At 44.3% G+C, this 144179-nt stretch overlaps 2 protein-coding genes, 2 non-coding genes and 1 pseudogene across 5 annotated transcripts; 2 read left to right on the top strand and 3 right to left on the bottom strand.

Annotated features, from left to right (window-relative positions):
- Positions 1-73026: 73026 nt before the first annotated feature.
- On the bottom strand, positions 73027-77810 carry RPS12 (ribosomal protein S12). Its single transcript, XM_069973712.1, has 6 exons — positions 77757-77810; positions 77567-77614; positions 76616-76732; positions 75878-75980; positions 73363-73464; positions 73027-73116 (listed from the first exon to the last, which is right to left on the bottom strand). The coding sequence occupies exons 2-6, from the start codon at positions 77578-77580 to the stop codon at positions 73054-73056; spliced, it is 399 nt and encodes a 132-aa protein (XP_069829813.1). The 5' UTR covers positions 77581-77614; positions 77757-77810; the 3' UTR covers positions 73027-73053.
- On the bottom strand, positions 73529-73615 carry LOC138796136 (small nucleolar RNA SNORD100). Its single transcript, XR_011363744.1, has one exon. It is a non-coding gene; the product is annotated as a small nucleolar RNA SNORD100 (small nucleolar RNA).
- On the bottom strand, positions 76050-76121 carry LOC138796130 (small nucleolar RNA SNORD101). The gene has a single exon (XR_011363738.1). It is a non-coding gene; the product is annotated as a small nucleolar RNA SNORD101 (small nucleolar RNA).
- A 3983-nt stretch (positions 77811-81793) lies between the features above and the next one.
- SLC18B1 (solute carrier family 18 member B1) lies at positions 81794-122039 on the top strand. 2 transcript variants are annotated; one of them, XM_069973711.1, is made up of 14 exons: positions 81794-81866; positions 90258-90418; positions 95469-95564; positions 100318-100391; positions 102012-102159; positions 104740-104896; positions 111542-111678; positions 112454-112555; positions 112634-112725; positions 114735-114830; positions 115182-115256; positions 118109-118202; positions 118286-118332; positions 120979-122039. In XM_069973711.1, the coding sequence occupies exons 2-14, from the start codon at positions 90266-90268 to the stop codon at positions 121040-121042; spliced, it is 1335 nt and encodes a 444-aa protein (XP_069829812.1). In that variant the 5' UTR covers positions 81794-81866; positions 90258-90265; the 3' UTR covers positions 121043-122039. The 2 variants fall into 2 exon arrangements, with proteins under 2 accessions (XP_069829812.1, XP_069829811.1); XM_069973710.1 differs by lacking the exon at positions 81794-81866 and adding an exon at positions 87863-88005.
- Positions 122040-126593: 4554 nt separating this feature from the next.
- Positions 126594-144179, top strand: part of LOC138794820 (pantetheinase-like) — a 24154-nt pseudogene continuing 6568 nt past the window's right edge.

Raw genomic sequence — 144179 nt, 5'->3', positions numbered from 1 at the left:
CTCATTATAAAATTTTTATTACGTGTTTTCATTGTCTTTATAAAGTTTTTTTTTACTTTTTAAATCTATACTTTTAGTCCTCCAGTGGACTACAAGAAATGTCTGCCTGTACGATATAATGCAATTCTAATGAATAGTAGTATGTTAACCATTTTAAGATTCCTATTAGATGAAGCGATTTTTAACAATTAATGATAAACTATTGCAAACAAAATTGTTTATCGCTTATTGGCTGTCATTACTATTAGAGGGCCGGGGCAGAATTGGAGAATGGTGGGGGCTACAGAGGTTGGACCCTCCACAATCTCTTAATTGCCCCTATCCTTTGGATAGGAGACAAGTTAGTTTAACCCTTTGAGGACCTTGCCCAAAATGACCCAGTGAACCGTGCAAATTTTGATTTTTGTGTTTTCATTTTTTCCTCCTCCCCTTCTAAGAGCTCTAGCACTTTCAGTTTTCTATCTACAGGGCCATTTAAGGAGTTGTTTTTTACAGGAGTAGCTGTACTTTGTAATGGCATCTTTCATTCTACCATAACATGTATGATAGAACCCCAAAATTATTATTTATGAAGATATAGGTTAGTGAAATCGTAAAAAAGAATGCAATATAGTAACTTTTGGGGGGGTTCCTGTGTCTACGTAATACACTATATGGTAGAAGCGACATGATACCATTATTCTATAGGTCAACCCGAACACAACCACATGCAGCTTTACACATACTTTCTAATGTTATATATTTTTTTTTTATGAAACCCTTTTTTTTGCAATTAATTATTAATAAAATGGGCCTATTGTGACGCTTAGAACGGTTTATTTTTTCACCTACTGGGCTGTATGGGGTGTCATTTTTACCGACATGATCTCTAGTTTTTATTAAAGGGGTAGTGCGGCGCTAAAAAATTATTCACAGAATAACACACATTAATAAGTTATACAACTTTGTAATGTATGTTATGTCTGTGAATCGCCCCCTTCCCCGTGTCCCACCACCTCCGCCCGTGTACCCGGAAGTGTGTGGTGCATTATACATTACCTGATCCGTGTCGAGCCCGTCCGCCATCTTGTGCCAAACGTCATCGTCGGACAGATGGCCGAATCCCTGCCGCCGTCCCCCCTCCGCCGCGTCATAACTGTGGTGGGACACGGGTAAGGGGGCGATTCACAGACATAACATACATTACAAAGTTGTATAACTTTGTAATGTGTGTTATTCTGTGAATAATTTTTTAGAGCTGCACTACCACTTTAATACCATATTTGTGAGGATCGGGAGTTTTGCTTACTTTTTATTTTTTTTATTTTTACTTTTTTTTTTTAATATAATGTAACAAAAAAATCGGTAATCCTGGCACTTTTTCCCCTCTTTTTTTTCTTTTACACATTTTAAGTCCCCTTGGGGGACTTTTACATATATTTACATTACATACATTTTTAGATTATACACACTGATCATTGCTATGCCATAGGCATAGCATTGATCAGTGTGATAGGCGCTCTGCTGATTAAGCCTGCTTGTGGCAAACTTAATAATCAGAGCGCCGATCGGACCGCATGCAGGAAGGTGAGAGACCTCTGGCGGTCCATTAAAATGATCGGGGGCCCGATCGGTAAGTCACAGGGGACTGCGCCTGTCACTTACACTTAAACGCAGCGGTCGCAGCATTTAAGGTGTTAATGACATGCTGCAGCGTGATCGCTGCAGCCTTTCATTAACGGTGAGGGCCGGGCTGCTCACTGCAGCCAGCCCCCACCTCCTACGAATCGCACTCCGCTCCGGAGCACCCTTCATAGCCCAGGACGTACCGGTATGCCCAGGGTCGTCTGGGGACAGTGACTAATGGCGAATCACTACGTTCTGGGTAATCTAGGGGTTAATGGGGTTATCCAGCGCTACAAAAACATGGCCACTTTTCCCGCTCTCTTGTCTCCAGTTCAGGTGTGGTTTGCAATTAAGCTCCATTTACTTCAATGGAACTGAATTTCAAACCCCACCCGATCTGGAGACAAGAGAGGGGGAAAAGTGGCCATGTAGCGTTGGATAACCCCTTTAAGACAGGCAACCTCTTAAAGGCCAAAATAGACTGCAGAGGCATAGGGTTAATCAGTTGTTACCAGCCTTACAGTAGGTGTCAGCTGAAGCTAGCACACATCATGCATGTCAAATGTCAGGAATGGGTTAAACAGTTAAACATCATTGTACTAATAAAATACACCAAGGTAGGAAATGCTGCTAGATCTTCTGAATGAAAGAACTTCAGAAACATGTCTAGTGAAGACATGAAAAGAGTTTAGTTGGCATGCCATATCTAACAGAGAACGAAGTTGAATGACAGGCCCACTACTAAAGTAAAAAGATGGTGAAGATCTAATCTGACCTAGTACTAATAAACTTGCTATATTTTGCTGGAAGGGTCAGCACAGGTGCAGGCTGTGTCCAGTGGGGCATGGATATGTGCCTCAGAGGTATTTCACTAAATCCACCTTTAATGAAAGAGGCAGGGGGTCATGTTTTGGTGCACATTTTTGTGCAACTTTTCGGAGAAAACTAGAATAACAACTTTGGGATTTACGGAGTCATCATGACATGTAACACAGACTCTCATACAAATCACCCCACTTACATCCACACGTACTTTCCGCTTGACTTTGGTTTTTTAATAAAAAAAAATATTACAGTTTATTAACCGTGTCCCAGTAAAATCAAGAATAAAAGCCAATGAAACCTTAATGAAGTTTAACATAGTACATGATAACACAAATGGCAATGCCGATTTTAGGCAACTATTTTAAAACTCATTAGAAACAGTATAGATAGCAATAATATTAGCGAGAGAGGATTACTGTAAATGTGGTACCTGTCTGTCATCACATCATTTAATTAACATACTGTAAGCTGGAAACAAAGAATGCCAGTAACATTCGACAAATTGACTTCCAGCACCAGCGTGAAGACATTTAGTTCGATGCAGCTGTTACAGATTTGCCTATTTCTCACTCTTTTTATTGGTTCAACTCCATTTATTTCTAGCAGTTTGCTCAACTTGTAAACCTATAGAATCATTTTAAATTGGTCAGCCAGAAGTGTCTGGGAAAAATAATGCCTCTTCTCCTGATGGTTTCGACAAAGCTAAATGTATTAACCCTTTGAAGAATATGATGATACGTGCCCGAAGAGAATAGAAGAGTTGCCACTTCATTGTGTGGCACTGAATATAACAGGGCACTACATATAACAGGCATTTTCTAACTTCTAACTGACCAGGAGGCAACAAACGATATTGCTGAGCTATTCCTATTATGAAAAATAGAGAGGAACAAACTTATTAAAAGTTCGGTTTGGCAGGTTTACTTTATTATACTTACCTGTCCGCACTCCCCCTGTGTCCTTCTTCTCCTGTGTCCGGTGTCCACTGCAGCCACCAAAATCCAGTTCAGCCAATCACTAACTCAGACGGTATAGCGATGTAACCAGTGATTGGGTGAGCGGGCTGACAAGAGTAACAGCCCGCTCAGCCAATTACTGGCCGCAGCACTGTCCCATCTCAGTCAGTGATTGGTTGAACATGCTGGAGGCAGCGGGAGACACCGGAGCAGCATAGACAAATGAGAACATTTTTTTTTTTAGATGTGTAGCCACCATCTCTCTGAACTTGTTTCCAACTGAAAAAAGTTGGAGAACGGGCATTAAAATAACAATGTGTGATTTCAGCGAGCGAGAATTGCAATGACTTCAATGCAATGCTGCACCTGCAGTAAAGTACGGGCACTGATTCCACTGCAATGGAACGTAGTGTGAACCAGGGCCGTTTCTGCCATGAGGCGGAATGAGTATTCCGCCTCAGGCGGCAGATTCTGCGCCCCTGCAGGGGGCGGCAGACAGCAGCCCTGCAGCCGCTCACCTGTCCTGCCGCAGCCGTCCCGTCCCGCGGCTTACCGCTGTCCCGCGCCGTCAGTCAGCAGCTGTCATCGCCCTCCAGCGAGTTGTGAGTGCCCGGGGTCAGCGGGGGCCGCGATGCCCCTGCTGACCCCAGGCACTCACGACTCTCTGGAGGGCGATGACAGCTGCTGACTGACGGCACTGGAGCGCGGAAAGGAACAGCGGTGAGCGTTGGCGGTGGGACGGGACGGCTGCGGCAGGACAGGTGAGCGGCTGCAGGGTCGGGAGACAGCGGTGAGCATTGGCGGCGATGACAGCTGCTGACTGTCGGCGAGGGACAGCGGTAAGCGGGACGGGACGGCTGCTGCAGGACAGGTGAGTGGCTGCAGGGCCGGCCCAGGGGGGGGTGGTGGTGCGGGGGGTGCAGGCGCGGGTGATTCGGTTATGGCGGCGGGGGGGGGGGTGCGGGGGGTGCAGGCGCGGGTGATTCGGTTACGGCGGCGGGGGGCTTGTGAGGGGGCGGCAGAAACCCCAGAATCGGCCCTGGTGTGAACATAGCCTAAGAGATGCCAGAGCAAAAGGGAGTGTTGGAGAGGTTGCACACAACAGATCAACGTGTAAAAGGAAGAAGGAAGGCAAGGACCAAAGTCTTCAGGGGAACAGACCATACGGGCTGTTCTGTGTCAGAAAATCAGAAATATACTGGTTAGAGAGTACAGAGGAAGCAAAGCGTGAAAATTACAATTATTTACCAATATATGACATGTAAGTACATCACATGTTGGTGGGGGTAGGCTTGGGCCCTGAGCCGCATGGGGCCCCCAAATGCCAAAATCACAATAAAAGTTTGCTTTTGCTTTGACTTTTAAAATGCACTAATGTACCTGCAGCTCTCTAGCTCCTTCTGCTGCACTGAGCCGGTACTACTAGAGCAATCTGCAGCAGGGACCTGAAGTCCTTGTAAAGAACTCTACTGCAGGACTGAGAAGAAGGTGATAGGGGAAGCATGGGGGTGGGAGCGAGACCAGACTGTGTGAGAGAAGAGGCAGTACATGTGGCGGGGGGGAGTTTGGGGAGCAGTACTATATATCTATAAGGGGCACCCTGGGCAGCAGTATATGTGAAGGGGGGGACCCTGGGCAGCAGTATATCTGTAGGGGGCACCCAGGACAGCAGTATTTTTGATGGGGGCTGTGATGGGGGGTGGCTGAGTTGTAGTACTCTAGTACTTGCGAGGGAGGCTGAGCAGCAGTGTGTGTGAGAAGGCTCGGTAACCAGGCAGTGCACGGTGGGGGGTCTAAACAGAAGTATATGTGAGGTGTCAGTCTATTCTAGTCTATGAGAGACATTCTACATTATAAAGGAGGGGGGGGGGTTCTTATTTGTAGTCTGAATTAGTTGTGCAGTCACCACACCACCCCTGATTTCTGTCATCATCCGCAGGCTCTATTATATTGGGGTATTTAGGTGTATTCGGCAGTGATGTTAGCATAGTATTACGTGAGACAGCAACAGGCACAGTTTTGGCATAAGGAACAGAATGGCAGTGTAGATGGTGGTGGTTGTGTCTGCGGGGAATTGGTCATCTTTCTAAGCCGGATGGAGACGAAAAGGAAAAATAAAATGTACAGTCAGAAAAGATGTCACCCAGTAGTCACAATTAGTTGCGTATTCTGTCACTTCATCTGATCGTGTCAGAACTTAAACAGCTCTAATATAATACACATGGGGGGAGATTTATTAAACATGGTGTAAAGTGAAACTGGCTCAGTTGCCCCTAGCAACCAATCAGATTCCACCTCTCATTTTTCAAAGAGTCTGTGAGGAATGAAAAGTGGAATCTGATTGGTTGCTAGGGGCGACTGAGACAGTTTCACTTTACACCATGTTTGATAAATCTCCTCCATGGGATCTAAATATGCAGGGTCTATATTATTTCACACAGTTAGGCTATGTTCACACTACGTATATGTCCGGCCGCATATTTTTCGCGGCCGGACATATACGTGTAAAACTCCGGCCGGGATTTTTGCAAGTTGCGGCCGGCTACGTACGGTCCGCGAACTTACGCCCGTAATCTACGTACGCTTCCCGAGTGGCGTACGTAGCGATCTGACAGCGGTCTTTTACTTGGATATCTTCGGCTAGCCCCACACACCCCACAGAACATTTTGGATCAGCAAATCAAAGTGTAAAAAGGAAGAAATCACCACTCTGTACGGGACCGCATGTTACGCTACGGGCGTAAGTTACAGCATTTCCGTCCCGAAACAATGGTCTGGTTCATTTTCTTAAGTAGTGTGAACTGTGCAGCCGTAGATCCTATACTTTCCATTGTACGCAAACTATGTAAATTTCCGTCCGCTTATTCACGGAGCGCGCTACGGACGGAAACCTACGTAGTGTGAACATAGCCTTAACGAGAGAAAATATTTACTATAGAACTTACATTTAGACCATTTGATACATATGTGTCATTGCCTTCTTTGATGGATTTAGTTCAGTTTTTTCATTAAAATATACTATTCATTTATTATTTACAATTCAGGATCTATTTACATATATCCTGAACTGATATTTATTAGTAAGATTACGGTAGACCTGAAGTCAATTCTACTGGTGAGCCTAAGAACCACAGTCAAACATCGCAGAAGCATCAGAGATCACTTCAGTGCCAGTCATTTAACTCCTTAGATATCTCGGTCCCTAGGTATCTGACGTGTTGGTCCTATCGGGGCTCCTATCTGAACCCCAACAACACAACTGTGGGGTGCCAATCAATTATCATAAAGACAATCCTCCACTCCAAAGCCAATCACAGGTTGTGTAGGGCACAGAGCAAATAGAGGAGAGATGGTAACCCCATAAAAAAAATGTATATTTCATAAAACAATAAAAATTTAATATAATTTAAAAAATGTGTTTGAAACCACTCCAGTTTCTTACTTAACTGTACACTTGAGAACAAAATCGGAGCAGTTTCGAAATGCGTTGTGTTTTTTATAATTATATTTATTTTTTTATAGTTTTATTAAATATTCCTTTTTTATCCTTTATGGAGTTTTCATCTCGGCTCTATTTGATCAGTGATTGGCTTTGGAGTGTAGGATTGTCTTTATCACTGCGATCTTTAGCTTTTGGTTGTCTGCACTATGGAGGGCCGTCTCTTTTTTTAAAAAATTTTAATCAGTTATTATGGCCGTCAGGGGCCTTCTGAAGCTATAGGCAGCCTGTATTAAGAGATCGCAGAATGACAGTGCACTACAGGAGGATTGTACAAGTTATCAAATGAGTGAAAATGCATTGTATAACCAGGTCAGCTACTCATGATAAAGATAAATTATAGTACAGTGTTGCCTTGGATTACGAGCATAATTCGTTCCGAGACTCTGCTTGTAATCCAAATCCACTCTTATACCAAAGCAAATTTTCCCATAAGAAATCATTGAAATGTAGACAATTGGTTCCACACCCCAAAAATCATTTTATAATCATTATAGCAGCAGTGTGTATAGCTGAGTGTGAGTTCAAGCACATTATAGCAGCAGTGTGTATAGCTGAGTGTGAGTGCAAGCACATTATAGCAGCAGTGTGTATAGCTGAGTGTAAGTGCAGGAACATTATAGCAGGAATGGAGAGGATGGGAAACACAAGGGCTGACAGAGACTGCAGGGAGTATGAAGGAATGAGCAGGGCAGATGTGGACACAGTATAGCAGCACTCTCTGTCCGGGGAGAGAGGGGTTACAGCTATAAAGAGATTACCCCCACAGTCCTGTCCCCTGATGCAAGCCCCAGCCTGGAGTGGATCTGCTATAAATTGGAAGGTAAGAGAGACTTCCTGGGTCAGAGTACAGGGCTGTAGACCCCGCTATGCAGGCCATGCCCCTCCCCCACTCACGCTCCCACCCAATACCAGGAGCTCTTAAACCAAAGCAATGCTCTTAAACCAAGTCACAAGTTTGAAAAACTGTGAGCTCTTCTTGCAAAACGCTCTTAAACCAAGTTACCACTGTATTATAGTCTGGTGCCCCCCTGTGGACAATCTCTAAAAGCTTCCTAGCAAAAAACTTTTCAAGATGTTTCCAATGGACAACCAATATGATACAGCTAAGCACTATATATCCATTTCTGAGAGGAGCTGTCTCAGCAGTGACAGCTCACTCAGCCAGTCAGTGATTCAGCCATGGCCAGTGATTAGCTGAGCGGGAAATCACTGCTGAGATGAGTTTGTCAAAAGTGGTGGCAGAAGTGTACAGCGAAAGACCCAAAGACACCACAGGAAAACACTGGGGGAGCATATATAAAGGGGTATAAATAGCATATTTAAAGGGGTTGGCCACAATATAGTAAAATAGTTCAGTATACAGTATTAGTAGGTGTACTCACTGTATATCCTAACAGCAGCTCCCTGTGTACCTCATAGAGGTAACATTAGACTCCCCTCCTCCAGGCTGGGCTGCCCTGCTCTATTTTGTTTCTGTCCATAAAATGGCAGACATGGAAGAGCATGTGACCATGCCCCGCCCCTATGTCCTCCATAGACTTTTACAGACTTAGTGGTGGACACTGGGGGGCATGGTCACATGCTCCTCCATGTCGGCCATTTTATGGACAGGAACACCACAGAGCAGGACAGCACAGCCTGGAGGAGGGGAGTCTGATTTCAGCTCTATGAGGTACACAGGGAGCTGCTGTCAGTATATACAGTGATTACAGTTACTAATACTGTATACGGAACTATTTTACTATAAAGTGGCCAACCCCTTTAAAGGACAACTCTGGGCCCATCTTCATTTAATGTTTCCCATCATTCCCAGGTCCCTGTAAAGATGGTCAGCATCTTCTTTTCTTCTGTTCTTCCTGGTTCTTTGGCTGGGAGCATCAGATGACTGACAGGTTTCTCAGCCAATTGAAGCTAAGCAAGCTGTGAGTCATCTGACAACGTAGTAAAGTAGGGCCGGCCTAACTAAGGCTAACTACCAACCGGCAAGAGTACTAGACCATGATGCTTCCTCCCCCATGTGTGAAAAAGCTGGTGTTATACAAACCAACCTTCACCCCACCCGCCTCCACCAAGCCAGCCCCCCAGTGGGTGCCTTTCCTAGATGACACTGTCCACTGATGAACCTAAGTGATTTTGGATCATAAAGAAGACAAAGACATGTTTTATAGAATTATATATAGATTGTGCAGCATGTAAGGTTTTGCATAGTGCAGAGAACTACACAAAGAGTAAGGGGGGTGACAGTATCATTTTAACTAAATAAGTTTATCATCTGGGTGAGGAGGCATGCCTACCAATATAGTCACAGATCAGGATGTTTGTGCTTCCCCTTAGGGTCCTATTAGACAAAGAAATTTTTACGATAAACAATTGCAAATTAGATCGTTTATTAACCTGAAATTGTTCACCATATTGCAAAGAACAATAGTTGTTAGTTACAATCTTTATCGTGATTGTTACTACAATCATTTAGTACATTGTACTAAACGATTGTAGAAAACATTGTACAGGAATGATGTGGAATTACAATGAACTATTAGTGAATGATTAACAATGATTTTTGTGTCAGCACCAAATGAACGATAAATGATCTCTCCTTGGTCGTTTGATGGTTGCCTGCAGTTACACAAAATTATTAAAGCACAACTATAAAATATTTTGGCCATTCAGTTTTAGTTAGCTTAGGTCATGATAAGACTTTTTGCAATATACATTAATAACCTAAAATGAACAGTTTTTTAAATACATAAGGCTGACTATGCCCTTACAGCTCTCTCTGGCTCTGACTTATTTCTGCATTCCTGCTGGACACGCCCCCTCCCTGCAGATCCGTCCTGAGTGTACGGACTCTGACAGGAGGATCAGATAACAGCCCTGACACAGAGAGAGACATAAACAAACCCTCCTCCCCCTCCTAGCAGCACGTTCTCCCCCCTCCCCTCACAGAGATCATATAGCAGAGCTGAGGGTGTTGTGTGTGAGGAGAAGCGCAGGGGAAGAGCTGGATGGAGGGACAAGTACTCAGAGCTTCAACAAGGAGGGACATGCCAGCCATGACTCCAATGTGCTGCATGAGGGAGAGTGGGTGAGTCACTGAGGGGAGGACTACAAGTCCCAGCACAACACAGCTGTAGTCCTTCCATAGTACATATGTCTGCAGCAGGTGCCCCCACCTCCATGGCTGACATTATCCTACAGTGTAATGAGAGCAGATGACTGTATCTAATCCCACTGTGTGTGATACCATCTGCTGGTGCTCTGTATCTAATCTTACATTGTGATACTGTATGCTGGGGCTGTATCTAATCCTTCTATGTGTGATACATCTGCTAAGGTGCTGGTCAGTGGATAGAGGGACGCAGCCAGGGAGATGAGGGATAGGCCACGCCCACTTTCTCTCAGCCAGGAGAAAAATTCATTTATTCTTCTGAGCCAAACAACTGGGGATATCTCAGCGAGCGTACACACTATCAACACAGTTTAGGGCTCTTTTTAAAAGGTAAGACGAGGGCTTTTTATTTGAGAAATTTCATTTTTTGGCTACTGAAATTATAGTTGCGCTTTAAACTTTAAAGTGACTCTGTATCCACAATTTGCCTCCCCAACCACTTGTACTTTTGGATAGCTGCTTTTAATATAAGATCTCTCCTGGGGTCCGTTCAGCAGATGATGCAGTTATTGCCCTAAAAAACAACTTTTAAACCTACACCGTTGTGTCTAATTAGTGTGGCCTAGAGTGTCTGTGCCCTAGGCTTGCACCTTCTCTCCGGCCCTCCTCCCCACCCTCTTCATCATTAGGAATGCCCCTGGCAGGATCTCTCCTAATCATCACTTGTCTGAACATTGCAGATGTGCTGGATAATTAAGGGACCTGTGCAGTGTTCAAACAAGTGATGAATAGAAGAAATTGTTCTAGGGCCATTACTAGTGATAAGGAGGGTGGGGAGGAAGAACAGAAAGGAGGTGCAAGCCTAGGGCATAGACACTCTAGGCCACGCCAATTTGAGGACAATAGTTTTTAGGACAATAACTGCATCACCTGCTGGACGTAACCCAGGACTGATCTTGGATTAAAAGCAGCTGACGGTACCAGCGGTTTGGGAGGGCAGATTGTGGGTACAGAGTTGCTTTAATGTTTAAATTCAAACCATACAGCGATAATTCGCACGATAATCGCCCTGTGTAATAGTACCTACTTAGCCAAAACTAAAGGCCCTATGTGTTATTCAAGGATTTTACTGAGAGTAGAGGATATATATGTATGCAAGGAAGATTGGCACATGTGGAAAACATATAGCAATCTAGACAATATAATTTTTTTGTATTTACCCTCCTAAACAAGGACAGAGATTTGGAAATTCCCTTTAATCATACACTTCTCCATAAACAGCAGGTGATTGATAGCACGCATAGATTTCCAATAACTCAACTACAAAATGTATTTTTATCAGATAAAATAAATTACATTTCAGTCTCAGTCTACAGCAGTACTTTTCTTACTCTACCCAAATCCATCTTTTTTTTAAGTTTGTTTGCTTTTGAATGTATAGATATTTTCTCAGTGCCAAGAAAAAGTAGGCTAGAGGGTGAAATAATTTTCTCAAATATTCCATATCCTGCTGGGATGAAGAAATGAAAAGTTCTGGGTCTGGTTTCCCAAAAAAATTCTGTTTACTGTGTGTTACTACATACACAAGCGAGAGTGCTCTGCACAATCGCACAAGTAGAAACACATACACTTGCTGGCTTCCCCTTTAATATAGAACAGTTTATGTAGTTGAAATTGCTAGACAAATATAATTTTAGAAGAGCTTGTGCTGAATCTGCATCTGTGTTCATCCTCTAAGATGTGTCGGGATACAGATGTTAGTCTAATTGGGCCATATGTTTTCAATTAGTCAAGTGTGTTTGTAATGTAAAGAATTAGTCGGAATTGAGAGAAACTATTTGTGGTTACAAATTTTTGCAAATAAGGTAAAAATAACACGGTCACGGCAATGAGGGAATATATAGTAATGAATAAATGTCTTTAGCAATTTGATTTAAAACAACATCATCAGTAAAGAGAAGTCATTCAGGAGTTTTCATCTATGAATTAGTATAAAGGTTATATTTATCTCTGGAAAAGGCAGGTGCCATTTAACATGTCCCACACAGATTATTGTCATGAATAGTAAATTAGCTTGGATATGCAGAAAAATGTTCCGTACATAGTTACACATGTCCATCAAGTTCAGCGCAAAGGGAGGTAATGGATGAAGGGAAGGGATATAGATGAAGAATACATTCTATATTTCTACATATGCATTTAAAGTTTAAAGGGGTACTCCGTGCAAGGGCCTTTCTTTTTTTTTTTTTTTTTCAAAATTTTTTATTAACCTTACCACTTATAACAAAACACGTTAAAATTTACATCGGGGTATTTTCTCATATATATTACTACATTACTTTCCCCACCTGCACATCTCTTACGGTAGAAGATAGGGTTCGTACCAGAAAAAATAGAAGGAAAAAAAAAAAACCATACCCCATTCCCTTCCCCAAAATTTTCCCCAGTTTTACAACTATCCCTCGAAGAAGGGCAGACCTAGATCAGCATGGCTTTTTACTCTCTAACGTCTTATTTACTATGCCTTATTTTCCCCCCTCTCCTTCCCCAAACCACTATCCTCTCTCAACATCTCGGGACACCGACCCACTCCGCCTACTACCACTACTACCTTCCATACTATCCCATAACTCCCCCACCCTCCAAATTTTACACTCTCCAACTACCCCTGCAAGGGCCTTTCTTAACCCCTTCATGACTGAGGGCATTGGTGCCAAATCGGGCCAAATTAATGCAATGTTTCTCCCCACCTTCTAAGAGCCATAGCACTTTTATTTTTCCACCTACAGGGCTGGTAAAGTTGTCATTTTTTGCGCCATGATCTCTAGGTTTTTTTTGTATCATATTAGTGAAAGGGAAAAATTTGGATCGCTTTTTATAAAAAAAAAAAAATAGTTTATACCGTTCACCGTGCAGGAACAATAATATTATACTTTAACCCTTTGAGGACCAAGCCCAAAATGACCCAGTGGACCGCGTAAATTTTCATTTTTGAGTTTTTGTTTTCTCCTCCTCCCCTTCTAAGAGCTCTAGCACTTTCAGTTTTCTATCTACAGGGCCAGGTAAGGGGTTGTTTTTTACAGGAGTAGTTGTACTTTGTAATGGCGTCTTTCATTTTACCATAACATGTATGAGGGAACCCCAATATTATTATTTATATTTTTATTTATGAAGATATAAATTGGTGAAATCGTAAAAAAAAAGAATGCAACATGGTAACTTTTGGCAATCGAGTGCCGAACTCATTGATCTATGCTGTTTAACTATATACAGCATAGATCAATGAGAGATCAGTGTGCATATACTAGAAGTCCCCCAGGGGGGCTTCTAGTATATGAAATAAATAAATAAAGTGTTATTATTGGGGGGAAAAAAACTCCCTCCCCTAATAAAAGTTTAATTCACCCCCCTTTTCCCATGTTATAAATAAAAATAAATAAACATGTTTGGTATTGCCGCGTGCGTAATCGCCCAAATTATTAATTTATTTCATTCCTGATCTTGCACGGTAAACGGCGTAAGTGTAAAAAAATCCCAAAGTGGAAAATTGTGCATTTTTGGTCGCATCAAATCCAGAAAAAATGTAATAAAAAGTGATCAAAAAGTTGCAAAAGCGCAATCAAGGTACTGATAGGAAGAACACATCATGGCGCAAAAAATGACATCTCACACAGCCACATAGACTAAAGGATAAAAGCGTTATAAGCCCGGAATGGAGCGATTTTAAGGAACATATTTATGTTAACAATGGTTTGAATTTTTTACAAGCCATCACATAATATAAAAGTTTCACATGTTACATATCGTTGTAATCGTAACGACTTGAGGAACATATATAACAAGTCAGCCAGGAAGACCGATGTAAAAACAAATACCCCCCAAATAAACAAAATTTGTGTTATCGGCGATCTGTGCATAGAGCCTGCCAGAGAGCAGACATGATGAAGGTAAGTAGCTTACCCTCGTCCGTCGGTAAAAGCAATCAGGGTCTCGATCAGTCAGTGACAGGTGTTTGTCCTGTCACTGACTACCTTAAACGCCATGATTGCTATAGATCGCAGTGTTTAAGGGGGTCAATGACAGACAGCTGGCGGATCGCAGCTGCCTGTTATTATCCTCTGCCCCAAACACACTGATGTGTGCGGGACCGCTGCAGTGAGTGCAGCCCCTGAAGTCAGGAACAAATGATGTGCACCAGGAGCGTATATATACATATTTTAGCTGTTAAATAGTTAATATATGCCTGGGGATAGGTTGTTTGAAAATTAAAAATTGTACTTACCTATCTTGCTCCTACAGTAATTTTGACAGGTGTTCTGGTTCTTTACAGTACGCTTCATCTGAATAGATGCTTACTGTGTGGCCCCCATGGGGGCATTGACCAGTGTAGGCAATCTAATGATTGCTTGTAATAGTCCCCTAGGGGTAGAAGTGTAAAAATAAAATATTTTAAAAATATCACAAAACCCCATCCCGATAAAAATTACACCCCCTTTCCTATTATACAAATAAAACTTGTAAAGTAAACATACATATTTGATATCGTAGTGTGCTGAATTGTCCAATCTATTAAGATATAACAATGTTGTTCCCGCACAGCATATATACGAAAGAGGGGGGAAAAATGCCAGGCTTGCAGATTTTTTTTGTCACTCACGAATTTGCCTTTGCACTCCTCAGTTAGGGGCATGCAGCGCGGAAGGCACTGAACCTTGTGTGAACAGGGCTCTGTTTTTATTGGTTCAGCCTTACCCGCTTTGCCTCTCAGGCAATGATAGAGTTACTCTGCTAGCTTGATTCCTGCAGCTGAGCAGTGTGTTGTTTTTTCTTTGACAGGCAGGTATCTTTACCAATTAGGGTCTTTGTGGATCTGAGCACCGGTCCAATAGGGATCTGGACCGGGCTCCTGGTCCTCATAAGTAGTAAGCATGGTGAGCAGCTAGTTGCTTGCTATTAGAGAAATCTAGGCTAAGCGTACTCTCTGTGGTATCTGCTGTGTGTTTCTCTGACCCTTGCCTGTTCCCTCTCTATTTTGTCTCTGCCTGCCCTGACTTATAGCCTGTTCTCATTTACCCGACTTGTCTGCCGATTTTGTACTTAGTAGGCAGGGACAGTGGGTGGGGTCAGCTTACGGCTCACTGTGTCTTGTCAGGCTGACTTTTACCATACCCGACACTGACAGTCACATTATCATAAAAAAAAATTATAAAAAGTGATCAATAAGTCAAATGTACACTTACGTGATACTAATAAGAAATGTACATCATGATTCAAAAAAATTGCCCCCAACCAGCCCCATCAGTGAAAACGCTAAATTCTATGGCTCTTATAAGATAAGGAGGAAAAAAATAAAAATAAAGGGAGTGTGTCATCAGAAAATGATTTATAGTATTTTTTTATGTTAAACATATTTTTTAGCATTTTTGGTGATATTCTTTCTAATTTTCAATTTTTTGATCTACATTATAAAATAATCCTGATATATTGCAGTTTTATTCTCACCTCTGGAGCTAAAGCTAAACTGAGACTGTCTGTTCAGTCTGTGGTGATAAGAATAGGCTGCAGTAAAGTGATCTGTACAGCATTACAGCGACATGTGACACCAATAGATAAGAGAAAACAATAGCAGCTCCCTGTGGAATGACCTCTTCAAAGATTCCAGAGTACGCGCAGTAATGTTTCACATTCATCTCAAGGGGACAGAGTCTGTCTGTTGTCATCTTTGTCCATGAGTCTCGCTGTAAAGCATATCACAGATGCTGTTAAAAGAAAAGCCCAGGTAAGATGGCTGACCCCAAAATAATGTTCAAAAAGTAAAATAAAAAAATGACAGTAAAAAAAAAAAAATAGAAACAGGACTGTGTCCTTAAGATGTTCACAGACAGTAACCTTTCACACAACTTTTGCTATCTGATCAATAGTGCTCACAAGAAAATCTCTAAGTAAGGGTATATTCACACGGGCGGGCTCGCAGCGAGATTCTCGCTGCGAGCCCGGCAGGTCCTGGCAGTTCCCATACACTACATACTTGCTGCGGTCTAAACGACCGCAGCGAGTATGTAATTATACCGCCCTTAACCCCTTCTGCTCCCGCCCGGCTCCCCCGCTGTAATCATACATTACCTGTCCTCGCTGCACGGGTCCGGTGTCCTGCTCTCCCATCCGGCCAATCAGTGGCTGCAGCTGGACAACACATTAATTGGCCGGATGGGAGAGCAGGACGCCGGACCCGTGCAGCGAGGACAGGTAAAGTATGCTTACAGCGGGGGAGCCGGGCGGGAGCAGAAGGGGTTAAGGGCGGTATAATTACATACTCGCTGCGGTCGTTTAGACCGCAGCAAGTATGTAGTGTATGGGAACTGCCAGGACCTGCCGGGCTCGCAGTGAGAATCTTGCTGCGAGCCCGCCCGTGTGAATATGCCCTAACTGTGTATAAAAATGTTGCATTACCCTTACCCTTGAAAAAAAACAATTGCTAGACTAAAACAGTGCACCACACAACGTTTATGGGTGACTAAATCCATGTATTATTATTATTATTATTTTATTTTTCTATGATGTACCAACCTTCCCTCCTGTAATGCCCTCCCTTTAGCTTGTCATGAGCAGCAGTTAACTGATGAGTGGGTGCTGTCCTGTGATTAGCCAGAGAAGTAAGGGCCCTTTTACATGGAAAGATTATCTGACAGATTATCTGCCAAAGATTTGAAGCCAAAACCAGGAATGGATTTGAAAAGAGGAGAAATCTCAGGCTTTCCTTTATTACCTGATCTCTGTTTATAGTCCATTCCTGGCTTTGGCTTCAAATCTTTGGCAGATAATCTGTCAGATAATCTTTCCGTGTAAAAGGGCCCTAAGGGAAAGGAACTCCAGGTGTGAGCACTGGTGGCAGTTAGCCAAGTTTTGGTCTCAATCCCTGAAATGAAGAGAATGAGAAATAGCTGCGCATCAGGCGACTCTCAGGAGTTTAGACAACAGTGAGAGCACTAAAATCAACTTGTCAGCACTCAAGGGTTACAGGGGTACTCATATCAACTGGTGTGAGAATGTTCTACAGATTTGTAAATGATTTCTGTTAAAAAATCTTAAGCCTTCCAATACTTATCAGCTGCTGTGTGTCCTGCAGGAAGTGCTGTATTCTTTCTACATCTGATACAGTGCTCTCTGCTGCCACCTCTGTCCATGACAGGAACTGTTCACAACAGTAGAAAATCCCCACAAAAAACTCTCCTGCTTTAAACAGTTCCTGTCATGGTCAGAGGTGGCAGCAGAAAGCACAGTGCCAGACTGGAAAGAATACACCACTTCCTGCAGCTGATAAGTACTAAAAGACTTGAGATTTTATATGGAGGTAAATTACAAATCTATATAACTTTCTGCTAATAGTTGAAAAAAATTTTTTAAGTATAGATACACTTTAAGTTCCTTTAACTATAACCTAAAACCTTCAAGAATTGTTGGCTATCAGGTGCTTTGCTTGGGGACAAACTTGAATGTCATCTGAGTAGCATTAAAACTATTACAATAATAGTTGTAGTGTAGGTAGAATAGTTGAGTATGCATTAAAACAATTAAAACCTTCTATACTCGGCCAAAACAAGCATTTAAAGTTACAGTACTTGGCCAAGAAAAAAACCTACTCAGTTGGCCATAAAATGAAGATAGATTAAAGGAGAGCTCCCATTGGAAATGTGTTTAATAAAACTATGAACAGTCAGCATTCATGGAAGCACAGTCGTCTGCTCAGAACTCAGCTTGAAATAATTATGTGAAGGGTGTGAAGGTTTATAAAAATAATCAAGTCTAGTAGGAAGTTTATGTTTGTAAAGGAGACACTTAGTCTAAGATAACGGATGAAAATAAATAGCTGGAGCAGCTGAGTACTGTGCCTGTTTCTAGATATAGCTGAGCTCTGCTCGTAAAGTATCGCCAAGCAGGAGCCGAGAGACCAAGGGGCTTACATGGAAGAGGGAGAAAGAGGGAGAGCAACTTATGACCATTTTCTTCTCATCTATCTTCGCCAGTGTTTACATTAATCCGTTATTATTTTATGTAAATATGTAGTGTAGAAATCCAATGTCATGCTTCGCTGGTGACATCATCCCAAAGGCGACAGGACATCAATTAGGGGCTTTAAGAGGCTTTCCGGCAAGGGCTTGCTGCAACATATTTTTACAGCTAACTGATTTTTAATATAATGTACCCTCTTGGGGTGAAATTACCTGGAAACATAAACTTCAAATTCTCAAATGACTCTCAGTCCTGTAATAAAAGCCTGATATAAAGTTTCTCAGCAGTGCGCTGCCCTCATAAGCTCTACTATCTGACCCATGCTATGTGTTTTTATATTATGTTTATCACCTTTGAATATAACAAGGCAAAAGGAAATTGTGGCGATGGAATTCCATTTTAGCTTTGTAATACTGTATCAATCTTTCCTCTATGGCAGGTAAACAAGTAAAATGCTTATGTAGGGAGCTGGATTATAGTAAAGTAATGGTAAATCTTAAGGTTTAGTGAGTAATGCAAGCCTCGGGGAAGAGATATATCTATGATTGTTGGAGAAACGATTTGGTCTTCCGTTTCATCATGGTAATTGGCGTAATATACAAGATATACAATATACAGTGATACCTCAAACTGCTTGGGACTCAAACTGTATTTTCAAGGAAAGTTTGCTTCGGTTCTAAAACCCTTGCTCGGTTCTCAAACACTTTTTGGGCACTCAGTCTTAAAGTACTCGGTATCTGAACGTTTTTGTGAGCATAGATGGTGGGTTGTACCTGGTGAGTTTAGCACTGGTGAGGCTTCACATACAGCACAGTACTGTATAAGACTGCTGGAGTGTATATACAGTACAGTAGTACAATCATTGCACCATCATCTCCCATCCTGTACAGTGCTTTATAATACTGCGGGAGTGCATATACAGTACAGTAGTAGTACAGGCAGTGCACCACCATCTCCCATCTGTTACAGTGCTGGGATGGGGGGGGACGCTATACAGTAAAGGATGAGTGAGGAGTTGGTGACTACTGTACTATAATTGCTGGTTTTGTTGAATGTTTCTAATGTATATAATGTACTGTACAGTATATAATGCTGCTCTGTACTGTACTGTAGAGATTAAACTGGGCACATATCAATGTAATAAATGAGTATTGTAGGTAATTATTGGTGGGTGCTGAAACCAATTAAACACATTTACATTATTTTCTATGGGAAGACACTGCTCGGTTCTCAAACTGCCTTCCTGGAACCAATTAAGTTTGAGAACTGAGGTACCACTGTACAAGATACTAGGGTATTAGGCAACATTTCTGTTATTTCTGAAGTTACCAGATTCACATACTGTATAAATCTAACAGTTAAATCTATAGCATGCTCATGGCGCATGAACACCGCTCAGTTTGAGCTAGTTATAAGGTCACATGGGTCATGGGTACATCAAGGGTATGGAAACGATTGAGGTATTTTATTAATTCATACTTAGCCTTTTTACCTTCAAATATTTGTATTTTCAAAGTATTTGTTTCCTTCTGTTCCATGTGAAGATTAACACCCCCCGTACTGGTATGGCATCACCACCTGGGACTTGACAACCCATGCTGTACCCATACACCATTATTTGAGCGAGTTCAGGAGCAGTGCTCACATCATAGAGGAGACAAATAGCGGAAAAAAGCGTCAAACTCCTAAATGCTTTTGACGCTTTTTCCCGCTATTTGTCTGCACTTCCACGGGCCCCTTTGGGAGCATCCCGATTTATGTCTCCCAGCTAGCTGCAGCCCTGAACACAGACGCCAAGTTGACACAAGACACAGTACCCCACTAAAGGGGTGATATGCAACAAGCCCAAGGGGCTTTAAGGTGAACCTCCAATCTACCTCCTCCCCGCCGCCTCCCGCCTTTTGCTTTTTTTCCCTTTATCCTATCCCGCATCATAGAGGGTCCTCAATGTCAATAAAAAAAAGCCATCATCGATCACACTGCCGACCATCATTAACCCCTTAAACTTGGAGATTACATATGTCACCATAGGGGCTCCTGGCACTGTCCGATCAGGAACCTTGCAGTGTGACTGTGGGGATCCCGATCGTATTCCTGGACTGCTGGAGATATAATACTTACCTCTGTGTAGTCTGATCAGCGATCTCCTCTTAGAGTCTGCCTAAGGACGACTCTATGAGAAGATCTCAGAAAACACTGATCAATGCTATGCAATGCCATAGCATTGATCAGTATATACATTCTTAAGATGTGATTGTCCCCTAGAGGGGCTTAAAAAGTATAACTCCTGCCACCTCTGTGCATGTCAGGAACTGTCCAGAACAGGAGAGGTTTTCTATGAGGATTTGTTACTGGTCTGGACAATTTCTGTCACACACAGAGGTGGCTGCCGAGAGCACTGTGTCAGACTGGATACAATACACCACTTCCTGCGGGACATACAGCAGCTGATAAGTACTAGAAAATTTTGAATAGAAGTAAATTACACATTTATATAAAGCTTTAACACCAGTTGATTTGAAAGAAAAATATTTTACTGTAGTACTTCTTCAGGTGAATTCAATAGATCTTATGCATTATGTCAGGCTCTGTCTGTAATGTAGTCATAATGGTGCAGACATATGGAAAATTGGCCCCTCTGGTTGGGATGCCTGATTTTTTTTTATGCTTCTTCTGAAGGTTGTGTCTGATGGCTGTGCCTGTAGACATTACAACAGGGGAAGCAGTCTTTGTCAGTAGCGCTGCAGCCGCAGCACAGTGGAACTGAGTGAGTGGGGATAGCTGTCAATCACCACTCTACTCCGCTGTATAATGTAATGTATTAACATTATTAGAAGACAGAAAGATTTACATAGGCAGCAGAAATTGTAGATGAAATGGAGCGTGAATATCAGATGCTATCTCACCACAAAGACAGGGCCTGTTCACCACTGACTGCAGAAATGAATTGCTACTGAGCGGCTGTAATTTAATCAGAGGACAACTGAAAAATCTCTGTCTGTATTGGCAGATACGGAAACCAAGTTTTATATGAAGACAGATCAGCCAATTCATTGTGCATTTAATTACTTGTGATTCAAGTGGTACAATGCCCATGTGACAAGCCGTTTCTGGAAATGAATGACAGCACATCACTTTGCATTTATACGTTTTTATTAGTTACTTTAAAATATGTTTATTTTGGTTCCACACATTCATTCTGGTAGCTGCTACACTTAGGCCCTATTACACGGAGTGATAATCTGCAGAATCAGACTGATTCAGAGATTATCGTTCCGCGTCATAGAGACATCGATCAGCTGGTCTGTGAGGTGAAAGACTGCTCAGCCAATCACTGGTCAGGACAGGACCGCTACGGCCAGTAATTGGCTTAGAAGCCTGTCATTTCAGAGACCAGCTCTAAACCAGTGGCTGTGGGGAGCGTGGAGAAGCCAGGAAGACACCGGGGAGTGTGGATAGGTAACTTATACAGTTTTATTTTATACAGCAAGGGCTGTACAGACATCTCTAATGATATATATATATACACACACTACCGTTCAAAAGTTTGGGGTCACCAAAACAATTTAGTTTTTTCCATGAAAAGTTACACCATACATTGTGAAATGAATAGAAAATAGAGTCAAGACATTGACAAGGTTAGAAATAATGATTTGTATTTGAAATAACATTGTTTTTACATCAAACTTTGCTTTCGTCAAATAATCCACCTTTTGCAGCAATTCCAGCATTGCACACCTTTGGCATTCTAGCTATTAATCTGTTGAGGTAAGCTGGAGAAATTGCACCCCACGCTTCTAGAAGCAGCTCCCACAAGTTGGATTGGTTGGATGGGCACTTCTGGCGTACCATACGGTCAAGCTGCTCCCACAACAGCTCAATGGGGTACAGATCTGGGGACTGCGCTGGCCACTCCATTGCCGGTGGAATACCAGCTGCCTGCTTCTGCTGTAAATAATTCTTGCACAATTTGGAGGTGTGTTTAGGGTCATTGTCCTGTTGTAGGATGAAATTGGCTCCAATCAAGCGCTGTCCACTGGGTACGGCATGGCGATGCAAAATTGAGTGATAGCCTTCCTTATTTAGAATCCCTTTTACTCTGTACAAATCTCCCTTCTTACCAGCACCAAAGCAACCCCAGACCATCACATTACCTCCACCGTGCTTAACAGATGGCGTCAGGCATTCTTCCAGCATCTTTTCATTTGCTCTGCGTCTCACAAACGTTCTTCTTTGTGATCCAAACACCTCAAACTTGGATTCATCCGTCCACAACACTTTTTTCCAGTCTTCCTCTGTCCAATGTCTGTGTTCTTTTGCCCATCTTAATCTTTTTCTTTTATTGGCCAGTCTCAGATATGGCTTTTTCTTTGCCACTCTGCCCTGAAGCCCAAAATCCCATGGCCGCCTCTTCACTGTAGATGTTGACACTGGTGTTTTGCGGGTACTATTTAATGAAGATCCCAGTTGGGGACCTGTGAGGCGTCTGTTTCTCAAACTAGAGACTCTTATGTGCTTCTTATCTTCTTGCTTAGTTGTGCAACGTGGCCTCCCACTTCTTTTTCTACTCTGGTTAGAGCCTGCTTGTGCTGCCCTCTGAAGGGAGTAGTACACACCGTTGTAGGAAATCTTCAATTTCTTAGCAATTTCTCGCATGGAATAGCCTTAATTTCTAAGAACAAGAATAGACTGTCGAGTTTCAGATGAAAGTTCTCTTTTTCTGGCCATTTTGAGCGTTTAATTGACCCCACAAATGTGATGCTCCAGAAACACAATCTGCTCAAAGGAAGGTCAGTTTTGTAGCTTCTGTAACGAGCTAGACTGTTTTCAGATGTGTGAACATGATTGCACAAGGGTTTTCTAATCATCAATTAGCCTTCTGAGCCAATAAGCAAACACATTGTACCGTTAGAACACTGGAGTGGTAGTTGCTGGAAATGGGCCTCTATACACCTATGTAAAAATTGCACCAAAAACCAGACATTTGCAGCTAGAATAGTCATTTACCACATTAGCAATGTATAGAGTGTATTTCTTTAAAGATAGGACTAGTTTAAAGTTATCTTCATTGAAAAGTACAGTGCTTTTCCTTCAAAAATAAGGACATTTCAATGTGACCCCAAACTTTTGAACGGTAGTGTATATATATATATATACATAGCACTTGCTGCATGATAATCCAGCCATATAATAGGCACAGTAAATGAGCCCCGATCTAGCAGATCAGCACATGTTTACTAAAGTGATAGGCTGTCTAATACGGCCCTTACGTATCTGTAGTTTGCCAGTCTAATTTATACTATGAGAATCTTATTTGTAGCGGTGTGTCTATAAAAGCAAACATTAGCATTACCCAGACAGTATATTTTCTGTGTTTTTTTTTTTAGAAATGTGAAATGGTAATTTTTTTTTTTTACTGATTTAGCCATAAATGTCCTCTTGAGGCATAAATGGACGTATGAAGAGATGACCTAGCTCATTGGAAAATTATACAGTGGTATCTCCCAAACTACTCCAAACAATTTAGTTCCCAACCAATATTTTCAAGGCAATTTAGCTTCAGAACACAACCACTTGCTCAGTTCTTAAAGAGGTACTCCAGGCAGCTTTTTAAAATAAACCTATGTTCTCCTCTGACACCTTTCATGTAGTTTTACATTAGTCCCATTCCTCTAATACAGTTTTCTGCCTGCTCCATTCCCAGGGGCGTAACTAGAAATGGCTGGGCCCCATAGCAAACTTTTGATTGGGGCCCCCACCCCCTCAATCGACCACTACGCCATCAACACACTCAGCTCTACACAGGTTCTGTACACCATATAAATTACAGTACAGTTATATTAAGTGACTCACAGGGGGCGTCTTCTCTGATCGGAGTTGTTTCCTTCATTTTCTTCTCCATCCTTCCTGGGCCATTAGAACTTCTCCGAGCCACAAATCCACAGAATCTGCCAGAGAAACATATTAGGCTCCTCACTATGGCACCATCCTCATCTCTATACAAACTGCACATCTGTATTGGCCCCTTTACCCCCTTGTTTAGTGGATAGCCCTGACACTATGTGATCCTCTTATAGTATATGCCCCTCTGTGTATTCCCCCTTACCGCTGCCACCCTTGTTGGCCCCTTATAAATTACCCCCCGTGTTGTCCATCCCCCTTAAAGATGGTCCCCCATGTTGTCCCCCTATAGATGCCCTCTCATTTGGTCCCTTTATAAATGCCCCCTCATGGTGTCCCCCTATAGATGACCCCCTGTATTATCCCCCTATGTATACCTCCCTGTATAATCCACCATAGATTGGCACCCCTGTATTATCCTCCATAGATGGCCCCCTGTATATCCCCCATAGATGGCCCCCTGTATATCCCCCATAGATGGCCCCCTGTATATCCCCCATAGATGCCCCCCCTGTATATCCCCCATAGATGGCCCCCTGTATATTCCCAATAGATGTCCCCCCTGTATATCCCCGTAGATGGCCCCCTGTATTATCCCCCATAGATGTCCCCCCTGTATATCCCCCGTAGATGGCCCCCTGTATTATCCCCCATAGATGCCCCCCCTGTATATCCCCCATAGATGGCCCCCTGTATATCCCCCATAGATGTCCCCCCTGTATATCCCCCATAGATGTCCCCCCTGTATATCCCCCATAGATGTCCCCCCTGTATATCCCCCATAGATGTCCCCCCTGTATATCCCCCATAGATGTCCCCCCTGTATATCCCCCATAGATGGCCCCCTTTATATCCACCATAGATTGGCACCCCTGTATTATCCCCCATAGATGGCCCCCTGTATATCCCCCATAGATGGCCCCCTGTATATCCCCCATAGATGGCCCCCTGTATATCCCCCATAGATGCCCCCCCTGTATATCCCCCATAGATGGCCCCCTGTATATTCCCAATAGATGTCCCCCCTGTATATCCCCGTAGATGGCCCCCTGTATTATCCCCCATAGATGTCCCCCCTGTATATCCCCCGTAGATGGCCCCCTGTATTATCCCCCATAGATGGCCCCCCTGTATATCCCCCATAGATGGCCCCCTGTATATCCCCCATAGATGTCCCCCCTGTATATCCCCCATAGATGTCCCCCCTGTATATCCCCCATAGATGTCCCCCCTGTATATCCCCCATAGATGGCCCCCTTTATATCCCCCATAGATGTCCCCCCTGTATATCCCCCATAGATGGCCCCCTGTATATCCCCCATAGATGGCCCCCTGTATATTCCCCATAGATGGCCCCCTGTATATCCCCCATAGATGGCCCCCTGTATATCCCCCATAGATGGCCCCCTGTATATCCCCTATAGATGTGCCCCCTGTATATCCCCTATAGATGTCCCCCCTGTATATCCCCAATAGATGGGCCCCCTGTATATCCCCCATAGATGGCCCCCCTGTATATCCCCCATAGATGCCCCCCCTGTATATCCCTCATAGATGGCCCCCTGTATATACCCCATAGATGGCCCCACCCTGTATCATCCCCCTTTGCAAAGCAGATAGAAAATAAAAAAAAACACAACTCACCTAACTCCCCCGTTGGCTGTCTTCTCCTCTTCTCCCGGGGGGGCGTCCTGGGGATTCCCAGGCAGCACAGGTGTCGGGCTCAGAGTACTACCGGCGCAGGGTGCATCTCTAACAAGTGCTCCTGTGCCGGAAGTACAGGCTGGGGGCGGACGCTGAGCTCACCGGTACCTGTGCTGCCGGGACAGCCGGTGCCAGGGGGGGGCAGCATCACCGGAAGCACTGGTACCAGTGAGCTCAGAGTCCGCCCCTAGCCTGTACACAGGAGCGCTTGTTAGTGCTTGAAGTCCCTGCGCCAGAAGTACTTACCCTGGCCCCCGGCGGACGCCAAGCCACTCCGAGCCTGTCACCTGTGCTGCCTGGGAATCCCCGGGACACCCCTGGACCCAGGGGCGTAGCTAATGTCTCCTGGGCCCTGGTGCGAGAGGCCAACTTGCCCCCCCCCCTCCTTTCACGACCAAGTGATGCTATTGGTGTGTGTGTGTATATTATATATATATATATATATATATATATATATATATATATACACCAAGACAGATATTACCAATAACACCAGCATATTGGAAGAGAAAGTATTATCACTGTACATATTACCGCCATACTGTTACCGACCAAATCCTGTATACTGAGACCAATATTACCAGTAATACCAGTATATAGGAAGGAAACATTACCGCCACACCACAACCACTACCATCACCACCATATTGTTACTGACCAAATCCAGTACACTAAATCACCTCATCCAGTCATATAGAGGTGGCCCCAGCTCTACACAGGCTCTATACACCATATACATTACATTGCAGTTATATCAGGTAACTCACAGGAGACGTCTTCTCTGATCGGAGTTCTTTCCTTTTCATCTTCTCCATCCGTCCTGGGCCATTATGAGAACTTCTCCGAGCCACGAATCCACAGAATCTGCCAGACAGACATATTAGACTCCTCACTCTGGCACCATCCTTATCTCTATACACACTGCACATCTGTACTGTCCCCTTTACACCCTCATTTAGTGGGTAGCCTGACGCTATGTGACCTCCTAATAATATATGCCCCTCTCTGTATATTCCCTCTCCCCCTATGTTGCCCCCCCAAATAGATGGCCCCTCTCCCCCCATGTTGCCCTCCTTATAGATGGCCCCCTCTCCCCCCACCCTCCCTTATAGATGGCCTCCTCTCCCCCTCCATATAGATGGCCTCCTCTACCCCCTCCCTTATAGATGGCCTCCTCTACCCCCTCCTTATAGATGGCCTCCTCTACCCCCTCCCTTATAGATGGCCTCCTCTCCCCCCTCCTTATAGATGTCCTCCTCTCCCCCCTCCTTATAGATGGCCTCCTCTCCCCCCTCCTTATAGATGGCCCCTTTTCCCCATCCCCTCCCTTATAGATGGCCCCCTCTCCCCCCACCCTCCCTTATAGATGCCCCCCTCTCCCCCCACTCTCCCTTATAGATGGCCTCCTCTCCCCCCTCCTTATAGATGGCCCCCTCTACCCCCTCCCTTATAGATGGCCCCCTCTCTCATCACCCTCCCTTATGGATGGCCCCCTCTCCCCCCACCCTCCCTTATAGATGGCCCCCTCTCCCCCCACCCTCCCTTATAGATGGCCCCCTCTCCCCCCACCCTCCCTTATAAATGGCCCCTCTCCCCCCACCCTCCCTTATAGATGGCCCCCTCTCCCCCCACCCTCCCTTATAGATGGCCCCCTCTCCCCCCACCCTCCCTTATAGATGGCCCCCTCTCCCCCCACCCTCCCTTATAGATGGTCCCCTTCCCCCTCCCTTATAGATGGTCCCCTTCCCCCCTCCCTTATAGATGGTCCCTCTTTCCCCCCCACCCTCATAGATGGCCCCCTCTTACCCCCCACCCTCATAGATGCCCCCCTCTTCCCCCCCACCCTCATAGATGCCCCCTTCCTCCCCACCCTCATAGATGCCCCCTCTTTCCCCCTACCCTCATAGATGCCCCCCTCTTCCCCCCCACCCTCATAGATGCCCCCTTCCTCCCCACCCTCATAGATGCCCCCTCTTTCCCCCTACCCTCATAGATGCCCCCCTCCTCCCCCCAACCCTCATAGATGCCCCCCCCCTCCTCCCCACCCACATAGATGCCCCCTCCTCCCCCCCACCCTCATAGATGCCCCCCTCCTTCCCCCCACCCTCATAGATGCCCCTCTCTCCCCCCCCCCACCCTCATAGATGGCCCCCTCCTTCCCCCCACCCTCATAGATGCTCCCTGCTTCCCCCCACCCTCATAGATGCCCCCTCCTTCCCCCCACCCTCATAGATGCCCCCTTTCCCCCCACCCTCATAGATGGCCCCCTCTTTCCCCCCACCCTCATAGATGCCCCCCTCCTTCCCCCCACCCTCATAGATGCCCCCCTCCTTCCCCCCACCCTCATAGATGCCCCCCACCTTCCCCCCACCCTCATAGATGCCCCCCTCCTTCCCCCCACCCTCATAGATGCCCCCTCTTTCCCCCCACCCACATAGATGCCCCCCTATTTCCCCCCACCCTCATAGATGCCCCCCTCTTTTCCCCCACCCTTATAGATGCCCCCTCCTTCCCCCCACCCACATAGATGCCCCCCTATTTCCCCCCACCCTCATAGATGCCCCCCTCTTTCCCCCCACCCTCATAGATGCCCCCTTCCTTCCCCCCACCCTGCAGGCTGATAAAAAACAAAACAAAACTTAACTCACCTGACAACGCGCTCCCACGTCGATACTCACTCCTCCTGGTCTGTCCTCGGCTGCTGCGCGGCTGCCGGGGGTGTCACGTCTTATCCCCGGCAGCGCGCGCATCCCAGAGCTCCCTGCGCGCCGGAACCGGAAGTCAGGGCCCAAGGTGCGCAGGGAGTTCTGGGATGCGCGGCTTCCGGGGATAAGACGCGACACCCCCGGCAGCCGCGCAGCAGCCGGGGGAAGACGGAGCCGGACTCTTGTGACCGCAAGCAAAACAATGCTTGCGGTCACAAGAGTGATTGATCGGGAGGGCTCCGCGGGCCCCCCTTCGTGGCCACTGCCTGGACCCCAAACAGCTGTAGCACCCGGGAGGCCTGCTCGGCCGCCGGGTGCTACAGGCTATGTGAGCTCCGGGGGCCCGCGCCACGGGCCCCCGATACGGCGGGGACCCGTAGCGGCCGCTATGGCGGTAGTTCCGCCAGTGTCCATTCCTCTTTCTGATCCTTTCACTGCTCTTATATTTCCTAGCAGTCTTTATGGTGCACGCTAAGAACATCCCGTTTCTCCCACCCTCCTGCAACATTTTTTCTTTCATATCAACTAGTGCCAGAAAGTTATATAGATTTGTAATTTACTTCTATTTAAACATCTCCAGTCTTCCAGTACTTATCAGCTGCTGTATGTCCTGCAGGAAGTGATGTATTCTTTCCAGTCTAACACAGTGTTCTCTGTTGCCACCTATGTCTGTGACAGAAAATGTCCAAAGCAGGAAAGACTTGAGATTTTTCAATAGTAGTAAATTACAAATTTATATAACTTTCTAATACCAGTTGATTTGAAAGAAAACTTTTTCTGCTCCAGTACCCCTATAAGAAGAAAGAAAAAGGCTACCAATGGCAAGATAAATTCTATTACAAAACATAAATGAAGATAACATCAAATCATTAATATGTGAAACCTAAACAAAAGACAGGAAATTCAGCAAAATACTGTTCATGTGGTAAAAAATTACTATAATCTTACTATCTGTCATGCCATCTTTGTCATCCAAACCACAGGCAGCATAAAGCACTGACAGGCTTGCTGGGGCACTGTCGCTCTATAAGCAGCCAGTGCTTTTGACTGACGGGGCCAGGGAACAATAGCAGTACCGCAGGCAGGACATGGGAAGAGGATTGGTTTGGGAGCGGCGCTGAGCGAGCATTTTAAAATGCAGCCGGGAAGTCAAGCGGCATTGCCCCAGCGTGTCTGGCTGCAGTTGAGACACTCCTTACCTACTATGCAATGGTGGTAGTGATGATGTCCAGGCCCAGCTCCAAGGGAAGGGGCTGCTTGGCTGCCCCCCCCCTAGTGAGCTCCATCGCTCTCCCAGCTGACCCGACAGTTACCCAGTCAGTGCGCCCGCAATGGGCCGCACGTGCTCCGGCCCAATAAAGCCCATCTCCCCCGGCTCGCGGGAATAAGGGAAAAGGTAAGCAGGGTTCCAGGGCCTCTCCCCCTTTGGCTTACGATCCCAGTTAGCGGATGTCCGCAGCAGTGCGGGCCTCTTCTAGCAGAGGCACGCACGCTGTGGAAAGCCCGGGAACAGCCGCCATTATTGATCCAGGCCGACAAGTGCTGGAGGCTGCTTCACAGCAGTTGGGCACATCAGCTGCTGTTGCCATGAAAACTCCTTCTGTAGCTTATTCCCAGGGCCCCTGGTTTCATCTATACCTCTGACTGCCCCTGAGAATCCCCCATTAGCACCTTCCCCTCCCCCTGGGCTTCTGGCTAGATGGTTTGGGAGACGTGCAGCTAACCCCAGCAGTGCGGCTGTGACAGCCACTCCACCTAACGTGCAGGGCAAACCCTCTGAAGCTCCCTCTACCGGCTTGAGCGCTCTTCCGTTTAAGGGTCTATACTCCATCTCAATGGCTCTGCAGCATTCCAAGGTTGTTCCTGGTTCTGCACCTACGCGGATCTCAGAGAGTAAGTTATCTTGCCTGCAGGCATGGTCACATACACCTCGAGTGTTTAATTCCTTTGGGGGACGGGGAGGTTATGTCTATTTTACGTAAAGTGTTGGATAAGATGTCTACAAAGCAAGTGGTCCCGGTGGGCGCTTGCAATCACTTTCCAGCGGTGCATTCTCCTCCAGCTGTGATGGCTGTTTCCGCTGGCATGATGTTTAAGGATTCTTATTTTTGTGAGGTTGCGCCCTTAGGGACGCATGTATCAACGGTACGTAGAGAAAATTTTTGGCTAATGAATATGTAGATCATCTAACAGTCGATAAGAAAAAGCGGTTTAAAAAAATGGAAGAGAAAAATGTGAAGGTGGCCAAGACATGTGGCAATTGGCTACAGGCCTACGGTTACATTTACGAGGATAAGTGTTTGCCCATGGGGTGCGCGATCTCGTGCAAGTATTTTGAAATGTTTTCCTGTTTTCTAGAGTGGGTTGTTAGATACGAGTCGGGCACGTCATCGGTTTTACACATCTTGATGATTTTCTGTTTGTGGGTCTATCAAATAATGAAATTTGTGCTCGAGTTATGGACACGTTTAAATTTTTCATGCCAAAATTTGGGGTGCCGGTCTCAGAGGAGCAACAGAATCCTCCACTCCACAACTGGGTCCAACAGGCGTGGGTCCAGGTAAAAAGCAAAAGGCAAAAGTACTAAAAAATTTTTTTAAAAAGGACACCACGCTTTTCAGGATCGCACCGATCTATTTCTCAAGTGCCTGCTCTCAGAGGAGAAGACCGAGGGCCCTACTACATGTCTGTGCTTTGTAGGCATGCAAATCGACACGCAGCGTATTCTCGTTGGCTTGCCACCTGACAAACTGGCGAGACTGTTGTTAACCATTGATGAACGTCTTCAGGCCAAAAAGATCAGGTTCTCGTCTTTCCCGGCAGGATCATGCCGATGGGACGGGTGTTTTCCCATTGTCTATCGACCTCTTGGGGGGAGACAACCGTCACGTTACATCCAGCTAACGCTCCCCCCTGAAGACAGACTTGAGAATGTGGCGCTCCTTTTTGCAGGATTATGAAGGTACATCCTGTTTCAGGGAGTCTGAGCTAGACAATAAGGATCTACAGCTGTTCACGTATGCGGCTGGTAGCCACGGTTTCGGCACAATTTTTGAGGAGAGGTGGTCGGACAAGCTCTGAGCGCAGTCGTGGCAGTTGGACGGTCTTACTAAGAACCTGACACTGCTGTAGCTCTTTCCTATAGTTAATGGCTAACAGGAGAATTCGTTTTTGGACTGACAATTTGAGCGTGGTTAATGCAGTGAATAACCTGACTTCTTTCTCTTTGACAGTATTAGCGTTGTTGAGACATTTGGTTTTGAAGTGTTTAACATTTAATATTGTGTTTAGGGCTAAACATGTCTCAGGTGAAACTAATTGTGTGGCTGATTTTCTCATTTTCAGTGGACTTGTTTTAGGAATCTGCATCCACAAGCACAGTTGGAGAGAGAGCAGTACCCAGTTTTCCTCTGGGAGCTGGTGAAGAACAGCTAAGACCATTTATACAGGCCTCACTATCTGGAGATACTTGGTCAAGCCATGGTTAGGCCTGGAATAAATTGTTAGCATGCGTGGTAGGCAAGGGTTGATCGAACCTCAGGGTTTGTAGACAAGTCACATGGGCTTACCTGGCTAACTTCGCTCATTGGGAGTTTGCGCCTTGGTGGCTAAGAAACGTTTAGCAGGCATTTCTTTTATGTTGAGACTGTGGAGTGTGAGGGATCCCACAAAAGATCTGGTGGTGAGCTTGGTACTGAGGGGTTGGAAAAAGGAGGTTACTAAGAGAGATGCTGGGAGGCCGGTTTCCTTTATATTACTAAAAAAAAGTGCTTCAAAATGTATCTGTTATTTGTTCCTCCTCCCACAAAGTACATGCCTTTAGTTTAGCCTTTTTTGAGGCTCTTCGAGTGAGAAAAATGGTGGCGGCGTCCTGCATGGCGTTATCGGGGCTTCAGATGGATGATGTGGTGATCCTGTCGAATTCCTTGAGGGTGTTTATCAGAAAATCTAAAACTGATATTTATGCTGCGGGCTCATGGCTGTCCATCTATCGTTTAGGGGGTGAGTACTGCCCGGTTCGTATAATAGATGAGTATGTGAAATGTCAGATTGCGGCTACCGCATCAGGGCCGTCACCTCAGTTCTTGGTCCAGTTCTTGTGTCTCCGGTTACAAATTTCTATTTGAATCTTTGTTTAAAAAATGTTTAGTGAAGGCTAGGGTTGACCCGAAGGACTTTGGCACACATTCTTTTAGAATTGGCACAGTTGCGAATGCTCTGGGAATGTCTGGGGATTCCGTAAAATTCTTAGGGAGGGTGGTGTCCGACTGCTACAAACGTTATGTTCGTCCAAATTTCTTGTCTTATTAATTGTTTTTCGTTAATTTCAGGTCAACATCGCCCAGCTGTGTGGCTGATCAGCCACTCCTACATTCATAGAGCTGCCCTAAAGTCGTCCTGGTGGCTTGGATATGGAATTCTCACAAGCCGATGTTTCAAATTAGTTCAGGGCCAGGTAGTTTTGGTTATTTACGCTGGTGGCAACAACTTATTTTGGTTATTAGGTCAGACTTAGGCTGGGTTCACACTACGTAAAAAACACGGCTGTATTTCATACCAACGGTCGTATTTGTGCATTCAAGGGGTGAGATTGTGGTACGCCATAGACAGTTGAAGGGGGACAACAGGCGCTTGATGTTGCAGGATGGCATGCATTTAAATGATATTGGCCTGGACATCTTTTTATCTGGCCTTCAAGTTGCCATTGAGAGGACTTTATTTACTCTGGCTAGTGGGGTAGGTGTGCAGTGTAGGGGTACACAGCTCCCCTGTGACGCTGGGAGGGACCTCGCGGAAGCGGAAGTTGAAGGGTCGGCGAGGCACCTGGCTTAACAACTAGGACATGCCCACCTTTGGAGTAGTGGCCTGGCATTCTGGTGACCTCCAAAAGAAGACTGCAACGCAAGGTCCTCTCTCCCCCCCCCCCCTTTTTTTTTCTAGTGTTAAGTACAAGTTTAAGTATAAACTAGCTATGGCCTACCCCCACACACAAAAAATGGAATAAGTCTCAGAGCCTAATTTACAATAAACTCTGGTCAGGTAATAGTTAACGGGGAAAGAGTTTAGGTTGGTAGCAAGCCAACTGGGGTGCATTTGGGTACCGTCAGTCTTATCACAACAATTTGTTATTTACTCTGAATGACTAACCTCCTTCAGAGTCATCATAGTTTTTTACTTAGCCAGGAACAAGACTGAGAGTCATCTGGGTGGTCCTTGGACTGGGTACCACCCTGATGACTAAAAGCTCCAATTCCAGATAAAGATAAAACTTTGTTGAAATGCAGCCGTTCAGAGTAAATCCTTCTAATAAGGAAGTCTGTCAGTTTTTCATACTGCTTGTGGTTAAGGCAGCATGAAGCAAATCAGATTGTAAGAACTCATTTACCTGGTCAGCTTCCCTATCCTGCTACTATCTGTGATGCATGTGATTGTCATTCTCTGGTTCAATAGCTTTTCTTCTGTTTATCACACCACATTTTTTAATGTTACACTCACAAACTTAAACTTAGATTTTATCAAAGCACCTTCTTCTACATGTCTGCTGTGTCCCCTGCCTAGCTTGTGGCAAACTACAAACGGGACTTCCTATGGCTTGCTATGTCTTTCTTCTTTCCACTCTTCCATAAAGGTCACATTTGTGAAGTAGACGACTATTACTGGGTACGATTCTCCCACCTGAGCTGTGGATCTCTGCAGCTCCTCCACATTGATCACGGGCCTCTCTGCTGCTTCTCTAGTTACTGATCCCCTTGCCTGGGCTCTCAGTTTATGTAGAAGGCCATTGAACACAGGGGCTTAGCTAGGATTCATGGGGCCCCATAGCAAAAAATTGTATGGGGCCCCCTCCCCTACACAAGATATATATATATATATATATATATATATATATATATATATACCAATGTCTTGTTCTGTCTATCCACTGTATTTAACTATAACAGCCTATTAGGAGCCTCATGGTTATATACTAGGTGCAGGAGCAGACTACCTTTTGCTTAACCCCTCATGTACTGCAGTGTGTAAGTGACCCAGTGTTCTCTTACATGCTGCAACACAAAAAGGGTTAATAATCTAAAGATAATTAGCTATCTCCTTCACTACTCCTGCACTGATAACCTTTGACCTCTGTTCTCTGAGCTCCTGCAGAGGTCAGGGTTTATCAGAGCAGTGAGGCAGAGATCTAATTGTCTTTAGCTTATTTACCCTTTTTTGTGTTGCAGCATGTAAGAGAACACTGGGTCACTTACACACTGCAATACATAAGGGGTTAAGCAAAAGGACACAGGAGGCTCTTATCTTCCCTGTGCATTGGGCCCCCTCCCCCCAGGGGCCCCATAGCAACTGCCTTCCCTGCCTCTATGGTAGCTACGCCACTGATTGAACATCTTGGTAGGTTTGCAACAGCAAATGCAAAATTAATGTGGTAAAACACTGCGACAGAACTGCAACCATATGCCAACCAGTAACTGTAGGTAGCAGCATCTATACTGAGATTTATAGCCTCCTATAAGCGAGGGCTCTTTGGTACACAGTAAAAAAATATAGTAGTATTAAAAAAACAACAAGCTATCACTTGCCTTACTAGATAGTGAAACATTCAAGTAAAATCTGAGGAGCTGTTTGGTCCAGCTGTGATATGAAAGTATTGTGAACAAAATCACACAAAAAACGTAATGTCCAAATAGGTTCAGTGCAGACCAAAAGTTAGGCCCCCTTCGCATGTCTTATCAGGAAATGCGGATACATTTCCTGACCCATACAGTTTTATTGGGCATGGATATCCTTCCCAGAAATAATAGGACATTTCCTATAATTGTCGAGAATTTCGGCACAGATGCCCCATAAAACCAAATTGGGGCATCCAGCATTCCAGACAGCTGTGGAATTCCAGATGTGCTGCCTGCTGGACCAAGCTAGTGACAGCACCCAGGAAAGTGCACCAGGTGCTGATGCTGGCCCTTTAACTGTACGTGCCCCTAATCAGGAGTGCATGCAGTTAAATGTGGTGCTGTGTTTGACAGGGCTGGGAGCCACTGGCTCCTGCCTCTGTCAACCACTCTTATGGCTTGAGGCAACATTATGCCTCCAGCTAGAAGTGGACGCCCTCTCCCTTCGTGTGGTGCGGTGCATGATTGATGTCAGGGGGAGAAGCCAGCTGCTGCCTATTGTCAGGAAACACTGATGGTTTTCTGAAGCGTAAAAACAGCCACGGACATGTGAAGCGACTTTAGCCAGAAGGTTTTCTTGCCATTTTCTCCAAACAGTGTACAATGTATGGCTATGTTCACACAATGTCAAAAATGGAGAAAAAACATCCGATTTCGCTATTTGAAAAAACGGCCGTTTTTGCAGCAATTTAACTGACTTCAATGCAATTGCACTGAAGTCAATGGGAAGACGGACGTCAAAATAATGAACATGAACATTATTTTCAGACGTTTTTTCAAATAGCGGACGTTTTGTATTAGCTGTTCACACACAGTTCTTCTATTGTCACCGTTCTTTCTCCGTTTTTACTATTAAATTCAATGGCTTTTTCAATTAAGCAACAACCTAAGGGCAATTAGTAACCCCAAACTAAGGGGATGCCAGGCTTTGAAAAACGTCCGTTATTTTAGACTCAAAATAACGGACGTAATTTTAAACGGAGCTGAAAAAACGTTGTGTGAACATAGCCTATCTGTGGCCCAGTTGTCTTCCTGGCTACATTAAAAACATACAAAAATACATGTTGAAATGTCAGCAAAAACCATGCAGCCTGCCATGGAGCAGTGACTATATTATTACCAGGTGACCAGATTTTGACTTTTGTACAAGAAAGCTGTTAAATTAACATGAATAAATTGCCTTGAAACATGTCATTCCCATTAGGATTCTTTTTGAAGACATACATAGTCATTTTAGACATATAGTACTTGATCCTTATAGATAGCTACATGAACTAACCAAATAGCCAACAAATAACTTCATGCTGAAAATAACATTTCTATATCTGCCCCCATGGAATTGCTCCAGCAGAAACCTTATCCGAGCTTTTAAAAATGCACATTCACTTCTTGCATTTATCACGCTATCATGTTAGGGGAAAAAACATATTTTTGGAGAAGGAATATTATGTCTGAACAAAAGGGCTTAACATGTAACTTATGTTTATTTCCCTTTGAGGGTTACACCACTCATTTACTTATAGACTTCAGCTGACGAGTATTCCTGGTGGAATTCCTAATACCTCCAATGTTTGTGCATAGCAAGGATGGAAATGCCACTAGTTAAGTATATGTGCTGCGTGGGTTAACACACCATTGCAGGAAGCCTTTCTGTCTGGGATCTTTATTGAACACTAGTGCATTAAAACATATAAATGTGACTTATTCTTTACATTGTGACTTTGTGACAAATGTGACTTTTTCTTTATCATAGTTAGTTTTTTTGCAATGTTTTTTGCAAAAAACGGATGGAAAAAACAGATGCATTTGTGTGCATCCGTTTTTCCGTTGACTTCCATTATTAAAAAAAAAGGATCAAAACGGAAGCGTATTATTTTTAACAGACACAAAAATGAGGTCGACTAAGTTTTTGTGTCTGTTAGAAAAAAAAACGGATTTGTTTTTGTTTTTTTGTTTTTTTTTAATAATGGAAGTCAATAGAAAAACGAATCAAAAAGGATGCACACAATGCACACATCCTTTTTTTCATCCCTTTTTTCTTTTTGCAAAAATGGATGAAAAAAAAACGCAGTGTGAACCCAGCCTTAGATACTTCCATGCATGCTCCCCATGCCGTTCCTTGCCTTATTTCTGTGGTGTTTTCATCTCTTTCTGAGGTTTTCAGGTGGACCAGACACCCTTCCCTCTGCCGAGTAGGGGCACCTGAAAAAGTGCCCTAATCACCCATTGACTTTAATAGGGTTCGTTACTCTATCATGCATTGAAAAATATTCAACACAAATAACAAGTGTTTTGGTGCTCGCTCATATCTATTTATTTCTCGATATATGTGGATTGCAGGTATCTGGCTCTGGTTGGTAGATTTATGTAACTATGGATTAAAGGGCCTGTTATTCTACTTGAGAAAGGCATCCCTAAGTATAAAAAAAACAGGAAAATTGTACTTATCATTTATATTTTGCAGCATATACAGTATGACTCTGTGGACTTTTTCAGATGAATCTCAGAAAGTATGAACACTAATTGAAGGAAAATATGTGCTCATGTCTGTTGGAATGTTCTTCATCTATATGCCTGAGCCAAACCTCATTATTCTGTTTCCATGTGAAAGCAAATTAGCCAGAGCTGGTGCCTTTCTGGAATTAACATTCATGGTTACTAGCGCACATTAACTTTTATTGAAGGTCCACTAATACAAAATATGTTGCTCATCCACCCAACACATGAAAAAGTATAACGCATGTAGCATCATAGTTTAATGAGTTTAACAGTTGCCTTCCTTAAAGGATTAATAAATGTGGGATCTCAAAGTATAAAAATGAACAAGCAGGTGAATATTTCATTCAAATTCTAGAATTAATTTGTAATCAAATGCCTTAGTATAGTAAAGGCCCATAATAGTGCATGCTTGAAGACTAAAAACCCTACATATTCTAGTTTAAAGACATCCAAGAAAAAAGAATACCTGGCCAGGCTGGCGGGGGACATTTCGGTAATGTATACTTACCTGTCCTGCTCCCTTGCCACTGCCGGAATTTGCCGCTCATAATAGAGTGTACAGTGTATTCTTACCTTTCTGTGCTCCCCCAATTTTTTCCCATGATATTTTCAGGCCCCGGGCAAGTCGCTGTGTATAATAATATGAGGCTATTACATATGGGAGACATATATACATATGAAGGTATTATATACACATATACCCCTCCCATATGTATATACAGTAATATCCTCATATATAATATACTAGGATATATAAGGATATTAATGTATATACTTAGGGGAGAGGTATATATGATGGTATTATATGCATATATGAGGGTATAATATACATATGAGAGGGGTATATATGAGGGTATATTATACCCCTCTAATGTGTATATAACACCCTCATATATGCATAAACCTCTCCCATATGTTTATCTTTGTATGTGGCCCCAAAGCTAACCTGGGTTACACAACACAGCTAAACACATCAGGCCACATGAAAATTGTACTGTGTACATGAAGAATTATGGAACTTGATGCTGTACCTGTGCAGCAGGTCCTTTCTTGATATTGCAATTTGCTGCCAGTAAGGTAAAAACAGCAGACCACGTGCCAGACAGCTTGCTTGAAGATGCCCTACTCAGCCTCAACTGCCTGGGAGGAGGAGCGTGTGAAAGCAGCTCCGGACTGGTCCGTAGGGGGACGGGCTGAAGGTGGGCTGGAATGAAGAATAAAGGAAAGCTGCTGGCCGGGTGAGGTGACGCGTGACGCACAGGCGAGATGGCCACCGGCGCGGCCGCGAGGTCACGCTGCCAGACGCGCGTCCTGATGTCTCACCTGCGGGGGGGGGGGGGGGGGGACATAGCGACGGCGTACCCTGCCCCCATGGTAGCTACGCCAGTGATTTCAGTGTTATACATTACTACACTAGTTCCAAAGCTGCTGTTCTGTCACAGCTCCAAACTCCTCCAACACACAGAGTCATAAACAATTGCAATTCCCTAGGTTTTAAATTCTTTATGTGTAACAAATATAGTGACGCAAAACAGATGAGACAATTCATATTAACAATATGTCTACCCTAAGGGCACTTGAACACTACGGAAATCACGCGGATAAGTTGCTGTGGATTCTGTTGCTCTCCTCCACCCCGCGACCACAACTCTCCGCCCCCCGTGCTCTCCCTTATGGTTACACCGGCCCCATAGTCACGATTCTATGGCCAGGCGGGTTCTGCTGTCCGCCCAAAGAATTAACATGTCAATTCTTTGAGCAGATGGAGGTATCTGGCTGAGCCTAGAATGAAGCTTATGGCCAGATCTTCAAGTGGCCCATAGAAAATAGCTGCGGTCTGCTGCCGCCACTCCTGTTACACGGAACACGCTGAAATACAACAATCAGTGGACATTGTACATGTTGACCAATTGTCTTCCAGCATGAGCTATTTCACGAAACAATTATTGGCAGGAACTGCGGGTAATCGGCCAGGTATGGCCGATTATCATTTTGGGCCCTTACACTGAAAAGTATTCTGTAAACCAGACCTCAGATCATGATTCATTTTGAAGGCTGGAACTCCGAAGCTGTTTAAATATTCAGTACTATAGCACAAATGGTTTTAGAGCTCCTGGCTTCATTATGAATCATGATGCCGGGAGGGCCGAGGTCCAGACCACTGAATATTGTCAGTGCATGGACAGTATTTTGCGTACATGTGAATATTCGCTTTCTTTTTATGCAGAAAAAACTCTAGTGGGGCCCATGTTATGCAGTCCTCATCTCCAGGTCTTCTGCCCACAGCCGGGCTCTGTGCCCTGTCCGCTTTATTTGGGGATTTAGGGGAAATAGATATTCCCTCCAGTATTTCTGATATATATTTGTAAACTTCAACCACACATTTGACCTCACTATTTTATCTGTCCCGCAGAGTTCATAACAAAAATACACATGAAATGTTACCTAGGTAAGCGCTAGTATAATATTCTCAGAGAACTGCCATGAAAAGCATGATTATTCATTGGTGTCAAGCAGAGTTTAATGAGGGGCAGACCTAGTCAACCCAACTGATGCTCTTTCTGTTACTTAGTGAATAGATACTTAGACATGAGCAAATGTAGTTTATTTGAATTTTAAAACAGTTTTGATAGAGTGCCACAGATGCAGTGACTGCATTATAAGGCACCACAGTCTGAGACCTGAGAAGAAAACTTTTACTCAGAAATCTAGCGGAAGGACACAGACTCAAGGCTGTTATTAGTGGAACATACTCCATTTTGCTCATAAGGTCCTTCTTTTTCATGTGTTTATTAATGACATTGAAATTGGCTTTAAAAGCAGCTTCTCAGGGTTCCCTGATGACACAACATTATACAACTAAAAGCAATTTGGAACAAAACTTGTTTTCTATGTAGAAAGGTTTTGCACAATGTGTCTCTATAATAAGAGTAGAGAAAAAGTGGAAGCTGGATTTAGAACCTAGTCCAACAATTAGTCTTGGTGAAAAAGGTGCAAACATTCTCTGATAGGTTATATCTTCCCGGCCAACTGTGGGACATTTAGGGAGCACGGCACTGTTTCCTGTGGTCTTGGACAGTAAAGGGTTAAAGTGGTATTCTGCTCAAAATTAACTTTTAATATGTGGCTTCCCTTGGTGAGAACATAATAAACAGCCTATTTTTACCTTTCCACACTCCCCTGGTGTCCTCCTGCCTCATCTTCAGGTCCCAGCTAAGAGTGATCCCACCTTCACTTCCGGAACAGACCTGTCTCACTGGCCGCAACACTGTCCCATCTAGGTCAGTGATTGGTTAAACTGTTCCCCCAAGCGTATGACATGCAAATGTAATAGTCTCATAAATTGCTCTAGCCTCAGCATGTTTTTGCTTGAATAAAGTTCTTGGCTCTCAGTAAGTTAAGAAATATTTAAAAGGGGATATTAAACCTTATTTTTTTGAAACGTTTACTAAAATGTATCCGCAATCTGCAAAAAATCATCCGTAGTGTGCGCCGCATGTTCCAGATCCGCAAATTAAGGCAGGGTCCACACGCTGTATGATACCGGCCTTCTGTGATCTGGCTTAGTCACAGAACGGATGGTTTTGCAGATTGTAATGTGCTCTCTGCAAATTCTCCACTTTTCCATAGACTTCTATTGGAGTGTCCATACCACAGTTGCGGACCGCATTACAGTCTGTCCTCCTCTACCTTCACAGTGCCGGAGCCGTTAGATCAGTGGGTTTAGGTTACAGAGGATGTACCTGGTAGTACATCCTCTTTAAGGCTATGTTCCCACACAGTCTTTTAACCTCTTAAGGACCCATGACGTACCGGCACGTCATGGATCACTGTCACTTAAGGACCCATGACGTGCCGGTACGTCATCCCTTTAAACGGGCGCCGCGGCCGGCCGGGTCCCGATCGGGGGAGATAGCCTGCTATAATACATAGCAGGCCATCTCTCCCTGTCGGCATGGAGGGTTGTTAACCCCCCCCATGCCGACGATCGCCGCTATTGGCTGATAAGCCCATAGCGGCGATCGGAACCTTTCCGGGCCATCGGTGGCCCGATGACCCGGAAAAAAATGGCGGTCGGTGCTGTCCGAGGACGGCACCGACCGCCATTACTGTAAAAAGTAATGGTGGTCACGGTACCACCGTCCCGATCGCCGTGAACGGCCGGCCAGCCGGCCGGCCGTTCACGGCGATCAAAGTCCCCACAAGTAATAAATACCTGCTCCGGACCCCTCAGCTAGGTAGCTGAGGGGTCCGGAGCAGGTATTTGTACATTACTCACCTGTCCCGGGGTCCTGATCGGCGTCTTCCGGGTTCCCGGCGTCCACTTCCTCTTGTTGGGACTTCGGCTTCTTCCGTGAGTCCCGATCGTCTCTTTCCGGCTCCAGCGTCGTCTATTTTCGTATTTTTCCGGCTCCAGCGTCGTCTATTTTCGGATCTTGCGCTCTGCTGCCCCCTAGCGGCTGATAAGTGTAATACACGTATCAGCCACTACAGGGATGTTCAGAATGTAGTAAAAAAAAAAAATTTTTTTCCCAATTTTTTTTTTTTCTATTTTCCGCACCCTATCGCCGCTGAGTGTTGATCAGCATCGCACGAAAGTGCGCTGCTAATCAGCAACTCCTCCTTTTTGGCGTAGGGTGTTTTTTTTTTATATCCTACTGCCACGGTCTGCTTATAAGTGCCGAACATAAGTGCGGCATTCATCAGCAACACCATTTTTGGCGTAGGTTTTTTTTGTATACTTACTGTAAAAAACACGTAAAAAAACACTACATTACACCACACTACATTGAATAAAGTTTTACACTACACCACTACATACCCCATATACCAATCCCCATATAAAGATGGCCCCCAGGGTGTTTTCGGTGTCGGACGCATACATTATTATTGCCTCCGACACCGAAACAGCCAGTGAGGATGAATTGGGGGGATCCTTCTTTCCTCCATTCATCCTCATCCTCCAGTGACGTGTCTGGGAGTAGCGTAGCGTACGCTGCCCCCCAGACACGTCTTTTCCGCCAGTACCGTCCCAATAAGAGATGACGGTATGGCGTGAAATTCTACAAACTCTGTGAGAGTACCTCAGGGTACACTTACAGATTTAGGGTACGTGCACACTGCGGAATGGCGAAGGATAACCCTTCGTGCATTCCGCAGCTGGCACCCGCCGGCGGACTGATGCAGGGGCGCGTCTCCGCCTGTGTCATAGACTCTATCCTATGCATGGGCGGATTCCATTATCCGTCATTCCATCAACACGTTGGACGCAGAGCGGAATCCGCCCGTGCATAGAATGGAGTCTACGACACGGACGGAGACGTGCGCCTGCATCAGTCCGCCGGCGGGTGCCAACTGCGGAATGCACAAAGGGTTATCCTTCGCGATTCCGCAGTGTGCACGTACCCTTAGAGTGTATGAAGGAAGGGACACTCGAATCCAGCCGCCAGATGCCCCCCCCCCCCATCCTCGGAGTTAGTGGGGACATCGTCCGGGAACTGATCTTCCCACTGCTGGATAAAGGTCACCACCACCCGTACGGGGATAACCTTTATACCAGCACCCCCTCTTCCGGTCCCTCGCTGCCCGAGCTACTGTAGCTTGCGGCACGATCCGAACATATCAGAAGTAGTAATAGAGCCCTAATATTTAGCAGCCATGGAGCGGACCCAGCGCTTCTGGATATGAGGGACCCCGTATCGCACCAGGACAACATTTTCCAGGTGACGTCCCCCACACTGGAGAACAGGAGACCCCAGAAGAAGTGCAGAGTGTGGGGTAACAGGGGGATCAGGAAGGACACCATTTACCAGTGTGACACCTGTCCTGATCCCCCCGGCCTCTGCATACTGGATCGCTCCAAGGCGCACTACACGTCATTGGGGTTCTACATTATCTAAATTCTGTCCCTTATTCCTATTTCAGGGGTCATGTTGATCCAGGGATTATTCTGATCGCCATTATGGAGTCGGGAAGGAATTTTTCCCCTGTGATGAGGCTACTGTCGTCTGCCTCACGAGGGGTTTTTGCCTTCCTCTGGATCAACACAGGTTGAGTTTGATGGACACCTGTCATTTTCAACCTTATAAACTAATAATTGGCCTAATACCCCCAAATAAATTAGAATTGTCCCTTTTCCCCAGCTAAATAGGTATGGCCGCCATTCCCATTAGAGGAGGCCATGATGCAATTACAAAGCCTCTGTGCTGCCAGGACAGTACAAACCCCCCACAAGTGACCCCATTCTGGAAACTACACCCCATAAGGAATCTAACAAGTGGGGCAGCGGGTATATGGCCCCCTGGTGACGGCCACATTTGGGACGTGAAAATGAAAAAAATGGTATTTTTTATTTTCACGGCACATGTCCTACACATGTGCCCATCACTAGTGGGGTCCATATGCTCACTGCACCCCTTGTTAGATTCCTTATGGGGTGTAGTTTCCAGAATGGGGTCACTTGTCGGGGGTTTCTACTGTTCTGGCAGCACAGGAGCTTTGTAATTGCGACATGGCCTCCATCCCCCATTCCAGCCTCTAAATGGCGCTCTGTCCTTTTGGTGACTTGCCCTGTGCCCATATGGCAAATTATGTCCACATGTGGGGTATTTTCGTACTCAGGGGAAACTACCCTACACGTTTTGTGTTCATTTTCTTTTTAACCCCTTGTGGAAATGGAAAAAAATCAAGGCTAGACCAACATTTAGTGTAATTTTTTTAAAATTTTTACTCTAAATCATTGATCTTGTCTTGATTTTTTCATTTTCACAAGGGGTTAAAAGATAAAAAAAAACACAATGTGTAGAGCAATTTCCCCTGAGTACGGAAATACCCCACATGTGGACATAAAGCGCCATGCGGGTGCAGGGTAAGCCTCCGAAGGGAAGGAGCGCCATTTGGTTTTTGAAGGCTGGATTTGGATGGAATGGATTTCGAGGGGCCATGTTGCATTCAAAAGGCCCCTGTGTTGCCAAGACAGTTAAACCCCCCACAAGTGACCCTATTATGGAAACTACACCCCTCAAGGAATGTAACAAGGGGTGTAGTCAGCATATGGACCCCACTGGTGACGGGCACAAATGTGGAACAATGTGGCGTGAAAATGAAATATTAAATTTTTTACACTATAATGTTGGTCTAGCCTTGAATTTATCATTTTCACAAGGGGTTAAAAGAGAAAAAAACACACAAAATGTGTAGAGCAATTTCCCCCGAGTCCGTAAATACCCCACATGTGGACATAAAGCGCCATGTGGGTGCAGGGCAAGCCTCCGAAGGGAAGGAGCGCCATTTGGATTTTAGAGGTTGGATTTGGCTAGAATGGATGATGAACGCCATGTCGCATTTACAGAGCCCTTGTGCTGCCAAAACACTGTAAACCCCCCACAAGTGACCCCATTCTGGAAACTACACCCCTCAAGGAATCTAACAAGGGGTGCAGTGAGGATATGGACCCCTGGATGACGGGCACATTTGTGCCATGAAAGTGAAAAAATGAAAATTTTCACTTTCACGTCACATTTTTCCACATTTGTGCCCGTCACCAGTGGGGTCCATATGCTCACTGCACCCCTTGTTAGATTCCTTGAGGGGTGTAGTTTCCAGAATGGGGTCACTTGTGGGGGGTTTCCAGTGTTTTGGCAGCACGAGGGCTCTGTAAATGCGACATGGCCCTTGAAATCCATTCCAGTGAAATCCAGCTTCCAAAAGCCAATTGGCGCTCCTTCCCTTTGGAGGCTCGTCCTGCGCCCGCTTGGCACTTTATGTCCACATGTGGGGTATTTCCGTACTCGGGAGAAACTGTGCTACATGTTTTGTGTTTTTTTTTTCCTTTTATCCCTTTGTGAAAATGAAAAATTGAAGGCTAGAACAACATTTTAGTGTAAAAAATACTTTAGTCTTTTTTCAAGCCATATTGTTTGGAAAATCTGTGAAGCACCTGTGGGGTCCAGATCCTCACCGCACCCCTTGTTACATTCCTTGAGGGGTGTAGTTTTCTAAATGGTGTCCCTTTAGGGGTGTTTTTTAGGTTTTGGCACCCCAGAGCCTCTGCCAACCTGAAGTGGTACAGTCAAAAATGACCAAAAATAACGGAGCCATTGAAATTCACTAGGCGCTCCCTTATATCTGAGGCTTGTGGTTGCGTCAAATAGCGCAATAGGGCCACATATGGGGTATTTCTATAAACTGCAGAAATGGGGCAATCAATATTGGGGTGCATTTCTCTGGTAATAGGTTTATAATTATGAAAAATATTGGATTACAATAAAATCTCTGCACAGAAAATTAAAATTTTCAAATTTCTTACACACTTAGCTTTTATTTCTGTGACTCCCCTAAAGGGTTAAAAAACTTTCTGGATGTGCTTTTGCAGAGTTTGGGGGGTGCAGTTTCTGAAATGGGGTGCTTCGTGGAGCTTTCTAACACACAGTCCCCTCAAATACACTTTAAACCTGAACAGGTCCCTAAAAATATCTGATTTTGAAATTTGACTGAAAATTTGGAAATTTGCTGCTAATGTTTTAAGCTTCCTATTGTCTAAAAATAATGAAATATAGTTTAATAAATGCCGCCAACATAAAGTAGACATGTTGCTAATGCTATTTAATATATAATTTATGTGATATAACCATTTTCTGTATAAGCAGAAAAGTTTTAAAGTTGGAAAAATGCATTTTTTCACAATTTTTCACGCTATTTTGGGTTTTTTCATAAAGATTCGTTATAAGTATCGACTCCAATTTACAAGAAATGTGAAGTACAATATGTCACGAGAAAACAATCTCAGAATCAGCCGGATAGGTAAAAGCATCCCGAAGTAATTAATGAATAAAGTGACACTGGTCAAATTCATAAAATTTGCTCCGGTCCTTAAGGCCATTTCAGGCCCGGTCCTTAAGGGGTTAAAAAAAACGGCTGTTGTTTTGAAATAACAGCCATTTTTTGCCATTAAATGGCTCCCATCCTCTCAATTTAAAGTGTGTGAATATAGCCTTTCTGTGTTTTCAGTCAACTCCTGGTTTTGGTTGCAAATTATTGCGCAAAACACTGAGCAAAAATACTGTGTGGGAACATAGCCTAAGACTCGATGTTGCACAGAAACTGGAGACTTCTGCTGGGGAAGATTGTCCAAATAGGCAGGGGCAATGGGCTGGGTTCAATACAGGGCTCACTGTTCCCCTACAGACGTGACAATATTAATATTGCTGTGGAGCTGTTGTGGACGAAATGAGGAAGCTAATGCAGAGCTATAGGAATTTCAGGGTCCTTTTAAGCCTGCCACTATGCAGCTTTTGAAACTTCTGGATGCACAGACATCTGTGGATATTGTGGTAACTTGAATTTTCATCTAAACAATTGTTGCTCCCCATCCTCCCTAATAAGCCCTACCCATTCCTTTGCACTATCTACCAAGAGTCTGGGCCTTTGAGCCCCTGGGCGTCTCCCACATATTTTCAACAAAGTGGCCCCATAATATGTGTATATGTAAATTAGATTGTAAACTGCACTGGAGATTGGGAAAAAAATGACTTCTTTAAATGTGGGTCTTTCTATTTGTCTTCACTATCTGCGGCTGCAGTCCCAACTCAGCTGCTGACTGGCTGAATGGCAATAGTGATGATAGATAGAAGACCAGAATGGTATGTATAGTTTCCCTGTTCCCTCCACCCCCATGAGGTTTAAAGTGTAGTGTACCTGTGACAATTAGATTTTTCAGAATCAGCATCGAGATCCTCTGCTAATCTTGAAGGTCGGGTCTCCATGGGTATGGACATACAACAGACGATAATTCATTATCGTCCATAGATGAGACATTCAAACATGTATCCCACTGCTGAGGCAGAATGATAATTACTCCATAAATCAGGGCCGTAGCTGGGGGGGGCAGCTGCCCCGAGCGCTGAGACCAGGGGGGGCGCCATCACAGGGAGCAAAGAGAGAAGGATCCCAGTGGATGAGGCAGCCTTGACGAATTTTACTTCATCAAATGAGGTATTTCCCATACTGTACTGTCTCCTGGCTGCTGTTTCGCTATAATTTGCGCAAAATCGTGGTGTTTTAACCCCCATTTTGCGCAAATCAGGGCTAAACAGCAGCAAGGAGACAGTACAGTAAAGAGATGGTGAAGGACCTTGACATGTCACTATGATGTCACCGCAGGTGTGTGAGAAGGGGAGGACAATCAGGGGTGCACAGTGTGGGGAGGGGGGTGAAGGTTGCCCAGTGTGGAGTGAGGAGGGGGGCAGGGGGGTACAGGGTGACACCAGTCTGGGATGGGGGGAGCCACATAAGAGAGTTGGGGTCCAGTGTTTATTTAGGGGTCTGGTCTGGTTGTAAATTATTCTATACTTAACCCCTTAATAACTGCTCTCTCCAAATATATATCACATTTATATAAACCTTACCTATTATCTGCAGGGGTAGGGAACCTTGCCTCTCCAGCTGTTGCAGAACTACAACTCCCATCATGTCTGGACAGCCAAAGTTTTAGATTTGTCCATGTATGATGGGAGTTGTAGTTTTGCAACAGCTGGAGAGCCAAGGTTCCCTACGCCAATCTATAAAGCACCTGTATCTGTATATACAGTGACCATGATACAAGAGTCATTTTTCTAAATTATTTTTATTTTGAATTTGGTGACGGCATACCTTACTGGTGGTGTTACTGCTGTTGTCTCCGCTTCTGAGTGGAGTTGATCGAACATCGGGAAATCCTAGGTTCTATAGAACTCGAACATTCATGAACCTGCCACATTAGATTGCTGATGCCTTCCCGGTCCCTGGGGAAGGAGGAGACTGCCCGGGTACCGCTTGGAATTCTGGAAATCAGCCTAGGTAATAGGTTGAATCCCGGAATTCCAGTCGATCCCCGGGCACTCTCCTCCTTCCCCACGGACCGGGAAGACATATTTTAAGCAATCTAATGCGGCAGGTTCGTGAGTGTTCGAGTTCAATCGAACCTAGGATTTCCCGAGGTTTGACCGACTCTGCTGCTGAGCGTACCTGTGCATTAGGAGACGGCACCACAGAATCACATTACACTGGGGGTCACACTGGAGATAGATCAGGAAGCTTCGCCTCCTAATTCACAAGTACAGACAGCAGGGAGCGGAGACAACGGCGCCTCCTCAGATACAGACAGCAGGGAGCGGAGACAACGGCACCTCCTCAGGTACAGACAGCAGGGAGCGGAGACAACGGCACCTCCGTTAAGGTACTTAGGGACCAAATTTTAAATGGGAAAAATGGAAGTACTTTAAAAAATGCTGATTGAGCCCAGAGCTGCCTGATAATCATTCTTCATAAAAGCATTCCAGGTACACAGTAAATATGACATTATCTATCCCATATTGTGAACACCACACCAGTGCTGCCAGGAGAGATGTAAACTTCATTTAAAAAAAATATATATACTGTATATGTTATATACCAGCAGTGAAAGGACTACATGGGCCCCCCTGTGCTTACTGTGCACAGGGGGGGGGGGGGGGGGGGGCGCAAAATTGAATCTTTGCCCCGGGTGCAGGAGACCCTAGCTACACCTCTGCCCTAAATTATACAATTCTGAATGCCCGTAGCCACCACTAGTGGTTAAAGTGAATCTGTACCCACAATATGCCTTCCCCAAACCGCTTGTACCATCAGATAATTGCTTTCAAGATCTGTCCTGGTGTCTGTTTGGCAGGTGATGCAGTTGTTGAACTAAAAAACTACTTTTAAACTTGCAGCCCTGTGTCAAATTGGCATGGCCTAGAGTGTGTGTGTCCTAGGATTGTGACACCCTTCCGTCCCTCCTCCCTGCCCTATTCATCATTAGGAATGCCCTTAGAACAATTTCTCCTATTTATCACCTGTGTGAACACCGCACATGAGCTGGATTCGTTAAGGCACCTGTACAGTGTTCACACAGGTGATGAATAGGAGAAGTCCTTCCCGGAGGCGGTCCTAGTGATGGGGAGGGTGCGAAGGAGAACGGAGGGTCGTTGCAATCCTAGGGCACACACACTCTAGGCCACGCCAATTTGACACAGGTCTGCCACTTTAAAAGTTGTTTTTTTAGGACAATAACTGCATCACCTGCCGAACAGACCCCAGGACAGATCTTGGATTAAAAGCAGCTATCCGAGTGAACAAGTGGTTGGAGGGGTCATATTGTACGTACCGACTCACTTTAAAGAACAAGGTTGGGGATCTAAAATAATAATAAGTCTGGATTAATGTAATTATTTGGCATTCAAAATTGTTATTTCTACCAAAATGGGGTTTATTTAGTGGAAAATGAGTTAATACTATAAATACTTATCTACTGCTGGTCCAGCCCCCTTTGTAACACGGATGTGTGCTTGTCTCTATTTGTTTGCTCATGCTGGGAAATCTCAAAGCTAAAAGCAATGGCCTTAAACTGAGATCACTGTTACATGCTATTCTCTCCCTCTATACTGTCTACACCACAGGTGTCAAACTCAGGCCCTCTAGCTATTGCAAAACTACAATTCCCATCATGCCTGGGCAGCCAAAGCTAATGCTCGAGTTTGACAGCCCTCGACACAGTAAGGTCTTTATAGTGTGGATGGTATACAGTACATATTCATAAAAAAGTATGTCTTCTTACAAACCCCACCCCAATTTAATAAAATCACATAACTGTTTATTCCTATTGGTAATAAAAGGTAAAGTAAAATTATCTTTAAAATCTAAACCTACCTAAAACCTGAATGACGGGCCACAAAGATGCAATAAAGTTCTTAAATGACATTGGAACGAATCAGTTTTGTTTTTGTTTTTTGACACCACCCTAATACATTTGTCAAATCTGATATTACATCACATTAACAGACATAGAACATAAGACAGTGTGACACAGTACTCTCTGCTGCCACCTCTGTCCATGTCAGGAAAGGTCCAGAGCAGAAAAGGTTTTCTATGAGGATTTGCTACTGCTCTGGACAGTTCTTGACATGGACAGAGGTGGCAACAGAGAGCACTGTGTCAGACTGGAAAGACTACACCACCTCCTGCAGGACATACAGCAGCCGATAAGTACTGGAAGACTGGAGATTTTTTAAATAAAAGTAATTTACAAATTTGTATAACTTTGACACCAGTTGATTTAAAAAAAAAAATCAACAATGTGGATTGGCACAAAGACCATTTTTCTTCACTTCCTGGATTTCAAACCGTACAGATTTGGTAATACATTATCTAGACACATCTATATAACTTTTAATAGAAAACAAGTTTTCCTTATCCGGAGTTCCCCTTTAATGTGAAATCAGCAAGGTTTTTGTGTAATAAACCATGTGGTCATTTGTAACCAATGTAAATCACTCTATGATTTTTTATCACAGGGTTTTTTTAGGCTATGTAACAGCTGCATACAATAATCTTCAGTAAGACTTCATGCCGAGTAGTAATGCCTATGGAAACCAAAGCACATTTTCATTTAATCTTGGAAAAAAATTGATGATCCTTCACAATAAATCCTTTAATACATAAACTGATTTTAGAACATGATTGGCTGAGTTACATCATAATTTCCACATCTACAGCTATTAAGGGAAAGAAAGATCAAAAGATTGCTTCCATTTGTATGCTGAAAAATGAACCATATGGAAGGATGATTCCTTATATATATATATATATATATATATATATATATATATGCACATAGATAGATAGCGGGCGATTTTCTGGAAGATAGATAGATAGATAGATAGATTGATTAATAGATATAGATAAATAAATGAATTCATGAATGAACTGCACATAGACCTCACAGAGAGATAGAGAGACAAGGAGGGCATACTATATGTATGGGCATGCTTGAGTCTGATTGTCCAGCATTTGATTACTGGTGGCTGAAGAAGTTAGATGCAGCCCTAGAGAGTCTGAGAAAACATGGATACGCAAGTAGAGATGGTAAGTAGAATATCTCAGTACCTGTCATGAAAAATAACTTTTGACATGTCATCAGGCATCTCAAAAGTTATTGATCACAGCGGGTCTGACTGCTGAGACCAGTTGTGATCAGGAGATATAGCCGGGGAGAGAGCGCAGCAGCTGTGCCATAAACTTCCTACAATTCTAACAATGCATGTCTATCAGGCTACATTTACAGAATTAGTGACCAGCTGGGGATTTAGCCGAGATAGTGGCCAGCAGGAGATATAGCCGAGGAGAGAGCTGCTGCCACCCTCTCTTCTCAGCTATATCTCCTGATCACAGCAGATCCCAATTAAACGGCCCGATGACCAGGCAGCAAGGGACACATAGACATAGTTATCGATGTCCGTGCAGCCCTTGCCTGAAAGGGGCATATTACTCAAAAATAACTTTTCATGGTAAGAATAACAATTCATTCTATATTATGTATGAGCTTTTCTCTCCGTCTCCCCCTTCACCCCCTCCCTCCGCTGATGTAAATGAGTCCCTGGCAGGCTGTATCTGCAACTTTGTAGCTACATTGTAATGTTTGGAGGGTTAATCTGAGGTCAAATTGCTGATGAACTCCCTGTGATTACCTCTCCTAACATTACAAAGTTGCCTCAGAGTAGCAGATAGGGAATTGTTTACATCAGCCGTCTCAGAAGGGAGAGGGAAGTAGGGGGAGAGAAAAGCTCACACACAGTTTTTTGTGTCTTCAGTACAAATCAGAAGCAGTTCAGAACTGGGGGGAGAAGACTGAATAGATAATGACATGTATGGAATGAATTGTTAGTCTCACAAAATTTATGTTTGCGCAGAGTACACCTTTAAAGGGATATTCTGGTATTTAGAAAATAATAAAGATTACATGTACCTCTCCACACTCCCTGATGTCCTCCTGCCTGTTCCCCACAGCCACCTCCGATGCGTCCAAACTCGTAGAGACGGGTTTGAAAGTATCAGCGGCGGTTGCAGTCACTGGGGAATGCAGAAACAAGCCAGGAGGACATTGCAGGAGTGTGGACAGGTAAGCAACATTTATCAGCCATCAGCAGTGCATCATTATTACACATAGCGATGCACGGTCGGCAGATGATTATTTTCAAATATATTGAGAGACAACAATCAGCTAATGATCGGCTCCTCGGCTGTTCATTGTCTTACTTACACAGGGTGATATTTGTCCAATTCTGCCTTATTTGGCAGATAACCACCCAGTGTAATAGGGGCCCAAGGGTACTTTCATTTAAATCCCTTTAAATGGTAAAAGCAGATCAACTAGGTTGATAGTTATGATTTTTGCAGTCTTACTTCCCTGATGTCTTTGATTATTGTCCTGTATAATATTACATGACACTAATAGGAAGGTATCTGAAATAAATGTGACCTCAGTTTTACCTTCATGTATAGCTGGACTTATGTCAATTTATGTTGTCTTCGAAGCCAACAGCTGCATCCATGCAGTCAATAGCTGTCACTAGGCTGTCTGTTGTTGTAAATTGGACTTTGACAATCAATGGCTGTGTCAGGCAGCTTCCCTCCAATGTAACGCTGAGGCTGCAGACAATGTCAGGATGCAACAATATACAGAGCATCCATTCTGCTCTAGAATGCAGCACATCAGTTTCTTTTTTTATTCTATTTAAAGGGGTACTCCTGTTAAAAAAATATATATATATATATATATATATATATATATATATATATATTTATATTTATATATATAGTGTTTTTTTGTTTTTTTTTTTCAAAACAAAATGGTACCAGGAAGTTATATAGATTTGTAAATTACTTATCAGCTGCTGTATGTCCTGCATGAAGTGGTGTATCCTTTCCAGTCTGACACAGTGCTCTCTGCTGCCACCTCTGTCCATGACAGCAACTGTCCAGAGCAGGAGAGGTTTTCTTTGGGGATTTGCTACTGCTCTGGACAGTTCCTGTCACAGACAGAGGTGGCAGCAGAGAGCACTGTGTCAGACTGGAACACTACTTCCTGCAGGACATACAGCAGCTGATAAGTACTGGAAGACTAGAGATTTTTAAATAGAAGTAATTCACAAATCTATAACTTTCTGGTACTAGTTGATTTTAAAAAAAAATCACACATCATATTTGTACCGTTACCTATATTTCTACTTTCTGCCACTGTTCCTACAACCATACAGCCATTCCTTATTCCTCAGCACATAGGATGCAGTATGCATAACAATAAAAGAATCCAGTGCCTTACTCACAGAACAAAGGTTATAAGGTGTCACAGCTGCACTGTAAATCTTTTTGTTCTCACGAATTGCTTTGTAACTCCTGTAAAATTTAAACATCTGACCCATTTTCAATTTTTACAAGAGGAGATCTAATACTGGAAAATATGTGTAAAAATTTATAACATTTGAGAGCATTAAGTAGTTTCACTTAACTCCCCTTCCCTTCAGCATGCAGTATACACAGCACCTGCTGCAGAGGCCGTCAGCAAGTCATCAGGAGGACTTTTGCCTTGAACAAGAGCGCCACCTGTTGTTCACACTTAAAAATGACGTCTCTTGTATTTCAAACATTACATTTTTAGATTTATAATAATAATTCTTTTATTTGTATAGCGCGCACAGATTCCTCAGCACTTTACATAGTTTCGCCAATTATTGCTCCCTTTCCCCATTAGGGCTCACAATCTAAATCCACCTATCTGTATGTTTTGGGTGTGGGAGGAAACCGGAGTACCCAGAGGAAACCCACGCAAACACAGAGAGAATATACAAACTCTTTGCAGATATTGCCCTTGGTGGGATTTGAACCCAGGACCCCAGCGCTGCAAGGCTACAGTGCTAACCACTGAGCCACCATGTCAACAAAGCTTGACATATTTCGAGAAAAAGTATTGGTTATAATGGTATTTCATATATTGAAGGAGCGCTATAGTCAATGAGAAGGCCAAGCAGGTAGTTGCCCAAATACTACAAAAACTGCACTCCTTCAAAGGTTAAGAATTGAAGGCATTCTCCGGATATGAAAAAATTTATGACAGTTCAAATGTACCTGAAAGTTATATACATGTGTTTATATGTTTAATGTTTAAGCTACTGTGCACCATTTCTGCTCATTGTCAATTAGGAAGTGCAAAATATGCCCCTCCTTTGAATCCATCAAAGCAATCATCGTCCTGTGTAATAGGGTCAATGATTTAAGATCGTTTGTCATATCATTTGTTTGAGATCGTTTAGCGTTAATCGCCGAAAAATCATCCAGTGTAATACCACCCTAACAGAGAAGTTGAGATGCCAAAACATATGACCCCCATCCCCCCCAGGAGACAAAATGACACCCTTTAAGGAATTTAACTAAGTCTGTGGCGAGCATGTTCACCCCACAGATGTTCCAAATAATTTAATAGAGTTATGATATGAAAATAAAAAAATATTTCCCCCCCCCCCCACTAAATGTAGCTTTTATTGTAATGTAGGAGAAAAAGCATCATTTATCATTTGTTGCACAGCCAAAATGCTTTTACGCACCATAAGAGTCTATAATGTTCCAGTACAGTAGAAACTATAGGGTGTAATGAGCATTTTGGTCCTATGAGTGTTTTTCAACATTGGACCAAAAAAAAAAAAAGTAAAAAAGTTTTGTTCCAATCATATGTAGTTTAGCCCTAAATTTATCATTTCCCCATGGGTTAAAAGGAGCAAAGGCATGGGCGAAGCCTAGCTACTGAAAACAATGGCCACCTAATCCACTACCTCTCCTTCAGGATACAACAGCACATACATCTATATAACAGCACCCACAAGCTTGCTGAGGCACCCATTATGAATGGGGAAATCTCCAAAAGTCCCTGCTCCGCCTAGCTCAATAGCATTGCTGGACCTGACAATCGCTACTTCTCATTCCTTGGGCCAGTGCCATCTTGACTCCCCCTCCCCAACAACGCACTGTTGTCCATCCTTCTCCATCTAACCCACTAACAGGAGTGAAGTTTAAGCCAAGCTCAGGAGAGCTCCTTCTTCCACAGCTGACTGAGGGACCACAGCACCTGCTCAAGCTCTGACAATGCCATCATGAGGACTTCAGTGGCAGCTTCGGAACTCCACCATCAATCATCCACTCTGCTCCTGCTACTATCTCTGGAGAACGAGAGAACTCTGAAAATTTTTCTTTTCTCCGATAAACAATCTCAAACAAGCTCTTCTGCGAACGACCAGAAACCTTTTACTAATGATGTGTACATACACCAAAAGATCTGCGAGTGATTAACAATGACTTTATGGTGAGTTCAAAAGATGCGATCAACGACACACGAACAAATTTTCGTTAGTCGTTTGATCAGCCTGCATACACACGGAAAGATTATCTCTTGAATTCGAATGATATAATTTTTCATACAGTAATCTTTCTGTGGGTCCTAAGTTACTAAGCTTGTGCAAATCTGGTCCGACTTTAAAGGGGTTGTCCGGCGATAAAAAATTATTCACAGAATAACACACATTACAAAGTTATACAACTTTGTAATGTATGTTATGTCTGTGAATGGCCCCCTTCCCCGTGTTTCCCCCCACCCACGCTAGACCCGGAAGTGTGGTGCATTATACTCACCGCATCTCGTGTCGTCCACGGTCTCCGATCGTCAGCAGTGACGTCTTCTTCGGGAGCTTGGCGGATCTTCCCGAGTGCCGGCCACCCTCTGCAGCATCATCCGAAGCTCAGCCGCGATTGGCTGAGCATAACTGTGCTCAGCCAATCGCGGCTGAGCGGCTGATGACGCGGCCACGTCATCAACTGCTCAGCCGCGATTGGCTGAGCACAGTTATGCTCAGCCAATCGCGGCTGAGCTTCGGATGACGCTGCAGAGGGCGGCCGGCACTCGGGAAGATCCGCTGGCCTCCCGAAGAAGACGTCACTGCTGACGATCGGAGACCGTGGTCGGCACGTGACAGGTAATGTATAGCGCACCACACTTCCGGGTACACGGGTGGGGGTGGTGGGACACGGGGAAGGGGGCCATTCACAGACATAACATACATTACAAAGTTGTATAACTTTGTAATGTGTGTTATTCTGTGAAAAATTTTTTATCGCCGGACAACCCCTTTAAGTTTTGAAAGTCCAAGCAATATTGAAATTGTTTTTGTGTCACTCTAATGGCCTTGTTTACAGCATTCTGGTCCAGGGGCATCACCAGGTATCAAACCCTACTGTTACTCAGCAGGAAGCAAGATAAACCACTGCACGCTCTGTCCCTTCCTGATTTACTCTGCAGGCTGCCATGCTCCAAGAAACGAGGAGAACAGAGAATCTGAATTGATGTGAGCAACACCCCCCCCCCCAAACCACTAAGTGCCTCTCATCATAGAGGAAACACTCACTACAGGAGGAGCAGGAGCTGCGTGACAGCCCAGCTAAATGGAAGAGCACAAGATATCCAACATGTCCTGATTGGTGAGCTGCCTATAAACAGAAAAAATAGAATAAGAAAAAAGAAGCATTGAGAGGGAAGGGGGAGTTAGGTTAGGTTTACTGTATCCATTTTTGAATGTTCAATTGTTAACATACAGAAAAAACATGGCCAACAGCATTTGTGTATGTTAAAAAAGATAATGAAGGATCTGTTTTGTATTTTTTGTAATAATGTAAGTCAATGGAAAACCAGAAAAGGATATGTTAAATGTACAGCAAAGACGCAGTGTCAGCCTAGCCTTAGGGGGAAGCATGGGTCCCTAAAATGAAGGGGCAGATCCATCAAACTCCCCCCCCCTCCCCTTCCCGTGCAAAAATTGTGTGACTCTTTTACAGTTTGCGCCCTGTGACCGTATGTTCAATATTTTCGCAATATTTTAGCCAAAAATTAGGTTAAAATTCACGTGTCACGTGACAAGTTGGACTCATAATGGAAGTCTATAAGCCCTACTGTTTTCACTGACACGCAGAGGTGCAGTCTTCTCCTGACTCGTTCTCACGATTTGTCAGGGTCTTAATACTCAGACCCGGACCAATCAAAACTTCACGTCTCTCTTCAAAACACACCTCTCTGACACTTCAGAAGTTTATTGAAACAGGACAAGGCCTGTTTTGGCCTTAAAAATTAAGTCAATTTTTATTTTTCATTGCTCATTAAGGACTCGTTTACACTATGCAATCGGAGCAGAAATTCCCGCTCCCAGACTCTGCGCCAAATCCCGCCTGCTCTTTCAATGGGAGGCCTCCCATTAAGAGATAGCAGACGGGATTTTCTGCAGAGTCCACAGGCAAGGGTTTTGGACAGAATTTCGGTGCCTATTCCATAGTGTGAACAGGCCCTAAGAGCCATAACACTCTCAAATCTTTTTACAGAGTGATAACAGGGCTTTTTTTGTGGGGCCAATTCTTTTTCTGACGTTTTTATGTCCGTTAAAAGTAACCAATTAAAAATGGATACATTAAATGGCTAGGAAAAACGTAGTGTGCACCCAGCCTTACAGGTGTGTTTAAGGGAAAGAACAAACTCAACCACAAGAACGTAGCAACCAATTTTTTCATTTTCATTATCTCCTCATACAAACTAGCCTTAGCTGCAAATCTCTCAGGCAGTGTTTGTGCACACATCGCTATTTTAATTACAGTATGTCGCCGTACCGTGACAGTACTGCAATAAAATTGCAGTGTGTGAACCTAATATGTGAAATCTGCTTTCAAGTGGCTGTAATATGGGTACCTCGTTGCTTGTTTTTCTTTTTACTAATAGAAATCTCTTCCATCTTTTAGCAACTACTGAAAGAATGTCTCAGGAGCCAGGACGAAAGATGAGCGCAACTGGAGCATGCTCGAGTCCGATCATTCGGCATTTGATTTCCGGTGGCTAAAGTTGGATGAAGGCTTAGGGAGTCCAACAAAATGTGGATACAGCCTATGGCCTATGGCTGTATCCATGTCTTCCAGGACTCCCTAGGGCTGCATCCTACTTCTTCTGCCACCGGTAATTAAATGCCAAATAATCGGACTAGAGCATGCTCCAGCTGCACTAATATCTACTCAGGAACAAATGGATTACATTTCTCCTAGGAATTCTGGGAAGAATGTCTAAAACAGTTTCAAGACTTTAGTATATAATAGTACGACTAGAAAAGCGCTTACTGGATTTTACACCAATAATCAGTGCTTGTTTTAGTGCAACTTTCACAAAAGTGACTTGAAGCACATCTTCACCAAAGCGACTTTTCTGCACATTTTTCCTCAGCTTTAACAATTTCTGGTTTATTAACATTTTGTGCCCTTTTATTTTATACAGAGTTTAAGGGTGCGTTTACACAGAAAGATTATCTGACAGATTATCTGCCAAAGATTTGAAGCCAAAGCCAGGAATGGATTTGAAAAAAGAAGAAATCTCAGGCTTCCCTTTATGACCTGATCTCTGTTTATAGTCTGTTCCTGGCTTTGGCTTTAAATCTTTGGCAGATAATCTGTCAGATAATCTTTCCGTGTAAATGGACCCTAAGGTTGGGGTCACTCCTCTAGTGGATAAAAAATCTTATTACCATTTTACCACCAAGCTTGCTAGTTCTACTGACATAGGCTGATGCAAAAACAACTAATTCTAAAGAGGTTATCCAGCGTTAGAGAAACATGGATACTTCCAGAAATAACACGACTCTTGTCTCCAGTTTAGGTGAGGTTTGTAATAAAGCTCCATTCACTTCAGTACCAAAACCTGCACCCAAACTGGAGACAAGAGTGGGTCTGTTTTTGGAAGGAAGTGGCCATGTTTTTCTAATGCTGGATAACCCCTTTAATTTTAATTATCCTAATAAATAAAATAAAAATGTATCATTTATTCAAATAATCCTCTGCTGGATCTAGGCTAAGCGGTCAACTGGGTGATCATGCACAGTGATTGGCAGCTAACTGAGGAAGTGTGCATAAGGAGATAGCTGTCCATCACTGAGGCCCCCCGTACACTTTATACTAAATTTATGTGGTGTACGGGAACCTGCCAAGTCTATAAGAGATAAAGGTCAGAAATGTATTTTTCACTGCCTGTGCCAAATGTGTATGGGGGGGGGGGGACAAGAGAGACGTTGGCTGAGTTATTGTAGAATATATAGCCTAAACTTCAGCCATAGCTTTTGTATATCCTGTACAAGTCACAACAGATCACTTTCATTTAGAGATGAGTGAATTTACAGTACAAATAAAGCAAATCTCTTATTTAGCTCAGACAGCTGCTTTTGAAGTCTGTGCCGCTTCGTGGATTCAGCCCTAAGTTCCTGGAAAAGCTGGATCCAGTCCTGAGGAACTTCCAGGACTGGACCCAGCTTTTCAAGACACCTAGGCCGGAGCAGTATGGACGTCAAAAGGCAGCCGGCTGATAAGCAGATTGGCAAGCTAAATAAGTCATTCACTTCATTTGTACTGTAAATTTGCTCATCTCTACTTTCATTTATAAAAGAATAAGCTGATTCCATACTGACTGAAAGTGTGGGATAACAAGGATCAGGTATGGTAGAATTTAACATCTTTCTTTGTTAAGATATAAAGAGATAATCTGCTTTCTCCCCTATTAAATATTTATGCTTAGGGCTAGAGCGTAAATCTACAGTAGGAAGTGCTTCGTTCCTATCGGGATTCTGATAATCAGGCTTCATTCCTACTGTAGATTCCCTCATCTCTACTTGGAGTTCTATTACACAGACCAATAATCGGCTGAATGATCATCAATGATGTCCATGCAGCCCTTGCTGATTATCAAGCCATGTAATAGGCTCAGTAAGTGGTGGTTCACAAATCTGTAGAGTTTTGTCTGTAAACGGGCAGTGTTCTAGACTGAAACTGGAAGCTCCCAGCATCACGATTATGTCAGTGGCTCCTAAGCAGATTATAAATTTGGGCTAGTGTACTTTCAACATGTCCTAATACACAAAACTATTATCAGCCTGAGCAGCTAGTAATTGGCCAAGGCAGATAATAGTTTTTGCAATAAGGCCTTTACACATTGGTATGCCACCACCTGCTCTTTATAGTGTCCACTGTGCTCCCAGCTGAGCTGATCCACAAGCTGGGTTCTCACAGCCAATCATAGCAATCTAGAGCACCAGCATGGGCTTAGAACTGAGAGCAGCTTGCATTGTAAGAGCCCTTACAGACTAAGGGCCCTATTCCACGGGCCGATCAATAATGTAAACGAGCGCAGATCTGCTAGATCGTAGCTCGTTTACTGGGCCTATTCCACGGCCCGATGATCGTTTAGTGAGGGCTGCATGGACATTGTTACCGATGTCCTTGCAGCATACATTACCTAGCAGGTCTTCTCCACCGCTCAGTCTTCATCCCAGTCCCGCTCGCAGCATCAACTCCAAAGCAGCCTGACTGAGCTGTCAGACTGCTCAGCCAATCACTGGCCACGGCAGTCCCGGCGTGTGATTGGCTGAGTGGTCCGACAGCTCAGTCAAGCGGCACCAAAGCTGCTGCTGCGCGTGGGACAGGGATGAAAACGGAGCGGAAGAGAAGCCCTGCTAGGTAATGTATGCTGCTTGAGTCGTCTGTTGCCCGCCGCGCACCGCTATTCCACGCAGCGATGCGTGGTGGGTGACCGATTATTTTAGGTTTGGGCTTAAATAAACGATCAGCCGATGACAACGATCGGCTGATCGTTTTCTCTATTCCATCGAGCGATAATAGGGCTGATTATCGCTTCGTGGAATAGGCCCCTAAGGAAATCACGCAGATTCCGTGGACGCTTCGGCTTGGCTCTCCACCCATCCTATAGACTACAATTGCGGGCAGATTCAGCCGTCTGCCCACCGCTTTAGGCAGACAACCGAATCCCCCTGACTAAAGAACGGAGCCTATAGACCGGCCAAACGTCAAGGAGGAGTGAAATAGATGGAATCCGTGGCTACAACCATGTTTTCCAGGACACCCTAATGCTGCATGCTTGGGTACAGATGAATTGTTATTGTCATGCAGTTATGCCTGTAGAACCTAGTTGGGCAAAAAATTTAAGAGCTCACGTGCACCTTCTATAACCAACAGCATAAAAGACTGTCCATCAATCAGTCATCTCTCTTAGCCCCTCCATACAGAGGTCTTATCCATGGGGGAGAAGTCACAGCTTACCCGAGAACAAAAGCAAGTAGCTGACAAAGGGAATGGCCTAACAATCGTACCATGTTAATTTGTTTGCATGTTATGAAAGTATGAGAGGTTTTATAGACAAAGCAGAGGGACACTTCCCCTTAAATCAGGGGTGGGGAACCTTTTCCATGTCGAGGGCCGGTCGGGCATTAATAAAATCATTCGATGGCCGCACACCATGCGCGGCAGTTAGTAGCATGTTTGCAGCACCTGGGGCAAGGCAAAGTATTGTTCCCCCAGTGCCTGACCCTTGTAGTCTAGTTAACCCCCCTGTTATGTCCCTGGTCGCCTAGTTAACCCCCCCAGGCATGTCCCTGGTAGCCTAATTAACCCCCCAGGCATGTCCCTGGTAGCCTAGTTAATCCCCCCAGTCATGTCCCTGGTAGCCTAGTTAACCCCCATTAGTCATGTCCCTGTTGTCTAGTTAACCCCCATTAGTCATGTCCCTGTTATCTAGTTAACCCCCATCAGTCATGTCCCTGGTAGCCTAGTTAACCCCCAAATAAAAAAAATAAACATCCCACTCACCTTTCCTCCCCTCTAGCCTGTGCCCGGTCTTCTCCTGCAGGCGGCGTGCGATGAAATGACGTCATTGCGCACGGCCCGCAGGAGACAGAAGACGTGCACCGCTCTAGTGGAGAAGGAGCCAGCACAGACAGCATCCTCCTGGCAGCTATCACAGACCCCGGAGGATGCTGTGTGCGCCGGCTCCTTCCCCTCCAGTGCGGCGCGTGTCACAGGGGAGTATCGGGAGGTCTAAAGGACCGGATGCAGCCCGCGGGCCAGATGTTCCCCACACCCCTGCCTTAAATGGTCACTGTTGTTTTAACTAAAGATGAGTGAATCACTTCATTAGCCTGGCATTCTGCTTACCAGCTGGCTGCCTTTGAAGTCCGTGCTGCTCCTCCACAGGTGGCTGGAAAAAGCTGGCAGTCCATGGAGAGCAGCATGGACTTAAAAAGCAGCCGGCTGATAAGCAGATCGCTGAGTTAATGACGCTATTTGCTAATCTCTAGTTTTAACAAGTTTTATCAACATCTAACACCGGGGATGTGAAATAAAAGCAGGTTTTCTATTTACTTTGAAACAAAGATACATGTATCCAGGCTCAGTCTTCTGAAGGGAGCTTATTGAATCACTGGAATAAACTTTTGTTCCCTTGCATCGAATTTGAGTGCCATGTTTCCTGGTCATTTGTCAAATGGCACTGAGAAATCCATAATCACTGGCACAAAGCTTAAAGTGTCATTAAAATTTTTATTGCAGAAATCAATAGTCCAGGCGATTTTAAAAAACTTTGTAATTGGTTTTATTAGCCAAAAAATTAATTTGTTTAAAGCTCTCCCCCGTCTTCATGGTTTTCCTATGGAGAAAGTAAAGGCAGCAAAAACAGGACAACAAAGTTAATTTACATTCACATCCTGGGCTCTCTCCTTTGACAGGCACCATGGACATCTCTGAGCTCTAATTAAGGCTCTGAATAGCCCCCCCAGCATTCCTTTGTTCTCGGTTCTCAGCTTTGTTCCTGGCTCTCAGCTGCTAATCTTGCTCCTTCCCCCACCCCCCTTCATAGACCAGACAGATTCCGACTGATGAAAAACCAGTCAAGAGTTCCTGATTCTGAGCAGTGGATGACAGAAAGGAGAGGGGGGGGGGGGGGGACCTGGGAAACTGCTTTTTACATGCAGATAATGGCATATTTGCCTAATAAACGCAATTACAAAGTTTCTTAAAATCACCCGGACTATTAATTTCTGCAAAAAAAAATTCACGAGATATGAGTCCAACGCTCATAGAGAATGACGGAGCGCTGGACTCTCCATCACTCTCTATGAGCGTTGGACTCATCTCTCAGCGCGCGCACTGGGCTGCAGCGGCTGAGATCTCAGTGACCCGACCGGATCCAGAAGCGGGACCCAGTGGGATTAGGTGAGTATAGGAGGCTGTAGCGGGGGTCGGGAGCCTGTCACCCCGGCACGGGGGGGGGGGGGGGGGGGGGGGGGGGGGGTGACAGGTTCCCTTAAAGATTGAGAGCGCATTACAATTTGACAGTCCTGAAGAAAGCCAGTCTTGTGCTGGCTAAAAACAAAGAAGGCCCATGACCTTCATGGTCAGAGAAGACAGTCATTTGCTTAACCCCTTAGCGTCCCATGATGTACCTGGTACGTCATGGTGGCGCAGGGGAAGTTCAGAAAGGGGTCCCTCCAGGATCCGGCTCTGAACGGCGCCGCTCCCGGCTACTATCTGCAGCAGGGCAGTGCCTTTATTAGCCGTCACGGATCCTGACAGCTGCATTGAAGTGCTTTGTACTGCACGTCCCTGGTGTCTAGTGGGTCGATTTCCTGGTTTCTGGCCGGGCCAGCACTCAGCGTCGCAATGACGCTGATCCCGGCTCGGCGATAGATTGCTGTGCCTGCAGAATCCCTGAGTACAATGATCTTTGCTGTGTATATACACAGCATTGATCTCTGAGAGATCAATGCTGTGTATATACACAAGTCCCCCAGGGGGACTTCAAGTTACAGTAAAAATAAAAGTAAAAAGTGAATAAAAAAAAAATCCCCTCCCCTAATAAGTCAGAATCACCCCCCTTTTCCCATTTTACAAATAAATAAACATGTTTGGTATCGCTGCGTGCGTAATCGGCCAAACTATTAAATTATCACATTCCTGCTCTCGCACGGTAAACGGCGTAAGTGCAAAAAAATTCCAAAGTGCAAAATTGCGCATCTTTGGTCACATCAAATCCAGAAAATGTAATAAATAGTGATCAAAAAGTTGCATATGCGCAATCAAGGTGCCGATAGAAAGTAATCATGGTGCAACAAATGACACCTCACACAGCCCCATAGACCAAAGGATAAAAGAGTTATAAGCATGGGAATAGATTTTAAGGAACATATATTTGTTAACAATGGTTTTAATTTTTTACAGGTCATCAGATAAAAGAAAAGTTATACATGTTATATATCGGTTTAAACGACTTGAGGAACATGCATAACAAATCAGTTTTACCCCAGGGTTTACGGCGTAGAAACAAATACCCTCCAAATAAAAGAAATGCGTTTTTTTTTTCAATTTCACCACACATTTAATTTTTTTCTGGTTTCAGTGTACTTTATGCAAAAATTCAGCCTGTCATTGCAAAGTACAATTAGTGACACACAAAATAAGGGCTCATGTGGGTTTCTAAGTTACAAAAATGCAAGAGCTATGGCCTTTTAAACATAAAGTGGAAAAACCCGAAAAAACGAAAATTGGCATTGACCTTAAGGGGTTAAAGGGGTTGTCCAGCAAAACTTCCAGTCAACTGGTTTCAGAAAGCTATATAGATTTGTAATTTACTTCTATTTAAGAGTTTGTCTTCCAATACTAACCTGCTGTATGTCCTGCAGGAAATGTTTTCTTTTCAGTCTGACACAGTGCTCTCTGCTAACATCTCTGGCAGACACAGGAACTTTCCAGAGAAGTAAATCCCTATAGAAAGCTTCTACTGCTCTGAACAGTAACTGTCTTGGACATAGATGTTAGAGCACGGTGTCCGACAAAAGAAAGAAACACTTCCCGCAGAACATCCAGCAGCTGATAAGTATGGAAAGAATTAAAAAATTTTAAGTAAATTACAAATATTTAACTTTCTGAAGCCAATTAATTGGAAAGATTTTCTCTGGATAACCCCTTTAACCTCTTAAGGACACATGACATACCGGTACGTCATGCGTCCGCAAGAGGTGTTCAGAGCGGTACCGCGTGTAGCCCGGGGCCGCTGCTATTAGCCGACAGGGTTTGATGGCTGTGCCCACTAATTCAGTAATCGGATGCAGCTGTCAAAGTTGACAGCTGCATCAGAATACTGTATGCAGCACTTCCCTGGTGTCTAGTGGGGTGGATCGCACATCCTTCACCTGGCAGCGTCTTCGCCAAAATGGCGCTGATCCAGACTCTGCACTCCGATGCTTTTGGCTGCAGCAGTGCCAATCTCATTGATCTTTGCTGTATAAGTATACAGCAAAGATCTCAATGAGAGATCAGTGCACTTATACTAGAAGCCCCCCTGGTAAAAATCCCCTCCCCTAATAAAAGTTTGTATCACCCCCCTTTTCCCCATGTTTTAAATAACATGTTTGGTATCGCCACGTACGTAATCGCCCGAACTATTAATCACATTCCTGATCTCGCACGGTAAACTGCGTAAGCGCAAAATTGCGCATTTTTGATCGCATCAGATCCAGAAAAAAATAAATAAAAAAGCAATGAAAATGTCATATGCGCAATCAAGGTACCGATAGAAAGTTATCATGGTGCAAAAAATGACACCTCACACAGCCCCATAGACCAAAGGATAAAAGTGTTATAACCATGGGAATGGAGCGACTTTAAGGAACATATATTTGACAATAGTTTGAATTTTTTTTTTTTACAGGCCATCTCATAATATAAAAGTTATACATGTTATATATTGTAATCATAACGACTTGAGGAACATGCATAACAAGTCAGTTTTACCCCAGGGCGAATGGCGTAAAAACAAATACCACCCAAATAAAAGAAACACTTTTTTTGTTCAATTTCACCACACATTTGAATTTTTTCCTGGTTTCGCAGTGTACTTTATGCAAAAATTCAGCCTGTCATTGCAAAGTACAATTAGTGACGCAAAAAATAAGGGCTCATGTGGGTTTCTAGGTGGAAAAATGCAAGTACTATGGCCTTTTAAACAGGAGGAAAAACGAAAACGCAAAAACAAAAATTGGCTCAGTCATTAAGAGGTTGAAGGATACCCTACATTTAGTCTTTGAACCTGCACAAGACTAGATTTCAATTTAACTTTGTTTTAACCCTTTGAGGACCAGGCCCAAAATGACCCAGTGGACAGTGCAAATTCATTTTTGTGCTTTAGTTTTTCCCTCTTCCCCTTCTAAGAGCTCTAGCACTTTAATTTTTTTATCTACAGTGCCATGTAAGCGCTTGTTTATTTACAGTAGTTATTTTGCAATTGCACCTTTCATTCTACCATAACATGTATGACGGAATCCCAAAATTATTTAAGATATAAATTGGAAAAACTTTTGGGGGGGGGTTCTCGTGTCTATGTAATGCACTATTTTGTAAACACGACATACCATTATTCTATAGGTCAGTCTAAACACAACCACATGCAGGTTTACAAAGATTCTTTAATTTTTTTTTAATGAAATCTTTTGCAATAAAATGGGCCTATTGTGACAAGTTTTATTTTCTTTACCTATGTATGGGGTGTCATTTTTTCCAACAAGATCTCTAGTTTTTTTTATTACCATATTTGTAAAGATCGAACGTTTTGATCACTTTTATATATAATGTAACCAAAAAACCCAGAATTACTTACGGTAATGATGTTTTCATAAGCCCATGACAGCACCCCTGGAGAGGACCTCCCACCGCAGGACAGGAAACCTGAGAAGATAAAAGTCTGACACTCCTCTCCACACCTCAGTTCTAACAGAGTATTCCAGCGGAACAAACAACTCTCACTTTGTGAGTAGATTTACATAAATAATGAAATAATAAATAACCATAGGAATAATAATAATAATAACGATAACATTAAGGGGGGGTATACCAGAGGGGTGCTGTCATGGGCTTATGAAAACATCATTACCGTAAGTAATTCTGGTTTTACCCAGACGCCCTATGACAACACCCCTGGAGGAAAAACTAGAAATTTTTTTTTTTAACTAGGGCGGGACTACTGCTGAAAGAACTTTCCTACCAAAGGACAGATCAGACAGAGGATTTAGTTGAAGCCTGTAATGGCGTAGGAAGGTATGTGGTGAAGACCAAGTAGCTGCCCTGCAAATCTGGTCTAAGGAGGCATCCGCCTTTTCTGCCCAAGAAGTTGCCATAGCCCTAGTGGAATGGGCTGAGAAGTAAGAAGGTGGTTCTTTACTCTGAGAAGTGTATGCTAGAGTAATTGCTTGTTTTATCCAGCGGCTAATTGTAGGTTTGGAGGCTGTCTTACCCTTGTTCACCCCTGAAACCTGTACTAACAGGTTTTCTGATCTCCTAAGACTTTCTGTAATTTGCAGGTATTTTGTGAGGCATCTTTTAACATCTAGATTGTGAAAGATCTTCTCCCTATCATTGGATGGGTTGTCACAAAAGGTAGGGAGGACAATTGACTGGTTTTTGTGAAACTCCGACACTACCTTAGGAAGGAAAGAGGGGAGTGTTCTCATAATCACTCTATCGTCTAGGACCTGAGTGTGAGGAGGAAAGGCTGAGAGGGCCTGGATTTCACTAATCCTTCTAGCTGTGGTGATGGCGAGAAGAAAGGAGAGTTTGAGAGATAGAATATTTAGAGGCAGAGAGTCTAGAGGCTCGAAAGGAGGTTTCGTGAGAGCTTCTAGGACTAGATTTAAGTCCCATGGTGGGACCGTTAATCTGGAACGAGGGTTTAACCTTACAGCCCCTGTGATGAATCTCTTTATTAGCAAGTTGTCGGCTAATTTTGCATTTAAAAAGGTACTAAGAGCAGAGATCTGCACTTTGAGGGTGCTAGGCTTTAGGTTTTTTTCTAGACCTGCCTGAAGGAACCCCAAGATAAGAGGGATATTTGGTTCCCCCAAAGGATTCTGTCTACCTTGTGTAAATCTTAAGAATGCTCTCCATGTTCTTAGGTATATTGAGGAGGTTACTTCCTTTCGGGAGGCCAGCATGGTGTTGATTACTGAATCTGACAGTCCCCTACCTTTCAGTATTAACCTCTCAGCATCCATGCAGTCAAGTGCAAGTGTGGTGACATCGGATGAACTACTGGCCCCTGTGTCAAGAGGTCTTGGATTTCTGGCAGAATCCACGGCTGGTGTATTGACAGAGTTCTCAGAAGCGTGAACCAGGGACGTTTTGGCCAGAAGGGGGCTATCAAGATCATTCTGGCTTTGTCCTGGACGATCTTCTTTAGCACCCTGGGAATAAGGCTGATTGGGGGAAAGGCGTACCCCATCTCCCTGCTCCAATCTTGAGCAAATGCATCTATTGCTGTTGGATTTTCTGTTGGGTCCAGAGAACAGAACCTCTTCAGTTTCTTGTTCTTCCTCGAGGCGAACCAATCTATCGTTGGAGAACCAAACCTTTCTACTACTTTGTAGAATATTTCCAGGTTGAGGGACCATTCTGTCTGGCTGATTGTGGTCCTGCTGAGGAAGTCTGCCTGATGGTTTAGATTTCCCTTCAGGTGGATTGCCGATAATGATAGCAGGTTGTTCTCCGCGAAATGAAAGATCTGCTGGGAGAGAAGGAGGAGGGATTTGCTGCGAGTGCCCCCTTGTTTGTTGATGTAGGCCACTGCTGTGGTGTTGTCTGAGTAAATCTGTACATCTTTGAATGATAATAGATGAGAGAGATCCTGTAAGGCCTGGAACACCGCGTATAGTTCTTTGTAGTTTGAGGTTTGATGCCTGAGATGTTGAGGCCACCTGCCTTGGACAAAAGCCTGATCTGTGTGAGCCCCCCACCCCCAAGGGCTGGCATCTGTTGTGATTCTTATCATTTGTGAGGGGTTCCAACGTACTCCCTCCCTTAGGTTCTGAGGAACTAACCACCACTGCAGACTTACCCTTGCTGTGGAACTCAGAAGAAACTTCTTGTTGAGTGACTGTTGGCAACCATCCCAGTTGTTTAGAATGTCCATCTGCAGCAGTCTTGTCCTGTACTGAGCCCACCTCACCGATTGTATGCATGACGTGAGGAGACCCAGCACCGACATTGCTTCCCGTAGCGTTGGTGTGTGAGAAAGGAATAAGTCCCCGACTCTCTTTCTGACCAGCTCCTGCTTTGTGAGGGGAAGAAGAGACATTTGCTGAGAAGAGTCTAACAGAGTTCCAAGAAAAACACATTGCCTTGAGGGCACCAAATTTGACTTCTTCAAATTTATGTTCCAACCTAACCGTTGGATTATTTCTGAAACTAGTGTGATGTTGTGATGTAGTTGTGCTTCCGAGTTTGCCACTAGGAGGAAGTCGTCTAGGTACGGTACAAATATGTCCTGCTTCCTGATGAAGGAAGCCATATCCGCTATTATCTTTGTAAATGCCCTCGGGGCTTGAGAGACCCCAAAGGGAAGGGCTCTGTACTGTAAGTGAATCCATTTGTCTATTATCCAGACCGCTACCCTCAGAAATTTTTGATGAGACGCGTGAATAGGTACGTGGTAGTAGGCGTCTTCTAGATCTATGGAAGCCATCACACAGTCCTGGGACAGAAGGTTTATTGTAGATCCCAAGGTTTCCATCCGAAACCTCTTGTATTGGAGAAACTTGTTCAGACCCTTGAGATTTATGATCACCCTAAATGAACCGTTTGGTTTCTTGACCAGGAATAGAGGTGAGTAGAATCCTCTCTTCTGCTGATCTAAGGGGACTGGGACTAATACTTGTTTTTGTATTAAAGAGAGAATTTCTGTTTCTATAATCGTTTGTTTTACTGTGTCTGTTAGTCTCCTGGTGGGGAGAAATCTGTCTCTGGGAAGACTCCTGAACTCCAGGAGAAGTCCCACTGAGATAGAACTTAGAACCCAAGGGCTGGGGGAAATATTCTCCCAAGCCCGGGTGAACTGAGACAGACGGCCACCCACCGGGAGAACGTCATTGTTGGGAAGATTTTGGTTTGTCATCTTTTGAGTTAAAGATGTATCCCTTCCCTTTAGCTGGCACTCTAAATTTTTTATTATCCTGGGTACTACGAAAGGGCTTTTTATATTGTCTTTTTTGTCTAAACATTTCCTGTGCTCTAGGCTGTGCAGGGAACCCTTTTTTCCTATCAGAGGCTTTTTCTAATAGTGAATCCAATACGGGACCGAATAGGAGATTGCCATCACAAGGGATACCGCAGAGTTTTCCTCTAGCCGTGATATCACCCTTCCAAGTTTTGAGCCATAATGCTCTTCTGGCGGAGTTGGAAAGTGCGGCCGTCTTTGCTGCTAACTTAATACTATCCGCAGAGGCATCTGAAAGAAAATCGGCAGCTTTGGCTAAAACAGGGATATCCGCTAGGACCTTTTCACATGCAGGCTCATCAGCTATTTGAGATTTTAATTTTGCCAGCCATACCCTTAGAGATCTTGCCACACAGGTGGAAGCTATGCTAGTTCTCAGGATTCCCGTAGCTGCTTCCCATGTTCTCTTATTGTAGTATTCGGATTTTCTATCCATAGGGTCCGACAGAGTACCGATATCCTCAAAGGGTAGGCTATTTTTCTTTGCTAATTTTGCCACTGGTGCATTAATGGCCGGGGGTTTATCCCAGGTGTTGGAGTCACAGTCCTCAAAGGGATATTTCCTTTTGAAGTATCTGGGAATAAAAAACTTCCTGTCGGGGTTTTGCCATTCCTTATCGATTAGAGCTTTAATACTCTTATGGAGTGAGAAGGTACGAGACTTTCTAGGAGTCAACCCCTCATACATGGCAACTTCTGCCGATAAAGGGGTCTTTTTCTCTTCAATATTCATTGAAGCCTTTATAGCTTTTATTAGCTGATCAATATCTTCAGTGGGAAAAAGAACTCTAGAAGATGGACCCCCCTCCTCATTGTCTGACGGGATATATTCAATCTCCCCTTCTTCCACAATATTTTCAGATATAGGAGCTTCTGATGGACAATCCTCTTCAACATTAATAGAGGCAACAGACATAACAGGGGTTGAAGTAGTAGGCCCCACCACTCCAAACCCTCTAAGGGATGCTTGGACTTCATCTCTCACAATCTGTTTCAAGGTGTCAGCTAAAGATGATGTCTCCTGAGCTAGCAATCTGTCAATACATGGCTGGCATAAGGACCTAGGGTGGTCATCAGGTAGGGGGACTCTACACTCTCCACACTCCTTATAGTGGCGTTTAGAAGTGGCTTTTTTTGAACTTTTGTCAGAAACCTAAAATAAAACCACATAAAAAAATGCTAATAAAAAAAAACAGAAATGTATACGCTCACCAAGATGTATCCCATCACCACAGGTACCGGGCTTTCATGCTGTCTTTCTGGTCTGCTGGGTTTTTCATGCTACTCCTTGGCTGATTTATCCGATCTTTCTGATCCGTCAGACCTGGAGGAGCGATCATGGCGTCCTTTTTCTTTCCTGCCCGAAGATTCAGACATGCTGAAGGCCGGAAAATGCACCAGACTGGTGGGGCTGGCTGGTTGAGTCCTCCGCTCCTGGACGCTGTAGGAGGCATGGACAGGGAGAGACGCTTCCCCTGGCCTTTTGAAGAAGCCAGGACCGCCAAGCTCCCGGATGCGGCGTCCCGGCGTCTGACGTCACGGGCTCCGTCACTTCCGGCGGAGCCCACGTCTTGACGTACTGCCGGGCTGGAGCGCAAGCCGCGGCCCGCCACGCGATCAGACCGGGGAGACAGGCACGGCCCGCTCTGCCCCAGCCCCCGGCAACTCCCCGAACCACAGGGACCGAGGACTGGAGGGGAGGCATACCGTCCTGACCTGGGGTGCCTCAGACCAGACTTAGGGCTGCTGTCCAGACTTCTGCCCTCAGGGAAACCCCCAGCGGATTAGGCTAAATGGGGGACCTGCAGCCGGCGTGGAGAAGGTAACTTCATCCCCTATGGGACTCTTCAGAGGCCTCCCATCCGCCGGACAGGAAACCTGAACTGAGGTGTGGAGAGGAGTGTCAGACTTTTATCTTCTCAGGTTTCCTTTCCTGCGGTGGGAGGTCCTCTCCACGCAGGTGGGGAGGTCCTCTCCACGCCTGTCATAGGGCGTCTGGGTAAAAGCTAATCCTTACTTTTTGTTTACTTACTTTTTGTTTACGCTATTTGCGATTGGCATATTTTAGTAGATTGAACAATTATGCACTCTACGGTATATGTTTATTTTTATGATTTATATCATGGGAAAGAAGTGATTTAAACTTATTAGGGCAGAGGCTTTGGGATGTTTGTAAAGATTTTTTTTTCTTTACACATTTTAAGTTTTGGGGGACTTTTACATTTATTGGATTTAACACATTGATCAGTGCGATAGGTGTTCTGCTCATTGAGCCCTCACGCGGTCCATTACAACAGTGGGACTGCGGGGGTCCCGATCGGTAAGTGACAGGGGACTAAGTGGTTAATCATACGCTGCAGCCAGCCCCCCCCCAGCCAAAGTAAAAACTGGATTTGAAATATAGCAATTAAATTTGATGTCTTCCTGCTAGTTCCTCTAGGAACCATAACTACAGGTGAGCTTATATGATCCATACCAGGAAGGCCAGTGGCATAAGTTAGTTCTCACTACAGTATGTTGCTTGAGCTGTGCATCCTTACCCATTTAGCATGCCAAAATGTAAATGCTACAGTTGAGCACGCTCAGGTTTGTGGCATTTGATAAAGAGTCAGTCTGTATCTATGTTTTCCAGGACTCCCTACTAGGGCTGCAGCCAAATTCAGCCACCAGTAATAAAATGCTACATGCTGAGGTTCTGACAAACATAAGCGTACTTGAAGTTTGCTCAACGCTAGTAAATGCAAATAAGCCACACAACAACGGTGAAGTTCTAAGCTTTTATTCAGATGTTCATTTCTTGCACTTGAAGTATTCTTCAATAACATCCTTGGCCTGGGATTCCTTACCATAGTCCTAAGGAGGAAAATAATGAGGAGTTTTAGAGCCATCATGTATAGTATGAAACAATTTAAAACCTGCTGTTAAATCATGTTGCCATTTTCAGGGACCTCAAGTGCCACATGAAGGCGCCAAGGCTCGTACAGTGGCCTTTATCTTGCCACCACATGAGCACATTCTGCAAAACACATGTAGTTTAGCAGTAGTGCAATGGCGGAGAATATAATCCCAGGTATACATTCCCAAAGAGCCACCACTTACCTTGACAACCACACAGCTGCAGCCAACCACCTTACGTGGCTTGCCTTCCCTGTCGATTTTACAGAGGCCCACCCATTCACCAAGCTTCTTGCTGTCGTCAACCTAAGATAAAGACCTTGTGTTAGTAACAATCTAACCATTGAAGTCAACTGTTTAATCAGTGACTGCTGCAGATCAGTGGAAATTGGGTAACATGTAGGCTTTTATCCTCACAGCATTCAGTAGAGGGAGCCAAGTTATCATCATGTGCAGCATTACATGGAGGAGAGGACAGCATTTTACCAAATTATAGGAAAGCAGGACAGTCCCTGCTGCTTTGTATCCACTACAGGTTAAAGAAAACCTGTTATGTTTAAGTCCGCACAACTACAACAAGACACAACTTTAACAACTTTATTTTTGACGACTTTAAATTAAAGGGGTATTCCACTCAAGCTTTTGACATACTGCTGCCCAAGGTGAGCCCTATTCCACGCGACCATCGTTCGGATAATGGTTAAAGGGGTAGTGGGGCGCTAAGAACTTATTCACAGACCACCACATTACAAAGTTATACAACTTTGTAATGTATGTTATGTCTGTGAATCACCCCCTTCCCTGTGTCCCCCCACCACCGCACATGTACCTGGACGTGTGGTGCATTATACATACCTGATCCGTGTCGTGCCAGTCCACCATCTTGTGCCACGACGTCAGTTATGCTCAGCCAATAGTGGCTTAACAATCTGATGAAGTGGCAGAGGGCGGCCGGCACTCAGGACGATGGGAGAGCTTCGGCCGTCCGTCCGAAGAAGACGTTGTGGCACAGAAGATCGGGGACGGGGGTCGGCACGTGACAGGTATGTATAATGCACCACACTTCCGGGTACACGTGCGGGGGTGGGGGGACAGGGAAGGGAGAGATTCACAAACACATACATTACAAAGTCGTATAACTTTGTAATGTGTGTTATCTGAATAATTTCTTAGCGCCGCACTACCCCTTTAAATAGTTCGAAGTGAAGACATAATCGTTCGGTTGAATAGCAGTTAGACAAAGGAGAAATCGTTGAACACTTTGAGACCTGGACCTATTACCATTGCACGTTTTGCACAGAAGATGTCACAGTAGCTACGAACGCAAGAACGATTACAAGTAACGATCGTTCCTATTCATTCTCCTTCCCCCAGTTCTCAGCTGCTGTTTTTTGCTGAAGACACATCTTGTGTGTAAGCCTTTGTCTCCTCCTCCCTTCTGAGACAGCTGATAAAGCCTGTCGGACTTTACATTATCGTTTCTCTTCTTTGTAAAAATTAATCAGTGAGTTTGTTGAAAACTTGACATCATAACCCTACCAGATTTACAAAGCAGCTAGTGTTGCAGATACAGCCTGCCAGGGACTTTAAATCAGCCGTCTCAAAAGTGGAGGAAAGGGTAGTATAAGGGAAAAGCTCACAGATGTGTCTTCAGCAGAAAGCAGCAGCTGAGAACTGGAGACTGACAATTCATTCTATACTTATTTAATTTCAACATAGGCAGGAAAATATGAGACATGTCCGAGTTGTACACCCCTTTTAAACGAAGGGGACACTTCCTAGAGAGTCTAAAATATGTGATTATTCTACAGAGTATTAGTCTTTTACCCAGCCAAATAGGACTAATTTAACAAACTTTTCATAAGTTTGTGAAATATTCTTATAATGGCAAATTAGAAAAAAAAAAAAAAAGCACAAGTTCACCTGGTACTGACCAGACGGCATTCACAATTTTGTGCAATTTTAAAAAGATGCAAATAAGAGTGCAATTTAATCCCGGATTGTGATTTTGAGTGACTACTGAAAACAGGAAGATTAAAGAAAGTCACATCTAACAAATTTGCCCATCAAATACTGGTTCATAGATTTGTTTCTTTGCCCATTTTTTAAGCTCTAATTATTCACCTAAAAAGGTGCAAAGCCCTTGATAAATGTCCCCTAAATGTTCTTAAAATTGCTCTACCACCATCCTTATATCTTAGTTTTTGGTGTATGGGGCTGTGAGGAGTCATTTTTGCCCCATGACCTACTTTCTATTGGTACCTTGCTTCCATATGTGCAACTTTTTGATCACTTATTACAATTTTTCTGGATTTGATAAAAATCTTTATTTTAATAATGATCTTTACCCAACCCTGCCACTACACCACAGATTGAGATAAAAGCCATTTAAAGGCAACTGTCCATTTTGACAGGTGCATTTAAATGGCTTATTAGCCAGGTGTGGTGATTGGCCCAAGCCCACTAATTGCTGCAGTCCTCAGCTGCTGATAACAGCTAGGAGCCATGCGGTTCAGCAAGGGGGTCACAGCATGACCCCTCTCTGAACTCCCCTAAGGGCACAATAAGGTATGGGTACATCAGTCAGTGTTTCAGAACTCCCAACATAATACTGCTGCCAAAAACTCAAAGGTCTGGCCCACAGAATATGGTCTTGCGTGGACAGTATTTTGCAGATTTCTAAATGCCCCCTAAGAAACTGTGGGACCTGGTGACTCACCTTGATGAGATTGATCTGATGTTCGGCGCACAGGGCTTCAACCAGTTTCACATACATTGGCTCATCACAGTTGGAAGCAAGGACGCACAGGTGAGCTTGGCGTCTAGTAGAAGAAACCTCACATTAGCGCAGGAAATGTCTTTATTCACATGTAATTGGGTTTCGCTAACAGGCTTGTCAGTAGCATTTTCTCACTCAGAAAGAGTGAAGGGGTATCCGACAATAAGAAAATCATCATTCAAGCACTGTAGTAACCACTAATGCCAGGATAAGAGACAGACTAATCACGGACATCATATTGTTAGAGAGAACATAGAATGCAGTGTCGTAGTCCTCACCATACGGCTAATGTTAGACAAGTTTATAGAAAACAGACATTGACTGTAATGAAATCAGCGTCCGTTCTTTTCTGCAGCATTGCATCAAGTTCAATGTAATGCCACACCACAGTATAACCCTGTCCACTGCTAAGCAATGGACGGTGTTATACTACGTGTAAGAATAGCCTTATAATGGGCCTAGTACTAAATGCCCTACTGCTCCTGCGTGCCGAATGACAGATTTATGTCTATCATGTATAAACAGCTGTCATTTAGCATCAGGCAGACAGATGTGAGCAGCCACCAGCATGTTAGATTTATATATCTGGGCCATTGATATTGGGGTAAATCCAATCCTGGGCATTGATGTCATGTCCACAGGAGATTGGAATAGACTTTAGAAGACTGATGAACTTACTTGTCAAGAGCCTTGGCAGCTTCACGAATCCCACGGGCCAGGCCATCGTGTATAAGTGCGGTCTTGAGCACATCTTGAAGAGCAATGTTGATATCCATTACACCTCCAGCAGAAATGCTGAAAGGGAAAAGCCTGTTGGTTATTGGTCCCGACTACAGCTATGTCATCCCATCAGATCTCCACCATGCCATCACCAACTACAACATTCCTACCACACCAGATCCCTATACCATCAGCTATAGCACTCATCCCACCAGATCGCTATACCAGTACTAGAACATGCCTATCCCACCAGCTCTCTACACCAGTACTATAGCATTCCTACCACACCAGATCTCTACCAGTACTAGAACATTCCCATCCCACCAGATCACTACCAGTACTAAAACATGCCTATCCCACCAGATCACAACATTCTCATCCCACCAGATCACTACCGTACTAGAACATGCCTATCCCACCAGATCACTACCCCATCTTCAGCTATAGCACTCCCATCCCAGCAGGTGTCCAATATACCATCAGCTGCTCCAATCCCATCCCTAACACATCTATCACTGCCATAGCACTAAGGTGGGCACATCAGTGTACCAGGACACCATCCAGGGACCACAACACTTACAGCTGGCAGAGGACACGTGACAGCAGCCAATACACCTAGGCTGGTACTACAGCATATAGAGGTCTGACACCTGATGACAGAATCCGATGTCAGAGGGAGAAGGCGGCAGCCTCCCTGAGGAGTATCACTATGGACAGTACAGGTACAGGACTGACACGTCTCCCATAGAGGTGACAGCCATAAGTACTGCCGCCTCTGCCCCCAACCTGCCACTCGTTACATATAACTACAACTCCCATCATCCCAGTCTGAGGTGCCCAGGATCTGAAGGGGAACATGGAGGCGGCACACTAACTACAGGAGAGAAGCGACAGCCGCGGACTACTCACCCTTCCTCGGCCATCCTCGATGTCTAATGGATGTTGGGCGTCACTCCGCTGTAATACAGACACAAACGAGAAGCGTTAGGAGCGCTCATAACGACGCCGGTGTTCCCGGGCTCATGGCGGGCGGGATGCCGGAGATAAGCCGCAGATGATACCGTGCACGGCGTTACTGTACACCGCCGCCATCACTTACCCAACCTGCTCCACAGCATGAAGGAAAGAAAGAACCATGCGTGCCCCTCACGTATTTATACTGCGCGAGGCGTGGCGCCGTCTCCTTGCGTGAGGGCAAAGGTTAATGAGGCTGCGTCCGCCATGTTTATTGTGGGCAGAAAGGTTTCCATTACTCTGCACTCTCTGGTGCATATTCCATATAAGAAGCGTATGTTACTTTAGGTTTTATATTTATCCTGAGGCTACAGATCATGAGGATGTGCTGCTTTATAGGTTGGCGGTTCTAACAGGTTCTGTACAGCAGGCTAATGCTTCCAAGAGAGAAAACTACATCACCCATAATGCAGCGGATGAGAGCGTCACCGTCAGGGGCCTGCCGCCAGTTCTCCTTATACGAAGAGCTCACGTGGTTTGGATGCTTACAGCCGCTGTAGTGAATCCCTTTCCAACCCCATTACTTTTAATATGTTTAAAGCAGCACTTCGAGGGATTTTTATCTAGTTCACTTCTATGGTTTTTTTTGTACTTTCTAGGATATGTTTTATTTCAAAATAGGACATGTTACTAAAATAGTTTTATGTGTTTTTTTTTTCTTTTGTTTCTGTCCTATGAAAAGCCATGTGATTTAAGAATCTCTGGTGCAGAGGAAAAAAGCTATAAAAAAAAGAGAAAAAAGGGGGAGAAGATGGGGAGATATGAAAAAAAACCAGGGGAATTAATATAGATTTTTTTGAGAATTTTCATCATTTCATGTAAATAACACCTACAACTTTGAACATTTTGTTTTAAAGGGATTATCCAGCAAAAATCTTTTTCTGTCAAGTGAAGGTTTCGGAACGTTATATAGATTTGTAATTTAGTTTTAATTTGTGTTTAAAAATATCAAGTCTTCCCATACTTATCAGCTGCTGTATGTCCTGCAGAAAATGTTTTCTTTTCAGTCTGACACAGTGCTCTCTGCTGCCACCTCTGTCCCAGACAGGAACTGTCCAGAGCAGAAGAGGTTTTCTATGAGGATTTGCTACTACTCTGGACAGTTCCTGACATGGACAGAGGTGGCAGCAGAGAGCACTGTGTCAGACTGAAGAGAAAACATTTACTGCAGGACATACAGCAGCTGATAAGTATGTGAGGACTTGAGATTTTTAAATAGAAGTAAATTACAAATCTATATAACTTTCTGAAACCAGTTGATTGGAAAGAAAAGGATTTTCGCTGGAGAACCCCCTTACGGTCTGAACTTTGACTAGGCAATTTTAATATATTTCCATGTTTCCTCTTAAAGGGGTAGTCCAGCGATTTGTTAATACTCTGGGCAGTTCCTGACATGGAGAGAGGTGGCAGCAGAGAGCACTGTATCAGACTGGGAAGATTACACCACTTCCTGCAGGACATACAGAAACTGATAAGTACTGGAAGACTGGAGATTTTTAAATAAAAGTAAATTATATATCTCTGGCACTTTCTGTTACCAGTTGATTTGAAAAATAAAAAATTCACTGGAGTACCACTTTAAACCACTAGAGTGTTGCTATAGCAGTATGCTTTGGGTCATTGTCCTGTTGGAAGTTCAACCTTCGCCAACAGTTTTTGCTCAAGAATATCCCTGGATTTAGCACAATCCATCTTTACTTCAACTTGGACCAAGCTGTCAGTTTAGTTTCACACTGCCTTAAAATTTTGCGATAATGCCATGATTAGATGTCAGCTGTCAATGGAAGTTTATGAAATGCCATATATATTGGGGTCTTCTGCAAACTGTGGCATTTCTTGTCCATAGACTGCAATGGAATTTCTGCTGTCCATCTAAAAAACACCAGTGCTTATGTGCATGGTGTTTTTTAGTGATTTTTTTGGGGCCCAAAATGACAGTCTGGCCCCCAGGGGATTAACTTATCCACCCGGTAGTCGATCAGCCAATCAGCGGCTGATGCGGGATCCTACAGCAGCTGCTGATTGGCTGAGCAGAGCCTCCTGTAGTTTCATTTCAGCCAATTAGCAAGTGGACATTTCAGGACCCAGAGCCCGGCACACTGAGCCTGATGTGTGCCAGGTGTGGTGAAGAAAGAAGACGTCTAAGGGTGAATATGAACACCATCTGATAATCTGGGGGAATCAAGCGCTGACCTGCAGGGCTGTGGAGTCGGAGTTGTGGAATCAGAGTTGGTTTTGGCTGGAGTAGGAGTAAAAAAAAATGTACCAACTCCAGCTTTTTGAAGTTTTGTAATTGAATTTTAATATGAATTTTATAAATGTTCCCCATTAATATAGTTTGTTCTATCAATCTAAGGACCCTATTTATTAAAACCAGGAGAACACTTTCTCCCATACATTAAGTTTCCCCCATATATAGTAATAAAGCACTGGCCCTATTAGATAAGGGGGGGCAGGGAAAATATGTCGGTCTCTATTCAGCAGTTTGTTTCTGATCTGGAAGAGTCCATAATAAAGTACATAATAAATAAATCCTATTTACCCATTCCTGTGACCCCACAGTGCAGTATCACGGCTCATGGTCCTCTGCCAAGCTCCCAATCCTGTGATCTCATGGCTCCATTTTCCAGAGGGCAATGTTCCTAGATTCACTGATGTTGAGAAACCTGAAGGTGTCTCTGTAGTGTTTTGGTTGATCTCCCTGAGGTCAACCATCATCCCCTTGAATGCACTTACTAGGCTTTGCTTCCACTAGCCAGAATCCTGCTCCACACTGATGAGGGGCAAATACCCCAAAACAGCCTTGCTGTTTGTGGATAGATACCTTTCTGAGGTATTTCACAAGTCCTGTAATTTTTGGAATGTGACTTGTTGGAAGGTGGTTTCCTTGACTGAAGACCCCCCCCCCTTGGCTTGGTTGTTCCTTCCTGGAGGAAGGTGTCAGAAATGTGCCTTTGCGCTCCTCAGTTTGGGGCCTGCAGGGCAGAAGGCACTGAACCTGGTGTGAACAGGGCGCTGTTTTTGTCTGTCCCGCCCGCTTTGCCTCTCAGCCTCTGGCAATGATAGGGTTACTCTGCTCTCTCCTAGCCTGATTCCTGCAGCTGAGCAGTGTGGTGTTTCCTTGACTGTCAGATGCCTTTCCAGTAAAGGTCTTTGTGGATCTGAGTGCCGGCCAATGGGGATCTGGATCGGGCTCCTGGTCCTCATGAATACTGAGCATAGACAGCAGCAATTTGCTGGCTATTAGTTCTTGCTAGGCTAAGCATTCCTTGCGATTCCTGTGCTGTTTGTTCCTGACCCTTTGCCTGTTCCTTCACCTGACCTGTCTGCTGCCTGCCCTGACCTCTTTGCCTGTCCTTGATCATTCTTTGCCTTACGATTTTGCAGGGGCGGATTAACTTTACCATAGGCCCCGGGCTGTTCACCAAGCCTGGGCCCCCCCACCCCACTGTAACTATGGCAGCACTAGCCTGGCGTTCATAGTACAGGACAGATAATGTCATGATGATTTGTGCAAAATTGCCATAAAAAAGTGTGATATTTTGCAAATCATGGCGGAAGTGTAGCCAGGAGACAGTACACCATTGAAAGTATGAGTCTTTTTGGGTGGTCATGGGCCCCCAGGAGCTCAGGGCCCCGGGCTACCGCCCGGAACACCCCTATTATAGTCCACTACTGCATTTTGTACCGCTGCTACCCGCCGTTACCGACCCGGATTGTTGACTTGTTATATTGTTCTTGTACATCTGTCTCCATTTGGGTTTGCAGTTTAGCAGTGTAGGGACCGCCTCCGTGGTTGCCCGCAGTCACATAGCACTGTCTTGAGGCAAGTAGGTAGGGTCAGTGGGTGGTACCAGTTAGGGCTCACTGTCCATTTGTTTTCATACCTTGACTGTTGGTGACAGAAGGTTTGGCTAACTCGCTGGTGTTGAGAAACCTGTGATGGTGTCTCTGCAGTATTTTTGCATATTTGATTTCCCAGGGGGCAATGTTCCTAGATTCACTGACGAGAAACAGGTGATGGTGTCTCCGCAGTGTTTTAGTTGCTTTCCCTGAGGTCAACCATCATTGTCTTCACAGCTGCAGTCACTGACTGGCTGAGCAGGTAGTTCCTGTGGGGCCGCGATGATTCAGCAGTACAGAAGCTGACAGAGAGCTGATAAACCTGGGCCTACGTCTGACATCTATATTACAGGTATCTGGCATTGTTAGCAGTGTTTCTTTGTGTATGGTGAATAGTTAGAAACATAGAAGATTGTCAGCAGGAAAAGACCACCTGCTCCATCTAGTGTAGTTCTTAGTTGTTCAGGACATGGAGGCTGGAGACGAGCTGCATCCACTGCGCACACACACACACACACAAGATTCTGTTTTGGGTACAAACACACACACCGTACACGCAGCAGATACGATGGTGCAGATTTGATGCTGTGTTCAGTTATTTAGATCTAATCTGCTGCGTTTTTGCTGCGTATCGCAGCAGTAAATATGCTGCGTATACGGTGTGTGTTTATACCCTTAGGGTACAAACACACACGGCTTTTAGGGTGCGTTCACACATACAGGGTCTGCAGCAGATCTGCGCAGATTTGAAGTTGCAGATTCAGTAACTCTGGGCCATTAAATCTGCTGCGGATCTGCTGCAGATCTGCTTAAGGTCCCTTTTACACAGAAAGATTATCTGACAGATTATCTGCCAAAGATTTGAAGCCAAAGCCAGGAATGGATTTGAAAAGAGGAGAAATCTCAGGCTTTCCTTTATGACCTGGTCTGTTTATAGTCTGTTCCTGGCTTTGGCTTCAAATCTTTGGCAGATAATCTGTCAGATAATCTTTCTGTGTAAAAGGGCCCTTAGATTCAAATCTGCCTTATCAAATCTGCTGCAGATCCTGTACGTGTGAACGCACCCTTATATGTTTCCCTAATCCTTCCGAAGTTGCCCAAGGATCATGTAGGACATTACAATGAAGCTGCTGAGCCAGCTCTACTTTACACCAGTGTTATAAATAAGTCCCCTGGTGTCTGACTGGCCATCTATGAAGGAGCTGGAGTCGGTCCCTGATAAAATTCAGAAGTCTGAACTGTAGTTTATCAAATCTACAGCCCTGCCGACCGGTCTGCTCAGCACAGCATTTCCGCTCTTGCTGCACTGTGCTCTTACATGCACAGACAGCAAGTGGGGGGCTTTCAATCCTCACAACGTTCAGGTTGCCTATTGAAGTCAGCAGTATTCTGCTGTTCCTATTACAAGGAGCGACGCACTGCAGAGATGGTGCATGTCAGCTGTCAACATGTGCTATTACACTAAATGATTATAAACCTGAGCAGTCGGTAATCAGCCGAGTAAGGCCAGGTTTCACACTGCAAGTTACACAGTGAAATCCGCAGCGATACTGTGTACTATAGGCTCTACATTCTCACAGTGGATTTTCATTTGGCTGCTAGAATGTAGCCATAGCCTTCTTAACTCAGCATGTGCCGGGCTAACAAGCCAGTGACACGTTAGCTGGAGAGGCAAGCTGTAGGGCTAAGAGTACAGAGTATAGAAGCGGATTTCGCTGTGGAACTCGCAGTCTGAAGTCCTCTGTAATATAGTATGTGTAAAGGCACCCTAATAGGCCCTTTAGTGTTAGCCGGCAAAATGGCTAACACTCCCCCCCTCCCCCCAATTAACCCAGTACCCACTGCCACAGGGGTACTGGAAACAACAGGTACCAGTGGTCACGAAGTGTCAAAAAGTGGACTGGATTGGACTGAATGGTGTCAGGCTAGTATTATTAGACTCCTAAATGGCTCCTTCCACCCTAGTACTACTAGGCTGCTGCTGTTTGTTTTTTAACCTGGCTGTAAATGGAAATGGGGGAATCTTTCATACTTAAAAAAAAAAAAAAAACTAACAAAAAAACACCTCCTCCCTCATATACATATATACCCACAGATACACTGACATATATGTATCCACAGATACATACACACACTGACATATACATATATACCCACAAATACATACATACATACAATCACTGACACTCATACGTAGACACAGCTACTCATACGTAGACACTCACACTTACAGCTCTCAGTCTTCTCCCCTCCTCCTCCTGTAGTCAGGCTGATCTCCACACAGAAGGATTGAGAACCTGTGGGTCATGTTATCAGGTCCTTCAACACTCTCTGCTGTGCAGGACGCTGGCAGGTCCTGCTTCTCTGTTCCTCTTCTGATGTTGAGCCTGCACAACCTGCACTACAGTAAGTAAGCTGAACAGTACAGTGGCAGGTCCCACTCCCTCTCCGGGCTCCTGGGTGTGTGGGGGGGGGGGGCTGATGTCTGTGGCATACCTATAATGAAGGCAGACCACACTTTCCTGGGCCCCATTGCAGTCGCATTGTCTGCCTTCATGGTAGCTACACCACTGGAACTTAGCTTCCAGGTGTCAATCAAGCAGGGAAAGGAGACATTACAGCTTGTTGCATATCAAGAGCTTTGGAATCTGATTTGGCTCTTTGTACCAGAGACTAATAGCATTTTCTATGATCTGGAAGCCCAGCTGGATATATCAAAGGTACCATGTGTCTCCTTGATCTAACAGCTATTTAAGGAAGCATTCACACGTTCCGAATAGGTCTGTAAATAGTGCATTCTCTGTATTTATGGACTGTGCACAGAACATCAGGGGGAGTCAGCAGGGTGCAATGTGCGTTACAGCTGACAGATTCCCTTCAATGATCAAAGCCCTTTTTTTAAAGTGGCACTATCAGCAGTTCTCCCCCCCTTCCCCCCAGTAGTTGATAGACACTACTCTTACCCCTCTCGGCCCCCGGATTGTTTCTAAAATCGCTAAATGGTCTTAGGCAAATTACTAGCATAAGAGCATTTAGGGCGTTGCTCAGGGCCAGAAAGCATCCCACACCCCGCCCGCCCCCTATGCATATTCATAACTGCATAGTGGGCTTTATACACGCCGGCTGCGCAGGGAAGGACTGCTTTCCCTGCATGCGTGAATCCCCCAGGCCGGTGCCAATCCTCCCGGAGGTTCCTCGAGACGTAAGTATATACTTATATAAAACACAACAATCACTGAACTCAGGGAGAACAGTGAAAAATTCCAATGGAGTACTCATTTACGAGTCTCCATTGATTGTCCCATACAAAATTTGAATATGCAAAAAAGGGGTCCGTGGAGCCTCAGTTACGAGTCTCAAAACACGGGAATAGCCAGATATCCCTCTCTCCAGAGAAGGAAGCCCATTGCCAAGGGGTGCCTCCTAGTGGGGAGAGCACCAAACCACCCTGATACGTAGTCCCTCAGGTCCTCACTCTGTTGCGAGCTTTGGGACCTAAATAGGGAAACACCAGGGTGGCCCCTGTGAGTCAAAGTCTAACTCTGTGGCAAGTATAACGACATAAGACAAGGGTAACCAAGGCTAGGCATCCATCCACAGACTGCAGTTTCGGGGTATTTGCCCCTCGTCAGTGTGGAGCAGGATTCTGGCTACTGGGACAATGATAAGTAGACCAACAAAACACAACAATCACTGAACTCAGGGAGAACAGTGAAAAATTCCAATGGAGTACTCATTTACGAGCCTCCATTGATTGTCCCATACAAAATTTGAATATGCAAAAAAGGGGTCCGTGGAGCCTCAGTTACGAGTCTCAAAACACGGGAATAGCCAGATATCCCTCTCTCCAGAGAAGGAAGCCCATTGCCAAGGGGTGCCTCCTAGTGGGGAGAGCACCAAACCACCCTGATACGTAGTCCCTCAGGTCCTCACTCTGTTGCGAGCTTTGGGACCTAAATAGGGAAACACCAGGGTGGCCCCTGTGAGTCAAAGTCTAACTCTGTGGCGAGTATAACGACATAAGACAAGGGTAACCAAGGCTAGGCATCCATCCACAGACTGCAGTTTCGGGGTATTTGCCCCTCGTCAGTGTGGAGCAGGATACTTATATACTATATACTTACCTCTTGCGGAACCTCAAAAAATTCTGTCGCAAATTAGAAAAATTTGAATTTTTCTAAATTTGGAATTTGCTACTTCCATGTCACATAAATTAGTTAGTAGTTCACATTATGGCTATGTTCACACAACATCTTTTTATTTAGAATAACGGCTGGTATTTTAGATTGACAGTGGCAAATAATGATCATGCTGCAACTTCTTCAGCTGGTGGCATTTAAACACCAAAAGATTGGACACAAGCATGTGCGGGTGGCGCTCACCTCTAATACTAAAAATGGGAGATTAATGTTCATAAATACATTTAAAAAAAAAAACTTTAAACTTTTATTCCTGTTAACCACCTAAGGGGTTAACAAACTTCCTAAATCCTGTTGTGAATCCTTAGAGGGGTTGTGCTCCAGTTGCGCCTTCTCCCCATTTTGGAAACCACACTTTCTGAGGAGGAGGAGGAGTGAGCTATTGTTCCGCACAGATGTTTTGTAGAACAAAAGTTAGTTCAGTGTTCCTTATTGGCAGCAAACCACATTGTGTCATTTCTGCCAATGCAAACAAGTCAGATAGGATTGAAACTTTTTCACAGTGATCCCACAATGTTACTGTGATTTCGGGTGGAGAAAACATACATATAATACATATAAAGCATACATATAATACATATAAAGCATACATATACATATAATACATATAAGCATACATATAATACATATAAAGCATAAATATAATACCTATAAAGCATACATATACATATAATACATATAAGCATACATATAATACATATGAGGGTATATTCACACGGGCGGGCTCGCAGCGAGATTCTCGCTGCGAGCCGGGCAGGTCCTGTCAGTTCCCATAAACTACATACTTGCTGCGGTCTAAACGACCGCAGCGAGTATGTAATTATACCGCGCTTAACCCCTTCTACTCCCGCCGGCTCCCCCGCTGTAAGCAGCATACATTACCTGTCCTTGCTGCACGGGTCCGGCGTCCTGCTCTCCCGTCCGGCCAATTAGTGGCTGCGGCTGGGCAACACACTAATTGGCCGGACGGGAGAGCAGGACGCCGGACCCGTGCAGCAAGGACAGGTAATGTATGCTGCTTACAGCCGGCGGGAGTAGAAGGGGTTAAGCGCGGTATAATTACATACTCGCTGCGGTCGTTTAGACCGCAGCAAGTATGTAGTTTATGGGAACTGACAGGACCTGCCGGGCTCGCAGCGAGAATCTCGCTGCGAGCCCGTCCGTGTGAATATACCCTAAAGCATACATATAATACATATAAGCATACATATAATACATATACGCATACATATACATTTAATACATATAAGCATACATATAATACATATAAAGCATACATATAAAGCATACATATACATATAATACATATAAGCATACATATAATACATATAAAGCATACATATAATACATATAAAGCATACATATACATATAATACATATAAGCATACATATAATACATATAAAGCATACATATAATACATATAAGCATACATATACATATAATACATATATATGAAACATCCATATAAACCCCTGTGTGAACCTACACACTCGCCCCTGGGCAGAGGCAGCTGATGACTGGAGAGCAGCCAGTACTAGCAGTATATTATCTATACAGAGAGCATACAGCCCTGCTCCTACAGGAGACTCCATGTGACCAGGGAAGGGGGCAGATCACATGGGGGCCATGCTGAGGAGCAGTGACCGGGGGAGGGGGCAGATGATAGGCTGTGCTGAGGAGCAGGGGGCAGATCACAGAGGGGCTATGCTGAGGAGCAGGGGGCAGATCACACAGAGTGGCTGTGCTGAGGAGCAGTGACCGGGGGAGGGGGGCAGATCACATAGGGGCTGTGCTGAGGAGCAGGGGGCAGATCACAGAGGGGCTGTGCTGAGGAGCAGTGACCGGGGGAGGGGGGCAGATCACATAGGGGCTGTGCTGAGGAGCAGGGGGCAGATCACATAGGGGCTGTGCTGAGGAGCAGTGACCGGGCAGATCACACAGAGTGGCTGTGCTGAGGAGCAGTGACCGGGGGAGGGGGGCAGATCACAGAGGGGCTGTGCTGAGGAGCAGTGACCGGGGGAGGGGGGCAGATCACAGAGGGGCTGTGCTGAGGAGCAGGGGGCAGATCACAGAGGGGCTGTGCTGAGGAGCAGTGACCGGGGGAGGGGGGCAGATCACAGAGGGGCTAGGCTGAGGAGCAGGGGGCAGATCAAAGAGGGGCTGTGCTGAGGAGCAGTGACCGGGCAGATCACAGAGGGGCTGTGCTGAGGAGCAGTGACCGGGCAGATCACACAGAGGGGCTGTGCTGAGGAGCAGTGACCGGGGAGGACGCCGCACGCTGCCCGCACCAGGTGAGTGGGGATCCGGAGGTGGTGCCGCTGTGATAACCGCAGCCCGGGGACGTGGGAGGCGGCAGACACCGGGGCTCCCGGGCTCCTCTCCCGGTCCCCGGCTCCGGTACACACTTTACCCAGAGCCGCAGGTCTGATCCGGCCGCTTCTAGTGGAGAAGTAACTTCATCCCGGTCTGATCACATAGACTGTGAGCTGGGGATAGGATATCATCGCCCTGTACACATGCCCGGCGGTTTCTCTCGCGTTTCTTCGCCTTTAGGCCACTTTCACACGAGTTGCGTAATGCTGCATATTTGCGTGAGAGAGAAGTGCTTCATTACAGTGTGAAACAATCCACCCGGGAATTGCCCTGCAGTGTGGATTATATAATGTTATGCTGTGGACTTATTACATCCTCTCTCTGCATATAATAGAGTCCTGTTGGTAGGGATCATTTAAAGGGGTACTCAGGAACTTTTTATATGTTGCTGCCCTTATATAAAATACAAGAAAAACGTAACCTTACCTCTCCTCAGGGTCCCCCAATTACCGCAGCTGCCACCGCTTTTGCGACAAACTTGGCTGCTCGCTCAGCCAATCACTGGCCGGGATGCCGTCCAGTCTCAGTCAGTGATTGTGCAGAGACCAGTTGGCCCCGAAAGTGGCGGCAGCTGTGATCAACAGGGGACCCGGAGATGCTGCAGGAGGACACAGAGAAGTAAGGATAGGATGTGTATTATCTTGGAGGGCACAACTATGTAGAAAGTGCCGGAGTACCCCTTTAATGCGAGGCCAGAGGAGGCCCTGGTGTTCTGTGAGGCTCAGTTTACCACTTGTAGGCTATGTTCACACTACGTGAACGACCGGCCGGGTCACAGAAGGGCCGTTCTCTGCAAAGATCATCCCGGCCGGTACTGCAGTACCGTCCGGATGATCTTTCCGGCCATAGTGCATCAGAACTCCCCACAGCACACAATGAAGCAAGCGGCCGGAGCCACTCGCTTCATTGTGTGAACTGACATGGGTTTCTGCGGCCGACATGTCAGTTATATGCGGGTCTGCATGGGATAGAAATGTAGGCAATGCTCACAGGCATACAAAGTATGCCGATGTCAACAACGGACGTACTTTTACGTAATGTGAACATAGCCGTAGCCTGTATGTCTTCACAAACATTAGAGGCTACCCTGTCTCATACAGAATGAAGTCCATAGAGGATCTTCCAGACACTGGGTCTCACTTATCTCCTCAATGACCTTCTAACCTCATTTATGACCAGTTCAAAGGTCATCTCTCATTGTCCTACAACAAGTCTAGAATTTATTTCACACCTCCAGCGCTTCAACTCAGACCGTTTCACCGTCTCCTCCTATTCTTTAGTCCATGTTAACACATTGTATCTTTGCATTTAACAGCGGCCGTTGTTTATTGACAGTGACTGAATACATTAAAACCACGTCCGTAGTGTATAGATACTGTATACGGCTCCCGGCTGTACTTTACACTGTGCTCTATGGCCAATTGGAGTCTGAGTAGAGTGTCGTCATTCCAATTAAAATAAAGTGATCTTTGTTCGGCCGATACTGCAATATCAGCCAGGTGAAAATCTTAGACATCGGCCGTTGTTTGACTTTTTTTATATATACACATTGTTTGTGCGTTCATTTGCAGGGATCAAAAGAAGTAAATAATTGTAGTGATAATCATCATTATATAATGACTATCTTTCTGTGTTATGGTGACCTGTTTCAGGTCGTTCATAGAAACGCTCGTTTGTGACCATTTATCGTTAATCTGGGAAAACGAAAAATTGTTTAGTCTACTAGGACCCTAAGGTAACGGCAATACAATAGGGAGTACAATAGGCTTTCTTACCCTGAATCAGAACAGTTTTTAAGGCCAAAACATCCCAAATGCCAAAAAACTGTACTGGAAGAAACAAACAAACAAAAAAAAATGAACATAGTCAAACACTTCAGTGGTGTCGCATCTCCCCAACAAATTATTATTACAATTGGACTGGCACCATGTAAGACAGTACTATAGTGCAAGCCCTAACAACCTAAAGCACAAACATCCAAAGAAAAAGGGATTGAAACATCCTACGTGTTCCAAACGCGTGGGATGTTCTGTCCCAACCCACTGTGTGACTGCCATACTGGTTGTATTGTGTTATTACTGACCTCATAGGTATAGCTGTGATTTAGATTTTATTGATGTATGAATGTATTTGTGTGGTTTTCCATGTGTCTTTTTTTTTTTCTTTTTAGATAACACCATGCCTGAGAACACTGACAACATGGTGGAAAATAACACCAGTGGTGGCAGCAAACTATCCAGGAATCAGGTCTTCATAATGATCTCTACAGCCTCACTGAACTTCAGTTCTATGATATGTTATTCCATTCTGGGCCCCTTCTTTCCTCAAGAGGTATTATATCTAATGTAACCTTTGGGTGTACCTTCTTTTTAGTAGCTGAGGGTCACTTTCGTCATATTGGTTAGAACTTTATTGGAGTCCAAAAAATTTTTCTTCAATATCTTAGAGACACTCACACTTTTTTTTATAACTCATCAGGGGTTGTGATCACAATCAGTTTTACAATATACTCTTAAGTTTTCTTTCATTAAATCAACTTTATACATATTGCCACTAGATGTATCCCTTCACTGCGCATGTGTACAGCTGCTGTATATTCAGTAGATAAGAATTCTGGGGTGCTCGCATTGTATGGTCAGCTCTCCTGTTACACAGCACCAAAACCTCTGTAACCACTCTGACATTATACTGACTGAATTTTTGGATAACAAAAGAGCATTGCCTCCTGGTAAGCTGCAGAACTGATGACATAATTAGTCAAAGTTATGCTACGTTTACACGGAACGATTATCGTGCATATTCGCACGATAACGGTCGAATTCGAACGATAATCGTACGTGTAAACGCTGCGGACGATCAAACGACGAACGAGAAATCGTTCATTTTGATCTTACAACATGTTCCAAAATTGTCGTTCGCAAAAAAACCGCAGGTCGTTCCGTGTAAACAGTCGTTCGACGATTTAACGAATGTGTGAGATAGGCTTAAGCGATCGCCAAACGAATTTCCGTACGATATATCGTACCGTTTAAACGCTGACCGTTATGAAAAAAAAATTGTTACTCCGACATCGTTAATCGTACGATCGGGCCAATTATCGTTTCTTGTAAACGCAGCATTAGGGTGCGTTTATACAAAGAGATTTATCTGAAGGTTTTGTGAAGCCAAAGCCAAGAACAGACTATAAACAGAGATCAGGTGGTCATAAAGGAAAGATTAAGATTTCTCCTCTTTTCAAATCCATTCCTGGCTTTGGCCAGACCACATATCTGCACAGGGGGAGCATGGAGCACAGTTTGGCCGTATGTTTATTATTGATTTAAACATAAAAAATGAAAATAAAGTGAGTATATTGCAAAACTGTTTGCGGTCACAACCCCTGTTCATTTCTTAAACAAAAAATCACAGCAGGTACACATTAAGATACAACCGTATGTTTCTCAGGGTACAGTATATTTGCATCTGGCTCAAGAAAAGAGACTTTGTAGTAAGTGAGATTGTTGCTGCTGTTAATGGTTACTACTCAGGCAGTGCTGCATAACGTCGATAAGTTCACATGGGAGATATACATGGCTTAGGGTACGTTTAGACAGAGATTTATCTGACAGATTTTTGAAGCCAAAGCCGGGAACAAACTATAAACAGGTCATAAAGGACTGAGATTTCTCCTATTTTTAAATCCATTCCTGGCTCTTGCTTCAAAAATTTGTAAACACACCATGAATATGGGCTGGAAATCCAAGAACTACCATGAGGTTTCTGCTGTTTATCAGCCTTTTGAGGGGTATTTTGTTGTGGTTATTGTGCAGGTAACCCCTGTATTGTTGGGTCTACTTACACCTTGTCTTCAAAATGTGTTTTCTGCATGGAATATGTGCAAAGTTGCTTTTCAAATTCATGTGGAAACGGCACTACGGCACATATTTCCCATTGGAAACTATAAGGTGTGTACTGTGTTTAGGTGCCTAATACATGCATAATATAAGTGACAGAAAATGTTGTCACTGGAGAAAAAAAATCTTACCGTATAGCCATCCACCGTATAGCTGTATTTACACAACATATTTTGGTCAGATTTTTTTTTCAAAGGAGAATTCCAGGCTGGGGTGATTTTTGGTAGAATCCTGGGGAGGAGGAAAGAAGCAACATGCTCTAATCTCCCCTGTTCCAGCATTGGTGCAGGTATCCCGCAGCTCCCGTCCCAAGTGGGGATCTAGGAAGTGACGTGCCAGGTAGAGATAAGTGAACGGGTTGGGGTTCGAGTCCATCCGAATCTGAACGTTCGGCATTTGATTAGCTGGGGCTGCTGAACTTGGATAAAGCTCTAAGGTTATCTGGAAAACATGGATACAGCCAATGACTATATCCATGTTTTCCACATAGCCTTAGGGCTTTATTCAACTTCAGCAGCCACCGCTAATCAAATGCCGAACGTTCAGATTCGGATGGACTCGAACCCGAACTCGGTTCGCTCATCTCTAGTGCCAGGCTATCTCAGGAACTCAGCGGCTGTAGCAGGGTCCCGCTTTGGCCACTGACTGGCTGAGCGGGTCTAACACATCACACCCCAGGTCCCCACTGAGACCTAGAAGCGTCTGGAACTGGGGTACCGGAGCTGCAGGATATCTGCACCAGCGCTGAATTTTTTTTCTCTATTCCGATCAAAAAAATTAGAAGCTAGTTGCTCTGCTCGTCAAGCTGCCAGCCTTTTGGCGCTGCTCTGCTCCCTGACACTCCTCCCAGGATGCCGGGAAAAGCTGGGTCCAATCCTGGAAAACTTCTCCCAGTTTCCCAGGATTGGATCCAGCTTTTCCCCAGCACCCAGGAGCGGTAGGGAGCGGAGCAGCGCTGACAGGTAGGCGGCTTGGTGAGCATAGCACTTATCAAACAAAGCGCTTCACTTCGTTTAGATGAGTGATTCGCTCAACTCTAGTTGCAAGCCTATTCAAAATTTTTAAAGGGGAACACCTGCTAAAACGGGGGTGTGCGGGAACATAATAAACACAATAAAAAAGCTAGTACATTTTTAGGCTCGCTCCACTGTGAACTTTGCTATAGGAGAACACTTGTTTCCGTTTACTATTACGAAACACTTGGCAGCTCAGTATTAGGGGCCACTCAATAATCAGATGTCAGTCACATGTATGCAGGCGAAACACAGTTCCTCAATATACACTGTTGTAAAAAAACTGCATTATGTTGTGGAGAGTTTTCCCTGCAGAAAGCCTTGTAAAGCAAATGTGACCCATGAAAATGGACTATTGTTTAAATCAAGTTTTTATTTTAAAAATATTTCAAACATTTCTGGTGTTTTATTTTTTCTTATTTTCCATTTCACTATTATTTATTTATTATTATTATTATTATTATTATTAATATTATTATTAGTATCATCATTATCATTAGGATTCTTTTACAAGAGCTTTTGGTTCCAAAGTGCTATAAATATAATTATTGGCTATTAAAGTAGCCATTTTTTCAAAACGCCCTGGGAGAGAGTGGGTGGAAAATATAACTTTACTTACCTCCCAGACTCCAGCACTGCCGCCCACATACTGCCGCTCTGGTCACTTTCTGGAGGTGACATGGCAGGGCCCGCTCAGCCATTCAGCCACTGTAGTGCTGTCCCGCCTCTGCCACTTAATGACTGAGAGTATCCCCCATGTCCCATCCCGAGTCCCGGCTCAGACCAGGAAGCGACCAGGGAAGCAAAAATGGATGGAATGTTTAACCGGCTGTAGGTGCCCGTGCCATATCTGGGAGATACATACAGCATCGCTGTTACTGCTTTTTGCTGAACTTGAGTTTAACTGTTCAAAAAAAAACTCCTAGGGAAACATTTATCAAGATGAGTACTTGTACTGTGAGCAGGTGTAAATCAGACACGGTAGAAGGCCAGACCTCCTACCCACCTTCTGTTTGGCGTAGGCCACCGGTGTAAACCTCATGAGTGTCCCCCCAAAAGAGTCTCCCTCTCGCCACCATTGAGCTAGAACACATTAGCTGAGAATTAATTTTCTTAAAAGCAACTCTGTACCAACAATTTGACCCTCCCAAACCACTTGTACCTTCGGATAGCTGCTTTTAATCCAAGATCTGTCCTGGGGTCCGTTCGGCAGGTGATGCAGTTATTGTCCTAAAAAACAACTTTTAAACTTGCAGCCCCGTGCCCAACGGCTGGGGCCTAGAATATCTGTGCCCTAACTTTGCACCACCCCTCCGTCCCTCCTCCCCACCCTCTTTATCATTTGGAATGCCGCTGGTACATTTTCACCTGTCTGAACATTGCACAGGTGCTTAACGATCCAGCCCATGTGCCGGGCTGCCACAGGTGATGAATAGGAGACAATCTGCCTGGAGCATTCCTAATGATGAGGAGGCCAGGGAGGAGGGACAGAGAGTTTGTGCCAGCCTAATGCATACACAATCTAAACCCCGGCTGTTGGGCACGGGGCTGCCAGTTTAAAAGTTTTTTTTTTAGGACAATAACTGCATCACCAGCCGAACGGACCTCAGGACAGATCTTGGATTAAAAGCAGCTATCCGAAGATACAAGTGGTTTTGGGGGGTCAGATTTTGGGTACAGAGTCGCTGTATTGGCACTAAAGTAGCTAGTAAAATGATACCATCTAGACGTCCTATATTGGGGATCCTAATAAGCAGTGTCATAAATTGTAGGCATGTGTCGACCAAGGCCAGACTGGCTTCTAGCAGCACATTTTCTGGCTATTCTGGAGAAATGTTATATGTGATCTCTCAAAATGACCAAGCTGGAACCTTGTTGGGTTTGGGTGCAACAGTAAATTCCATTATCCTGTGTTGCACACACTCAGTTCTGACTCACAAAGTGGCTATAGGGTCTGTTTATGGGGTGCAATTACACCGAACAGGTTAATCTTTACTGTCATTTGAAAAGCACCTTTCCTTTTAAAGTAATAACATTTCTATACAGTCTTTTCTTAGTAAGCGCATATGAAGCAGACTCAGCCAAAAAGGAGTGATATTGTGCTATAAAACAGAAAATACAGCAGCAGAAAGCACTTGAAATCAATGGAGTGTTTATTCACCGGTGTGCAACGTTTCGACTCAATCAGTGAAAGGCTGCTATTGTTGAGCCGAAACGTCGCACACCGGTGAATAAACACCATTGATTTCAAGTGCTGTCTGCTGCTGCGTTTTCTGGATTTCACACACACCTGGGTCAGGTTTGGTGAGGCGTGCACTTTATTATTTTCTTCTACCTACCTGTGCTGCTGTTGCTGCTGTGTTTGATATTGTGCTATAGTCTTTTTGTTACAGATTTCCTGATGTCCTGAGCAGGACAAGGAGACAAATATTAACAAATGTTCCTTTGAATACATTGAATTCTTTTTTTTTCTAGGCAGTGAAGAAAGGAGTTAGTAACACAGTGATTGGCCTCATATTTGGATGCTTTGCAATGTTTAATTTCGTAAGCTCTTTAATACTAGGAAGATATGTAAGTATGCGTTCCATTTAAGTATGTTAAATTGCTTTGGTGTTTTTATGTACAGCTGTTTATCTAAGAAACCAAAGCTTGAAGTGGAACCCCATAAAAAAAATTAAGTGCACAAAAAGCATATAGGTGCAAACTCACAGACCCCCCCCCCCCCCCCCAGGTGATTCAAACTTTTACAAACGTTCCCAGTTTTACATCATGGCGCCCGGAAGGTAAACTACATCTCCCAGGATGCATTGTACTTCTGGTACCCGCCAATCTGCCCACCAATGGCTCCATCTGCTTCTGCTTTGCATAGTAGACATAGCATTTATCTTTCTAGATAAATTAGAGGGAGAGAGATAAAACAACAGTGTCTCCTTTCCCCTATACCGAGTAGGGAGAGGCTGTTGTTTCCCTGCCGTTGGCCAGTTGATCACTGTGGAATGTCAGAGGTGGGTGGGGTTACAGATTGCCTGGCAACAGAAGAGACAGAGAACATGTGACCTCTGTCTCAGAAGGGAGGGGAAGGACAGAGGAGTGGAGCAGGCAGTGAGGATTTTCAGCAGCTTCAGGATGTGAGTCAGGATTTGCTGCAAACAAACGGCCCAATTCATGTAATAGAAACACAAGCTTAGATTATGGGAGAGGATTGAACAGAGTAAATCTTCATTAACCTAAGTTCCCCTTTAAGTGGGTTACTTAAACCCTCATACTCACCTAATAGTCACAATTAAGTGATTTCAGTGACTTTTTCATTAAAGGCCTATCCTGAGGATAGGTCATCAATGGAAAAGTCTGGGAAAACCCTTTTTAGGGCGGTATATTACAAATTTAAAGGGTTCCTTAGTCTCATTTATGTAATAAACAGGTAATAAATGCAATGGTGCTGAAATTTTAGAATGTACAAATTATCTGGTCTTAGGGTACAAACCCACTTGACGTATTTGCTGCGTGAATCAGTCTTAAAAATAAGCAGGCAAAACGCAGGTTGGCTTTATACAATTGTTCTGCGTTAAAATACGCAATTGCGTATTTTTGAAGCGTGAAGCTACATGCGTTTTTCGCACAGGTTGTTAACAACTGATGCTTTGCTAACAACAAGCTTCACGCTTCAAAAATACGCAATTGCCTATTTTAACGCAGAACAATTGTATAAAGCCAACCTGCGTTTTGCCTGCTTATTTTTAAGACTGATTCACGCAGCAAATACGTCAAGTGGGTTTGTACCCTTAAAGCATCACTGTTCAGACCCCCACGTTTACTAGATAGAGCCAGGGGAAGCTTGCAGTGGACGTTTCACTCCCCGTTAGCTACTCTGACTTGTAACAGGAGACAAGCTCCATAAATTTATTATAAAACCCTAGTTGGAAAAGTCACCAAGCTAAGGAATAAAGCGTACAGCTGCACGATTCTCCTGGTTTGTCGAGTGTTAGGTGAGGATAGGAAATAGTTCATAGGTGTCAAACTCAGGCCATCTAGCTGCTACAAAACTACAATTCCCATCATGTCTGGACAGCCGAAGCCAAAGCTACAACAAGTGGAGCGCCTGAGTTTGACCCAGACCCTAATGGTATGTTCACACTGAGTAAAATAGGCGGAATTCCACCTGCCTCAGTGTGTCATAGCATCTTTATGGGAGAGCATGCGCTCCTCCGCTGCCGGCACTCTCCGCTCAAAGATGTCACTTATTTGAGTAGAGAGCGGTGGCAGCGGAGAAGCGCGCGCTCTCCCATAGAGATGCTATGACACACTGAGGCAGACGGAATTCTGTGGCGGAGAGTTCCGCAGCGGAATTTCACCTATTTTACTCAGTGTGAACATACCCTAAATCAGGGGTACTTAACAACTTTTATAGAAGGTCCACTTACCGGGGTCTATTCTTAGATGAAGGTCAGAGCTGAACATCATTAGTAAACCTGTTGCGCTCCCTCAGTAGTTTATAGCCCCCCTGTGCGCTTTCCCAGTAGTATATAGCCCCACCGTGTGCTCTCCCAGTGGTATATTTCCTCCTGTGTGCTCCCCCAGTGGTATATTCCCTCCTGTGTGCTCCCCCAGTAGTATATAGCCCCCTGTGCACTCCCCCGTTAGTATATAGCCCCTCTGTGCACTCTCCAGTAGTATATAGCCGCCCTGTGCGCTCCCCCAGTAGTATATAGACCCCCTCTTTGTGCTCCCTAGTAGTATATAGACACCCTGTATGCTCTCCCAATAGTATATAGACCCCTGCTCTGTGCTTCCCAGTAGTATATAGCCCCCCGCTGTGTGCTCCCCCAGTAGTATATAGACTCCCACTTTGTGCTCCCCAGTAGTATATAGCCGCCCTGTGCGCTCCCCCAGTAGTATATAGACTCCTGCTTTGTGCTCCCCAGTAGTATATAGCCCCCCTGTGCGCTTCCCAGTAGTATATAGCCCCCCTGTGGGCTTCCCCAGTAGTATATAGAACCCCCGCTTTGTGCTCCCCAGTAGTTAGTAGTAGTTATAGTTACTGTGCAGAGGGGAGCAGAGCAGCTCAGTATACAAGTATGCTGAGCTGCAGCCGGGGTCCGGACAGCTGGCCTCCATTTGGGGACCCCTGCCCTAAATGATCAAACTTCAGGTTTCTGTCTATTAAAAAGTATTAGGTTTTGGGGCCAACATTGTTTTTCAGTGCTGGGAACATATCCAGGTGAAGTAAATTAAGCAATTATTCCTGTAGGTTCAGACCTTTATCCATTTGCACAACAAAGGATAATTTCTAGCTTACTTGTTACAGGCATCAAGGACCTAATAGCATGAGAACAGCATAAAAGACTAGTAACCTGATCACCTTGATGATCAGTTCTTCTTAGGATCCAGGATACTATTTCAGCCACATCACTCTTAGTGGTTGAGGGGATTACAGGGTTACATGTAAACACAAGTGCATACAGTGTTATGGTACGTTTACACGGAACGATTATCGTCATAATTCTCGCAATAGCATTTCAGCGATAATCGGCTTGTGTAAACACAGCGAACGATAAAGCGACGAGAGAGAAATCGTTCATTTTGGTCTTTCAACACGTTTTCATATTGTCATTGGTCGTTCGCTAAAAATTCGCAGATCGCTTTGTGTAAACAATCTTTTAAAGATTCACCCTGTATGTGAGATGGGCTTAAAGGAAACCTGTCACCCCCCGTGCCGGGGTGACAGGCTCCCGACCCCCTGTTACATCCCCCTATACTTACCTCATTGCGCCGGGTCTCGCTTCCTGAGCCGGTCGGGTGACTGAGATTCCAGCGCCCGAAGCCCAGCGCGCGCCCACGGGAGAGTCCGATGCCCATAGAGAATGACGGAGCATCGAACCCCCCATTAATTCTCTATGAGCATCTGACTCTCCTGTGAGCACGCGCGCCGGGCTTCAGGCGCTAAAATCTCAGTCACCCGACCAGCTCAGGAAGCGGGACCCGGCGGGATTAGGTATGTATAGGGGGATCTAACAGGGGTCGGGAGCCTGTCACCCTGGCACGGGGGGTGACAGGTCCTCTTTAAGCGATCTTAAAAACGATTGCAATAACGATTTTTCCAACGATTTTTTCTCTTCGTCTAAACGCTGATCGTTATAAAAACCAAATCGTTGTTCAAAATCGTTAAATGATCGATTGGGTTAATCGTTGCTTCGTGTAAATGGACCATTAGGTGGCAAAATATCCAGATAATGGTACAATTGTATATTATGCGAAGCTAATGTCTACATCTGTGTTCCTAAAGCTGACCATACATGCTAAAAATGTGCTGGCTGAACCTGAAGATTTCAGCTGGAACGATCAACGGTCAACCCTCTTGAATCCCCCCTTAAGGCAGATGTCATTAGAGAGGATAGCATACAGTATGTTGGAGTTAAACAGCTAGATTTTATTGTTCTCAGGGAGATAAGCCACAACAAGAGATGAGTGTGGCAGCTGTTTTTTTCCTTCCCCCATTCAGAACACATACATTATTAGCTGAGCCAAGATGTACATATGTGGGGATATCGGTAGAGATGCTGTATATGTATGACCAGTTATATAGGTATGTCATTTACTTCTATTTAAAAGTGTCTAGTCTTCCAGTACTTATCAGCTGCTGTATATACTGCAGAAAGTGGTGTATTCTTGCCAGTCTGACCCAATGGTCTCTGCTGCCACCTCTGTTCATGTCAGGAACTGTGCAGATCAGTAGCAAACTCCCATGGTACATTTTCCTGCTTTGGACAGTTCCTAACATGAACAGAGGTGGTAGCAGATAGTACTGTGTCAGACTGGAGAGAATACACCACTTCCTGCAGGACATACAGAAGCTGATAAGTAATGGAAGACTTGAGATTGTTAATTGCAAGTAAATTAAAAATCTATGTAACTTCCTGACATTTGTTTTGAAGGAAAAACATTTTGCCGCAGTAGCCCTTTAGGTGTTATTTCTATGTATTGTAAATACATGTCATTAGATATGCACTGTTTGGTACATTCATATGTAAATGACCACTTTTGCAGACACTTCCCAGAATGTCTATAGGTACAAGCCTGCGGTGTTTGTGGAAGTCCAGTCATGCCATATGTGACTGTATATGTAGAATAAAATAGATATATCAAAGGAGGAATTTTAGCTTTTATACTTGGTGACACACACTGTAGAATTGTTTGTTGGTTTACATACTCTATAAGGCCTATGTGCTTGTTTTTACACGGTAACACCTTTGGGTAGACTTTTATGAATGAATTTACATTGAACACAATAATTTCGATGCAAATAACAATTTTTTTTTTATTTCAGCTTGTCCAGATTGGGGCAAAATTTATGTTTGTGGCTGGTTTAACCATATCAGGAGTTGCTACAATTCTTTTTGGGTATGTTCCAGTTAATGTTGTCAGTGAACTATATGCCACCAACATGGCCCTGGGCACACAGTTTCAAGGGTCCCCAGTAGCTATGTAATGTAATGTGTGTGTGTGTGTGTGTCTTATTTCACAGGTTTTCCAACACAATATAACATTACATCTCTCTTAAGACAACTCCCCCAGAACAAATGGCCAGAAACTTAGTACATCACATATATTCAGATATTAGTTGCTGTTAATAACCTGAATATATTGAACATACATTTGATGAAGTCCTGTGACCGCTTTACATTTCAGAGTTCAGGCCATCCATCAATACATACTTCCCTTAAAGGGGTTGTCCGGCGCTAAAAAATTATTCACAGAATAACACACATTACAAAGTTATACAACTTTGTAATGTATGTTATGTCTGTGAATGGCCCCCTTCCCCGTGTCCCACCACCCCCACCCGTGTACCCGGAAGTGTGGTGCGCTATACTCACTTGTCACGTGCCGACCACGGTCTCCGATCCTCAGCAGTGACGTCTTCTTCGGGCGGCCGGCGGATCTTCCCGAGCTTCGGATGACGCTGCAGAGGGCGGCCGGCACTCGGGAAGATCCGCCGGCCTCCCGAAGAAGACGTCACTGCTGAGGATCGGAGACCGTGGTCGGCACGTGACAAGTGAGTATAGCGCACCACACTTCCGGGTACACGGGTGGGGGTGGTGGGACACGGGGAAGGGGGCCATTCACAGACATAACATACATTACAAAGTTGTATAACTTTGTAATGTGTGTTATTCTGTGAATAATTTTTTAGTGCCGGACAACCCCTTTAATACATTGCTATGACCCCCTATGTATTACTGTTGTTTTTGTACCAAATGGGGGTTGCCATGAGCCCATGTGGCCTAGTTCCTGTAGGGAAAAAAGAAAATCACCAAAGTGCTTGGTCTTTGTTTAGCTGTGAGTTAAAAAATTCCTTACAAATCAACTCGTGTCAGAAAGTCAGAGATACAGATTTGTACAGGTTTTACTTCTATTAAAAGAAAAGTACTTATCAGCAGCTGCATGTCCTGCAGGAAGCTGTGTATTTTTTCCAGTCTGACAGTGCTCTCTGCTGCCACCTCTGTCTGTGGCAGGAACTGTCCAGAGCAGTAGCAAATCCCCATAGAAAACCTCCCCTGCTCTGGACAGTTCCTGACATGGACAGGTAATTTTTAAATTGAAGTAAATTACAAATCTTTGTAACTTTTTGACACCAGCTGATTTGAAATAAAACATAATTCCATTGGAGTACCCCTTTAAGAGAAGTTAGAAGTATTGTCTTCCTATGAGAATAGAATGCATGCTTGCTTCTAAGTTGGTAGAAGCTGCAACACTACCTTCTTCTGACACACAGTAAAGCAGCTCGGAGGGGATGGCGTAGACTGGTGGAAGCCCCTTTGCAGTTTTCCGTTTTCTCTCCCTTTAATTTGTCCATAGGCATTTATTTATTTGCTGTGTAAAATTATAAAAAAAAAAAATAAAAAAATATTAAATGTCTAAGAACATACATTGATTTTTCACACACCATTTTTTTGTATTAATATGAAAACATGGCAGTGTGAGCTTATTTCTCCATATTTGTATGGTTTCATATTTCAGGTTGCTGGATAAGGCTCCAGACGGAACACTTTTCATAGTTATGTGCTTTTTGGTGAGATCTGTGGATGCTGTGGGCTTTGGAGCTTCAATTACAGCATCTTTTTCTATTCTGGCGAAAGCATTCCCTAACAACATAGCCACTGCCATGGTAAGTCTGCTATGTATAACTGAATTACAAGGTAACCAATTCAAACCATTAGTAATAAGTAAGAAAACGCACAACTGGTTAACTGCGTGACAGAGACCTCAAAGTAAAGGAATGGGTTTTTAGCACTACTGTAATACTGTTCATAAGTCTTCCTTAGCCAGGTATACAATGTTGTTGTGGCTTTTACACAGACCTTGAAGGGGAATAACAGAAAGTTATATACATTTGTAATTTACTTATATTCAAAATTCTCCAGTCTTCTGGTGCTTATCAGCTGCTGTATGCCCTACAGGAAGTAGTGTTTTCTTTGCAGTCTGACACAATGCTCTCTGCTGACGCCTCTGTCCATGTCAGGAACTGTCCAGAGCAGCAGCAAATCCTCATAGAAAACCTCTACTGCGCTGGACAGTTCCTGTCATGGACAGAGGTGGCAGCAGAGAGCACAGTTTCCAACTGGACAGAAAACACCACATCCTGCAGGACGTGCAGCAGCGTACTGGAAGACTTGAGAATTTTAAATCGAAGAATATAACAAATATATATAACTTTCTGGTAGCATTTGATTCAACATAATTTTTTTTTCATAGGAGTTGCCCTTTAAAGAGGAGTAAGAAATATCTTACAGCTACCCATGCCCTTCTTCCTATGACAATAGAATGCATGCTTGACTGAATTTTCGCAGGAGTTCCTCTTTAACTATTTTATGACCAGGGCAAATTTCTTCTCTTGTGCTTTCGGTTTTTCCTCCTCGTGTTTAAAAGGCTATATCGCTTGCATTTTTTTCACCTTCAGACCCACATGATCTCTTTTTTTTGCGACACTAATTATACTGTGTAATGAACTAATTTTTTCATAACACATGCAGCGAAACCGGAAATAAATTATTTGCACAGTGAAGATATAAAAGCCCCCTTTTTTTCTCATTTAAAGGAGTACTCTAGGGGGGGGGCACTTTTTCGCTGGGACCGGCGGGTCCCATATCGCGGCGCTTCGGTGCCCAGTTCCCGGCCGCTTCCGGGTGTCTGACACGGGCCCGAGACGTGACATCTCAGGTCCGCTCAGCCGCTCAGTGAAGGAGGCGGGATCTGATCAGACACCCGGAAGCGGCCGGGCACCGGAGCGCCGCAATGCGGGACCCGCCGCTGGAACCGGGGAGGTGAGTGGACGTCTTTTCCCTCGGCCACCTCCTTCCCGGTCCCAGCGAAAAAGTGCCCCCCCAGCCCGCTGGAGTACCCCTTTAAGGGAGGTTTTCGTGTTTACGCAGTTAATCCTATGGTAAAATTTACATATTATATATTTTCCTCAAGTCCGTATAACAACAATAGGCAACTTATAGAACTTATTTTTTTGATGGCTTTTAAAAAATTAAAACCTTTTAAAAAGGAAAAAAACAATGTTCTTAAAACTGCTTTATTCCCATCCTTCTAACACTTTTATCCTTTGGTCTATGGGGCTGTGTCATTTTTTGCGCCATGATCTGTACTTTCTGTCGGTACCTTGCTTGCCTATGTGTGACATTTTGATCACTTTTTATTACAATTTTTTTCTGGACTTGAATTTGCGCTTTTTTTGCGCTTACACCTATTACCATGTGAGATCAGGAATGTGATAAAATTCACATGGTGATACCAAATTTTTTTTTTTTTTTTTTTTTTATTAAATGGGAAAAGGGGGTGATTTGAACTTTTATTAGGGGGAAAAACTTTTTTACACTTTTGGTTCCCCTGGGGGACGTTTATTACTGCAATGATCTCTCGTAGAGATGAGTGCAATATAGTTACACAGCACTGATCGCTTCGATCAGTGCTGGATTGCTTTGGGTTGCTGGAGCCCACTGCAATCCATTACCAAGCTGGGATCAGCTTCATTGCAGCCCAATGCTGAGGCCCGGCGGGGTAAGATGAAGGGATTGCCCCTTCGCTAAACACCAAGGATGGCTATGTAATGCAGTTTAAAGCAACTTTGTACCCACAATCTGCCGCCCCCAAATCGCTTATACCGTCAGCTGCTTTTTATCCAAAATCTGTCCTGGAGGAGGGACGAGGGGTGTTGCAATCCTAGGAAATGGGTACTCTAGGCCACCCCAATTTGACACCAATTCGGCAAGTTTAATAGTTGTTTTTTAAGACAATAGCTGCATCACCTGCCCAATGGACCCCAGGACAGATCTTGGATTAAAAGCAGCTATCCGACGGTACAAGCGGTTTGGGGTTAGCAGATTGTGGGTACAGAGTCACTTTAAATACAGCTTTCAGTTTTAACAGCTGCATTTAAATGGCTAATTAGCGGGCGTGGTGATCAGACCTTGCCTGCTAATAGCGCAGTGGTTCAGAGAGGGGTCAAGGCGTGAACATCCTCTGAACTCCCCTACCCTACTCGGGACATACGGGTACGCCCTGGGTCATCAAGGGGTTAACATGCAGATGCATTGCTGTCTTCTCAAATTGGCCAAAGGTCATTTTACCTTCATTCCTGTGTTTTATGTGCTTTAGACTAAAATTTCATTTCTGAATCAGTTGTTGTATATATTTGTAAAGAATTCCCCAAATTTTAAATGTTTTTCTTCCATTAATTGTACAGGGTTTCCTTGAAATTTTCACAGGGCTGGGCCTTGTGTTGGGTCCTCCAGTCGGGGGATTCCTTTATCAATCATTTGGATATGAAATTCCATTTATTACACTTGGCGGCGTTGTCCTGTTAATGGTACCACTCAATATTTTTATCCTACCAAAATATGGTAAGTACATTATTATAATATATTCCTTCTAAAGATAATTTTTTTAAAATAATATTGTCAATGTAGTCATCTATTCAAGAAGTCAAATGATATTATAGCCATGTTAGTGCGAGACTAGGACAAATCTGCTGCCTTGAAAGTGCGGCTAAGGACAGAACTGTAAAAAAGGAAAAATTGGCAGCACATCTATGACTCTATTCACACTGCAGGTTGCACGCTGCTTGTGGCTTAAGTACAGACAAAAAAACAGAAGGTGCAACAGCAACCCACAGGTGCAAGGGCTTACCGTATATACCAGTGTACACACGGTAAACACCTGCTCTGTAGGTTAAAAATTAAAAAGTGAGGATCTTATCAAACTATTTGATCAGACAGAGTGTACCATGTCACCAACGTTAAGGTGTCCTCAGAGACATGGTCCCTACTCTAGCATTTTCACACTAGCAGTGGCCTCTCCTGGGACATCTACAGACATCTGCAGAGCAGGTGTTTACCATGTGTACACTGGGAGGCGTATATACGGTAAGCCCTTGCATCTGTAGGTTGCTGTTGCACCTTCTGGTTTTTTTTTTTGCAAGGACAGACCTATAGGCTGGAGTTGTAAGCTGTCTACCGGGGTGGGCTCCTCAGTATACAACGAAGTCACGAACGAGGAAAGCGTCTTTAACACCAATTTAAGCAAAACTGCACTTTACTGAAACATGCAAAGGTACCAAAGGTTCTAACAACTCAAAAATAACAAAATTATATACAATCAGGCTTAGGCCGAGGCCCCTGTGCAACACAGCGTGTCGCCCAGAAACATATTGCATGATTACAAACACAGTAACTTTACCTATTAGGGGGCTAAGGCCGACCGCCATATACCTACCAATCAGTGGCGGATTCTAATAGGGGCGGTTTGGGCGGCCGCCCGGGGCCCGAGGCTCCGGGGGGGCCCATACCGCCCGCCAGTGGCGTCGCTAGGCATGAATATTCGGGGCACAAGCCCCGTATATTCATGCCTAGCCCCGAAAGTTTCTTCTCTCCCCCCCGCCAGCGCTCAAAAAACAGCAGCCGCGGCCTCTAATAGTGATCCGCGGCCTGCTCGCATTGCCAGCCCCCAGGTACCGCTGCGGCGCACGCATCCAATGGACAAGTGCGGGATGACGTCATTGCATGCGTACGCCACGGCTGGCTGCAGCCGCGCCCAGCTCCCGCCCAGCCTCTCTCCTGCCTCTGGAGTCCGGACAATCATCTTCAGCTGAGGGCGCAGCTTCGGGGCCGGCGTGAGCTTCCAGCAGAGAGAGCCTGTATCCCAGGCCGGAAGCTCACAGCTGCAGCCCCGTGATGACCGAACTCTCGTGCTCGGCGATGACGTCACATGTGCGCGCCGCCTCCGAGAGAAGTTTGGGACCGCGGGGCTGCAGCTGTGAGCTTCCGGCCTAGGATACAGGCTCTCTCTGCTGGAAGCTCACGCCGGCCCCTAAGCTGCACCCCAGCGGGCCTGCCCAGCCTGCCTCTGCTCCCCCTGCCCTCCGGCTGCCCTCGTCCGCTCCGTCTCCCCCACCGCCCCCCAGCCTCTCCCCCTGTTTCTCCCATGCCCCCCAGCTTCTCCCCTCCTGCTCCCCCTGCCCCCCAGCCTCTCCCCCTGCACCCCCAGCTTCTCCCCTGCTCCCCAAATTCTCCCCCTGCCACCCTACTTCCCCTGCCCCCCAGCATCTCCCCCTGCACCCCCAGCTTCTCCCCTGATGCTTCACCTGCCCCCCAGCGTCTCCCCCTGCACCCCCTGCTGCTCCCCCTGCCCCCAGACTCTCCCCCTGCACCCTCTGCTGCTCCTCCTGCCCCCCAGACTCTCCCCCTGCACCCCAGCTTCTCCCCCTGGCACCCTACTTCCCCTGCCCCCCAGAATCTCCTCTGCACCGCCAGCTTCTCCCCTGATGCTCCCCCTGCCCCCAGAATCTCCCCATGCACTGCCAGCTTCTCCCCTGATGCTCCCCCTGCCCCCAGCTTCTCCCCCTGCCCCCCAGCCTCTCACCCTGCACCCCCAGCTTCTCCCCCTGCCACCCTACTTCCCCTGCCCCCCAGCTTCACCCCTGACCCCCTGCTGCTCCCCTTGCTACCCTACTTCCCCTGCCCCCTAGCATCTCCCCTGCCCCCCAGCCTGTCCCCCTGCCCCCCTACTTCCCCTGCCCCCCCCAGCCTCTCCCCCTGCACCCCCCAGCTTCTCCCCCTGCACCCCCCAGCCTCTTCCCCTGCACCCCCCAGCTTCTCCCCCTGCACGGAGAAGTCTTCATGATGCTGCGCCAGATGGAGAAGAAAGCAAAAAGTGAGCGACGGCAATGGGAGAAGACGTCACCTGTGAGTCATTAGTAACTGCACTGTAATCGCTTCTATACTGTGCAGAGCCTGTGTACCATTGGTGTCTTAATGGGTCAGTGTATTGTTTGCGGTAGTGTACTGACACAGCCCTGCGGTCACTACAGTACACTAGCACAAACTTTTAAACTAGAACCCAACTACAACAGCTGCAGGCACTACAACTCCCAGCATATCCTGAGGGATGCAGACTGTCAGTACATGCTGGGAGTTGTAGTGCCTGCAGCTGTTGTACTTGGGTCCTAGGTGCATCATACATACGATAAAAGTTAATAGTTTACTATAAAGAAATTAGTGTATTTTTTTTCTAGTTGGGGTCAGTTGTGTACGAAGCGGAAGGAGGGGGGCCCAGGTAGGGGGGACAGCCCGGGGCCCAGGGTACATTTAATCCGTCACTGCTACCAATCCCTTGAAAAAACAGGAACCAATATGTGGTGGTGCATCTCATGGGCTTTTGCAGTGTAGCACAGCAGCTCACAATCTTATAAATTATTTACACTGTTCCCAAATACATAAATAACAAGATAATAAGACTAATGGCTGAGTATGCTGTGATGTCACTTACACAATATAATGTGGCCTGTCACAGAGAATAGCCCAGACTAAACTATCTACAGGCCCAATATCTGTCCCAGAAAGATTTGTATGCACGCTTACTGTTCCGGGTCTCCTTTAGATAGATGTATGGTCGAGGTTACTGAATGAGGTGTCCCCTCTTGCCAAAGATCTGTAGCAAATATGGCGGTGGTTTCTCTTCACAACTGGATTTGACACAGCTCCTATGCTATCTCAGCGAATCTCTCAACAGGGCCGAGGCACAGACTAGTATAGCTGCTCTCCACAGCAGTCGTGGGGTCCCAGAAGAAGGATACTTCACGTGGATAGCATAAGGTCTCTCAGTCTGCATCAACTACAGACAGCTCACTCATCAAAAAGGCTGCTTCAGACTTCCCTTAGCTCCTCCTCCTTCTTCCCTCAGGGCACATCTTCCAAATGTCAAGTTCACCTTCCTTGACAACAACACAGCCTTAAAGGAGAAGTCCGGACAAAATAATTTTTTTATATGTTATTACTGATGGAAAGTTATACAATTTTCTAATGTACATTATGGGAAATGCTCATATACTGCTATTTCCCTTAATTTAGTGTATCAGGAAGTGTTAGAATTATCTCAGAAGCAGTGACGTCACGACGAATGGTGTAATTCCTATAGAGTGTCCAGCAGGGGGCGCACTATATATAGAAGTCAATGAGTACAATTGACTTCTATATATAGTGCCCCCCTACTGGACACTCCATTGGAATTACAATGGATGTTTATGTAAATGTAATATACAGTGTTTTTGATTGAATACATTTATGAAAAAGCTGCCGCCGCTACTGAGCGCCCGCTGCTCTGGACTACACTCAACTACTACTCTCCCCACCTGCTCATAGCATGAGCAGGTGATGGGAGAGTAGTAGCTGGGTTATATCTCTGAGATCTCCGCCGCCGCTGCTGCTGATGCCGCGCAGGGGAGCCGCTCATCACTGCAGCTATCATCCCCCTCCGCTCCCCCCTCCTGCTGCTTCCTTACACTATCTGATGGCTGACTCCCCCCTCCCGGCCACCGCTCTCCGATCACACGTGCCGGCGGCCGGGCGGGGAGTCAGCCATCAGATAGAGTAAGGAAGAAGCAGGAGGGGGATAATAGCTGCAGTGATGAGCGGCTCCCCTGCGCGGCATCAGTGGCGGAGATCTCAGAGATATAACCCATCTACTACTCTCTCATCACCTGTGCATGCTATGAGCAGGTGGGGAGAGTAGTAGTTGAGTGTAGTCCAGAGCGGCGGGCGTTCGGTAGCGGCGGTAGCGGCGGCGGGCGGCGGCAGTTCGGCGGGCTTACTGTGATGTACTGATTGCTTACATTTATGGAATACTTTGGGGAGCAAGGACACTTGCTCCCCAAAGTATTTCATAAATGTATTCAATCAAAAACACTGTATATTACATTCACATACACATCCATTGTAATTCCAATGGAGTGTCCAGCAGGGGCGCACTATATATAGAAGTCAATTGTACTCATTGACTTCTATATATAGTGCGCCCCCTGCTGGACACATAGGAATTACACCATTCTTCGTGACGTCACTGCTTCTGAGATCATTCTAACACTTCCTGATACACTAAATTAGGGAAATAGCAGTATATGAGCATTTCCCATAATTAATGTACATTAGAAAATTGTATAACTTTCCATCAGTAATAACATATAAAAAAATAATTTGGGCCGGACTTCTCCTTTAACAGCACAGGCTGTGCACTGCAAAACATCGGCATCTTGTGGCCAAATGCAGAATGTCAGTTTGAAACCATAAAACATACCGTATTTTTCGGACTATAAGGCGCACCTTCAATTTTAGCCTGCTAAGCCATCTAGGTTCATATATAAGGCGCACCGGACTATAAGGCGCACCAGACTATAAGGCGCACCGCATTATAGTGTATAAGTTAGAACGAACGAAAAACGAAGTTACCTGCTGATCACAGTACTTACTGAGGCTCTTTACTATGTCACCTGCTGATCACAGTACTGTATTTACTGAAGCTCCTTACTATGTCACAGTGCTGAGGCTCCTTACTATGGTGGCCGTAATGCACCATGCAGGATAGGCAGAATTCTGCCAGCGAGTCCCGTTGGCAAAATTCTGCATGGAGCATTGTGGCCACCATAGTTAGGAGCCTCAGTACAGTACAATGTTGCTCTATAACCTCCGGCCACTAGGTGGCGCTATTGAATGAAAGTCTATGCCTGAAGCCTATGCCTGAGCCTGTATCCGGGCTGCGGAGAGCGGTACAGCGCTACAGCGGGAGAGCGGGACAGCAGGACAGGCTTGCGGAGCCATGGGCCGGGAGTCCAGGTGAGGAAGCGCTGCGCTGTGCTGTGCGGCGGGGAGATGTGAGCTCAGCAGCCTATCTGCGCCATGGAGGCCGGAGCTGTCCCGGTCCATATATAAGGCGCACTGGACTATAAGGCGCACTTACAATTTCTTAGAAAATCATAGTATTTTAAGCGCGCCTTATAGTCCGGAAAATACGGTACATATTTCTATACACAATATAGTTCCCTGGTTACCCCGTACCTGTCCATAATGTGTATAAATACGTTCCTACTGCACATACCCCTTTCAGTCTAGGAACGTATACACATTCCTGCTGCAAGGGCTTTAAATGTGTGCGGGACCGCTACAATGCGAGCGGTCCCACACACATCAGTGTGGCCGGCTCCAGAGCTAATGACAGGCAGTAGTGGTCATGTAGCTGCCTGTTATAAACCCCCTTAAATGCTGCAATGCACAGCAATCCCAGCGTTTAAGATAGTCCGTAACAGGACAAGGACATGTCACTGATCGATCGGGACGGATTCCCAATCACTTGTACTAACAGGCGGGGGTAAGCCACTTACCTCGGTCCTGTCGGGTCTTCAATCTTTGCATAAATTCTGCTCTCAGGCAGTCTCTATGTACAGATCGCCAAAAACACTATAGCATAGCATTCATCAGTATATGCAATAATAGCATTGCATACATACGTTATATATGCAATACAAAATGTGTAAAAAAAAGTTTTAAAACATATCTAAACAAAAAAAAATCCCTGAACAGCGTGAATGAAAAGTGGAAAGTGGAAAAAAAACAGGATTGCTGATTTTTTTAAATTATATATTAGAAAAAACTTAAAAAACAAATAAAATTTTTCTCTTACACCAGTATGATAACAATAAAAGCTAGAGATCATGGCGCAAAAAAATGACCCGCCCAACCAGCCCTGTAGGTGGAAAAATAGAAGCGCTATGGCTCTTAGAAGACGAGGAGAAACATTGCTTCAATTTGTCCCGAGCATCCGGGCATCAATGACCTTGGTCATGAAGGGGTTAAAGACAATTCAGCTGTTTTACCATCTGACAGAGTGCACACCAATATTATAAAAACTGGAACATCTGTTGTGATAACTGACCTGGACTACAATCTCATAAACTGTTAAAGGTTGCCTCTCATTTTGAGGGGGAATTCCCATCTCATAAAGCTCATCCAGTTATATCTTTTTGTTAATGGAATCATTTAGCAAACTTGTCTCCTTCTGAAATGCAGCTCTTTCTCTCCCATTGTTGGCAGCTCATTTTCTAGGTTACTGCTCTAAAAGCAGTGTTCCTCTATAGGGCTAATTTAGCTTTTAATGTCCCAGTATTATAAATACTCAAAAAATAAAGCACCTTATTTACAGTGTTTCATTATTTCTTTCAGATTCTATACCTGGAAAAGACTCTTTTTGGACTTTACTCAAGCTGCCAAAGATTATGTTAATGTGTTTTACCATTTTTTCATTGAGTGCATCTTTAGGATTTTTGGACCCAACCATGTCACTTTTTGTTACAGAAACAGTAAGTATTTTGTACTTAAAGGGCTGGGGTCATTTTTATTGTACGGTCGGGGGGAGGGTGGATATAGAAGCCTCCGGTCACTTATGTCCCCGGTTCCAGCGCCGGGTCCTGGTCTGAGCTGCGGCTTGAGATGTAACATCTCAAGGCGGCTCAGCCATTATCGGCCGAGGCGGGACTCCGCTATGACCGGACATGTTGGACTCGCACCCATCAAGCTTTTAACATGTTTGTCTGGCAGGTCAAGCATTTTTTATAATAACAAGTACACTTTAATATCTTAAAGCGATTCTGTACCCACAATCTGACCCCCCCCCCCCCCCCCCCCCAAACCACTTGTGCCTCCGGATAGCTGCTTTTAATCCAAGATCTTCCCTGTGGTCCGTACGGCAGGTGATGCAGTTATTGTCCTAAAAAACAACTTTTAAACTTGAAGCCCGTGCCAAACGGGAGTATCTGTGCCCTAACTTTGCACCACCCCTCTGTCCCTCCTTCCCACCCTCTTCATCATTAGGAATTCCACTGAAACATTTTCTCCATGCTGAACATTGCACAAGTCCTTAACGATCCAGCCTATGTGTCGGGCTGCCACAGCTGGGGAATAGGAGGCAATTTACATGGAGCATTCCTAATGATGAAGAGGGTGGGGAGGAGGGACGCTACAGTATATTCTATAAGTAATAATGGACATTTATGTATTTGTAATCTTTAGTGAAATCATTCATAAAATCTTCTCTTATGTTGCAGTTTAAATAGTTCTCCGCTTTTCTGTTTCCAGTTTCATTTACAGGTCGGTTACGTCGGATTAGTTTTTCTTGGCCTCGCTTTATCATATTCAATAAGTTCACCTCTTCTTGGAGTGATAAGTGACAAGTTACCTGTAAGTATGATTCGTACTGACGTTGCCTAATTGGTTTTCAGTATAATTAAACTTGTTTTTTGTTCTCTTTTAATACAGCAATTGAGGAAATGGCTTCTCATTGTTGGCAACCTTGGTACCGCATTGTGCTTCTTTATGTTAGGACCTGCACCTATATTCCACATTGAAAGGTGGGTTCATGTTATAGTATAAAATGTCATAGTTGAATGTGTGATGACCTTCAGTGCTGGTTTTATGGGCTGTAAAGTACACAGGTTAAACAAGGTGCTTTAAAACTAAAATGACTTTGTGCTATATTGTTAATTAGATTTCAATATTTTACATTAATCTACTAGAACAGGCCTATCGAGCGCTGGCCCGCGGTGCCATTATTTTTGGCCTGCAGGGGAAATCAGTTGATTCTCTATAGCTGTCCCACAGACAGTGCAGTTAGTTATAATATGGGTGGTCCTTACAGCCTCCTGCGCTGCCCATATTATAATCTTCTGCGGAACGTACCTGGCACAGACAGCGTGCTCGATGTGTGCCGTGGTCATCCTGTGGGCGGAGGAGCTTCTAGGGCAATTGACAACTGTATGGGGCACTATTGGAGCTCATTGATTACTTTATGGGGCACTATTAAGAGGGGCTTTGTACTATATGGGGCACCATTAAGGGGTAATCATTACTATATGGGGCACTATTCTGTGTAATGATTACTATATGGGGCACTAATGAGGGGGCTGAGTACTATATGAGGAACTATTGAGGGGGGGCTGAGTATTATATAAGGCACTATTATGGCACTACCTACTGCTTGGGGAAAATAATGGGGTAACTACTTTTTCAAAATGTGGGTACTATGGATGGGGAGCTTGTATGAAGGTGGGTGGGAGGTTTTATAAAAGTGTAGCATTTAAGGTAAACTATAGATATGACATAGGGGCAAGATCTGTGGACATTTCGGTCTGTGCATCAGGGGAGCTACATGCGGCAGTGAGGTTGGCCTGCGACTTTGTCCACTTTTTTAGGTTAAGTAGCATAATTCGTTCCGGGACCGTGCTTGTAATCCAAATCCACTCTTAAACCAAAGCAAATTTTCCCATAAGAAATTACTGATATGCAGACAATTGGTTCTACACCCCAAAAATAATGATTTTATATTCTGAATAACATTTAGAACAGATAAAACAATGAAAAACAGCTCAATGTCATATAAGTTACTGTACAGTATAGCAGTCAGCATGTGGAGTATAATGTATAGTAAGGGCATAAACCTGAAAAACAGCAGCATTTTGTAGATACAGGATAGAACTGCAGATCTCCATAATGCAGTAGTGTAGTACAACAGGCTAGAATAGAGAAGCAGGGCGGCTGTCAGAGGTCTGTGTGGTCACATGACAGCAATGAGGAAGGGGGTGTGTTCAGCATGGACCAATCAGGACTGACAGAGACTGCAGGGAGCATGAAGGAATGAGCAGGGCAGATGTGGGCACATAGATGCAACACTCTCTGCCCAGGGAGAGAGGGGTTACAGCTATGCAGAGATTACCTCCACAGTCCTGTCCTCCTATGTAAGCCCCAGCCTGAAGTGGATCTGCTATGATTTGGAAGGTGAGGGAGACTTTCTGGGTCAGAGTACAGTGTTGTAGATCCCACTATGCAGAATATGCCCCTCCCCCACTCACCCTCCCACCCAGTACAGGGAGCTCTTAAACCAAAGCAATGCTCTTAAACCAAGTCACAATTTTGAAAAACTGTGAGCTCTTAAACCAAAAGGCTCTTAAACCAAGTTACTCTTAACCCAAGGTACCACTGTATATATAAAGCTGAATTAGGGATAGTATATTTCCTGCGTTACCGCACTGCTGGCCCTAGATGGTGCTCTAACACCTCTAACCAAGTATTCTAAACATTTAGACACGATAGATGGCAAACTCTCCTCACTAACTGGAAAAGAATACACAACGCACAATATCCACAAGATTTCTGGGTGCTCAGTCTCTATATAAGAAGATCCATATACTAGCACAAGAACAAAGTATATAGAACAATTGACTGGCACACCAATGTGATCAGACAAGTATTGCCTCTTTCTTGGTAATCTCATAATAAGAAATATATAATCACTACAAACATGATCCTGACCCCTAAAAACTATTTAAAAAAATCCCTAACATATTTTTTTTGTCCTTTGCAGTAAACTCTGGCTGTTTATCTTTGTGCTGGTTTTGGATGGATTTTGTATAGGCCTGTCTGCTATACCGGTTTATCCAGAAATGCTCAGTGCAGCATAGTAAGTATGTTATATAATTATAATAACATCTTAGTATGATATTCAGTATTCCTCTGTGTAATCTTATAAATGGTAGGTGTTGAGGGTGGCACAGATGTAAGAATGAAGGAAAGACTATAAATACTAATTCACAATGCATAGTTTTTTTTAATGTCTAGTACATTACTCTAGGTTGACCCTTGGGGCCTGTGAGCAGACTATGGCTGTGTTCATACAACACAGCCATAGTCAGTGGAAAGTAGTAGACTAACGGAAATACTGTGTGTGAACATAGCCAAGGTCTATTTACTTTAAGTTTTTAGTTTTATATATTACTAACTGTTGTATTGTTCACACTTTATTTGCTCCCAGTGAGAATGGCTTTGAAGAAGGCCTAAGTACCTTGGGCTTAATATCTGGACTGTTCGGTGCAATGTGGTCTTCAGGGTATGTACCGTCATGATAAAACAAATTTTTGTTAATGTGTTTAATAAATTATGTTTATCTGTCAAAATCAGAGGGTCCCATTACCAGCAAATTCAAATCTGAGACCCTTAACCCCTTAAGGTCAAAGCCAATTTTCGTTTTGCACTTTTGCTTTTTCCACTTTATGTTTAAAAGGCCATCGCACTTGCAGTTTTTTACCTAGAGACCCACATGAGCCCTTATTTTTTGCGAAACCAATTGTACTTTGCAATGACAGGCATTATTTTTCCATAACATGTGCTGCGAAACCGGGAAAAAATCATTTGCGCTGTCAAATTGAAAAAAAAAGGAATTTGTTTTGATTTTGGGGAGTTTTGCATTTACGCCGTTCGACCTATGGTAAAACTGACTTGTTATACATGTTCCTCAAGTCGTTACGATTACAGCGATATGTAACATGTATAACTTTTATATTATCTGATGGCCTGTAAAAAATTCAAACCATTGTTAACAAATATACGTTCCTTACAATCGCTCTATTCCCAGGCTTTTAGCTCTTTTATCCTTTGGTCTATGGGGCTGTGTGAGGTGTCATTTTTTGCGCCATGATGTGTTCTTTCTATCAGTACCTTGATTGCGCATATATGACTTTTTGATCACTTTTTATATGATACATTTTTTCTGGATTTGATGCGAGATTTGATTTACCGTGCGAGATCAGTAATGTGATTAATTAATAGTTCGGGCGATTACACGCGCGGCGATACTAAATATGTTTATTTATTTATATTTATAAAATGGGAAAAGGGGGGTGATTTGGACTTTTAATAGGGGAGGGGAATTTTTATTAATAAAAAAATTTTTTACTTTTATTTTTACTTTAACTAGAAGTCCCCCTGGGGGACTTGTATATACACAGCACTGCTCTCTCATAGAAATCAATGCTGTGTATATACACAGCAAAGATCCATCAGATCGGTCATAGATTGCTGAGGCCCGCTGCAGGGGGGGAGATCCGTCCCACTAGACACCAGGGATGCTGTGTACAAAGCCTCTAAGTGCAGCTGTCAGGTTTGACAGCTGCACTTAGAGGCTTAATTAGCCGCGGGACCCTGCTCTGAACACCCCCCGCGGCACCATGACGTATGAGATACGTCATGGGTCACTAAGGGGTTAAAGATATACAATATAATTTGATGAATAAAAGTCCCAGGAATGGGACCCTCACCCCTTTTGTAGACACAGGACATGTGATCTCCCCTCTGGGGGCCGGGTTAGCTGTCTATTGACTTGTACTTGATCACTGCTAGTAAAAGTGCTGCTTCAATAGACTTGTGTTTCTGTAATATGAAAAGTTATAGTTCTTTCTATCTCTGATTCCTGTCAGTGAATGCAGGCATATAAACCTGTCGTTGTGTCACAGCTCTGTATACTGTAAGGGTTTTGGATGTTAGAATGTGGATGGAAGTAGAACTGTGCACACTTTAGGCCTGCTACATCATCAGCTACTAGGGAATACAAATTGGGGTGATGTGATGCAAAATCAGTGGAAAAACAGTCCTGTGTTTACTGTGCAATAGTAATGACAGCAGTGGGCAGGAAAGAAAGATAAGGGGGGGCAAGAATGCAAGCCGACCAATCAGGGAGATGCATGATGGGAAATGTAGTTTCCTGGCCGGCGCTAGATCGACTTTTAGAAAAACTTGTAACTTAGGAATAGCAGGGGCTAGAAAGACAGGAGATGGCTGAAAATACCCAGGGGGAATTGGTGAGTAACACCAGCTAGGTTTGGGAGCATTTAAATTTTTAGTTCTTATGTAGATAACCCTCTTTAAACACTCTCATTATCTGATGATACATTCCCTTTTAAATGGGTACTCCAGCAAATTTCTTTCAAATCAACTGGTGTCAGAAAGTGGCAAAGATTTGTTACTTCTATTAAAAATCTCCAGTCTTCTAGTACTTATAAGCTGCTGAATGTCTTGCAGGAAGTGGTGTATTCTTTCCAGCCTGACACAGAGCTCTTTGCTGCCACCTTTGTCCATGACAGGAACTGTCCAGAGCAGTAGCAAATCCTCATAGAAAACCTCTCCTGCTCTCCAGACTGGAAAGAATCCACCACTTCCTGCAGGACATACAGCAGCTGATAAGTACTGGAAGATTTTTTTTTTTTTTTTTTTTTTTTTTTTTATAGAAGTAAATGACAAATCTCTGGCACTTTCTGACACCAGTTTATTTGAAAGATTTTTTTTACCCCTTTAAGTTGTTTTAGGATATGTTCACACTTACTGGATCCGCAGCTTATTTTCTGCTGCAGATCCGCAGCAGATTTCATTTAAGTAACTAAAAACAGCATCAAATCTGCACCATCAAATCTGCTGCGGATCTGCTGCAGATCCTGTAAGTGTGAACGCACCCTTACTATATTTTAAAAATGTAAATCCCAAAGAAAAAGTGGGTATATACATGCATGTATAATCATGCTTGCCATCTGATCCCATTATTACGATTAAGGTCAGGACCATCTGACTGTTAACTGAATTGTCAGACAATCTATGAACCCACTTATCTCGGGAACAGAAGGCATACCAAAAAACTATAAGTTTGTGTAGTCAGGACACCTGAAGTTATTTATGAAAAAAATCTCATTTTTTAGTTTGGCTACAGGTCCTTTTTAAATAATTAGTCCCGGTTTAGGTACCTATGCTATATATTGGTGCTGGTCCTACCTTACTTTTTTCATATGCAGAGTTACATTTCATGTTTACCATGATACATTGATACTGCTGATAACATGTTATGCTGTTGAATTGGAAATCTTCTGCACTGTATATTAAATTTGGTTCCGTTGTTTTTCTTTTTTTTCTTTTCAGATCATTTGTAGGCCCAACACTTGGTGGGTTTCTGAATGAGAAGCTTCATTTTGAATGGGCAGCTGCTTGTCAAGGACTTTTACCTCTGGTGGCTGTAAGTTACACAGAATTATTTATCGACATGCTAGAGATATTTGTGGATTTAATAGTCACTATTTCTGATTTTTTTTTTTGCAGTTTGTACTCACTATATTATATTATACCTGGGAAGCGCATAAAAAGAGGTGAGACCTATATTGCACAGGATATCTTCATATTACACTGCTGCTCATATACAGTCATCCAGCATCCAGGGAGACAACAGCTCTGATCTCCCCCCACACAGTGGACTCTTCCAGCTCAGAAACAAGCTGGCAAATAGAGACCATCAACTTTTCCCTGAATGTATGTGAGAGGGTTTTTCTGGTTTTTATAAATAAAGAGCTTAGATTGATAGAACATAAACTATTTTAATGAGGAACATTTATAAAAATCCATGTGAAAAACTCAATTATAACATTTTAAAAGATTTATTTTTTTACAGCTGGAGTAGGAGTCGGTACATTTTTTCTGACTTCAGCCAAAACTAGCTCCGACTCCGACTGCACAACCCCGACTCCACAGGGACCAATTTGGACCCTGTCAGTAAACTGTGATTACTGTGATACAACATATCACAGTGATCATAGTAATACAGTAAAAAAAAATGTGGAAAAGTACAAAAAGTGAAAAGTATAAAAAAGCAACAGACAATTTCATTATAGTAATAGTTGCGGTTTAATCCCAGATTACCCGTAACCACCCCAGATTGCCTTTAACACCTTCAGATTGCTGTAGCCACCTATACATTACCCAAAACCACCTTTAGATTACCTATGATCTCAATTTCAAAGCAGCTGCTTTGTAAGCGCACAACATCACTCATGTCCTGCAGCTCTAAGGGGGGGGGGGGGGGGGAACGGCCTCTTGTGGCCACAAAAGTGACTTTCCTTGTAAATCACCCTGCTGCATTCAGCTGTAATAGCAATAGCTTTTGCAGACAGCATTAACTGGTGAGATCTTCAGTGGGCCCCCTGCCTGGGCCCCCTGCCTGTGTGGGCCCGGGAGCAGCCTCCCCCTCTGCCCCCACCAAAATTACACTACTGATGCCCACATATGGGGTACCATTGTACTCGGGAGAACCTGTGTTACAAATTTTGTGGTGCTTTTTCTCACATGTTCCTTGTGAAAATGAGAAACTTTAATCTAAACGGAAATATCATTGGAAAATTTATATTTTCCTATTTTTATGGCCTAATGGTGAATACTTTCCTCAAGCCCGTGTAGGGTCTAAATGCTCATTATACCCCTAGATTAATTCTTTAAGGTGTGTAGTTTCCAAAATGGGGCCCCTCTGGTGGTTTCCAGTATGTAAGCCTCCTAAATCCATTTAAAATAATATTGGGCTCTAAAAAAAACAGTTTGGGAAACTTTCATGAAAATTTGATAATTTGCTGATACATTTCTAAGTCCCATAACAACCTAAAAGTAAAATGTGTTTACCAGATATATTATGCCAGAATAAAGAGGACATATTGTTAATTTGACTCAGTAACTAATTAATGATATGACTTCCTTTTTTAGAAGCAGAGAATTTCAAAGTTTGTAAAATGCAAGTCTTTCAAATTTTACATGATATTTTGAGGTTTTTCACAAAAAATAATTGCCAAATTTAGCCAGTAACATAAAGTACTACATGTTACGGAAGAAAAAGCTCTCAGAATCGCTAGTATACAATATAGCATCACTGAGCTATAACAGCATAAAGTGAGACAAGTCAGATTTTGAAAAAATAAGCTTAGTCCAGTAAAAACTTTTATTAAAGTACTGTATTGCCCCCCAAAGTTATACAAATCACCAATATACACTTATTATGGGAAATGCTTATAAAGTGCTTTTTTTCCCTGCACTTACTACTGAATCAAGGCTTCACTTCCTGGATAAAATGGTGATGTCACGACCCGACTCCCAGAGCTGTGCGGGCTGTGGCTGCTGGAGAGGATGATGGCAGGGGGACACTGAGGGACACAGGGCACTGGAGGGACACTGAGCGTCCCTCTGCCATCATTCTCTCCAGCAGCCACAGCCCGCACAGCTCTGGGAGTCGGGTCGTGACATCACCATTTTATCCAGGAAGTGAAGCTTTGATGCAGTAGTAAGTGCAGGGAAAAAGCATTTTATGTGCATTTCCCGTAGTAAGTGTATATTGGTGATTTGTATAACTTTGGGGGGGGGGGGGGGGGGCGGCACTACAATACTTAAATAAAAATTTTTGCCGGACTTCTCATTTAAGGACCAAACTAGCTGCAGCACTAAGGGGTTAAATCAACCTTATACATGTGACCAAACTGTGCTCCATGCTCCCTTCATGTTGATATTTGGTCTTTTCTCTTAAAAAAACAAAAAAAAAACAAGGAAAGACACCTGTTCATCATGCATATTGTATATCAACCAAGGACAATTAACTTAGGATAATTATATTATTCTTTTATTGCTTTTTGCTAATTGATCTTAACTTTGCATCCGTACTAGGAGATAATGCTCTTTGTTATGTAACAATTCAGTCAGTATAATGTCACAGTATGGTTACAGAGGTTTAGGTGCTGTGTGACAGGAGAGCTGACCATACAATGCGAGCACCCCCAGATTACTCTGTTACTAAATGTGGATGCACAGCAGCTGTACACTTGAGCAGTGAAGGGAGACAACTAGTGGCCATATGTATAATGTTGATTCAAACATAGAAAAAAATAAAGTATATTGCAAAACACCTGTTGACTTCTTTTTGTGACAGTGCCTTTTTAAATATTAACCATTTTGCTGGTATGAATAATATGGCTTTCTGTTGACAGGTCAAGCTTGATGGAAAGTAACAGTACAGTTCAAGAAAGGCAGCCTTTGCTACAAGAAGAATGATAAAGCCAAGTGAAGACTCACACTGTGATTTTCCTTCTGTACCATTGCCCTTCAAGTTACATGGATGGCATTCATATAAGTTTTACATACTGTAGAATTCCTGATCTTGTGATTGAGTCACTTACATTTGGTTTGTTGAAGTGAGTGAGTAACTTAGGTCAAGTCTTATTGCTCAGCATAACAATGGTGGTACATTTCCGGGCAGTGGACTAGTCTTTACCAGGAACTTCCAACAGTGCCAGCTGCCCAAGGGTACCATAATCTAAGAACTCATAAAGGTGACAACATTGTGTAATGTTTCCCGATTAATATATTTTAAGATTTACTATGACATATAAACTAATATCCCTGGCATTTTAAGGCCCTTTTACGTAATAAGGTCATGACCAGACAACGTTTTTTTATGTTTAACAGCCTTTTTTTTTTTAAGGGCTATAATTTCACGGCCAAACAGTGGCCATTATTCCACAAGTAATGGCTGTTGTTTTGAAATAACATCTGTCGTTTGGCCCGTAAAATGATGGCTGTCCAAAGTAAAGTCAGCCAAACGGCCAAAAAAAGACATTGTGTGGTTGTGGCCTAAAAATGTCTTTCATTGTACAGGAGAGAAAATATCTTTGTACCATGTTAGATAGAAATGATTAAAAAAAAATTAATCTGTTGAAATTTTTTAATGGGTAAGGATAGGTGCACACTGTGTTTTTGCAGTCCATTTAACATATTCGTTTCCATTGATTTACATTGTTAAAAATAAAAATCCGGATTTTTGTGTGTATGAGCTTTTCTCTCCATCTCCCCCTCCTTCCCCTCCCTTCTGAGATGGCAGATGTAAACAAGTCCCTATCTGCAACTTTGTAATGCTGGGAGGATTAATCACAGTGAGTTCATCCCAGCATTACACAGAAGCTACAAAGTTACAGACAAAGCTTGCCAGGGACTAGGGATGGTCCAAACATGCCGAGGTTCGGGTTCGTACGAACCCGGCCTCTCGGCAATGATTCCCGCTGTCTGCCCGCTCTGTGGAGAGGGTGGATAAAGTGGGAGGACCGCCTGGAAAACTGGGATACAGCCTTCGGCTGTGGCTGTATACCAGTTTTCCAGGCGGTCCTCCCGCTGTATCCACCCTCTCCACGGAGGTTAAAGACAGCGGGAATCATTGCCGAGAGTCCGGGTTCGTACGAACCCAAACCTCGGCAGGTTCGGACCATTCCTACCAGGGACTTGTTTACATCACCTGTCTCAGAAGGGAGGGAGATTCAGAGAATAAAGCTCACACACAGTTTTTTGTGTCTTTAGCAGAAGGCAGGAGCTCAGAACTGGGGAAAGGAGACTGAATAGATGATAACAGGTATGAAATAAATTATTAGTCTCACCATGGGCAGCAAAATATGAAAAGTTATGTTTGAGTAGAATATTCTTTTAAAGTAACTACAAAAACGCAGTGTGAACTTAGCCTAATTGAAAAAAAAGAAAAGTAACACATTGCAGACTTTTAAAAACATCTTTACTAAGCTGCGCATGCGCAGTGCAGCCTGAGAAGACGCTGCTGTACTGCGCTTGCGCAGCTTAGTAAAGACGTCGGCGTGGCCGACGTGCAATGCCGGCCCCCCCGAGTGACGTCACCAGGAGCCGCTTTACAACACGCCCGGAGGGGCGTGATTACAGCACCGGAGGCGGCCCAGGAGCCTGTGACTACATGACGAAGCCCCCGCCCACCGTGACTACTTGACCAGCCGCCCGCCCACCTTGACTACTTAGATGGTAATTTGCATACAGCGCGGGACACTATTAAACTAACTTTGCGGGCTGAATGTTCATGGGACGGAGGGGACAGGGGGGTGGTTAGGAAGCGTGCTGGCTGATGTACCAGCACGTTTCCTTATCTTTATGGCCAATTTGTGTGTGATTGTTTCCCTTTAATACATAGTGTGAACATAGCCTATATAGAAGTTGTATTTCTAATATAGAATATATATAATATATTTTGTTTTGTGTAATATTAATAAAGTTTTACTGGTCTATATTTAGAACAAACATACAGTGTGGTCAGTGTCAGGATGGATACATTATGGGAACCCTTTCACTGTAATAGGTTTGCTCCTCTTAACGACCCGTGGAATACGGGCTTAACACTATATCTGGAAACTTTCTGCTGATTTCTGCTCCGCAAGCTAAGTCTGTAATAATAAGATCTCCTAGAACTGATGGGTGAATGGGTCTAATGTCTATGGTGTCTGAAGTATTCCTTGAATGGTGAAGTACAAAAAAAGGTGCTCAGAAGGGATCGTTCTGATTCAGAAACATGTTGAGTGTGCCCATAAATGTTTTAAAGAGAACTCTGGACAGGATACTTTGTTTCCAATATGCTTGCAGAGGGGGTGCGTTAAAACAATAACATTCACTTACCCCCCTAACTCCCGTGCTGCAGTCTGCTGCTGCGGTCCCTGGTCTCTTCCTGGTGGTGGGAAGGGACATGTGACGTGGCAGGCCCGCTCAGCTATTCAGCACTGGAGCCGGGGCACCACTATAGCAGATGAATAACTTAGCAGCCTGCCACGTCATGTCCCAGGTCTCTTCTCACTACCAGGAAGCGACCAGGGTGGCGGACTGTGGCAGTCAGCCAGCCATAATGAAAAGTGTGCTGTCCGGAGATTCCAATCAGCTCTTTCTCCACATCCCTTGCTGTGGATGAATTTTTATGGTGGTTCACCATTTAGGAACACTTCATATTATACACCGGGAGGATTTCCATCTGGCAAGTAGGATGCCAGGCTGCAGGAACGGACACTCCCTCTGAACCTGAGAGGTTTTAATATTATGTGGCTATATTATGTCCGCCACCTTCAGGTTAGCAAGTTTCTTTTTTACCCCGCCATTTGGATAACCTGTGAACCTGCACATGAGCGCTTGTCGTCCTTTTCTCTTTTGTCTTTTTGCACTCCTTAAAAGATGACAGCAGCAGTGTGGGGTGTTCTCTCTGCACTGGTCCATTAGATATTTGCCCCAGTATTATCACTGCATGATTTACAGGTATATAACATTGTTGCCATCTGCAGCTGGGGCCCAGTAGCTGGATACTCTGACTTTATTAGAAGCAGTAGTATATTAAAGTATGTCTTTTAAGGCTATGTTCATACAATGTTTTTAGGGCAAAATATGGCCGTATTTTGATATTTATTGTCTGTCCGTCATTATTTTTGGTCAGAGTTTCACCTCAAAAACATACCCGTAATCATTTACTCATTTGTATGGAACCCTTTGTATATGATGGCTTTGGTTTTTGGGCCCAATCATGTAGTTGTGTGTGTATAATATATATTTTGTTACAATAAAGTGTTTGAATTTATTTACTTGTGCTTTCTTGTTCTTCTGGATATTAAGATTTACCGTGGTGCCCACTCATCTCTTCTATCACCAAGGCTACAAATACATGTTTTGAATGTTTTTACTGATACCTATTCAACAGTTCTGCCAGCTTAATAGGTGGTCGGGGGGTGTCATATTCACATCAATCGTCCAGGTGCAACTGCATTTAACTTACCTGTCATTGCTTTATCCTAACCTTATTAACTAATGGTCCTTTTACACTGAGCAATAATTCGGCCAATCAATCGTTTAAAGATTTTGAGGCAATGGTTTTATTTTTATATCGATCAGCGTTTAGACGAAAAGATAAAACGTTTGAAAAAATCGCTATTGCGATAGTTTTGAGATCACTTAAGCCCATCTCGCACATAGGATGAATATGTGAAAGACTGTTTGCACAAAGTGATCTGCTAATTTTAAGTAAATGAACAAGCCGATTATGGCTCAAATGCGATCATTATCGTGAGAATTCAACCGATAATCGCTCTGGGTAAAAGGACTATAAAATTCCCTTAAAGGGGTTATCCAGTGCTACAAAAACATGGCCACTTTCTTTTAGAGACAACACGACTCTTGTCTCCAGTTCAGGTGCGGTTTGCAATTAAGCTCCATTCACTTCAATGGAACTGAGCAGTAAAACCCCGCCCAAGCTGGAGACAAGAGTGGGGCTGTCTCTGGAAGAAACTGGCCATATTTTTGTAGCGCTGGATAACCCCTTTAAGCCCCTATTACATGGAGCGATTCAAAAGAGCAAACGAGTGCTGACCTGTCAGGTCAGCGCTCGCTTGGTTCTCATGCCCCTAGATCGTTCAGGCAGCCCATAGAAGATAGTGGTGGTCTGCTGCCGCTGCTCCTGTTCCACTGTGCGACAGCAGCAGATCGCTGCTATCCTCATCGTTGTTGTTCCAACATGTTGAAAGACAAGGATCAGCCGGCATCCTGAATGTCGGCTGATCGTTGTCTTCTATTACACTAAACGATTATCGGTCGGAGCGGTTAGTATCGGCTGAATATGGCCAATAATCGCTTCTTGTAATAGGGCCTTTATGGTGACAGCATGTATATGGGATGTGTGGACTATGTTGGGCCTTATTGTCCATATGGTGGTAGTGGGCAGTGTGTGTCTTGGTTTTGAATGCACATTAAAGCCAAAAATGTGTGTGTGTATGTGTATATATATATATATATAATATAATTTTTTTTTTTTTTTTTTAATGGGCACTGTCGCTAACAAATTTTGGACATTTCATCAGACATATGGAAAGTTATTGACCAGAGCGGGTCAATTCCCCACAGTCTTGTATGGGGAATTTTGATGGACTGCACTGCACTGCCCTAATCTTTCCCTGGCTATATCTTCTGGTCAGAGCGTGTGTCAGCAATGAGACCCCCTCTGATCAGTAACTTATTTGACATATGTGATGACATGCCAAAAGTTATTTTTAGAAACAGGCACACTTTAAATTGGCAGATTTATTATAAGGTGTAGTCAGGGAATCCTGTGTTTTCCAGGTTATCTGCGCTCACAGAGGTAGTCATGTGATTTTATTTTCAGTCAGTACAACTCTAAAAAGCTGCCTTCAGGAGACTGGACCTGCATTTCAGTTCAGCTTTGTTTTTTACCATGATAACAAAAAAAAAAAAAAAAATGTAAATTGCAAACTTTATAATGACAGTGACACTTTAAGCTCTGCAGTTCCCAAACCCCTGCTCTGATCAATCTCTGTCCCACAGTCACATTCCCCCACTCTGCTCTGATCAATCTCTGTCCCACAGTCACATTCCCCCACTCTGCTCTGGTCAATCTCTGTCCCACAGTCACATTCCCCCACTCTGCTCTGATCAATCTCTGTCCCACAGTCACATTCCCCCACTCTGATCTGATCAATCTCTGTCCCACAGTCACATTCCCCTTGTGTCACCCCTTAATGCTGCCACTCAATGCAAGTTGAGTAATACAGAAAAAGTATGCATTTATTTTAATGAAGGTATATGAAAAAGCAATTAATTAAAAAAAAAAAACTTTAGTGCCTCTTGGGAAATTAAGTGCTCATCTTAAAACCTTCTGCTTCCAGACAGTATCTTAATAATTGTACAATGCACCCTATTTATAGAACATGCAAATCCGGGATTGCAGCATACATTTCACAACACTAGTATTCCTCCTATTTGGGGATCTTCCCACACTCTATTAGCTCAGTTCACATAGATATCAGAATAGTCTTCCACCTTGCTGTTACCGGCTTCACTATGTTTTCATCCAGCGTTTTCATCTTTGTAGCGTTCAGCATAAGATTCATTTATTCCCTGGATACATTTCTTGCTGCAGTCTATGAGCATGTTCCCTTTTTCCCAGACCCATTTCAGGCACCTGTGACACGGGAGGAAGCTTTGGCTCTTATGAACAGAAATATTGATGTTTTGGAAACAGCAGTAATATCCGCAGCACAGAAGGTAATATTGTTTTTAGGAGTGTTCATACTTTTTAGTAAAAAAAAAAATAAAATTAAATGTTATTAATGTAATTTTACTTATTTTGACAAAAAGTAAAAAAAGGCTTTCTTACTACTTCTTACATACTTGTTCAAGCTCATTCTAATGGTAGTCTCATTGATTGCTATGGAAGCAAGACCACATTATGTTTGGACAGATAAACGGGGATATATGAAAAGTCTGCATGTTTACTGTTTACTGCATGTTTAAACTTGCAGCCCTGTGTTAAATTGGCATGGCCTATAGTACCTGTGCCCTAGCCCTGCACCGCATCTCCGTCCCTCCTACTTATCATTAGGAATGCTCCTCTGTAGGATGTCTCCCAAGCACCACTTGACACAGGGGATGAATAGGAGAAATGCTGCCCAGGAGCATTCCTAATGGTGAAGAGGGCGGGGAGGAGGGACAGAGAGGCGGTGCAGGCCTTGGGCACAGACACTCTAGGCTACGCCAATTTGACACTGGGCTGCAAGTTTAAAAAAAGTTTTTTAGGACAGTAACTGCATCACCTGCCGAACCGAAGGACAGATATTGGATTAAAAGCAGCTATCCGAAGGTACAAGTGGTTTGGGGGAGTCAGATTGTGGGTACAAAGTCGCTTTAAATTCGAACGATATAACAATTTTTTTGCATGATAAAATAGGGCCCTAACACCTTCTGCTTTCAGACAGTATCTTAGTTGCGCAATGCACCCTATTTATAGAAATGCAAATCCTACTTTGCAGCTTACATTTCACAACACGAGTATTCCTCCTATTTAGGGATTTCCCCATATTGCACTAGCATAGCTTATACAGATATGTTTTATATATTCCACTCAATGGGGGAGATTTATGAAAGGGTGTAAATATATACCTGGTGTAAACTGCCCACAGCAACCAATCACAGCTCCTCTTATATTCTACCAGAGATGAAAGCTGAGCTGTGATTGGTTGCTGTGGGCAGTTTACACCAGGTGTATATTTACACCCTTTCATAAATCTCCCCCCTATGTGTCTAATGATACTGTATTTGTGTAATAAATAAAATAAATGACAGATTGGTACATAGGGAGCGAGGACCCTGCCCATGAAGGCTTACAATCTACTATAGCATAAACTGTATAAGAAACATCAATATCCCTAAATTATAATTCCTCTGTCTGTTATTGTACATATTGGCACGTCAAATTTAAAGTTTTATTTTGACATTTAGGCGGTACTCAGGCATGAGAAAACTTTTTTGATAAAGTGTTGCAGTAATATAGAAAATAATAAGGAAACTATTAGTACCTCACCGCACTCCCCTGGTGTTCTGCTGTGGAGTCTTTGGGCTCCCCGCTGAATGATACCGCCGCCAATCTCCAACACAGACTTCTCTCTGCAGTGACAGCCCGCTCATTTCTTAAGGTTGCAGCAGGGCCCCAGCAGTCACACCCTCTGCGATCACATAGTTATTTTCTTTCCTGTCCTTAGGGGGCAGCTGCTATTTAGGGATCTAGTAAATATGACCTCTCAGCAGCTTTTTGCTGACTAAAGTAAAGGCAATGTACAATAGGGCTTCTTACTCAGAATTAGGACATAAATATCTTATTTCAATCTGTTGCTCAAGCGCTGAGAGATAATTTAAAGAAACTATGCAAATTAGGAGACAGGGTGGTCCCTCTCTTCACCACTCTTCAGACATAACAGCCCTATGCATATTCATGCAAATGCCCACTGTTTAGATTGACAGGCCAAACATTGCTGGGCTTTTAAAGCCAAGGGGAACAACCCTACGGACTATTTTTCCTAATTTATATAAATATAATTTTTGGTTTCTAATTTAACAAATAAGGGGGAAAATAATTTTTACACATCTTTAGCCCCCCATAGGAGACTGTTATAAACAATGTGAAGATCAATACATTTGTATTGGCCACATTGACATCATCTAATTGACCCTCTACTACTTCTTGCCTGGAGAAGGCCACGGCAGACAGTTGGAACTGATATTGCAGACCCCTGAACCCAACATATAGATGCCACGATCACATTGATCGTAACAGTTGCTATTGATCTGTACAGTGTAGAAGGGTGAATGGTAAGATACTGGAGGGGGTGTACATCTCACCCAGACTGCTAGCTGGGATGAGATGGTAAACTCCGGGAAAGATGTGGTTCAGCAGAAATATTCTGCTGAACTGTTGTTTATTATTTCCGGGCCTGGATTTTACTGGAATGGCGGGTAGGTTTGGTAGTGGGACCTGCCATTCCCTCCCCACTCCAGTCCACACCTTGCACACAGGTGTAAGCAGGTGCTAATCGCTCCAGCTCATAAAAGGCAGCTCAGAGGGCTGAATGTTGCTGGGAGCCTGGAAGCCACTGACCTGTGTCAGATACTGCTGCTGTTTGTTCCTGTTTGGTTGAGTCAGGTGAGACCTCTGTTTAGTTAGAGCCCAGCCGGGCAGGTGTTTATTTTGTATCCTGCTTTTGCACAGTGCTGCTATGTATATTTTTATGCCACAATAAAACGACGTTGGACTTTTTATGTTAAATTGGCATAAGGACTGCATTATTCTCGCTACCCCCTACTAAAGATCCCCACAATTGGTGTTTCGGATGCGGGCAACAGTGGTTGCTAGGGGCAACGGTGGAAGAAAAGTTGACTGGTTTGCTGATGTCCTGGGTAAAAGCCGCATCAGAGTTGCAAGCAGAGTCTCCAAGCATGGAGGAGCTGATAAAGCAATTGGTTCAAACAAACCTGCAGCAACAGCAAGCTACTGTGCAGCAGCAGAAAGCGCACCAGGAGGCCATGCAGGCCCAGCAGGAGACAAATCAACTCCTTATGAAGCAGATTGCGGCATTGACAGAGACTGTCACAGCTAAAGAGACTGTAATCTTGCCAAGCCAAGCTGCCAGTGTCAGTGTGCGGAAGACAGTGAGAGAGACCTTACAAAAGATGACTCCTGATGATGATGTGGAGGCGTTCCTAACTGTCTTTGAGCGGGTGGCTGAGCGAGAGAGGCTACCAGCTGCTGAGTGGGCAGAGGTCATTGCTCCGTATCTGACTGGCGAACCTCAAAAGGCCTACTATGACCTCAGTGCACAAGAGGTCAGGGACTATACACAGCTGAAAGCGGAGATCCTTGCTCGGTTGGGAGTCACAGCTGCTGTTAGGGCCCGGAGGGTCCACAACTGGAGCTACAGTCCGGACAAGCCAGCCAGGTCCCAAATGTATGACCTCATTCACCTGGCAAGAAAATGGCTGGAGCCAGACACCTCTACTCCTGCTCAGATCCTGGAGAAGGTTGTTGTGGATCGCTACATCAGGGCTCTTCCTCCAGACTTGCAGCGCTGGTTCGGGCAAGGCGACCCCAGAGATGCCAACCACCTCATCAGCCTCGTGGAAAGGTTCCAAGCGACTGAGGGCTACCTCCATGATGTCCCTGCTGTGTCTTCCCCTCCCCGGAGTGCCAGACCTGCGCCATCAGCTGGTAAGAGACTTCCATCTGTTGGGGGAGTGTGGAGGAGTGCAGAAAAAGGGAAAAGGGCTCCTGAGGTCTCTGGCAGGCAACCTACTGGCGATGGTCCCAAGTGGTTAACTAGCCCCAAAAAGGACTCCTTGCCAAGGAGACCAGGGCCAATCCAGTGCTGGAGATGCCACGAACTGGGACACATGGCTGCCTGTTGCCCTCTTACCTCTGAGCCCATGGAGTGTGACGCTAGCCGGCGCCAGTCGCTGTTTGCAGAACCTGTGTGTGTTGCGGCACCTGGACTAGAGACTGAACCTCAGGTCTGCAGCCTTAAATTAAATGACTATCCTATCAAGGCCTTGCTGGACTCGGGTAGCCTGGTCACCTTGGTGCATGCCAGCCTTGTGGGTGGGGACTTTGTGCCGGGTAAAAACATGAGTGTAGTGTGTATCCATGGAGATACCAAAATCTACCTAGTGGCACTTGTTAAATTTGAGACTGTGTTAGGAACTGTGAACTATGAGGTTGGTGTAGTGAAAAACCTAATGCACAGTGTTAGGCTGGATTCACACGCTGTAACTGTGCGGCTGTATTTTTTATGCGGCTGTAAATGTGCGGGTGAAACTCCGGCCGTGGGAAAAAATAGACATGCGGCTCAAAACATACGGTCATTTACTTGGAAATCTGGTTCAACTAAAAATAACAAATAAAATGTTAAGAAAGTGATGGAAACACCTCTGGATGCATCTAGGAAAGCAGGGAACACAGTTTACATGAATCGCTATTACCGGGGTTTGCGATCCTCTGCACTATAGCCGATGTCTCTCATGGTTAATATATTGAATTAATAAAACACATTTTCTGTCTAATAAAGTCCCTTTTATTGTTCAATAATTAAATGTAAACGATTCCATCATTTTGCAATTAAATATACTGTTAAAATAAATATATATATAAATAAATGTATATTTATATATATATTTATTTTTTGACAGTATATTTAATTGCACAATGATGGATTCGTTAGAATTAAATTATTGACCAACGAAACTGAATTTATTTAAACGAAAATGTGTTTTCTTAATTAAATATTAATTAGTACAGGAAACTCCATAAGCCGGTAATTCATATGCCGGCAATAGAGCATTCTGTACTAATCATCACTTAACTTTAATGAAAACATCAAATGTTTCTTCTAATTATGTTATGACAATAGCATTATTAGAAGAAACATTTAGAATTATATGTGCGCTCAGCTGATCGGCTGAGCGCACATATAATAAGCCGGTCCGCAGTACAGTGACTTCATTGTGCTGCGGACCAGCGAAGAGGACGCATCGGGGTGAGTATAGAGCTCTCCCCACCCCCTCCCCAGCACTGCACCCCTCCCAGCAAGGAAGGGGGGTCACTTAACCCCTTCCTTGCTGGGATGGGTGCAGTCTGACATCAGTCTGGCCCCCAGGGGGTTAAGGGAGATGCAATACATCCTCCCTTAACCCCTTGGGGGCCAGACTGTAAGCAGCGATCTGTAAAGATGCTGCATACTGTAAGGTGCACAACACCGCTCACAATGATGGGTGTTGTGCTCCTGTTTGTGTGTTTTTGTGTGTTTCTCCCTTTTTGTTTTTCAGATATCGGTATCCTGGGGATTACGTCGGATTCCATGGACTACGTCTATGACCAGCGTTTTTTTAATTTGTATAGGAAAGGAGTATCACTCAGTAGTGTGTAGAGGTGGAAAAGAGGTAAATCTAGTATAGATAATAATCCACCGGTTCCAAATGATGGAAATAAGGACAATATAGTCTTGAGTAATTAATTGCAAGTGCTTTTGTGCATCTTTTATTGCGTAACATTGATGAAAACAGACATATCCCGACGTTTCGGTGAATGCACCTTTCTCAAGGAGTCTGGAAGTGGATATCAACAGGGAGTGGAAGGAAGATGGGGCTGGTGAGGCAAGGCTGCGCCTGCATGAAGGAGCGGTTCCGGGCAGAATGTAGGCTTCCACACTCGTGTGTGATGAGGCACCGGACAGTCCAGCTGGGCGTAGATCTGCCGAAGGGCTGGTGATGTTGCGAGGCTATGTCGCGGGCTGATGACTGATCAGCCCGCGACATAGCCTCGCAACATCACCAGCCCTTCGGCAGATCTACGCCCAGCTGGACTGTCCGGTGCCTCATCACACACGAGTGTGGAAGCCTACATTCTGCCCGGAACCGCTCCTTCATGCAGGCGCAGCCTTGCCTCACCAGCCCCATCTTCCTTCCACTCCCTGTTGATATCCACTTCCAGACTCCTTGAGAAAGGTGCATTCACCGAAACGTCGGGATATGTCTGTTTTCATCAATGTTACGCAATAAAAGATGCACAAAAGCACTTGCAATTAATTACTCAAGACTATATTGTCCTTATTTCCATCATTTGGAACCGGTGGATTATTATCTATACCAGCGTTTTTTTAATGTTTTTTTTAATAAAATGGTCAATGAGGGGTGTGGGGGTGTTTTTATTTGAATAAAAAAATTTGTAAACTTGTGTCTTGTCTTTATTTCTTTACTTTATAGACTTAGTAGTGGAAGCCGTCTAATAGACGGAATCCATTACTAAGTCGGGGCCTAGTGTTAGCCGGTATAAAATGGCTAACACTAACCCCCTATTATTACCCCAGTACCCAATGCCACCAGGGGTACTGGGAAGAGCCGGGTGCCAGTGGTCCTGGAGCGTCAAAATTGGCGCTCCTGGACCGGGCGGCAGCAGGCTGGTAAGATTTAGGCTGGGGAGGGCCTAAACCAATGGCTCTTCCCACCCTGGTGTTACCAGGCTGCTGTCGTTTGGTTTTTAACCCGGCTGGTTATAAAAATAGGGGGGACCCTATGCGTTTTTTCTTTTTAAATAAATAAATAATTAAAAAAAAACGCATAGGGTCCCCCCTATTTTTATAACCAGCCGGGTTAAAAACCAAACGACAGCAGCCTGGTAACACCAGGGTGGGAAGAGCCATTGGTTTAGGCCCTCCCCAGCCTAAATCTTACCAGCCTGCTGCCGCCCGGTCCAGGAGCGCCAATTTTGACGCTCCAGGACCACTGGCACCCGGCTCTTCCCAGTACCCCTGGTGGCATTGGGTACTGGGGTAATAATAGGGGGTTAGTGTTAGCCATTTTATACCGGCTAACACTAGGCCCCGACTTAGTAATGGATTCCGTCTATTAGACGGCTTCCACTACTAAGTCTATAAAGTAAAGAAATAAAGACAAGACACAAGTTTACAAATTTTTTTATTCAAATAAAAACACCCCCACACCCCTCATTGACCATTTTATTAAAAAAAACATTAAAAAAACGCTGGTCATCGACGTAGTCCATGGAATCCGACGTAATCCCCAGGATACCGATATCTGAAAAACAAAAAGGGAGAAACACACAAAAACACACAAACAGGAGCACAACACCCATCATTGTGAGCGGTGTTGTGCACCTTACAGTATGCAGCATCTTTACAGATCGCTGCTTACAGTCTGGCCCCCAAGGGGTTAAGGGAGGATGTATTGCATCCCCCTTAACCCCCTGGGGGCCAGACTGATGTCAGACTGCACCCATCCCAGCAAGGAAGGGGTTAAGTGACCCCCCTTCCTTGCTGGGAGGGGTGCAGTGCCGGGGAGGGGGTGGGGAGAGCTCTATACTCACCCCGATGCGTCCTCTTCGCTGGTCCGCAGCACAATGAAGTCACTGTACTGCGGACCGGCTTATTATATGTGCGCTCAGCCGATCAGCCAATCAGCTGAGCGCACATATAATTCTAAATGTTTCTTCTAATAATGCTATTGTCATAACATAATTAGAAGAAACATTTGATGTTTTCATTAAAGTTAAGTGATGATTAGTACAGAATGCTCTATTGCCGGCATGTGAATTACCGGCTTATAGAGCTTCCTGTACTAATTAATATTTAATTAAAAAAACACATTTTCGTTGAAATAAATACAGTTTCGTTGGTCAATAACTTATTTCTAACGAATCCATCATTGTGCAATTCAATATACTGTCAAAAAATAAATATATAGATAAATATACATTTATTTATATATCTATTTTTTTTAACAGTATATTTAATTGCAAAATGATGGATTCTTTAGAAATAAATTATTGATCAACGAAAGTGTCTTGATTACAAAGAAAATGTGTTTGATTAATTTAATATATTAACTATTAGAGGCATCGGCATTCGGCATCATTGCCGGCTATTTTTGAAGTACTCCGTACGGACCGCCTGTCAATCCACGGCCGCATATTCAGCCGCAAACAATGGTCTTGTTCATTTTTTTACGGGTCCGTTTACGATAGGGACGTAGATTCATACATAGTGTGCACTGTGCAGCCGCATATCCTATACTTCCAAGCATACACACGAACCACCAAAAATACCGCCGCACAATTACAGCCGCAAATACAGCCGCACTCTTACAACGTGTGAATCGAGCCTAATTGTGGGGCGTGACTTTCCTCTGTTTTGGAACTTGTGGGAAAAACAAAAGTCCTCAAAAACATGTGAGGAACCCTTTGGTGACAACCAGTCACCCCCTGGGAATAATAACAATGAGTTAACATATGTGCATGGTGTTGATAACTTTCCTTTGCAGGTCCTGGCTGGAAAGGAGGAGGAGTCTTCTGCCGATCATAATGTGCCTGACCTTGCAGTGTCCCGAGACAACTTTGGGACTGCACAGTTGCAGGACCAGACTCTCATAGGTGCTAGAGAAAGTGTTACTGTGTTAAACGGTGTACCGCAGGAACCAGAGGCTGACAAACAGTTTCCACATTTTTTAATGCATAGTGATCTCTTCTATCGAGTCACTAAAATTAATGGTGAAGTGGTAGAGCAACTTCTGGTTCCTAAGCCGTACAGACGTATGGTGCTTGATATGGCACATAATCATGTACTTGGGGGACACTTGGGGACTAACAAGACACAAGAGAGAATCCTCCAGCGGTTTTACTGGCCAGGGGTATATCGGGAGGTCAAAAACTACTGTGAGTCCTGCCCCACATGCCAGCTTAGTGCACCAGTGTCTCACTTCCGCAGTCCTTTAGTCTCACTTCCCATCTTAGAGGTGCCCTTTGAGAGGATTGCCATGGACTTAGTGGGACCCATTGTAAAGTCTGCCAGGGGACATCAGTACATTCTAGTGGTTTTGGATTACGCAACACGATACCCTGAGGCTGTGCCTCTAAGAAATACAGCATCCAAAACCATAGCAAGAGAGTTATTTCATATGTTCTCCAGGACGGGAATTCCCAAAGAAATCCTCACTGACCAGGGCACCCCTTTTATGTCCAAGGTAATGAAAGAGCTCTGTAAACTATTCCAGATCACCCATATACGTACATCTGTGTACCATCCCCAAACTGACGGGTTAGTGGAAAGATTTAACAAGACCCTGAAACACATGCTAAAAAAGGTAGTGGAAAAGGATGGCCGGGATTGGGATCACTTGTTACCATACCTTATGTTTTCCATTCGGGAGGTACCCCAAGCTTCCACCGGGTTTTCACCCTTTGAGTTGGTGTATGGCCGCCACCCTCGGGGCTTATTAGATATTGCCAAGGAAACATGGGAAACAGAGTCAACCCCATATAAGAGTGTGATCGAGCATGTGGCGCAAATGCAGGACCGTATAGCCATGGTAATGCCTGTAGTGAAAGAACACCTACAGAGGGCGCAAGAGGCTCAGAGTAGAATTTATAATCGTTCTGCCAGAGTTAGAAATTTCAACCCAGGTGATAGAGTCCTTATTTTAGTCCCAACAGTAGAGAGTAAATTCTTGGCAAAATGGCAGGGCCCTTATGAGATTGTGGAAAAAGTGGGGGACGTAAACTATAAGGTACACAAGCCCGGTAGGAGGAAACCTTTTCAGATTTATCACATAAATTTGATAAAGCCCTGGAAAGACAGGGAGTCCCTGATAGCATCTACAAGAAGAAATAAAGATTTTCCTCAACCAGTTCCTCCAGTAAAAATAGGGGAAACTCTTTCAGGGTCGCAGAAACAGGAGGCCAAAGAGTTCTTGCAAGTAAACAGAAGTAAGTTTTCTGGCCTACCAGGGCGCACACACCTCATCAAACACCACATAGAGACTGAGCCCAAAAGTAAAGTAAACCTCAAGCCATACAGGATACCAGAGGCCAGGAGGGAGGCGGTGTCAGCTGAGGTAAAAAGGATGCTCGATCTAGGGGTAATTGAAGTGTCCCAGAGTGAGTGGTCCAGCCCAATAGTTCTAATCCCAAAGCCCAACGGTACTTGGAGATTTTGTAACGACTTCAGAAAACTGAATGAGGTCTCCAAGTTTGATGCGTATCCTATGCCCAGAGTAGACGAACTAATTGAGAGGTTGGGTAATGCCCGGTACATAACTACCCTTGATCTTACAAAGGGTTACTGGCAGATACCACTAACTGAGAAAGCCAAAGCGAAAACTGCCTTCTCAACCCCAGAGGGGTTATTTCAGTATGTAGTCATGTCATTTGGGTTGCATGGGGCTCCTGCGACTTTCCAGAGGTTGATGGACCTAATTCTGCGGCCACATCGTGACTACGCAGCCGCCTACCTTGATGACATGGTCATCTTTAGCGCAGATTGGGAAAGTCACCTCTGTAGGGTCCAGGCTGTCTTGGATGCCATCAGTGATGCGGGTCTCACCATAAACGCAGAGAAATGTGCGTTGGGGTTAGAGGAGGCCAAATACCTTGGCTACATAATTGGCAGAGGGTTAATCAAGCCTCAAGTGAATAAAATTGAGGCAATACAGAATTGGCCTAGACCCCTAACAAAGAAGCAGGTAAGAGCCTTTCTTGGTATTACAGGGTACTATCGTAGATTTGTGCCTAACTTTGCCTCAATAGCTGCTCCTTTATCCGACTTAACAAAAGGGGGGAAGTCGGTAATGGTAACATGGACCCCAGAGGCAGAAAAGGCGTTCCAAAGCCTTAAGTCAGCTCTGTGCCAACAGCCTGTATTGGTTACCCCTAATTTTAAAAGAGAGTTTCTGGTACAGACAGACGCTTCTGATTCAGGGTTAGGGGCTGTGTTGTCACAAATAGTAAATGGGGAGGAACATCCTGTCATGTATTTGAGTAGAAAGTTAACTCCGGCTGAGAAAAACTATGCCATTGTAGAACGGGAGTGTCTAGCAGTCAAGTGGGCACTAGAATCCCTAAAATATTACCTGCTTGGCAGAAAATTTAGGCTTGTGACAGACCATGCCCCTCTCACCTGGATGAAGCAAAACAAGGAGAGAAATGCCAGGGTGACCAGGTGGTTCCTGTCCCTCCAAAATTTTAATTTCTCTGTGGAACACAGACCAGGGAAATTACAGGGAAATGCGGATGCACTATCAAGGGTTCATTGCCTGTGGTCTGAAAATGCCCAGCCCTCCGGTCTGGAGAAGAGGGGGGGGATATGTAGAAGGGTGAATGGTAAGATACTGGAGGGGGTGTACATCTCACCCAGACTGCTAGCTGGGATGAGATGGTAAACTCCGGGAAAGATGTGGTTCAGCAGAGATATTCTGCTGAACTGTTGTTTATTATTTCCGGGCCTGGATTTTACTGGAATGGCGGGTAGGTTTGGTAGTGGGACCTACCATTCCCTCCCCACTCCAGTCCACACCTTGCACACAGGTGTAAGCAGGTGCTAATCGCTCCAGCTCATAAAAGGCAGCTCAGAGGGCTGAATGTTGCTGGGAGCCTGGAAGCCACTGACCTGTGTCAGATACTGCTGCTGTTTGTTCCTGTTTGGTTGAGTCAGGTGAGACCTCTGTTTAGTTAGAGCCCAGCCGGGCAGGTGTTTATTTTGTATCCTGCTTTTGCACAGTGCTGCTATGTAAATTTTTATGCCACAATAAAACGACGTTGGACTTTTTATGTTAAATTGGCATAAGGACTGCATTATTCTCGCTACCCCCTACTAAAGATCCCCACAACAGTTAAAGGGAACCAATTGGCCCAATTGGGATGATTGGTTCCCTTTAAATGGCCTTCTCTTTACCCTTGTCCTTGTGCTTCTGATTGTTAGTTTTCGGTCAGCAGGAGGAGAGGCTGCTTACAATCATCCAGACATGTAGTCCATGTACACAACATTTGCAGGACTACGCTTGACTGGGTATTAAGGAGATATACAATGCAGAGTACCGGTCATTAGAAAAAACTTGAGACGTGTCAAAGTTTTGATTGGTCAGAATCTGAACATTCAGACTCTGACCAATCAGGAAAACAAGAGACATATCAAAAGGGTCTAAATGAGTAGGGAGAGGATCGTGCTGCAGCGCATTCGACGCATCCCCCCCCCCCCCCCCCCCCCACACACACACACACTGTGTAAGAACAGAAGAGATGGGTTCCATAAACTCCATGATGAACTCAGCTTTTCTTTTTTCAACCTCAGAGCGGTGCTGCAGTGGTCTTCTCCTGGCTTGTCCTCCCGATCGGTACAGGTCTGACCACTCAGATCCGGACTGATCAAAATCTTTGATATGTCTCTATGACATATCAAAAATGTTTTTTTTTTATGACAATGAAACTTTAAGTAATACACCACTGGCATGAGTGTCCTTATTAATATGCTGTGCTGTCCACAGGTAGGCAGCATATACCATGGTGCACACTAGTGTTTACACTGGTGATATAAATGTTAAATCATATTGTTCATTGAATAACTTCTCTAATGATTGAACAACTGTATATTATTTTCCATATCACCAATTTACAGTATAATCTGTATTACATAATGTGTATTTACAACTTTTAGCCTCATGTCTGTTCTTATGTCTGCAGGGAGCATACATCATTGTTACACCTGAATATGCTATATGTTGTTTTGAGCTAAGTAGAGAAACCGTATATCCCTATCTGGAAGATATCCCTGAGCCTTCTGTCAATTGGATTCTATGCAATGATCCACACAGGTATGGGCTGTTTATGTAACATCAAAGTATTCATACAAATAAGTAATGTCCATTAATCTCAAGTGTCAGAAAGTTCAGTACCTAATATAGTGACATGGTATGCTAAAGCTTTAGTTTGGTGAGGTTGACACTGACCCCATCTAAAGAAGTGGACCAAACTTATTTTAAGGTATATTCCTTTTAACAAGTTTGGTGAATCTTGACCATTTCAAGAACAGGCTTAGATTTTACTACAGTGGGCGGGGAGAGGGATTTACTAATGTCTTGGTGTAAAATTGTTCCAATTTTTTGAGCAATCACTATTTGTTTCCAGCCAAAGAGGAGGACATTATTGTATGCCATTTTAACACTTATCCTCCTTTACCGGGAATGCATTTAGGTTCGGTGAAGCATCAATACAGGAAAGACTAAGTTGCATTGCAAAAAACTATTTCATTTATTTTGCTGCAAACATTGGAGACATAAAACGTTGTAATGTTAGTGACCCCCGCTGTCCTCCAGATGGATATTATTTCTACGATACTACAGTTGTGTATGATCCAGAAGGAAAACTCGTAGCACGTTATCACAAGGTAGGTGTACCATTCATTCTCAAAAGACAAATAAGGAGAGAATTTGGCTGTGTTCATACAACATTTAGAAAATGCTCCTCCCTCATCCAAACATGATAGATTTTCTGTCCCACCATTTATTATGCATGCTAGCTTTGAAGATCACCCCCTCCCCGCTCCCCAGAAATGACATCACAATATGAACCCCAGGTAATGCAATAACATGTTTTGTTTTTTCATGCCACCCCCAGCAGTATGTAAAGTATTCTGTATAATCCCTTTAATGCAATTTTGGGTGGTTGCTTGAAAGAGGCTTCACTATGTTTTTAAGCAACTTACATTTTTAATTTTTTTTTAACCATGGGGTGGATGAAAATACTTACAACTACTTACCTCCCCGACTCCAGCCCTCACGCAGGCTTTTTAATGACGGTCCTTGGTGTCCAGCCGCTTCCTGGTCTGAGGTGGGACTTGAGACATGACCTGGCCAGGCCTGCTCAGCCATTCAGTGGCTGTAGCAGTCTGCTGCTGAGTGAGCCTGACACATCACATCCCAAGTCCTTTCTTGGACCAGGAAGCGGCCAGCTGCGAGCGACCGAGGACGGAGCAGTAGGAAACAAGTGGCCGCACTGGAGTTGGGAAGGTAAGTAGATGTGTTTTCACCCCTCCCTGACGATTGTAAAAGAAGAAAAAAAGTTTCCTGGCAGGAGTATGACTTTTAAGCTATGTTTTATTATCTATCTATATATTTTATTTTGCAGTACCATCTCTTCTTTGGCGAATCACAATTTAATGTTCCAGAAAAAACAGAGATAAGTACATTTGATACACCATTTGGGAAATTTGGCATTTTTATCTGTTATGATATATTGTTCTATAACCCCTATTACACTGGTCACTCACCACAATGTAGATACAATAATTTTCACAACTGCTTGGTTAAATACTCTCCCTCATTATAGTGCTATTCAGTTTCACTCAGCATGGGCAATGGGGATGAGAAGCAATCTCCTATCATCGAATATACACAATATCAGTCTGGACATGACAGCTAGGCTGTATGAATTATTATTATGATTAATTAACAGTATATTAACATTTGGATTTTTTCTTAAATGTTTATGGAATCCTGTATTGTCTGCACAAAGTTTCTGGGACTCCTTTTGAAAAAAAACAATGGCAAAAATTTTTTCCCAATTAAACTGAATTGAATTCAATGGGAAAATGTTGGTTCACATGTAGTTAAAGGGGAACTCCAATAATCCCATAAAAATGCACAAAAAGCACATAGGTGCACTCACGATCCCCCTTTGATCATTTGACACCTTTTCTGTCTGTCTACACTGCTCCTAGCCCCTGATTCAAATTATCTCAGTTTTACATCATGGCACCTGACCAGGAAACTACATCTCCCAACATGCATTGTACCTCAGAGCCAACTGCAGGGTAGTCGTCCCTGTCTTGTAGTATCTACCCCGCACTGGCTCCATTCACTTCTGTTTTGTACAGTCAATACAGTTATCTATCTATCTATCTATCTATCTATCTATCTATCTATCTATCTATCTATCTATCTATCTTCATAGATAGATTAGAAAGTGAGAAATAAAATATCAGTGTTTCCTTTCCTCTATACTGCTAGGGGAGGCTGTTTTTTCCCTGCCTTTGTCCAGGTGGGCGGGGTTACAGATAAGGTGTTACAGCTTGCCTGGCAACAGAAGAGACAGATCATGTGACTTCTGTCTCATAAGGGAGGGGGCGGACAGTGAAGCGGAGAAAGAGGGGACTAGGCAGTGAGGATTTTCAGCAGCTTTAGGCCATGTTCACACATGGCATAACAGCAGCTGTTCTGTGGCATGGCCTCTGTCTGAGATGTTCAACCCGGCTGATACTGCAGTATCACCCAGGTGAACATTATTATTTAATTTAATTGGAATGCGGGCACATTCTGGTCTGTCCGCACTCCAATTAGCCACAGCACACAATGTAAAGTACCTCTGGGAACCGTTCTTTAGGGTACAAACCCACTTGACGTATTTGCTGCGTGAATCAGTCTTAAAAATAAGCAGGCAAAACGCAGGTTGGCTTTATACAATTGTTCTGTGTTAAAATACGCAATTGCGTATTTTTGAAGCATGAAGCTACATGCGTTTTTCACACAGGTTGTTAACAACTGATGCTTTGCTAACAACAAGCTTCATGCTTCAAAAATACGCAATTGCGTATTTTAACGCAGAACAATCATATAAAGCCAACCTGCGTTTTGCCTGCTTATTTTTAAGACTGATTCACGCAGCAAATACGTCAAGTGGGTTTGTACCCTTACAGTACAATGTGTACACAGTCTATTTTGTATAGCCACTGTTACCCGAATAGTGGCCACACAAAATAGAGACGTCACTTTTCTGTGCGGCCGGGATTCCATAGAGATTAATGCGATCGGCCATTGTGAATAAACAACAGCTGTTGTTGCAAACCTGCAACAACGGCCGTTGTTTAAAAAAAAAAAAAAAAAAAAAAGTGGTAACCTGACCTTATTCAAGATGTGCTGCAGACAAGCAAACCAATTCATGTAATAGAAGCCTATTACAGACAAGCTTAGATTGTGGTGATTAAACAGGGTTAAAGGGGCACTCTGGCAAAAAAATATTTTCTTTCAAATATTTTGGTGTTAGAAAGTGCTGAAGATTTGTAATTTACGTCTATTTAAATATCCCCAGTTTTCCAGTATTTTTCAGCTGCTGTATGTCCTGCAGGAAGTGGTGCCAGGGGTGATTCTAGCCTCTCTGCTGCCCGAGGCGAACTATAGGATGACGCCCCCCCCCCCGGTCAATCCGCCCACATTATAATCCACTACTGCCCCCCCCCCAACTGCTGTCCCCAATAAACATAATGTTTGGTCCCTTGCTGCACAGAGGATGTCAGGAGAGGAGGGGGCTGATCTTATAGGGGAGGTCACAGCAGCACAGAGGAGGTCAGGAGAGGAGGGTGCTAATCCTATAGGAGAGGTCCCAGCAGCACAGAGGATGTCAGGAGAGGAGGGTGCTGATCTTTTAGGAGATGGTCCCCGTCTTCCCCCCTTATAGATGGACCCCCTCTTCCCCCCCTTATAGATGGTCCCCTCTCTCTTATAGATGGTCCCCCTCTCCCCCCCCTTATAGATGGTCCCCCTCTCCCCCTCCCTTATAGATGGTCCCCCTCTCCCCCTCCCTTATAGATGGTCCCCCTCTCCCCCTCCCTTATAGATGGTCCCCCTGTTTCCCCTCCCTTATAGATGGTCCCCCTCTTCCCCCCCTCCCTTATAGATGGTCCCCCTCTCCCCCCCCCCCCTTATAGATGGTCCCCCTCTTCCCTCTCCCTTATATATGGTCCCCCCCCCCTGCACAGCAGATAAAACAAAAACAAAAAACAGCACACAACTCACCTGCCATCCGTTCCCCCATCGAGCCTCTCTGGTCTGGTCCCGGCTGATGTGCGGCTGCCCGGGGTGTCCCGTCCTGTCCCCGGCAGCGCGCGCATCAGAGAGCTCCCCGTGCGCCTGTGGCTGTGACTTCCAGTGCACAGGGAGCTCTCTGATGCGCGCGCTGCCGGAGACAGGACGGGACACCTCCGGCAGCCACACATCAGCCGGGGGACTAAAGGCTGCATTCCCACGTTCCGTGGAATGCCGGTACCGGAGACCCCCGAGCCCGGACAGCATCTGTAATTAGATGCTGGGAGCGGGGGAGACTGTATTCATAAGCGCCGCGCTGTAGTAACAGCACCGCGTGGCTGATTCATTACACCGCGGCGCTTATGAATACAGTCTCCCCCGCTCCCAGCATCTAATTACAGATGCTGTCCGGGCGCGGGGGTCTCTGGTACATGGTACAATCAGTGGCGGATTATAATGTGGGCGGCCGCCCGAACCGCTCATATTATATTCTGCCACTGAATGCCGCCCCTAGGGGCGTAGCTAATGTCTCTTGGGCCCTGGTGCAAGAGGTCAACTTGGGCCCCCCCCTTTCTCGGTGCTATTGGTATATATATATCTCAAGACTGATATTACCAATAATACCAGTATACAGGAAATATTATCACCGCCATACTGTTACTAAACAAATCCTGTTTACTGAGACCAATATTGCCAATATTACCAGTACACAAGGGGAAATATTACCGCCACACCACAACCATCACCACCATATTGTTACTGACCAAATCCAGTATACTAAATCCAATAAAACACAGTACCAGATAACAAGTAACAAATAATACCACCTCATAGTGACTAACACAACCGCTGCTACTGAATATAATCCTCTGTACATAGACCAATATCACTTCATACAGTC

The sequence above is a fragment of the Dendropsophus ebraccatus genome, chromosome 6, assembly GCF_027789765.1.
Source record: "Dendropsophus ebraccatus isolate aDenEbr1 chromosome 6, aDenEbr1.pat, whole genome shotgun sequence".
Classification (NCBI taxonomy): Eukaryota; Metazoa; Chordata; class Amphibia; order Anura; family Hylidae; genus Dendropsophus; species Dendropsophus ebraccatus.
This window is presented reverse-complemented; position numbering and strand designations above follow the sequence as displayed.

Coding starts and splice junctions, on each gene's coding strand:
- SLC18B1 (XM_069973711.1), top strand. CDS start 90,266: ATGCCTGAGAACACTGACAACATGGTGGAAAATAACACCAGTGGTGGC. Junction 118,203..118,285: donor GACTTTTACCTCTGGTGGCT/GTAAGTTACACA, acceptor TTTTTTTTGCAG/TTTGTACTCACTATATTATA. Junction 118,333..120,978: donor TGGGAAGCGCATAAAAAGAG/GTGAGACCTATA, acceptor TTCTGTTGACAG/GTCAAGCTTGATGGAAAGTA.
- RPS12 (XM_069973712.1), bottom strand. Junction 75,981..76,615: donor GCTGCCAAGGCTCTTGACAA/GTAAGTTCATCA, acceptor TTCTTCTACTAG/ACGCCAAGCTCACCTGTGCG. Junction 73,465..75,877: donor ATCAGATCAATCTCATCAAG/GTGAGTCACCAG, acceptor TCTTTATCTTAG/GTTGACGACAGCAAGAAGCT.